General features: G+C 40.2%; 2 protein-coding genes across 3 annotated transcripts; one reads left to right on the top strand and one right to left on the bottom strand.

Annotated features, from left to right (window-relative positions):
• The first annotated feature begins 6,397 nt into the window (after positions 1–6,397).
• On the top strand, positions 6,398–84,848 carry RPRD1A (regulation of nuclear pre-mRNA domain containing 1A). Its single transcript, XM_030810564.1, has 7 exons — positions 6,398–6,738; positions 39,547–39,676; positions 42,270–42,376; positions 42,462–42,559; positions 46,031–46,157; positions 46,266–46,441; positions 81,380–84,848. Exons 1-7 carry the CDS (start codon positions 6,588–6,590, stop codon positions 81,527–81,529), a joined length of 939 nt encoding a protein of 312 aa, XP_030666424.1. The 5' UTR covers positions 6,398–6,587; the 3' UTR covers positions 81,530–84,848.
• A 10,551-nt stretch (positions 84,849–95,399) lies between these two features.
• On the bottom strand, positions 95,400–102,329 carry C4H18orf21 (chromosome 4 C18orf21 homolog). 2 transcript variants are annotated; one of them, XM_003261918.4, is made up of 5 exons: positions 102,080–102,329; positions 101,978–102,000; positions 99,676–99,875; positions 97,338–97,528; positions 95,400–95,830 (listed from the first exon to the last, which is right to left on the bottom strand). In XM_003261918.4, exons 1-5 carry the CDS (start codon positions 102,154–102,156, stop codon positions 95,665–95,667), a joined length of 657 nt encoding a protein of 218 aa, XP_003261966.1. In that variant the 5' UTR covers positions 102,157–102,329; the 3' UTR covers positions 95,400–95,664. The 2 variants fall into 2 exon arrangements, with proteins under 2 accessions (XP_003261966.1, XP_003261967.1); XM_003261919.4 differs by lacking the exon at positions 97,338–97,528 and having other exon boundaries at positions 95,738–95,830.
• Positions 102,330–144,179: the final 41,850 nt, after the last annotated feature.

Below are 144,179 nucleotides of genomic sequence, written 5' to 3' on the forward strand. Positions count from 1 at the left end.
ACTAAAATAATGACACCTTTGCTTTCTGACAGTTCAACTTGGTTCTATGCACAAAATCATTTAAAATATTGTATAAAATTACAGTACCTTCAGCATATATATAAAACATAAGTGAATTTTGTGTTTAGACTTGATCCCATCCCCAAGATATCTCATTATATATATGCAAATGTTCCCAAATCCACAAAAAGTCCAAAATCTGAAATACATCTGGTCCCAATCATTTGTGGATTTTTGTTTGTTTGTTTGTTTTTAGAGGCAGGGTTTTACCATGTTGGCCAGGCTGGTCTCAAACTCCTTGTCTCGAGTCATCAGCCTACCTCGGCCTCCCAAAGTGCTGGGATTACAGGCTGAGCCACTGTGCCCCACACATTTAGGATAAGGGGAGCAACTTGCAGTGCCAAGATCAAGAAACCATGGTTCAGAGGCATAGGTAAGGAGTTGTCAATACACATAGAGAGGAATGGGTCATGCTGCTTCTAAGGGAAATGGGAAACAAATGGTCTTACAGAGGAGGTGATATCTTAAGTGGGTCTTGAGGGAGGAATAGGAAATCCTTGGTAAAGGAATGCTTACTATGTTCAGACGCAATGGTTCAAGCCTGTAATTCCAGCACTTTGGGAGGTCAAGCCGGACGGATCACTTGAGGCCGGAAGATAAAGACAAGCCTCACCAACATGGCGAAATCCTGTCTCTACTAAAAATACAAAAATTAGTCTGGCATGGTGGCACGTGCCTGTAATCCCAGCTACTTCAGTGGCTGAGGCAGGAGAATTGCTTGAACCCGGGAGGCGGAGGTTGCAGTAAGCCGAGATGACGGCACTGTACTCCAGCCTGGGTGACACAGTGAGACACTGTCTCAAAAAAAAAATGCTTAATTTATTTTGGAAAAACATTCTCAAATATTTGTAGAGAATAAAATGCCTGAATATTGCTGCAAAATAATCCAGTAGGGAGGGTGGTGTGTAAAAGAGCAGAATTTGGCCAGGAATTGATAATTGTTGAAACTAGTGATGGATACATGGAAGTCCATTATACTTTTAACTTTGGCATATGCTTAGAAATTTCCATAATACAATTTCAAATTAAATTTTCTTTTTTTTAATTGTGGCAAAATATACATAACATAAAATTTACCATTTAAACCTTTTTCTGTTTGTTTGTTTTTTGAGACGGAGTCTTGCTCTGTCGCCCAGTCTGGAATGCAGTGGTGTGATCTCTCCTCACTGCAAGCTCCACCTCCCAGGGTTCAAGCGATTCTCCTGTCTCAGCCTCCTGAGTAGCTGGGACTACAGGCACATGCCACCACACCTGGCTAATTTTTGTATTTTTAGTAGAGATGGGGGTCTCACTAAAATGTTAGCCAGGCTGATCTTGAACTCCTGACCTCAAGTGATCTGCCTGCCTTGGCCTCCCAAAGTGCTGGGATTACAGGCATGAGCCACCATGCCTGGCCATCATTTAAACCATTTTTAAGTGTACAACTCAGTGGCATTAAGTACATGCACAATGTTGTGCAACCATCACCACTATCTACTTCCAGAATGTTTTAATTATCTCAAACAGAAACTTTATACCCACTAAACAATGACTGTCTATTCCCTCCTCCCCTCTTCCCCCTACCATTGTTTAAGCTCTACTCTACCTTCTGCCTCTATGGATTTGCCTATTTGAGGTACCTCATGTAAGTGGAGTCATACAAAATTTGTCCTTTGGTGCCTGGCTTATTTCACTTAGATAATATTTTCAAGGTTCACTCATTTTTCACATGTATCAGAATTCCATTCCTTCCTTTTTTTCTTTCTTTTTTTTTGAGACAGTGTCTCACTCTGTCACCCAGGCTGGAGTGCAGTGGTATGATCTCGGCTCACTGCAAACTCTGCCTCCTGGGTTCAAGCAATTCTCCCTCCTGCCTCATCCTCCAGAGTAGCTGGGACTACAGGCACGTGCCAGCATGCCTGGCTAATTTTTGTATTTTTATTAGAGACAGTGTTTCACCATGTTGGCCAGGCTGGTTTCAAACTCCTCACCTCTCAGGTGATTCACCCAACTTGGCCTCCCAAAGGTTGGGATTACAGGCATAAGCCACTGTGCCTGGCCAGAGAGTTTTTTGGTATTTTAAGTAGAGACGGGATTTCACCATGTTGTCCAGGCTGGTTTCGAACTCCTGACCTCAAGTGATCCGCCTGCCTCAGCCTCCCAAAGTGCTAGGATTACAGGCATGAGCCTCTGTGCCTAGAACACACTGTTTTGATATATGGTTTTTTCGTTTGTTTTTGTTTTTTTGAGACGGAGTCTCGCTCTGTCGCCCAGGCTGGAGTGCAGTGGTGCGATCTTGGCTCACTGCAACCTCTACCTCCCGGGTTCAAGCGATTCTCCTGCCTCAGCCTCCAGAGCAGCTGGGACTATAGGCACACGCCACCATGCCCAGCTAATTTTTGTATTTTTAGTAAAGACGGTATTTCACCATTATTTGCCAGGCTGGTCTCGAACTCCTGACTTTGTGATCCACCCCCCCCCCCCCCGGCCTCCCAAAGTGCTAGGATTACAGGCATGAGCCACCACGCCCAGCCTGATAAATGTTTTGATATAACTGTAGCTTTGAAGTAATTTTTGAAATAAGAAACTGTGAATCCTCCAACTTTGTTTTTCAAGATTGTTTTGATTATTCGGGGCTCCTTTCAATTCCATATGAATTTTAAGGTCAGGTTTTCCATTTCTGCATAAAAGGCCATTGGTATTTTAACATGAATTGCATTGAATTTGAGGATTGCTTGGGGGTATTATTACCATCTTAAGAATATTAAATCCTCCAACCCATGAACACAGGGTATCTTTCTATTTATTTAGGTATTTGATATATTTCACCAATATTTTGTAGTTTTCAGTATACAAGTCTTACATTTCTTTGATTAAATTTATTCCACAGTATTTCAGCCTTTTTCGATGTTATTGTAAATAAGATTTTTTTCTTAATGTCATTTTCAAATTATTTATTATCAGTGTGTATAAATACAACTCATTTTTGTGTGTTGATCTTATATCCCACAACTTTGCTGAATTTGTTTATTATCTCTAAATTTTGTGGGTGGATTCTTTAAGATTTATATCTAAGATCATATCTTCTGTGAATGGAGACCATTTTACCTCCTGCTTTCCAATTTAGAGACAAGATATAAAAACAAGTCATAAGTATCTAAAGGTATAAATAGTTACAGTCAATATTTTGAAAATATACCTTTAAGTAACAATGTCCATAAATGTAGATCTAACAGCCTAGTGCCAAAAGCCATGGTACATTCATACATAGAATGTTCTGGGAGCCTGGAGCAGGGACAGCAAAATTAGACTGTGAACCAAGGAAGACAGAAGAGTTGGTGCTATGACTGAGTCACGGAGTGCTAAATCTAGCTGGAGAGAGAGAATACATATATTAAATTGTAAATAACAGACTAGTAGTGTAAGTGCTAAATAAGGCATTCAGTAATTAAAAAACACAAAGAAGGAATCTAACATTGACTGGGTGGAAAGAAAAGAAAGCTGAAATTTAAGGCAGAATTTAAGCTGAAATTTTAGGTAGAATTGAGACACAGAGGAAGACAGAGATAGAGAATGAGAAGAGTGGAAATCTCAGGTGAAGACACTGGGAGATGGGAAGTAGTCTTTGGTGGAATGGAATGGAATATCGTTGAAGATACTTTTAAGGTCTCAGAGGATAGATAGGTTTGGCCAGCCTCAGTAGCTCACGTTCTATAATCTCAGCACTTTGGGAGGCAGGGACAGGAGGATGGCTTGAGCCTGAGAATTCAAGACCAGCCTGGGCAACATGGCGAGACCCCATCTCTACAAAAAAAAAAAATTAAAAATAAGCTGGGCGTGATGACACGCCTATAGTCCTAGCTACTTGGTAGGCTGAGGTGGGGGGAATCACCTGAGCCTGGGAGGTTGAGGCGGTGGTGAGCTGTGATGATGCCACTGCACTCCAGCCTGGGCAACAGAGCGATATCTTGTCTCCTTTTAAAAAAAAAAGATAGGTTAAACTTGAACTAAGTTAAAGTTAAAAACTAGGCTAAATAGATTGGATAAACAAAAAGATGCACAATGGAGAAAGAAAGAAATGTAAAGATAGGAATAGATATTGGAGTGAAAGGAGGTGAAGGAAGAGTGAACTTCACCTCTACAACAATATCTCTGAACTTCAGGCAAAAATATACATATTCGGTTCCTACTTGTTGGAAGTTCTTTTTCTTTTTCTTTTTTCTTTTTTTTTTTTTTTGAGATGTAGTCTTGCACTGTTGCCCAGGCTGGAGTGCAATGGCGCGATCTTGGCTCACTGCAACCTCCGCCTCCCAGGTTCAAATGATTCTCCTGCCTCAGCCTCCTGAGTAGCTGAGATTACAGGCGCCCAGCTAATTTTTGTACTTTTTGTGGAGACGGGATTTCACCATGTTGGCCAGGCTGGTCTCGAACTCCTGACCTGGTGATCCACCCACCTCGGCCTCCCAACGTGCTGGGATTACAGGCTTGAGCCACCGCGCCCTGCCCTTCTTTTTCATTTTTTGAGACAGGGTCTTGCTCTGTTGCTCAGGCTGGAATGCAGAGGCACGATCATGACTCACGGCAACCTCTGCCTCTCAGGTTCAGGTGATCCTCCTACCTCAGCTTCCTGGGACCATAGGCGCATGCCACCATGCCCAGCTAATTTTTAAATTTTTAGTAAAGACAGGGACTCACTATGTTGCCCAGGTTGGTGTCTAACTCCTGGGCTCAAGCAATCCTCCCAGCTCGGCCTCCCAGAGTGCTGGGATTATAGACATGAGCCACGCATCTGGCTGCAAAGTTCTTGAATGATGCTTGTCAAAAGATAGTTTAGGAATTCCTATGGTTTCTTATGTATCTTTCTGGAAGTTTCTTGTATTAATATTTAGGGCCAGGCATGGTGGCTTACAACTGTATTCTCAGCACTTCGGGAGGCCGACACAGAGGAGGATTGCTTGAGCCCAGAGGTCGAGACTACAGTGAACATGACTGAACCACACACTCCAGCTTGGGCAACAGAGTAAGACCCGGTCTCAAAAAAAATTTAGAATATGATAGTGTATGCATTAGATTAACAATGAGATTTCTGTAATTAATTTTTAACTATATAATATATTCACGTATACTTTTTGTAAAAATGAAAACAATATGGACACAATTTAAGGGCTCCAATTCTGATCCTCTCCCTGAGACCAGTATTCATGTGGTGTGTATTCCTCCAAACCTTTGCCATGAGTTTACGTACTTGTGAACCCATATGAACTACATACCTTTAAGCAAGAAGTGGTATACTATACTTTTGCTTCCGTAATTAAAAAAAAAATCCAGCTGGGCATGGTGGCTCACACCTGTAATCCCAGCATTTTGGGAGGCCAAGGTGGGAGGAACGCTTGAGCCCAGGAATTCGAGGCTGCAGTAAGCTGTGATCAGGGCACTGAACTCCAGTCTGGGTGAGAGTGAGGCCCTCTCTCAAAAAAACCCCACAAAACCCCACTCAAACCCCTCCAAATCCACCAGAACTTGGATTAATCCATATTTTAAACTGCTGCATGTATTATGGAATATAGACGTATCTGTGTAGATTGCAACAGTGAATGTTCCAATTTTTCACTCTTACTGTGTTGGACTGAACACCTAGTATAAGCTTCCTGTTGCAAACATGCTGGTGTTTTTTTTCAGCATTGACAGCAATTAGTGAAATTGCTAGGAAAGTGTATTCTTATAATTTTTAAATTTTTATTCATTTTTCATTTTTGTGGGTACATAGTAGGTGTATATATTTATGGAGTACATAAGATATTTTGGTACAGGCATGGCAATGCCTAATAATCACATTATGCAAAGTTGGGTATCCATCCCTTTAAGCATTTATCCTTTGTGTTACAAACAATCCAATTACCCTTTTAGTTATTTAAAAATGTACAATTAAATTATTATTGACTCTAGTCCCCCTGTTATGCTATCAAATACTAGGTCCTATTTATATTTAGTCCTTCTATTAGTCCTTCTATTTAGCCCTCCCCCACTACCCTTCCCAGCCTCTGGTCACCATCCTATACTCTATTTAGGAAGGTGTATTTTTAAATGTAATTGGTCATGCAAATAGTCTTTAAAGTGTCTGCCCCAATTTATACCAATTTACACGCCCATGTAGAGATCTGTAATCACTGCTTCTTTGACAGAGTTTCCCTTAAGGAGGGTTCAGGCCTAGCAAACTCCCACCATGCCTCTGAGACTTACCCAGGCGTCACGCCCCTGCCCGCCTCCCCTGCACTTGTTTCAGCTCCGCCCCTTCCGCCCGGCGGTTCCGCCTCTCGGCTGCGCGTTTTCCCAGGGCTTGCAGCGGGAGGGGCGGGGCGTGGGTCCATGTGACGTCACTGCCGGCCGGACGCCATCTTGCTGGTTTGCGGCCGGACTTGGATGAAGCGGCGGCCGTGGTAAGAGCGTGGGGAAGGGTGGGGTGAGGGGGCGAGGCCGCGGCTAGGGCGGTGAAACTCTCCTCCCCTCGGCCCCACCGCGTGGGACGGCGTGAACGTGGTGTCGGAGGGATGTCAGCCTTCTCTGAGGCGGCGCTGGAGAAGAAGCTGTCGGAGTTGAGCAACTCGCAGCAGAGCGTGCAGACCTTGTCCCTGTGGCTCATTCACCACCGTAAACACTCGCGGCCCATCGTCACCGTGTGGGAGCGGGAGCTGCGGAAAGGTGAGTCGCCCGCTTATGTCGGCCGCCCTCCACCACCCGGCCGGCCTCCAGGCGCTCCTGGGAACCCCGCTTCTCCAGCGCCCCCGGCTTCCCGGCTTCGGGATGCCAGCGCGCGGTGGTCTGCGGGCTTGGAGGAGCTGCGTGCACCACGCTTCTGCAAAGTCTGGGCTTAGATATTTATTGAATAAAGGAATGAATAATTTAAAAAGGAAACTCCGGTTAGCTTAACATGGAAACAGTAGCAGGGGATTGGGACTCCACACCCAATTAGGGCCAGAAATTCAGGTGGTTAGGTATTTTTTTCATTCTGTGAATGATAATGGAGGATAAGGGAGGGAGAAGGTAGGGGAGTGGAAAAAAAAAGATTGGTGTGGGTTTGGGAGTTACTTCCGTCATTTCTATAACGCAGCAACTTCTGTGAAATTAATACAGGAATAGTTTTAGAAGTCTAATATAAGAAGATGGGTAATGCGGTGGAAAAGACTCTGAATTTGTAGATTTTAGAGGATCTCAGTTGGGCAAGTTTCTTATAACTTCTGCGTTGCAAATGCCTTACCTGAAAAGGAGAGATTTAGAGTAAGTGACCTAAAGTCCTTTCCTGTTCTATGATTATATGCCCTAATGCAGTGTCTTTGTTTTGCAAAACATTTGATAGTGTTCCTGTAAATGAAGTAAACTTTTTTGAGATGTCTGTCACTAAAATATTCAGAATCAGTTCATGTATGCAGAGCAACTTTGTAAAAAATTGATTATTCTGGTGCGACTGAAAGTAAGAAATTTCATTTGCTTAGTCTGAGCTTGTACTTTCTTAATTCATTGGGTAGAGTGGACACTCTTCATTATTGTTGCAAACATCCTGACGGATATGATGGTTTTTTTATCAAGGGTTAAAGGTTTTAACCGTTGTTAATCAAAATAGATGCTTGCTTACTGAACCTTGTGAAAGCTATATGATGTATGTACATAACAGCCAAAATGTGAGCCAAAATGTTGGCTGTATAGAATGGAGACAATTTGTCCTTGTATATTGTTTGTGGTTATGAAAACGTCACCCATCCTTTAGAAGAAATTGATTTACAGCCCTGTTTTTCAGTTTATGTGTAAGTATATGTGTATTGGCCCTGAATGAGGAATTCATCTTCTGTGAGTGGACAGAAAGGTTTCAGAAACCCTGATATAAAGGTCTGGAAAGTAGCTGTGAACTTTGAAAAGTCAGGAATTAGCTTTGCTTTTACATTTTACTAGAGTTCAGAATCGGTAACAGGTTTATCTTTTTTGTTTTTGCAGAGAGCATTTAGAAACACATGTAATCAATATAGGGTTAATACCCAGACTCTCTTAAGAATTATTACAAATCAGTCAAAAAAATGGCAGTACTGTTTATAGGCATTTCACATGAGGAAATCTGAAAGGTCAATAAATGATACTTAATCTTACAAATCAGGAAAAAGTAAGCCAGTGAGGTACCACTTTATGTTCATCAATTTGGCAAAATAAAAACTATGACAATATGGATAATTGTTGCAGACGAAGAGAAACAGGAACTCTTATACCACTTGGTGGGAATGTAAAAACATGTAACTATTTTGTAGATCAACTTAGTTAATGAAGTTGGAGGTATATATTAAATATATCCTTTGACCCAGCAGTTTTCTTTCTAGGAATATATTCTAGAAATAAGTATTGTTCTCAAGAATTATGTTTATTGCAGCTTCATAACAACAAAATTGAAAACAAGTGAGACCCTGCCTGGGCAACTTAGTGAGACCCTGTCTTTACAAAAAATAAGAAAACAAAAAAACCATTCCATTAGCTTGAGAATGGACAAATAAATTGTGATATTAATAAAATGTAATACTATCCAAAAGTTCTCACGAATGGACTAGAGCTGCATGAAACAACATGACTGAATTGAAAAACAAACAAAATCTTGAGCTAAGAAAACAAGGTACAGATGAATAATGCTATGGAGTAAAGTTTAAAAACATGCTCCTTTTGTTTATAGATACCTATATTAAAATATGCATAGTAGTGATTAACACCATATTCCAAGATAGTGGTTGCCATAGTGTGTCCGGAATTGGTGGGTTCTTGGTCTCGCTGACTTCAAGAATGAAGCTGTGGACCCTCGTGGTGAGTGTTAACAGTTCTTAAAGATGGTGTGTCCAGAGTTTGTTCCTTCTGATGTTCAGATGTGTCTGGAGTTTCTTCCTTCTGGTGGGCTCGTGGTCTCACTGGCTTCAGGAGTGAAGCTGCAGACCTTCACGGTGAGTGTTACAGCTCTTAAAGGCAGCGCGTCTGGAGTTGTTGGTCCCTCCTGGTGGGTTCGTGGTCTCACTGGCTTTAGGAGTGAAGCTGCAGACCTTCGCGGTGAGTGTTACAGCTCATAAAGGCGGCAGGGACCCAAAGAGTGAGCAGCAGCAAGATTTACTGTAAAGAGTGAAAGAACAAAGCTTCCCTAGCATGGAAGGGGACCCAGGTGGGTTGCTGCTGCTGGCTTGGGTGGCCTGCTTTTATTTTATCTGGCCCCAGCCACATCCTACTGATTGGTCCATTTTACAGAGAGCTGATTGGTCCATTTTGACAGAGTGCTGATTGGTGCATTTACAATCCTTTAGCTAGATACAGAGCACTGATAGGTGCATTTACAAACCTTTAGCTAGACACAGAGTGCTGATTGGTGCGTTTACAAACTTCTAGCTAGGCACAGAGCACTGATTGGCGCGTTTACAAACCTTGAGCTAGACACAGAGTGCTGATTGGTGCGTTTACAATCCTTTAGCTAGACAGAAAAGTTTTCCAAGTCCCCACCCGACCCAAAAGCCCAGCTGGCTTCATCTCTCAATGGCACTTGCCGCAGGACTTTGCGGCACCTAGCCCCGGGCACTCCAGCCCAGAGGGAGCTCGTCCCCCATGAAGCCCAGCAGGCACCCACCCGGAACCATGCGTAGCCCAGGCTCCCGCCCACGCCTCTCTCTCCACACCTCCCCGCCAGTGGAGGGAGCTGGCTCTGGCCTCAGCCAACCCCAGAGAGGGGCTCCCGCAGTGCAGCGGCGGGCTGAAGGGCTCCTTGAGCTCGGCCAGAGCGGACGCCGAGGCTGAGGAGGCGCCGAGAGCGAGGAAGGGCTGCTAGCACGTTGTCACCTCTCAATAGGAGAAAGCTATCTAATATTTAATGTATTTAAGAAAATGGTACAAATGTGGGAAAATTAAAAGATGTGCTTTTAGCAAGGTTTGTGATGTTTCCATATGATTAAGTGTTTCATAAGTGGAAAAAGTTAAAGCATATAGAAAGATGCTTTAGGAGGAGGGTGGTAGTGATGTTAGTGTTGATAGTAACGGTGATGCTGATGAACATACTGCTGCCGCTTCAATCCTCGTATTAGCCTGGGCTACTCTGCCAAGGGTTTCCTTTTCTTGACAGATGACTGCTTATGCAGGGTGTAGCCTTTGTGTCCTTCCCCTTTCCTGCAGTTTTGCTTATCAACTTAAGGATTCTCATCTCCTGTAGTTTAATGATAATGGCAATCAGTTACTGAGTACCAGACATTCTTTTAGTTATTTTACCATATCTTGAATCCCATTATTTCTGCAGAATAATTATAAAAGGAATTGATCAATCTTGAAAGTATATTACAACAAACTAAGGAAAATTAGTTGAACATTTTGTGTTAAGCTAGGCATTCTTTAGTTTCTCAAAGAGTGTAAAGACAAAAATGTGAGAGTGGGAGAAGCTACTGTTTAAAATAAAGGAATGAGCTGGGTAACGTGGCTCACGCCTGTAATCACGGGACTTTAGGAGGCTGAGGGAGGTGGATTGCCAGAGCTCAGGAGTTCGAGACCAGCCTGGCCAACATGGCAAAACCCTGTCTCTACAAAAAATACCAAAATTAGCTGGGCGTGATGGCTCAGGCCTAAGCTACTCGGGAGGCTGAGGTTGGAGGATCACTTGAGTCCAAGAGGTTTAGGCTGCAGTGAGCCAAGTGCGCCACTGCACTCCAACCAGGGTGACAGAGCAAGGCCCTGTCTCAGAAAACAAACAAACAAATATAAGAATGAATAAGTAAAATTATATATGTTATATATGGTAGCCATTCAGTTATGAAGGTTTCCCTTCTTTTCCTACCTTCCTTATCTTTGTCTCCTTTAAAGAAAGAGTTTCTGTTTGGAGGGATAAACCTCAAGGCCTTTATGAAGACCAAAATGACAAACAATTTTCCTGATAAATGCAGTAAAGTGTAATCAAAAATGTAAGTGACCATTTTGTTACTTCTTTATTAAGATGTAATTCACATACCACACCAGTTACCCATTCAAAGTATACTATTCAGTGGTTTTTAATATGTTTATATAATTGTAAAGCTACCACCAGTTTTAGAACATTTTTATTACCCAGGAAGAAACTCCATGCCATTTAGCTGTTGTCCCCAGTCCCCCATCTCTCCCAACCCTAGGCAACTGCTAATTTACTTTGTATCTATAGATTGGACTATTTTTACCATTTCATATGAATAGAATTATATAGTATGTGGTCTTTTGCGTGTTTTCCATCCATGCTGTAACATGGATGAGCCTGGAAAACATGCTAACTAAAAGAAGCGAGTTGCAAAAGACCACTTACTGTCCTTCAGTCCTTTTCATGGCCAAATATTCTGTTGTATGAATTTAGCCATCCATCAGTTGATAGACGTTTGAGTTGTTTCCACTTTTTGGCTATTATAAATAATGCTGCTGTGAGCACTCCTGTACAAGTTTTTTTTGTGGATATGTTTTCATCTTGGATATTTACTGAGGAGTGGAATTTCTGGGTCACATGGGAATCCTATGTTCAATCTTTTGAGGATCCACCAGGCTATTTTCCACAGTGGGTACATGTTTTTAAAATACATTCCTACCAGCAGTGTATGAGGGTCCAGTTTCTCTACATTCTTGCTATATTTGTTATCTGTCTTTTTGGTTACAGCTGTCCTAGTGGGTATGAAGTGGTATCTCATAATTTTGATATGCATTTCCCAGATGACTAATGACACTGAGCCTATTTTCATGTACTTATTGGCCATTTGGATGTTGTCTGGAGAAATGTCTATTTTAAAATAAAATTTGTCTTTTTATGATTGAGTTGTAAGTGTTCCCAATGTATTCTAGGTACAAGTATTGTATTAGATTCATACCACAAATATTTTCTTCCATTCAGTGGGTTGTCTTTTTACTTTCTTAATAGTGTCCTTTGAAGGTGACTGTTTTAAACTGTAAATGTCTCAGTCAATACTAGGCTAAATTATGAAACTTAATATACATCATTAGTTTATATTCATTTCTGTAGAAATATTGACCATGAACATACCTGAACTTAGAAACCAACACTAACATTTGGGCTCTTTTCTACACATACTTGCTGAAAGATCTCTATAAGAGCTGTAGAAAGCAAGATAGATAGGAGGAAATTCTTTGTAGTTGGTGAAGGTCACTGCCCTCCCTAGTCTAGTGATTGTATCCTTTGTACCAGCCTCTTTTATGTTATATTGGTGTCTTAACAAAACTATAAGTGCCTCAACCCCTTAAAGTATGTTAACTCACCCTGTGTTTATTGATTGTGTATTACAATGGTAAAGAAAACAAAGAGAAAACAGTTTATCCCCGCCCTCAGAATTTATAGTCTTGTGGTAAGGGCAACCAATAAACAAAAAATTTTAAATACAAATTTTGTGTTTAGTTCTTTGAAGGAGGAAATCTTTAGTTAGAGGGAAATCATCTCTGCAAGGTGACGTTTAATAAAAGACCTTTTATATTGTATTATAGGTTGGGGGGTTACATATTGGTTGTGAAATAGATAGTGGGCTCCTTCAGGTTGTTTTCCCTATTTCAAATTTTAGCTCCCCAGCATACTGCGTTTGATGAAAGTTTTTAAATATTCGTTGAATTAACATTCGTATTCACTAATACGGCTTAAATTTGTAAGATGTGCTAAAATAAGTACTGTATATTCTTGGCTGTTCTTATTAATTTGGTTTTAGAAAAATGGAGAAGTGAAAGAACATTTTTCTTTCTTTTTTTTGAGACGGAGTCTCGCTTTGTTGCCCAGGCTGGAGTGCAGTGGCGCGATCTCAGCTCACTGCAACCTCCACCTTCCCGGGTTCATGCCATTCTCCTGTCTCAGCCTCCCAAGTAGCTGGGACTATAGGCACCCGCCACCACGCCTGGCTAATTTTTTTGTATTTTTAGTAGAGATGGGGTTTCACCGTGTTAGGATGGTCTCAATCTCCTGACCTGGTGATCCACCTGCCTCGGCCTCCCAAAGTGCTGGGATTACAAGCGTGAGCCACCACACCTGGCCAAAAGAACATTTTTCATTTGCTTTAAAAATATATAGCAATATAAATCCTAAAAATGAAGAGATTCTATTTTAAATTGACAATTCAGTGGCTGTTATGTTGTCTGATACTGTTACTTGTTTCTGTTTCAGAGTTAGAATTGAAAAAGTAGGTAGACAATGCTTACACCTTCTAAGTTCTTATATTTAAGAGGATTAATGTTGTCAAACTGACATGGTGACTCCCATGTAGTCATCTTGCAGCTTCAATAGTTATAGTCTTTCTTAACACCTCTAAAAAAACTTAATTTCTTAAGATATCGAATATTGAGCCAGTATTTATTTCCGTGATCATTTCACTTTTTTAAAAGCCATTTGTTTGAATCAGGATCCAAGTAAAGTTCATTTATTGCAATTGATTACTACGTAAATAAAGTTCCTTTACATCTATGTGTGCCATCTGTCTTTTATTTTAAATGTATTCTTTGAAAAAAATCAAATTGGTTGTTCCAAAGAAATTCTTATTCTAGACCAGGAATTTCTCCTACTTTCTGGTTTGAGGATCTCTTTACTCTTAAAAATGGAAGATTCTAGATCTTTTGTTTATGTGGGTTATATCTATTGGTAGTTACTACATTGGAAATTAAAACACTTAAAAATTTATTTAATAATTATTTGTTTTAAAACTATAATACTAAATCGATTCATATTAAATAATATTTTAAAAATTTTTAATTAAGGCCGGGTATGGTGGCGCATGCCTGTAATCCCAGCACTTTGGGAGGCTGAGGCAGGCAGATCACATGAGGTCAGGAGTTTGAGACCAGCCTGGGCAACTGGCAAAACCATGTCAGCACTAAAAATTTAAAAATTAGCCGGACGTGGTGGTGCACATCTGTAATCCCAGCTGCTTGGGAGGCTGAGGCACAAGAATTACTTGAACCCGGGAGGCGGAGGTTGCAATGAACTGAGATTACTCCAAGCCTGGGCGACAGACTGTGTCTCAAAAAAAAAAAAAGATTTTTAAAATTACAAATGGACACATTGTACGTATTTATGGGATACAGTTTGATGTTTTGATGTGTATGTTGGTCTAATGATCAAATAAGGGTAGTTAGTATCCATTACCTCATGCAATTATCATAACATAAATAACATTTTTAATGAAAACCAATTATGTTTGCTAAAAAATACCAGGGAAAGGAGTGATTATTTTACATTTTTGCAAATCTTTATAAGATCTGTCTTAATAGAAGCCTGCTGAATTCTCATGTCTTTTTCTGCATTCAGTCTTGCTGTATCACATGACCTCTGCAAAACAACACTGTACGTTTCTGAGAGAATGAGAGTGAAAAAAGGCAAATAATAGATGAGCATTCTTGTGAAAGTAGTTCTGACTTAATTGACCCCATGAAAGTGTCTTGACCCCCTGGGATCCACAGACTGTTGGCTGAGAAGTGGACTATTTTCTGAATATTGATAATTAGATCAAGAGACTAGGATACATTGCTTTGCCTTAAGCAGACATATCCCTCTAAAATATTAATTCCCCAGAAAAACAGAAACTGAATTTATAAAATTTCCCTTTGGCCCATAACGTAATTTTATTTAGGTTCTCTTTCCTGTGACATTAAGGTTTTTTAAAAAAAGATGTTGATTTGATGTTTTTACAGCTGATTCAACAAATTATCTCTAAATTTCTTATGAAAATAAAAGTTCTTACATTAAATAAACATAATCTGTAATTTTACAGGCTTTTTTTCTTGATAAAATAAATTTTTCAGTCAAAATGTACAAGTAGAAGTTTCTTCTGTTGGTTTTCTGGCCGGGTGCAGTGGCTCATGCGTGTAATCCCAGCCAGCCCTTTGGGAGGCTGAGGTGGGTGGATTGTTTGAGGCCAGGAGTTTGAAACCAGCCTGGGTAACATGGCAAAACCCCGTCTCTACTAAAAATACAAAAATTAACGGGGTGTGGTGGTGCATGACTATAGTTCCAGCTACCCAGGAGGCTGAGGTAGGAGGATTGCTTGAGCCTGGAGACGGAGGTTGCAGTGAGCCATGATCTGGCCAGTGCAGTCTGGCCTGGGCAACAGAGTGAGACCCTGTCACAAAAAATACAAGAAGTTTCTTCTGTTAGTTTTCTTTATTCAAGAAATACTTATTGACCTCCTTACTGTCTTAGTGAACAAGGATGATTGAGCAGATAAAAGGACATACATCTGTGTTCATGGAGCTTACGTTATCAGCCAGGCAAGTGGACTCTGCTAAACTAGTAACTGCACAGTAATACAAAGGAGAAATGTAATTGGGAACCTATCCTAGTTTATGGAATCAGGGAAGGATCCTTTGATTTAAGATTTGAAGTATATGTAGAATTTACTAGGAGCTGTACTGAGAATATAGACATAGGTTTTAGCTGTTGTAATCATTTGAATGTGGTCTTATGTAGAACAGCATTATTTGACTTTTCAAATAGAACATTTCTGTTCATAAGTCCTTTCTGGAGGTAGACAGGATAATACACATTTAGATAAACTTTTATTTTTTATTTTTTTTTTGAGACAGGGTCTTACTCTCTCACCCAGGCTAGAGTGCAGTGGCATGATCTCGACTCACAGCAACCTCTGCCTCCTGGGCTTAAGTGATCCTCCCACTTCAGCCCCCTGAGTACTGGGACTATAGGTGCACACCACCATGCCTGACTAATAATTTTTTTTGTATTTTTTGTAGAGACGATGTTTGCCATATTGCCCAGGCTGGTCTCAAACTCCTGGGCTCAAGTGATCCTCCCGTTTTGGCCTCCCAAAGTGCTGGGATTACCGGCATGAGCCATGGAGCCTGGGCTAGATAAACTTTTAGTGTTTTATGTCTGAAAATAAGTGACTTAAGGGTTGTGTGTGTGTGTGTGTGTGTGTGTGCGTGTGATATATATATATATATATATTTGTTTTTTGTTTTTTTTTTTTTTTGAGAGACAGGGCTTGGCTCTGTTGCCCAGGCTGGAGTGTGGTGGCAGATCAAGGCCCGCTGCAGCCCCAACCTCCCAGGCTCAATCAGTCCTCCTGAGTAGCTAGGACCACAGGTGCATGCTACCATGACTGGCTGAATTTTTTTTTTTTTTTTTTTTGGTAGAAACAGGGTCTAGCTATGTTGCTGAGGCTGGTCTCGAACTCCTGGGCTCAGATGATCCTCCTGTCTTGGCCTCCCAACGTGCTGGGATTATAGGTGTCAGCATCGTGCCTCACCTTTTAATTTATTTTTGTTTGTAAAAATGTATTAAGAGGATTATACAGAAAAAAGAAAAATAAAAGGATTATAATGATGAATTATTTATTTAGTCACCTTGCTGTCATCTGAGCTTTTTGGTCATTTTGGTTCTCTTGCATAACTCGTGGCTGTTCTGAGGTGCCTGTTCATCTTGTTCTCCTTTTTATAGCTTTTTCTTCTTTCTATCTGTAATAACTGGTAATTTTTTTTTTTTTAACAAAATGGTTTACCATGCTTATGTTGAATGCTTGGATTTTCCAGGTGTATTTTTAAAAATATTTATTTAGCAGGTAATATGCACATAATATGAAATTTAAAAGGCAAAAAAGGCTGGGCATGGTGGCTCACACCTGTAATCCCAGCACTTTGGGAGGCCGAGGTGGGCATATCACTTGAGATCAGGAGTTCAAGACCAGCCTAGCCAACATGGTGAAACTCTGTCCCTACTAAAAATACAAAATTTAGCTGAGTGTGGTGGCGGGCACCTGTAATCCCAGCTACTTGGGAGGCTGAGGCGGGAGAATCGCTTGAACCTGGGAGGTGCAGGTTGCAGTGAGCCGAGATTGTGCCACCGCATTCTAGCCTGGGAGACAAAGCAAGACTCCCATCTCAAAAAAAAAAAAAACCAAAAAAACCCAAAAGGCTTTAAAGAATAATATATGGGTTTTTTCCATTCCTATTCCCTCCTTAACCATTTCTCTGCACAGAATCAGTCTGTTAACAGTTTAATGGCATTGCTTCATTTTAAAAAATGATTGCATTGTATTTCACTTTATGGATGTGCCAAAATTTACATAATTGTTCTGTTGATGAACGTTTAGGATGTCAGTTTTTTCTGTTAAAATTTTTCTATTAAAATTTATAAATATATGTTTGTTAGTAAATATTCTAGTATTTTCTTAATGGTTTCAGGTGATGGTTTAAGAGACCTTGATAGAAGTGCTAGGCATTAGGTTATCACACAATTTTGTGAAAAGTTCATTTTTACCTCTACCCATTTGATATGCTACCTTGTTTTTCTATGTATCTGGGTGTATTTTCACTCTCATTCTGTTGCATTGATCTGTCCACCCATGTAGCACTGTTATTCCTTATTATGTTTTCATGTCTGATAGGACATCCACCCTCTCAGACATGCTTTTTTCCCTTCAGCAATTACTCTTCCCTGTTTCAGAGTTTTCTTGTGTATTCTTGTTTTGTTTTTCTATATAAATTCTAGAATCAATTTATTTATAAGAACAAATTTTTTGATATTTCTGGAATTACCACTTTAATTTGTTACGGTATCTGAAAGAGAATGTATGTCTTTATAATGGCAAATGTCAGGCTGAGAACTGTGCAATCTTATTTTAAATGTGTATTTAAGTGATTTTCAGGTGTCACTTCATGATACTTTGTAAAAAAAACTAAAGAGTATCATGAAATGCACATTTAAGTTTGAAATAATTGTCTAACTTTGTGCTAAATGTATCTTACTTGATTCTCATACAGGCTAATAGAAGGAAGTATTGAAGGATTAAGTCGCATTATGAAAAAAGACTTAAAACTGAAAACATCAATTAGTTTTTCTCTAAGTTGGGAAATGGTTTGTATTAATTGATTTTTGTGATGGCACACTTTGATCCAGTTAAAGGAACATCATTTTGCTTCAGAGTATGGTTTAAAAATACCTTAGACATTTAATCTAGCAAATCATTTTTGTCAAGGACCATATTTTTGCCAAACTATCAAAAAATTCATTTTTCTTAGTTGAATATCATGAGGTATTATCTTGAACAGCATTTGTGATGGTTAATTTTCTGTGTCAACTTGACTGGGCAACAGGATGCCCAGACATTCAGCCAGCCATTTCTGGATATGTGTGTGGAGGTGTTTTCTGGATGAGATGAACATTTAAATCAGACTGAGAAAAACAGATGCCCTCCCTAGTGTAAGTATGCCTTATCCAGCCAGTTGAAGACATAAATAGAACGAAAAGGTTGATTCTTCAGTGAATAAGGGAGAACTTCTGCTGACTGCCTTTGAGCTGGGACTTTTTTCTTTCTTTTTTTCTCCTGCCTTTGGACTCAAACTGAAGTATTGGCTGCTCTTCCAAGTCTCCAGTTTGCCAGCCTTCAGACTGGAACTACGCCATTGGAAGTCCTGGTTCTAAGGCCTTCAGACTGGAACTACTCCTTTGGCTCCCCGGGTCTCCAGGCTCTCTTTCAGTCTGAACTGCAGATTGTCAGCCTCCAGATTTCCCATGGCCAATTCCTTATTATCAGCCAATATTTCTGTCTCTGTCTGTGCTATTGGTTCTATTTCTTTGGAGATCCCCAAGTAAAAGTAATCTGAGCACTTCATCTAGATTTACTAACATTTTATTTATTTATTTACTTATTTATTTTGAGATGGAGTCTCACTCTGTTGCCCAGGCTGGAGTGCAGTGGCGTGACCACTGCTCACTGCAACCTCCGCCTCCCTGGTTCGTGATTCTCCTGCCTCAGCCTCCCGAGTAGCTGGGATTACAGGCACCCGCCACCACATCTGCCTAATTTTTTTCTATTTTTAGTAGAGATGGGGTTTCATCATGTTGGCCAGGTTGGTCTTGAACTCGTGACTTCAAGTGATCTGCCTGTCTCGGCCTCCCAAGGTGCTGGGATTACAGGCATGAGCCACCATGCCCGGCCATAGATTTACTAGCATTCAATTGGTAAATCAATTAGTGTGGGTTTATAATTTGATGCTTTAGATGGTGTTTTTACTTTCTGTCATAAATATGCTGATGATTCGATGATCTTTTTCTGTAGCCCCAGTCTCAGTGTCACTGAATGGCATTTCCTAAACATCCCAAACTCATTGTGCACATAAACCCTTTTTTGTCATCTTCCCCCATTCCCATTCCTCTTCCCTGTTGCTCTGCCTTTCCTATTTCAGTGAAAGGCATTACTAATCTTCTAGTTGCCTATGCTCAGAACTTCAAGATTGTTTCAACCCCTTCCTTCATAGTTTTCTCACCTTCAGCTTTTTTTGTTGTTGTTTTTGGCAGCATCTCCCTTTTCCTTTTTCACCCCACTGCCTAGGTTCTCATATTTACTAACATTCTTGCAGTAGCCTCCCAGCAGATCTCCTTGTGTCTAATCTCATTCACCTACTAGCTGTCCTCCTTACTCATGTTAACATAGAATTACTATATGACCCAGTAATTTCACTCCTAGGTATAACGAGACTTGAAAACAGATATTCAAACAAATACTTTATAAGAATTCTCATAATAGGACTGTTCATAGTGACCAAACAATTGAAACAACCTGCATGTTCATCAGCAGATGAATGGATAAACACATATGGTATATCCACATGCTGGAATATTATATTCAGCTATAAAAAGGAATGAAGTACTGATACATTCTACAGTGTGGAGCAACCTCAGAAACATGCAAAGCAAAAGAAGGCAGACACAAAAAGTCACATATTGTGTAATTCCATAATATATGAAATACCTAGAATAGATAAATCCATAATGCTTCAGGGGGCTACAGTGAAGAGGGGAATGGGGAATAAGTACTTAATGGGTGTGGGCTTGTCTTTGGAGGTGCTGAAAATATTTTGGAACTAGATGGAGGTAGTGGTTACACAACCTTACAAATGCACTAAAAACCCCTGAATTATTTGCTTTAAAGTGGTTAAATTTATGGTATGTGAGATTCATTTCAGTTTTGTAAATGATGTATCTTGTACTTTAATGTGTCTGTGTGCTTTTATATACTTTTTCTTTTCTCTATTTCTCCTCTATCCCCTAGTCTCCAGACTCTCATGACAACTCCTCTCTGAAGGTTTTTATAGTCTCTCCTGGGAAGAATTAATTGTTCACCCACCGATCATCCCTAGTTCTGTTTTTTGGGATGGGTTCTTTAAAACTTTTTTTTTAAATTAAACTGTAAAATTTTAAATTTATAATTTCAGTTAACATCTTAAATTTGAATTGAGGTTGGGTGTGGTGGCTTACACCTGTAATCCCAGCACTTTGGGAGGCCGAGGCAGGTGGATCACGAGGTCAGGAGCTCAAGACCAGCCTGGCCAACATGGTAAGACACAGTCTCTACTAAAGATACAAAAAATTAGCGGGGTGTGGTGTTGCATGCCTGTAATCCCAGCTACTCAGGAGGCTGAGGAAGGAGAATCACTTGAGCTCGGGAGGTGGAGGTTGCAGTGAGCCGAGATCGTGCGATTGCACTCCAGCCTGGGTGACAGGGCAAGATTCCGTCCCCCCCCCCCCAAAAAAAAGGATACAACTTATCTTCAATAGCATACAAAAACTCTGTTCCTCTATAGCCCTGTCCTCCTTTTATGTTATCACAAATTATATCTTTATATGTTGTGTGCCATTTGATAAACTTATGTTTTATGCATTTGATTTTTAAATCACATAGGAAACAAAAAGAGGTGACAAACTAAAAATACAACAATATTGGCTTTTATATTTACTTAGGGAGTTACCTTTACTGATGTTCATTATTTCTTATGGCTTCCAGTTGCTATCTGTCTAGTATCCTTTAATTTCATCCTGAAGGACTGTCTTTAGGATTTCTTGTAGGTCAGGTTTACTAGTAACAAACTCTGTCAACTTTTGTTTAGCTTGAAATGTCTTAATTTCTCCTTTAGTTTTGAAGGATTGTTTTGCTAAGTATAAAATCGTGGTTGACAGTTTTTTTTTTTTTTCCTGTTAGGATGTTAAATACATTGTCTCACTGTTTTCTGGTCTCATGGTTTCTAATGAGAAATTGGCTTTTAATCTTACTGAGACTCCCTTCTTGCTGCTTTCAAGATTCTCGTTGTCTTTGTTTTTGACTGATTATAATGTGTCTTAGTGTGGGTTTGAGTTTATCTTGCTTGAAGTTTGTTAAGCTTTTTGGATTTGTAGATTCACATCTTTCTTCAGGTTTTGGAGTTTTCAGCCATTGGTTAATCATGTATTATTTCTTCATCCCTCTCTCTTGCTTTCCTTTTGTAACTTCATAATGCATTTGTTAATTGGCAGATCCCTTAGGCTGTGTTCATTTTTCTTGATTTTTCTTCTCGCCAGACTCAATAATTTTAATTGTCTTCAAATTCACTAATTTTCCCTACTCTTGACATTTTCCATGGTGTCATGTACTTTTAACTGTTGTTATTATAGCATTTATCTATAATAATGTGTTGAATTTCTTATTATTGGAGGACTGAACTTACTTCTTTATTCCCTCAGAACCTAGCATACAATAGACACAATAACTATGTGTTGAATGAGTTACTGAAAGAATGTTGAAAAGTGTGTAGAATCTGAAGGTTTTAGAATTAGAAGGGGTATTAGAGAATATTTGTTTTTTTTCTTTTAGAACTAGTGTATGATTTAGGAACTTCTGATATCTTGAGCCAAATAATGAACCCCCAGTTATATTTTCTTGGTTGAGAAAGACCTGAAAAATTTCCAGCCTTTTTAGTCTATTATATTATTCCACCCTTTTCATACTTAACCGTTTTTAGAGCAGTAGTCTATTAAAGTATGGTCAACAGACCACTGTGGATCACCAAGACCCTTTTAGGGGGTTATATGGGTCCAAAAGGTCAAAATGATTTTCATACTACTACTTAGGCTTTTTTGTCCTTACTTGCTATATTGACACACATCTTGATGATACAAAAGCAAAGGTGGGTGAAAACCAGTAGCACCTCATTAATTAAGGCAAACTGTACTAGTAATCATTGCACAGTTTTCCATTGAACAACATAGGTCTGACCTTTGTGGGTCCATGTATACATGAATTTTCTTCCTTATGCAGCAAGACCACCAACTCCCTAAGTTTTCGGAGGGTCAAAAATTAAATGCAGGTTTTTGATTGTGTGATGGGTTGGTGCCTGTAACACCTGTGTTATTCAAAAGTCAACTGTACTTTTAATGCCACACACCCAGTTTAAAAAAAAATCAGTTTTACCTAATGTGCACATTAAAAGCAGTAAAAAAAAAAAAAAAAAAAAAAAAAAGAAAAAAATTAATTCTGGTGTGGTAGCTCACACCTGTAATCCCAACACTTTTGGAAGCTGAGGTGGTTGGATTGCTTGAGCCCAGGAGTTTGAGACCAGCCTGGGCAACATGGTGAAACCCTGTCTCTACAAAAAAAAAAATACAAAAATTAGCTGGTTGTGGTAGCGTGTGCCTGTAGTTTCAGCTACTCCCTAAGGACTAATAATGGTGAGCATAGTTTCATGTACTTATTGACTATCTACATATCTTTTTTGGATAAATGTCTATTCAAGCAGTTTGTCCGTTTTGAATTGAGTTGTTTTTTGTTGAATTGTAGGAGTTTTTTTTTTTATGTATATTCTGGCTATTAATCTCTTAGAAGTTTAATGATTTGCAAGCCATATATGACACACATTGTGATGATACAAAAGCAAAGGTGGGTGAAAACCAGTAGCACCTAATCATTAATTAAGGCAAACTGTACTGGTAATCATTGCACAGTTTTCCATTGAACAACATACTCGGAGGTTGGAGGATCCCTAACTCAGGAGGTTGAGGCTGTGGTGAGCCATGACTGTGCCACTGTACTCCAGCCTGGGTGACAGAGTGAGACCCTGTTTTGTTTTTTTTTTTTTTATAAATATATATAACAGAATTTACAATTTCAACCTTTTTTATTGTACAGTTCGGTGGCATTAAGTACATTCAGTTATTGTGTAGCACTCATCATTATCTCCAGAACTTTCTTCCATTTTCCCAAACTGAAACTTTGTATCCATTAAACATTAAATCCCCATTTTCTTCTCCCGCAACAACCCTTTTATTTTCTGTCTCTATGCACATCAAAAGCACAAGCAGATACCATTTCATATCCATTAGAATGGCTGTTATCAAAAAACAGAAAATAACAAATGTTAGTGAGGATGTCAAAACAAGTAAGAACCCTGGCACATTGCTGGCCAGAATATAAAATGGTGCAGCTGCTATAGAAAACCGTATGGCAGTTTATAAAAAATTTAAACATACTATTACCATGATTCAGCAATTCCACCTGAGTATAAACTCCTAAAGAATAAAGCCGGGACTCAAACAGATATATGCACACCCATAATTCCAATGTTCCACAGCAGCATTATTCACAACAGCCAAAAGGTGAAAGCAACCCAAGTGTCCAACAACAGATAAATGAATAAACATAATGTAGTGTATACATACAGCAGAATCATTCAGCCTTAAAAAGAAAGGATATTGTAACCCATGCTACAACACAGATGTACCTCAAAAACATTATGCTAAGTGAATTAAACTAGTCACAAAAGAACAAATTGTATGATTCTACTTATATGAGACACCTAGAGTAGTCACATTCATAGGTCTGACCTTTGTGAATCCATGTATACATGAATTTTCTTCCTTACGCAGCAAGACCACCAACTCCCTAAAAGTTTTTTTTTGGGGGGTGTCAAAAATTATATGCAGGTTTTTGATTGTGTGATGGATTGGTGCCTGTAACACCTGTGTTTTTCAAAAGTCAACTGTATTTTTAACGCCACACACAGTTTAAAAAAGAAATTAGTTTTACTAATGTGCACATTAAAAGCAGTAAAAATGGCCAATTTTGTTAAATCTTGATCCTTGAGTACATTTTTGTGTGTGTGCATTTTTTCCTTGTAAAAATAATACATGGCAGGGCATGGTGGCTCACGCCTGTAATCCCAGCACTTTGGGAGGCCGAGGTGGGTGGATCACCTGAGGTCAGGAGTTTGAGACCAGCCTAGCCAACATGGCAGAACCCCATCTCTACTAAAAATACAAAAATTAGCCAGCAGTGGTGGCGCATGCCTGTAATCACAGCTACTTGGGAGGCTGAGGCAGGAGAACCACTTGAACCTGGGAGGCGGAGGTTGCAGTGAGCCGAGATCATGTCACTGCACTCCAGCCTGCGCAATTCAGCTCTTGCTGAACACACTTATTAGCTGTAAATGTTTTTTTTCATAAATTCCTTGGGGTTTGCTATGCAGATAATTATGTCATCTGCAAATAGTGACAGTTTTATTTCTTCATTTACAATTTTTTGTATTTTATTTCCTTTTCTTGCCCTATTGTACTTGCTAGAATTTCCAGCACCATGTGTACTAAGACTGATCAGAATAAACAGTTATTGCCTTGTTCCTGATCAACATTCGATCTTTCTCCATTAGATGTAATGTTAGCTGTAGGTTTTTTTTTCTTTTTTTTTTTTTAGGTGCTTTTTATCAAGTTGAGGAAATTCTCTATTCTTGATTTCTGAGGGATTTTATCATGAATGATTGTTGAATTTTGTCAGAAGCCTCTTCTGCATTAATTGATTTGACCATGCAGTTTTTCTAGCCTGTTAATATGGTGTATCACGTTGATGTTCTAATCTTGAACTAGCTTTGCATTCCTGGAATAAATTAAACTTATCTGTGTTGTATAATTCTTTTTATATGTTGCTGAATTTTATTTACTAATATTTTGTTAAGAATGTTTACATTTGGCCGGGTGCGGTGGCTCACGCCTGTAATCCCAGCACTTTGGGAGGCTGAGATGGGTGGATCACCTGAGGTCGGGAGTTTGAGACCAACCTGACCAACATTGAGAAACCCCTTCTCTACTAAAAATACAAAAGTAGCCAGGTGTGGTGGTGCATGCCTGTAATCCTAGCTACTTGGGAGGCTGAGGCAGGAGAATTGCTTGAACCTGGGAGGTGGAGGTTGCGGTGAGCCCAGATCGCGCCATTGCACTCCAGCTTGGGCAACAAGAGCGAAACTCTGTCTCAAAAAAAAAAAAAAAAAAAAAAGGAATGGGTACATCTGTATTAATGAAGGCTGTTGGTCTGTAGTTTTCCTTTTTTTGGGTTCTGTGTCTGGTTTTGATATCAGAGCACCATAGCACTAACTTCATAAAATGAATTGAGATGTGTTCCCTCTTCTAGAAGAGAGTGTGTAGAATTTTAAAGATTCTTTAAACATTTCGTAAAATTCTCTGGTGGAGACCATCTGGACCTCGAGATTTCTTTTTGGGGAATTTTAAGATTGTGAACTCAATTTCCTTAATTGTTACAGGGCTATTCAAATTATCTGTTTCATATTGAGTGAGTTGTGGTAGCTTGTATTATTTGAGGAAGTGGTCCATTTTATCTAAGTTGTCAAATTTATATGCCTAGAGTTGTTCATAGTATTTCCTTTTTATCCTTTGGATGCCTGTAGGGTCTGTAGTGATACCCTGTTTTATTCCTGATATTGATAATTCTTGTCTTCCCTCTTGTTTCTTTGTCATTCTGGCTAGAGGCTTTTCAGTTGTATTGATCTTTTCAAATAACCAGTTCTTTGCTTCATTTATTTAATTGTTTCTGCATTTTTATGTTTTTATTTTCATTGATCTCTGCTCTAACCTTTATTATTTCATTCCTTTTACTTGCTTGGGCTAATTTTGTTCTTTTTTTTCTAGGTTCTTGAGGTGGGAACTTACTACAGATTATTGATTTGAGACTGTCTTTTTTCATGTGTACCTTTAGTGTTCAGAATTTCTCTCAGCACTGCTTTAGCTATGCCCCACAGATTTTTATTATGTTGTATTTTCAACGTATTTTATATGCTAGTTAAAGGATTTTTATGATGGCTGCTTGCTTGCTTGCTTGCTTGCTTGCTTGCTTGCTTGCTTTCTTTCTTTCTTTCTTTCTTTCTTTCTTTCTTTCTTTCCGTCTTTCCGTCTTTCCGTCTTTCTGTCGAGACAGGGTCTTGCTTTGTTGCCCAGGCTGGAGTATGGTGATGTGATCGTAGCTCACTGTAGCCTCCAACCTCTGGGCTCAGGCGAGCCTCCTGAGTAGCTGGGACTACAGGTATGAGCCACCATGCCTGTCTAATTTTTTAATTTTTATTTTTGTAGAGATGGGGTCTCACTGTGTTGCCCAGCCTTGGTGGCTGCTTTAAAGTCTTTGTAAGATCATTTTAACATCTCTACTTTGTGTTGGGATCTGTTGATGTTTTTTTTCCCATTCTGTTTCAGATCTTCCTGGTTCTTGATATGGGATGATTTTTGTTTTTTTAGTGGATGCATGGATTTTGGGAGGTTATGTTATGAGACTCTAGGGTTTTTTTTGAGATGGGCTCTCACTGTCACCCAGGCTGAAGTGCGGTGGCACCATCGTGGCTCACTGCAGCCTTGACCTCCCAGGCTCAACAGTCCTCCCACCTCAGCCTCCTGAGTACCTGGGATTACAGGTGTGTGTCACCACACCTGGCTGATTTTGTTTTTTTTGTGTGTGTGTGTGAAAATGGGGTTTCACCATGTTGCCCCGGGCTGGCTTTGAACTCCTGACCTCAAGCAATCCACCCACCCTGGCCTCCGTATAGTGTTGAGATTATAGGCATCTGCCAATGTGCTTAGCCAAGATGGTAGATTTTACTTGATCTTAACTGGGTTTCTCTGACACTGCCCCATCAGGAGAAGGAGGTACTCTGGTACTGTTGTGTGCAACTAGAAGTTCTGGCTTTCCAGTAGGTCTCCACTGACACCGTGGGGAGGGGAGAAGGAGTATGTGGTCCCATTACTGCTGTACCATGGTGAAAGTCCTGTTGTTCCACTAGGCCTCCTGTGATACAGCCCAGTGGGGAGTGTTTCCTTATTGCTGAGTGGGATTGGAAGTCCAGGTTCCCTACTTTGCTTTCTCTGACACTGCTCTGGTAGGGATGTTGGGCTCCACATTACAGTACTGTGAGGGTGGAAGTCTAGGCTTACCATATTCTTTGCTGGTATGGGTGTGGCAGAAGATTTTTTCGATGGTGTTTGGTTGGAGCAGAGCTGTTTTTGTGTAAAATGTTTTCCGTTTTGCTGTTATAATAGAAAAATCATGACCTATATTAAAATTTTAATATAATCATAAAAGCTTATCACACCTAAAAAAGTTAACTATGACTCTTGATTATCTGAAGCCCAGTCCCTGTTCAGTAGCCCAGATTTCCTCAAAAATGTCTGTAGAGTTAGTCTTCAAAATAGAATCCAACAATGTCCACACATGACTTTTGATAAACAGGTCTCTTAAGTGCCCCCACTTTTTTCCCATGCAGTTTATTTTTTGAGAAGTCTGTGTCACGTGGATTTTAGAATTTGTCTCATTTCATTTGGCTAATTCAGCCCTTAGGATGTGATTCCCAAGGAATGTTTTATTGATTGTTAGTTGTGCATTTCTGTTGCATCACATTAGGAGACAAATAATGTCACATTATTCACTAATAGTTACTTAGACCCATCATTTCATCAGGGTTGCAAAGTTGCGAATGTCTAATTCTTTCAGTCGTTCTGAATTTATTAGGTGTGATAGAGCTTTCAGTCTTTCTGGAAGAATTAGAAATTCTTCATTTACTGTTTAGAATTCTTTAACAGTGGTTCTCAAAAGTATTGTTCCCAGGCTTCCAGCATCAGTATCATCTGAGAACTTACTGAAAATGCAAATTCATGAGTCCTTCCCCAGACAGGAACTATGTAAGCAGTGACCAGTACTCTGTTTTAACAAGCTTTCTTGGTGATTCCGAGGCACACTGGAATTTGAATACCTGTTCTACAGGAGCTTTCCTTCATCAGCCTTTGGTTATTCTGAAATACAGTACATATTAGGAAAAGCAGGGTAATTTTTTGCCTTTGTCTATTGAGTTAGTTTTTTTGCAACCTCTATTTTTTAATATATATTTTTGTATTTTTATTTTTGAGACAGAGTATTGCCTTGTCACCCAGGATGGAGTGCAGTGGTGCGATCTTGGCTCACTGCAACCTCCACCTCCCAGGTTCAAGTGATTCTCATGCCTTAGCCTCCCGAGTAGCTGGGATTACAGGCATGCACCACCATGTCTGGCTACTTTCTGTATTTTTAGTAGAGACAGGGTTTCTTCATGTTGCCCAGGCTCATCTTGAACTCTCCTGGCCTCAAGTGATCCACCCACTTTGGCCTCACAAAGTGCTGTGATTATAGGCATGAGCCACCATGCCTGGCCTATTTTTTTTTTTAAAGTTATCATTTTGAACTCATGGATTTTTATATGTTTGTATTTCAGACTGTTGTTTTTATTTTTGATGCCCTTTTGTCAGTGGCAGCCTCTTGGAAGATTGCTTGTGTCCTTTGGATACAATTGCAGTTTTTAAAATCACTTTTATCCTTTCTAGCATGACAAGATGTCCTTGGTACATTTTGTGCATTTCCTGCTTTTATTTGCCAGAGGACGTGAGACTTGACCTGCTTTTATTTAGTTATTTTATTTTTTATATTTTTTGATACCGAGTCTCGCTCTGTCGTCCAGGCTGGAGTGCAGTGGTGTGATCTTGGCTCACTGTAACCTCCACCTCCTGGATTCAAGTGATTCTTGTGCCTCAGCCTCCTGAGTAGCTGGGATTACAGGCGTGCACCACCATGCCTGGCTAATTTTTGTATTTTTAGTAGAGATGGGGTTTCACCACGTTGGCCAGGCTGGTCTCGAACTCCTGTCCTCTGGTGATCCACCTACCTCTGCCTCCCAAAATGCTGGGATTACAGGTGTGAGCTTCTGTGTCCGGCTTTGATCTGCTTTTATTAATGAAATGTTTTTTAGGGACCACAGTGTGGGGCTTGAGAGCGCTGATTGATTGCACTATAATTTACATTTAATTACAGTTTCCCTTTGAACAATATGGGTTTGAACTGCCCAGGTCCACTTCTATGTGAATTTTTTTCAGTAAAAGTTACATGAGTGTGTCTGCCTTCCTTTCCACCTCCTTCACCCCTTCTGCCTTTGACGTTCCTGAGACAGCAAGACCAACCGCTCTTCTTCCCCCTCTTCCTCCTTAGCCTATTCAACATTAAAATGACAAAGAGAAAACCTTTTTGATGAAAACACCGCCACTTAATAATAAATGTTTTCTTTCTATGGTTTTCTTAACATTTTCTTTTCTCTAGCTTACTTTAGTGTCAGAATACAGTATATAGTTTATATAACATAAAAAATATGTGTTATTTGTGTTATCAGCAAAGTTTCTGCTCAGTGATAGTCTGTTAGTAGTTTTTTGGGAGTCAGAAGTTATACATGGGTTTTTTACTGCACAGGGCGTTGGCCCCCTTTACCCCCCATTGTTGAAGGGTCAACTGTACTTTAATAATTGTTTCATTGGTAAAATGAGGATAACTTACCTTGTAGGGTTGTTTTGAAGGTTAAATAAGATACATAATAAACCTAGAACAGTGCTCAGGTCATAAAAATTGTAGTCAATATTATTTCTTTCAATTTATTTGTAAAACAAAAAAGTTTTAGTCTCAATTTCATTCTAGAAGTGTAATGTGAATAAATGGGTATGGTGTGTATTCTTCCATAACTGTTCCAGTTGACAGTGTATTTTATAGTGGTCTAATGGTCGAGGATGAAGTTTATTCTTCTCAGGACTTTTATTATTCATTTGTTGCATATACTGAAATCGAAGGTTTAAAAATTGTTTTTTTTTTTTTTTCACAAAAATTTCTCAGGAATGTGCATTTCCTTTGGCCTTTTAGAATGGAAAAGATGTTCCTTTGCTTGGACCTGGGTGTTCTTTTGTTCTCCTTAACCAAGCATTGATACAGGAGAAGCCATGGATAAATGCACCTACAGGACAAAGTCAGTTGGTGGAGTACCAGGCCAGCACTATGCTGAAGCCTTTTTCAGCATGTAGGCTCAGATTAAGGATTTAATGTATAATTTATATGTTTCTCTTTTGTAACTTAATTCTTTGTTGGTAACTCCCCTTCTTCCCCCCCGCCCAGATTCTTCTTAATCTTTCCCAAAGATATAGTTATTGTTTACTGTGTTTGTGTGTGTGTGTGTGTGTGTGTAACTTAATACTATGTCTTTGATATTTTTCCATATCAATACATCAATTGCTTTCATTTTTGAACAGTTGCAGAATATTGTGTAGATTGTATGGATGTGCCATGGTTTATTCAGTTCTTTCTTGATGCTGTCATGAATATCCTTAATGATTTCTTTGTGCATTTATGAGAAATATATCCATAGGATAAATTCTTAGAAGTAAAATTTGCAAGGTAAAGAAGGTATGTGCATTTATGTTTTCTGATAGATATTGCCAAGTTGTTTTTCTGAGAGGTTGTATTAATTTATGATTTAACCACCAGTGTCTGAAGGTATCTAAATTTGGTCATCTCACCCATACTTTTGTCAGTTTTAGTTGGTGTCAGACTTTAGTCTTGGTCACTCTAGTAGGTTGAAAATGGTAGTTGGTTTTAATTCTTTAACATTTGTGTTTCTTTGTACTTCCTGTGCACATGTCTTGACTGTTTTTCTATAGGTTATTGCTTTGTAAGAACTGTAGAATGAAGGAAGGGAAATGAAAATAGTTGAACTCAATACATTTAAAAAACGTACGAATAGAGTACTAAGGAAGTTTGTCTTTCATAATCTGAATTAAAAATTGTTGAGGTTTCTGACAGCAGTGTAATTTTACATGTGTTCCCCTCTCTGCTGTGCTGGCTGAGGTTAATGATCAGAAACTAAGTTACTGGGACAAGTAATTAAAGCCACAGGTCTAGGCCAAAATGTATTCAGTAAACGTTGATCAGATTACGAGCTAGCTGTTGGGTTTGATTCTGGTAGATTTGACAGTCATTGCTCTCATTGGAACTTAGTTTAGTTGTGAAGCACTACATGAAATAAAAATAATTAGAGTAGATGTGCCATAGGAATAGTACGGAGTGCTATGAAAGCCTCTCAGGGCTGCCTAACCTATGTGGGCTTGTTGGTCAGGGAAAACTGGAGGAACCCATTTAACTGAGGTCTGAAGTATGGTAGGAGTTGGGGAAGTTGGAGGATAGTGTTGGAAAAGAGTAGTGTAAATGGTGGAGACCTCTTTGTTTAAGGCCTTTGGTTCATGTTAAGGATTTTAAAATGTTTGGAGAACAATAGAAAATCTTCAAAGGCTTGTTAGCAAGAATTGACAGGATCAATCCCTACTGTGTAATTTGAAATGTGAACCTGAACGCTCCCAAGGAATAGGCTGCCAAATCTGAGACCTCCTAGCAGTAGTACAGGAGTACATCACCTCTACCCACTTTTCACCCACCTCTGCTGTGGAGAAGCAGCCAGCTGTGTCTGACTGAACTCTTTGTCTTGTCTGGGACAGATAGAATCCATTGAAGAATCATCTGTTGATGATACGCTTTCTGTGGCAAAGATGTTGACTAACTTAAAGCAGTTTTTGGCTTACAACCACCTATCCATCCGTAGGAACATGTCTTCCCCACAATGCCACAGGCGGAAGGAAAAGTCTTGAAGTTGTTAGAATCTATAGGTTTTGGAGACAGGTTCAGAGAAACACTCTCAGGATACAAGTCTACCCAGCACAGACCTTTCATTTTTGCCTCAGAAAATGCTGATTTCCACAAATACGTGTTTTTAATTTGTTTGTTGCACTACATTTTTTAAATGAATGCTTAGATATAAAATTATCTCAGGGTTAAGGAGCTGAGTTAGATCTATCTCCATGCTTTTCTGAACTAAAAGAAACAGGGTTTAGTCGGGAGAGAATCTAGTAAGTTGGAGATAGGCCTGCTGTGGGGAGAGTGATTACTGCAGTAGGACTTAAGATAGCATGAGGATAGCAAAGAATTCGGAGAAAAGGGTTCTGTAAGATGGAAAAGAAGTTTAGGGCCTTTTAAAAGCCATACATAAGAGGAAGTGCTACATCATTAACTCCTTGGTTTCAGGAGAGATATGTGGGGATTATTAATGAAAAATTTTTATTGTATTTTAAAATTTTTATAAATGGAGCCAGTGTAGGTGATAATTGAGAAAACCTGAAGATTATCCAGAAAGTTAGGAACAGGTTCCTTTTGATTAATTGTTCTAGTATATTTGAGACTATGCAGAAAACCTTTCTTCACTTCTCATTTGAATTTCATGCAACTTCAAGAATACTTAATGTAGTAGTATTCTGCATTAAACTCTAATGTGGAATTCTTTTTTTCCACCTGAAATTGAGCAGTGTTTCTAGTTCATTCTGAAAGACAATTACTGTAAAGAACTGTTTAACTCTAGAAGGTGTAGTAAATATTTTCTTGTTAATTGCCTCCTTTTAGAGTGGAGGTGCAACAAATGAGAAATTCCAATTGGAGATTTTGTCAAACAGGAATTTACTGTAAGTGAATAAAAACACTTTTCTTCTGTGTAAGTACCACTTGCCTAAAAAGCTTAGAAATTTTTAGGGGTGATTAGATGTGGGCAAGGGGGTACTACCTAGAAAAATGAAAGGCAAAATTCCTGTGATCACAGCTCTAGTTTTGAATTCTTTCTTCTTTCCTTGCCTATTGCAGTATTCTTAGTGTTCAGTGTTACCTACTTCTAGTTTTCCTCAGGGTGTCCCATTTGCGCCTGCTCCCAAATTAAAGCTTCAATACTTCTCTTTTTGTTTACAAAATGAAGCTGAAACACTTGTTAGCTTGGTATTTAGTTTAAGTCTTCCCTTCTTTCCAGCTTTACACTTCATTATTCCCTCATATATAATGTACAGTGCAATCATTAGGTCATGAGTGGAGCTTCTTTCTGCCAAGAATATTCTTTTCACTAATGTTTCATAACACATTTACACATATGGCTTAAGTAGGCTTTTATCAACCTGACTGTTGAGTCGTCTTTTATTCCTAGTGGCTAATGCGGTGTCTGTGAATGGTAGATACCAAGTAATTATTTGTTGATTGTATGAGTGGCATGAGATCTTAATCATTTATAATTATCCTTTAGTTAAATGCATTTATAGTTCCACCTAACTCAAACTTTGGGAAGATAATTAAATTATACTTAAAATTTGAGGATTTAATATGTGTGTACTATATAAGCAGGATATATAGAATCTTTTTCTAGTCTATAGTCATTCATTTTACCAGGGAAATAAATGAGGATGTCTAGTAATTGTTAATAAATCTTTAATAGATTTTTGTTTCAAAATGACTTTTCTCCTGATTTTCTTGTACAAGACCTGCAGTAATGCTCATTCCTCCCATTGATGTGTATGTGTATGTATATGTACATGTGCATATATTTGTGTGTGTGTATATGTGCATGTGTGCATGCGTGTGTGTGTGTGTTTCCTTATTCAATTTCCTGCTGCTGATTTCCATGTAGAAGGTTTCCCTCAGAACGATGGTTCTTATGTTTATAGATAACAGGATTTTAGCTGTTTATTGTATTTATCAGCATTACCATCTACTGTAGTTTTAAATTCAGTCTTCATAAACCATGGATGATTAATTTAGATTATGATATTGTGCAGCATATAAAAATGAGTATACAATGGTATGTATAATGTAAGAAAATAGATGACACTTTTCCTACCACTTTCTACCATTATGAACAACAAAAACTATGAACTGATTATGAAGTGGTGGAACTAGAGATGACATTTTAATCCTTTCACTGAGTAAGTCTGTTTCATATTGTTTAATAGTCCGGACTCTGATTTCTTTTTGAAGCTTGGTAATTGATCTTTTAGATGAATTGTTTGTGGTAGATTGTATAACTGTCTCCTGGTTATATGATGAACTGAACATTTATTACCATGCCCCTTCTGGGGATGTGCTCAACTTTTTAGGTAATTGTATTAGTCTCCTCTCGCATTGCTATAAAGAACTGAGACTGGGTAATTTTTGAAGAAAAGAAATTTAATTGACTCACAGTTCTGCGTTGCTGGGGAGGCCTCAGGAAACTTACAGTCATGGCACCCACCAGGCCCCTCCCCTGACATGTGGAGATTACAATTTGACATGAGATTTGGGTGGGGACACAGCCAAACCATATCATTCCACCCCTGGCCCCTCCCAAATCTCATGTCCTTCTCACATTTCAAAACCAATCGTGCTTTCCCAATAGTCCCCCAGAGTCTTAACTCATTCCAGCCTTAACTCAAAAGTCCAAGTCCAAAGTCTCACCTGAGATAAGGCAAGTCCCTTCCGCCTATGAGCCTGTAAAATAAAAAACAAATTAGTTACTTCAAGATTCAGTGGGGGTATCATAGGTATTTGGTAAATGCTCCTGTTCCAAAAGGGAGAAATTGGCCAAAACAAGGGGCGTATATGCCTCATGCAAGTCCGAAACCCAGCAGGGCAGCCATTAAACCTTAAAGCTCCAAAATCACCTTTGACTCCCTGTCTCACATCCAGGGCACACTGATGCAAGGGGTGGGCTCCCACTGCCTTGGGCAGCTCCTTCGTGGGCTGATGTTGACTGCCTGTGGCTTTTCCAGGCATGAATGCAAGTTGTCTGTGGATCTATCATTCTGAGGTCTGGAGGACAGTAGCCCTCTCCTTGAACTCCACTAGGCAGTGCCTCATGGGGACTCCATGTGGGAGCTCCAATCCCACATTTCCCCTACACACTGCCCTAGCAGAGATTCTCCATGAGGGTTCCATGCCTGCAACAGACTTGTGCCTGGACATCCAGGTGTTTCCATATATCCTCTGAAATCTAGGTGGAGGTCCCCAAACCTTAATTATTGCCTTCTGTGCATCCACAGGCCCACCACCACATGGAAGCCACCAAGGCTTGGGGCTTGCACCCTCTGAAGCAATGGCCCTAGCTGTACCCTGGCCCCTTTTAGCCACGGCTAGGGCTGGAGCAGCTGGGATGCAGGGCACCAAATCCTGAGATTGCACAAAGCAACAAGGCCCTGGGCCTGGCTCAAGAAACCATTTTTTCCTCCTCGGCCTCTGGGCCTGTGATGGGAGAGGCTGCCATGAAGGTCTCTGACATGGCCTGGAGACATTTTCCCCATTGTCTTGGGGATGAGCATTTGGCCCCTCGTTACTTCAAATGTCTGCAGCCCACCTGAATTTCTCTTCAGAAAATGAGTTTTCTTTTCTGTTGTATCCTCAGGCTGCAAATTTTCTGAACTTTGATGTTCCACTTCCCTTTTAAACATAAGTTCCAATTCCAAACCATATCTTTGTGAATGCCTAAAACTGAATGCTTTTAAGAGTGCCCAAGTCACTTTAATGCTTTGCTGGCTAGCAATTTCTTCCACCAGATACCCTAAATCATCTCTTTCAACCTCAGAGTTCCACAGATCTCTAGGACAGGGGCAAAATGCTGCCAGTCTTGTTGCTAAAGCATAGTGAGAGTCACCTTTATTCCAGTTTCCAACAGGTTCCTCGTCTCCATCTGAGACCACTTCAGCCTGGACTTCATTGTCTTCTTCACTATCAGCATTTTGGTCAAAGCCATTCAACAAGTCTCTAGGAAGTCTCAAACTTTCCCACATCTTCCTGTTGTCTTCAGAGCCCTCCAAACTGTTCCAACCTCTGCCTGTTACCCAGTTCCAAAGTGGCCTCCACATTTTCAGGTATCTTTACAGCAGTGCCCCACTACTTGGTACCAATTTACTGTATTAGTCTGTTCTCATGCTGTTATGAAGAAATACCTGAGGCTGGGTAATTTATAAAGGAAAGAGATTTAATTGACTCACAGTTCTCAGGGCTGGGGAGGCCTCAGGAAACTTACAATCATGACAGAAGAGGAAGCAAACACGTCCTTCTGCACATGGCGGCAGGAAGAAGTACAGAGTGAAGTGGGGGAAAGCCCTTTATAAAATCATCAGATCTCATGAGAACTCAGTAACATGAGAAAAACATGGAGGTAGCTGCCCCCATGATTCAGTATCTCCCACCTGGTTTCTCCTATGATGTGGGATTATGGGAACCACAATTCAATATGAGATTTGAGTGGGGACACAGCCAAACCATATCACAAGTATATATTATTTATGATTGTTTCTGTGTTGGTGTGATATATTCATGAGGAGAAGAAATAAAAAAAAAAAAACTAACATTTTAGTGATGTGACCTATCTAGTGAACTCCTGAGCTCAAGTGACCCTCCCACCTAGGCCTCCCAAAGTGCTGGGATTACTGGTGTGAGCCACTGTGCCTGGCCCTAGAATGTTTTTTAAATTCATGGGTTTATATCTGCCAATTTGTATGGAACTTGCAAACTCCTGATTGAACAGGAAGGTTAATTTTAGTCTGTACTTAGCGTGGTCCCTGGTACATGGCAAACATTAAAATAATAAATGCTATTTAAATTGAATGGGCAGTTTGGATAACAGGTGTTTTTGGAAAGAACCCTGTGAGCAACAGAAACCTAGGAATTAACTAAGTCAGACCTGTCATTTAGTCTTATGTTCATTGTTGCCACAGTGGCATTTCTTTGTGGAATTATGAAATGGTTTGTTTTCCCTTTCTGTTAACTTTCTGTTTCTCTTTTAATAACTATGGCTCTGTTATTTTTAAAAATATCAAAATTCATTTGGAAATTTTTTTGTGTGATTTTCTTGCATTGCTTGCTGTGATTACCGCCATTAATTATTTGCTGTATGTATAGGGACACATAATTTTAAATGGAAGTAAATTTCTTTCCCTGAAAATGTAGGGAAGGGCATAAGTTGTGATGATTGCTGGGTATTTTTCATATTTTTGTTTGGTCCTACAAAGATAAAAGTGAAAATAGTATCTTGGTATTTGGACCCCAAGCTCAATCACCTCATATGGAATTTGTCCTTTGGAAAACACTGGTAAATATATTTTTAAATCTTGTAAATTTTTATTTTAGCGTATGTTGTAAAAGCAATTCTGAATTCTTTGAGAGATTTAAAAAACCCATGAATTTAAGAAACATTCTAGGGCCAGGCACAATGGCTCACACCAGTAATCCCAGCACTTTGGGAGGCCTAGGTGGGAGGGTCACTTGAGCCCAGGAGTTCAAGACCAGCCTGGGCAACAAAGTAAGACCTTATCTCTACAAAAAATTTAAAAAATTAGCCAGGCATGGTGGCGTGTGCCTGTGGTTCCAGCTACTTGGGAAGCTGAGGCAGGAGGATTGCTTGAGCCCAGGAGGTCGAGGCCGCAGTGAGCCTTTAGTCTGGGAGACAGAGAGACCTTGTCTCAAAAACAAAACAAAACAAAACAAAACAAAAAAACAACTTTTTTTGTTTTTGTGGTAATATTATTTACCATCTTCATTTTTTCAGTGTACAGTCCAGTAGTCTTAAGTACATTGTTGTGTAGCCAGTTTCCAGAACTGTTCATTTTGCAAAACTGAAACTCTGTACCCATGAATAATTTCCTATTCTCCTCCCATTCCCACAGCCTTGGCAACTACCCTTCTATTCTTTTTTTCAATGAATTTGACTACCTCCAATAAGTAGAATCATACAGTGGTTTGTCTTTTTTCATGACTCGATTATTTCACCTGGCATGATGTCCTCGAGATTCATCCATGTTGTGACGTGTCAACATTTCCTTCTTCTATAAGGCTGAATAATACTTTATGGAATATGTAATTCACATTTTGTTTATTCATTGATCAGTGGGTTAGGTTGCTCTTAACTCTTGGCCAGTGTGAATAATGCTAACATTGTAAAATATTTTTATTTCAGTTGCTGCTTTTTGTTTTGCATTGTTTTATCTTTTTCTTCTTTTCAGTTGCTACTTTTGAGTCTCAAAAGGTTAACATGCCCTTTTAATTATGACAGGAAGCATGGTCTAGTTGTTAAGAGGGATTTGCTTGGCTGTTGGACTTTTTGGATTCCAATCCTGGCTGATCTCTTCCTCGTTATTTCCCTGGGGGCAAATAATGTTTTTGACTTTGTTTGTTCAACTGCCAAATAGAGACATATTGTTAGGATTGAGATAATATATGTAAAGTGCTTGGAATAGTGTGTAGCACATAGTAAAAGTGCAGTGAAAGGATTCCGTTTGTTCAGGTACCCATTCAAAAGTAATGCAGGCAATCTCCCAATTAGATAATACGAATTTAAGTTTCTAAACTCATTTGACACTGGGAAGGCAAAAATCTAGATTGAATAATACCAATCTATTTGGTGGGTGGGATTGAGAGGGCAGGGATGGGTACAAAAGAGACAGGACTGAATATTAGGATAGGGTCCTGATATCTTAACCAGTTATACACTGTGGTTTATCTAACCAGACAAGGAGCCTGAAAACCAGAAGTTGGTCTCTGTTATAGCCATCTCTTCTTATCTTTATGCCATGCCAGCAACTTTCAAAGTCATGGAAAGTGGTAGACAGCAATTTAAACAGACAAACCAGGTTATACAGTGGCATGGCACAGGTTTGTAAAGTTTGATCAGTTGTGACTTAGCATATGAGAAAGTTGGGCTTCTAGTTGCTCCTTGAGAATGATGTGAACTCAGAGGTGACTTTTTAATATGTCAGATGCTAAAATTTGTAAATTGAATACTTAACATCTAGAGGACCACATGTACCCTGATCAAGATTTTTGTCTTAAATCCAATAAGATAGCCCACATCAATAGGATACTGCATAATTGGTCCTGACCATAAGTTTCCTACACCATTGTACTATGGATGCCACAAGGTATGATGCTTCTGAATATAACTGTACTACATTGAGTGATTCATATTTAATTCTAGTAAAATAGAATAGTATAAAAGATTATGTTCAACACTGTTTTCCTTATGTATAATCTTATTTGAGTCATATTCAGTAGTAGTATGCTATTTAACATTGTAACCAGTAAAAATGTACTCTGGCCCACAACTGTTGAAATCTTGTCTACTTCCTTAGAGAAATGACTACACCCACAGAGCATAGTGAGTAGGGGAATATTTTTGTCACAATGAATTCAGTTTAAAATTTATGGCCACGTAATCTAAGACAGAAACATCTAAACTTTTCCCATTTACTCTCCCTAGCAGTTAATCTGTTAGCTTGGCAAATATTTACTGCATAAACAAAAAGTAATAATTGATTGAAGGGACATCTCTTTCAAGCTGTTTTACATTTCATGCTCTTCTGTTGTTTCACGATAGCTTAATAATGATTTTGAATTAACATGTCTATTAAAACAATCCTAAATTCAATGTAGGATTTAGGGTGCCATCTTAATAACATGACCAATCACCATCTTATTTTAAATGACTATATTTCATACAGTTTGTAATGGTTTTACTAAAATTTAATACAGGATAGAGTCACCGAGATGCATTTTTACATAGACATTAGTTGTTCCAGCGATTTTAGCAGCAGTGACTGGTTAGTTTGGTAGTAAAATGAGAGACTAGGGTTGAAATGATACATAAAGGTTAGTAGGGTTATTTTAGTTCTCAAAATGCTTAATTCAGGTATTGAGAAAGTTTGACCAAGTAAAGATATTTTAAGTAGATTTTTAACTTTTTCTTATTTTTCAGCCAAACCAAACAGGAAGCTTACTTTTCTCTACCTAGCCAATGATGTCATACAGAACAGCAAGAGGAAGGGGCCAGAGTTTACAAAAGATTTTGCACCAGTTATAGTGGAGGCTTTTAAGCATGTTTCAAGGTATGATCATTGTTTTGGGTATTACATAATCTGTTTTAAGTGTACCATATGTCCTTTTGCTAAAATTTGCCTTAAGCTATTAAAAAGTAGGGAATATAGTGTTTTCATGCTTTTATTTGAAAAGACTTCCTCTAAATGGCATTTATAAATGTATTAAATGCCTTCTGTGAAGGAAAAATATTTTTTGAACTGTTGCTAAGGTGGGCCTTCGGAGTACTTGAATTACAGCTTTCCTTTAAGAGACCAGAACCAACTGCTATACTGGAATGAACTTCATTAAAAATGAATGAAGGTATTGAAGTAAAAATTTGTGTGTTTATAAAGCTATCAATCTTGTAACGAATATTTCCATATACACTTAGTACTGTTTCTATTCTTTTTTTTTTTTTTTTTTTTTTTTTTTGAGACAGAGTCTCACTCTCACCCAGGCTGGAGTACAGTGGTGCAATCTCAGCTCACTGCAACCTCTGCCGCCTGGGTTCAAGCGATTCTCCTACCTCAGCCTCCCAAGTAGCTGGAATTACAGGTGCCTGCCACCATGCCCGGCTTAATTTTTGTGTTTTTAGTAGAGACAAGGTTTCACCATCTTGGCCAGGCTGGTCTTGAACTCCTGACCTCGTGATCCACCTGCCTCGGCCTCCCAAAGTGCTGGGATTACAAACGTGAGCCACCATGTCCGGCCTGTTTCTATTCTTTACTTGCCCTCTGGGTAATTTTGTACATCGCATGTATTTAGTTATTCTCCACACTGTAATGACTTACAGTTTTATGCTCCAGTCCAGATTTCTTTTTGTTCCAAACCTGTGTGCCCAATTGCCTTTTGACATTTTTACTTGTATGCATCTCAAACATTTCATACTCACCGTGTCTGATACAGAACTCATTATGTCCTTGCTTCCCGCCGTACTTGTCCCTCACGTAGGTTTTATACTCTGTGAATGGCAACTCGATCTATCCAGATGCCTATGCAAGAAATTGTGTTATCTTTAAACTTTTCTTTCTCCTTCAGTCCCCATATCTCATATAGTACACATTGACTCGGTTCTTTGGATTTCCTTCCCTTTTAGTTACCATAATGTCTTTTCGGTATAATTTCAGTGCCCTTTAGTATTGTTTAATTTCTTTAGAAAAGTAGACAGAGTTGCAGAGCTGGTCATAATACTTCCTTGCATTTGAGTGGTTCCCATTTGTTTTAGAGATGAAGTCTAAAGTCCTGAGCAAGACTTAAGATGTTCCTTTGTGGCACTGCCTATCTCCCCAGACTACTGTCTCACATTTATTCCACACAGTCTATAGTCTGCAGTTTAAGCTAAATTAACCTTTTTTAGTTCTTTCAGCCTTAAGTCTTCTATATATGTTGCCCCTCCCTAGAATTCAGTAAAATATTTATTGGCTGCCTACTATGTGCAAAACCCTGAGTAGTAGTGACCAAGACAAAGTTTTGTTCTACCGGAGCCTACATTTCACTGGATGACAAAGGTAATAAGTAGATAGACAAGTGAATGCATAATGTCAGATGACAGATGCTAGCAAGAAATACAAAGCTGGGAAGGAACTAGATGGTATGAGGGTGCTCAGTTATGTGATAAGATAAAGAACAACTATTTGGGGAAGGTGACATTTGAACAAAGACTAAAGAAAGGGATGAAGTGAGTCATTGGACTAGGCAGAAAGGATTCTAGGTAGAGAGAACATGTGGCTGAAAAAATGAGATAGCTATATTGCTGGACATGTTTGAGGACCTTAGCAAGGAGATTTGTATGGTATTAGGTATTAGGGAGTGTGTACTGAGGGATTGCCAGAAAGCAGAGCATGTGGGCCTTGTGGCCCAGAGTAAGGATTTTGGTTTTATTCTTAATGTGATTGGTAGCTCTTGGAGGATCAACAGCTGTATAATCTGATTTACATTATTAAGATGCTTTGTACAGAATAGAGTAAAAGAGTAGAGGCTGGGAGAGCGTGAAAAGACTTTTACAAAATTCCAGGCAAGAGATAATAGTGTTTCAGTCTACAGTGATAGCAATGAAGGAGGTAGGAAACAGTTGAGAGTAGTCTGTTTTTCATTTCCCCATATGTCTAGTCTTAAGATCTCAAATTAAATCTCATTTCCTTAAATACTCTTCCGGATATCTCTTAAACTGGGCCAGGTCTGTCTTAAGCACTTTGTTCTCTTTTGTGATACTTATAAATAACAGCTGCCATAAGCTGCATTTGTATCTCCATGTCAAAGATAGTAACTGGATCAATAAGTATTTGTTGAATAAATTAAAAAATAACCTATTAGAAATCTTCCTTAGCCCCATGTCCAGCCCCCATTAGGATAGGAAATCCCTAGTAGCCAGTACTAAAACTTTTACAGTTTAAACTTTTTTTTGGTTGTGTAATAGTATGTTTATAAAATGTTTACTAGAAGCAAGCAGTGTGTCTAGATCACTTCACTTTTGAGCTGCTGGCCACATAGTGATGCTAAGTATACGTTTGGACAGTTTTTTCCAGGGAATGAATGTCTGATTATATTTAAAGTTACCATTACCTTTTCAATAGCACTATGCATTTTTACTGCTAACATCTTTCTTTTGGTTTTTTTTTTTAGTGAAACTGATGAAAGTTGTAAGAAGCACCTTGGAAGAGTATTATCTATTTGGGAAGAAAGGTCTGTTTATGAAAATGATGTATTAGAACAACTTAAACAAGCTCTGTGTAAGTGTAGAATCCTGATCTCTTATCTCGATCTCTTCGTTAAAATGTATTCTTTTATTAAAACTTAAATGTTCTTTCATTTCAGATGGCGATAAGAAGCCTAGGAAGCGAACTTATGAACAGATAAAGGTGGATGAAAATGAAAACTGTTCCTCTCTGGGATCTCCAAGTGAACCACCACAGGTAGAAATTTTACCCTGTTAAAAGAGTTACAAACTTTTACTTCATGTTGCCACCAAGCTTTATTAATTTCATTTCACTTCTGTAAATTGATTTCTATTATACTTTTGGGTACAAGAAAGAAGCCACATGAATATCTCTTCCTCATTAACAAATTGCTTATGTTAATTGTAGTATGTTGTATATTATATATTTTGCATATAAATCATATTTTGCATAGAAAGAGGATTTTTTAATTGCCAAATATGGTTAGATGTGAGATTTCAGCTATTTAAACTTTTTAAAATAAAACATGCCTATTTTGTTATATGGTTTTTTTTTTTTTTTTGAGATGGAGTTTCACTCTGTCCCCAGGGCTGGAGTGCAGTGGCACTATCTTGGCTCACTGCAACCTCCGCCTCCTGGGTTCAAGCGATTCTCCTGCCTCAGCCTTCCAAACAGCTGAGATTACAGGCACGGGCCACCAAGCCCAGCTAATTTTTGTGTTTTTAATAGAGATGGGGTTTCACCATGTTGGCCAGGCTGGTCTTGAACTCCTGGCCTCAAGCGATCCCCCAGCCTTGGCCTCCCAAAGTGCTGGGATTATAGGCATGAGCCACTGTGCCCAGCCCATGTATGATTTAAATACACTAAAATTTTCATTCTTGGACATAAACACTGCCCCTTTAAGTATTTTTGTTTTTAAATGTAAAAAGTAGTGTTAGAGTGGCCGGGCGCAATGGCTTACGCCTGTAATCCCAGCACTTTGGGAGGCCGAGGTGGGCGGATCACGAGGTCAGGAGATCGAGACCATCCTGGCTAATACGGTGAAACCCCGTCTCTACTAAAAAATACAAAAACTTAGCCGGGCGTGGTGGCGGGCACCTGTAGTCCCAGCTACTCGGGAGGCGGAGCTTGCAGTGAGCCGAGATCGCACCACTGCACTCCAGCCTGGGCGACAGAGCGAGACTCCGTCTCAAAAACAAAAACAAAAAAGTAGCGTTAGAGTGATATATATGTGTTCATACATTTCTATGTAACTATATAGAACTATGTAGTTCTGTGGAAAAATAAGTTAGAATTATTATCTTAATACTCTGTGTCCTCCCACATTGGTATGGTATGGTATTCCTTAACCATCAGATTAATTCCAGAAAGACTTTTTTTTTTTTTTTTAATTAAGTGGGCATTGAGTCTTAAGCTTCCTCTATGTTTCAAACATGTAGGGGGGACAGATAAAGTGTAAAATGAGAAAATGAAGACATAACCATACTCTTAAAACAAGGCGAATGTATTTCCATGGGCTAGAAATTGTACACCTAACTTCATAGGTGAGACAAAACCTGGCTCCTGCTGAGCCCTGGTCCAGAAGCAGACATGGGGTTGCCAGAAATTAGTATCCTCTAAGGTCACAGGAACTCACAAGGGCAACAGGAACTCACAGTGCTCCGTGGGAGTTAGAGGACTGGACCCAAATTCACTGAATAAAATCAGAGGCTGGGAGGAGCTCTTTCCTCCATGAAGGTGAAAGAAAAATACAATCAATTACTACCTGTAACTGTGGATTTATATTAGCCTCAGTACTGGAGAAGCAGAAGGAATCAGACCAAGGCCACACTTGAGTCACCCTACCTGTTTATTCAGTGATAGGAATGCTGAAGCCCACTGGCCACTATGGACAAGAGCTTGAATAGAAAAGTGATAAGAACGTAACATTTGGAACAACCAAACACTAAGATTTATGTCTCTTCGTATTTGGTAATAACCCATGACAGAAAATCGTTTTTGGCTAAGAGCCTCATGATTGCATGAACAGTGTTTTACCTGAGTTCTAGATAAAGGATCTGGCCTCCTTCCGCTCTCCCTGATGAAAGGGTAACCACAGTTGCATATCTTATGAGTATTTTTAAGTAATCATCTGCCTCTTCTCTAGTACTTGTGTAAAATGCTGTTGCTCTTTGTTTTATAATGACCGTTTTTTAGATTAGTTGTGCTGCTTAATTATCAATGGTTCAGCTTTGTGGTCTTCATTTTTGTGTGTGTGTTATTCTTTATAAGAATGGCTAAAATCTCTTTGTAGGTTTCCGTTAAACTCATTTCATTCTACTCTGGTAGGAAGTACTAGGCTTAGTGTTGTTTCAGACAACTTTGCTTTCTTATCTGATGCTTGATCAGGCATTGGGAACTTAGAATGTACTCATGTAGGACTGTGAAGGTGTGATGAGATCAGGTTGTAATTAAAGCATCAATGCATTGCCAAGACAGTAAAAGCCAGATTTCTTCTTAGAACTCCAGACAATTAGAATTTTCTAAGAATGATTTTAAAAATAATATATTAGTTAGTTGTGGCAACATGAGAAACAAGCTTTCTGGTAATTGTTGTTACTCTTAAGCACACCTTAATTGTAGAGGGGATATATCTTACAACGAAATTATTTTTTAAAATACTGAAATTTTAAACACTTCTAATGAGTGAGCACACGTAGGATAGTATATTTCTTATTAGTTTCATTTGATCATTTGTTATGTGCTGCCATTTTTTTCAAGGGAATAGTTTAAAAATCTTAATATATACACCGAATTACTAATATCCTATATTTTTTAAAGCATATGTGTAATTTCCTAGTGTTTCTGAATCTAGTATTAGAAATTAAGAAAGAAAGATGAAAAAGATGGGCTGGAGAATGGAAACTAGTAAAAATAAAATTTAATTGTTTTTCTTTGGAATAACTTTATAGACATTATGAATTGTGAAATCACCAGCAAAGAGTTGCGCTTCCCTCCTAATTATAGCTTGTATGAAAACAGTGGAAGTAAAATATTTTAATGATAAAATAGTTTCAATACTGGTTAAGCAATATGTATTAGTCATCAGATTATGGAATTTTGAAATTTTGAAATATTTTAATGATCTTATTAACAAGCCATAGGATACTTGAAGATAATCGTATCTGAACATATTCTAGAACTACATTTCTCTTGGGCTTTAATTACAGCATTTAGAAATGAAATCTGGGAGACTCTTCTGTGTTGTAGTAGATGATTTGTAACCCTCTTTCCGTAATATCCAATTTAATACTAAAAAAATCTTCTAGTGTACAATGATAATGTAATGAATATATCATACATAAAACTTGTATTCTCTAGGTTGATGTTATAGCCTACCTTCTCTTTCACCACTGATGCATTTGCCATATAAATCAGTTACTTACTTCATTTTAGTACTCGGATAATTATTACTACACTCTGTCTCCACCACTGGAGTAAGCTCTCTTCAAGGTCTAGGGCCTTGTCTTGTTTATATTTTCAACACCTAACATAGTATAGCCTCCTTTTTTCTTAATATATAAAAGAAATTGATTGTCTTCAAAAGCAGTTTATATTAGAAGCTTTGTACTAGTAAATAGCCCATAGGGATGAAAGAATATGAAATTAAAGTCTTCTGCACTTGTTTAAGCTCAATTTATTTTGGTTCTGAAGTTGTGTACTTTTTAGACTCTAGATCTCGTTAGAGCATTACAAGATCTAGAAAATGCAGCCTCAGGCGATGCAGCAGTTCATCAGAGGATAGCTTCTTTACCTGTTGAAGTCCAAGAAGTGTCTCTATTAGATAAAATAACAGGTAAGAAAAGAAAATGTGATCCAGAACTTTTTTGGGAGTTGGGATGAGAGAACAGCATATGTCATTGTTTTTGTTGTATAATATTTTATTATTCCGTGCTTTTCTTAGATAAAGAATCTGGAGAAAGACTTTCCAAAATGGTAGAGGATGCGTGTATGTTGCTGGCAGATTACAATGGCAGATTGGCGGCAGAAATAGATGATAGAAAGCAACTCACTCGAATGTTAGCAGATTTTCTTCGTTGTCAAAAGGAAGCCCTTGCAGAGAAAGAGCATAAATTGGAAGTGCGTAACCTTTTTCTTCTTTAGTGCTTATTTATTTAATTCTCTTTTTGTTAGGAATTTTTTAATATTTTAATCTATGTGCACATTTTGCATTTTTTAACATAGATCTTTTTAGGCAGTAGCCCAGGTAAGCGTCTCCTTGTATTAATGGTTTTTCTTCTACTTGAACCAAATTAACCTTGCAAGTAAACGTAGAAATTTGGAATTAGCAAAATTGATTGCATTTAAAAATTATTCTTGTGAAATTCCATGCAACTATAATTTATCTTACCAGTTTAACCCTATTCTACCACAGAAATAATAGGAAAATGGCAGGTGGCAGTAACTTGTAGTAGGATTTATTTAGTTTCTGTTTTGAGAAGATGTAGTCTTTTAGGTATACCATTAAGTCTTTAAATTACTCCCTTAATTCCACCCGCCAATTCTAATGCTTACATGTTCCCAGCCCCACTCCCGGCTCACACCCTTGGGGTAGAAATTCATTGCTCCTGTAAATTAAGTAATAATTAATACCACTAATGAGAAATCTGGGAGTGCAGGAGGTGATTTAAAAAAATGCTCATATTTCCTTTGATTAGAGTAGCAATTGTTAGGGATACATGAGCCAGATTTGGTTTTATGTAAAAAAATCTTTCAGTTGATGAGTTCTTGTTTAAATTGTATTGCTGTGGCAAATTCTTATTGTAATAATATGTAGGAGAATTTCTAATTTGAGTCCCTTTATTTACAGAAAGCTCACTATAAATTTGTAGGAATGTCATGGTACTACCCCATTAAGTTATTTTTATTAGTGTTTAGTTATTGATTCAGCAGTCTCTAATTGTGCCAAAAATGGTGCTTAGATTAGATTGTCATTGCTACCCATGGGAGCTGCTACTTAATTATTCCCACTTCAAATTCCCAGCTCTCAAGTTAGCACTACCCCTTTTGAATTTACTTCTTTGCTCGTATAAATACCCTCAGATGATGATTGTTGGCGGGCACTATGCTCTACCTTTGAAGAGGTTGCCCACTTCTACGTGGAAAGGAAAAGATGGTTTTTTTTTTTTTTTTTAAAAGATGAATTTGATAATTAACTTGCCAGTATTTCACCTTGTGATGAAACCTCAATCTTAAACATAGTGTTACTTGTTTTATTGTCCACAGAATTAAGGGTAAGTAATGTCATACAATTTTTGTCTTTAGTCCTTTAGTATGGTTTCTTTAACTTCTATTGAGCTTCTGTTGCAGATATTGGACATGGGCGTATCTTCTAACGATGTCGTCACCATTAGTATATTCTTCCTGCTAAAAATAAATATCAAACCCTGAAGTCTGTATTGTCTCATGTTTTTGAAAATTGAAGAGAAGACTGTAACTTTATTCTGCTTTATACTTTCTCACTTATGATGATGGTCATTTGTCACTGTTTACAAAAATAGAATTTATATTTGAAGTGTAACTGTAGAAAATAGATCAGATGCCACTCCCCACAACCACCTCTTTCCCCAGTGCCTTCCAGCCACATTTCATAATTGATAGTCATAGATTATGAGGCTGATGATAATAATAATGCTAACATTCATGTGTCAGGTACTATTCTAGGCACTTCACATAAGCAACTCATTTAATCTTACACAGCAGGGTGTATTATCCACATTTGATAGATACAGAACTGAGGCACAGGGAGATTAAGTAACTTGCCTTCACGAAGAGCTAGTGAGTTGTTTGGAACCCAGAGAATCTGCCTCCAGAGCCAGTGCACTTCATCAAAAAGACACATTGCTTCCTGTTTTTACTTAAATCTTAAGATTACAGCAAATGCTAAAGCCCTATATTTCCAACTTTTTCTGCTCCCTCTCTTCTCAGAGGTAATCACTGTCTTGAAATAAAGCCTTCTAGGAACTTTTTTTGTTGTTCTTCTGTATAACTGTATTTTATATTATAAAGAAGAAATCACCTCAATTATGTTCAGCTGTTTTTTTAACAAGTAAAGAAATACTCTTTACAAGTACAGAAATAAACTTGAAAGTTATTCCACAGAACTCTTTGTAAATTATCACTTAGAACTATGTTATTCCTTTGTAGAAGATGTGGAAATGATTTGAGATATTTAGACTTTTTTGTACCAAGTAGGTGGCATCACTTTGAAGTTGAGACTGAGAGGTGAAGATTTATATTTTCTGAATCAGCTGTGATACTGTCAAATAATTTTCATCTATTGTGTATCTTTGAACATTAACAGTGATTGACCAGATACTGATGTGTCATTAGTTGCTGCTTTTTTGAAAATGGAACATAAATTTAAAGTATCAGTTCAGGAATTGGCCATTTCATATTTCTTAAGGAAGCCATTATTAAAGCGTGTGTAATGAATGAAAACATGAAGTGGTTTAAAATGTGTGTTTTAAGAAATCATTAATCATTATTTTTGAAACTTCTGACTATAGTTAGTTACTAAGCAGAAGCAGATAACTGTTGGGCCAGGTGTGGTGGTTCACGCCTGCAATCTCAGCACTTTGGGAAGCTGAGCTGGGTGAATTGCTTGAGGTCAGGAGTTCAAGACCAGAGCCTGGCTGACGTGGTGAAACCCCACCTCTACTAAAAAAAAAAAAAAAATTAACCAGGTGTGGTGGTGGGTGCCTGCAGTCCCAGCTACTTGGGAGGCTGAGGCAGGAGGATCACTTGAACCTGGGAGGTGGAGGTTGCAGTGAGCTGAGATCACACCACTGCCCTCCAGACTGGGCGACAGCAAGACTCTGTCTCACACACACACACACACACACACACACACACACACACACACACACACGATGACTGTTAAAATAGACTATTGATAACTTTAGTTTACATTTATAATATTTATTTTAGGGATTGCTATAGGAATCATTTTACCATTGTGAAGTTGAAAGTATTGCATAAACTGTTTTTTAGTTAGCTTATTATCTTAGAAGGCATACATGAATAGGATAATTAAAATGACATTTTGATTCTGACATTGTTTCCTAGTACATACAAAAGTTATGTTTACACTTCACTGTTGTCTAAGTGTGCATTAGGATTACGTATAAAAAATGAAGTTAAAAATACTTCATTGCTAAAAAATACTAATCATCTGAGCCTTCTGTTAGTCATACTCTTTGCTGATGGAGGGTCTTGCCTTGATATTGATGGCTGTTGACTGATTAGGGTGGTGATTGCTGAAGGATGTGGCTGTGGCAATTTATTAACACAGTGATAAAAGTTTGCTGCATCAGTTGACTTCTTTCTTGAAAGGTTTCTCTGTAGGATGCAGTACATTTGATAGCATTTTGCCTACAGCAGAACTGCTTTCAAAATTAGAATCAATTTTCTCAAGCCCTGCTACTGCTTTATCAAGTAAATCCTTTGTTGTCATTTCACCTCCACTGGGAGTAGATTCCATCTTAGGAAACCACTTTATTTGCTCATCCATAAGAAGCAACTCCTCATCAACAAGTTTTATGAGATTGGAGCAATTCAGTCACATCTTCAGGCTCCACTTCTGTTTCTCCTTCTCTTGCTATTTGCAGCAGATCTACAGTTATTTCCACCACTGAAGTCTTGAACCCCACAAAGTCAGCCATGAGAATTGGAATAAACTTCTTCCAAACTCCTGTTAATGTTGATATTTTATCTCCTCCCATGAATCATGAATGTTTTTAATGCCATCTAGAATTGTGAATCATTTTCTGAAAGTTTTCAGTTTACTTTGCCCATATTCTTCACAGGAATCACTATTGCAGCTATATAGCCTTACGAAATGTATTTCTTAAATAGTGAGACTTGAATGTCGAAATTGCTCTTTTATCTATAAGTGGCAGAACACATGTGTTAGCAGGCATGAACACTAGTCACATTGTACATCTTCATCAGAGCTCTTGGGTGACCAGGTATGTTGTCAATAGTAATTTTTTATTGTTATTTTGGAGACAGTCTCTTGTTCTGTCACCCAGGCTGGAGTAGTCATGCAATCACAGCTCACTGTAACCTCGAAATCATGAGTACAAGTTATCTTCCTGCTTCAGCCTCCCAAGTAGCTAGGACTGCAGGTGTGTGCCACCATGCCTGGCTAATTTTTAAATGTTTTGTAAAGAAGAGTTCTCGCTATGTTGCCCAGGCTAGTCTTGAACTCTTGGGTCAAGCAGTCCTCCCACCTTGGCCTCCCAAAGTGCTGTGACTACAGGTGGGGATCACTACATCTGGCCAATAGTAATATTTTGCAGGTCTCAACAGTTGGCTCAAAATACTCAGTAAACTGTGCTGTAAATAGATGTATTGTCATCCATACTTGTTTCATTTATAGAGCACAGGCAGAGTAAATTTAGCATAATTCTTAAGGACTCTAGAATTTTCAGAATGGTAAATGAACATTGGCCTCTACTTAAAGTCATCAGCTACTTTAGCTCCTAATGAGGGCCAGCTTTTGTTGAAGCTTTGAAGGCAGGCATTTATTTCTGTCTAGCTATGAAAGTCCCGGACGGCATCTTCCAGTACCAGGCTCTTTTTTCTACGTGGAAAATCTGTTGTTTAGTGTAGCCACCGTCATCAACGACCTTAGCTAGAGCCTCTGGGTAACTTGCTGCAGTTTTTAGATCAGCCCTTGCTGCTTCACTTTGCACTTTGAAGTTAATGGAGACAACTTCTTTCCATAAACCCCATAAACCAACCTCTGCTACTTTCAAACTTTGCTTCTGTAGCTTCTTTACCTCCCTCAGGCTTCATAGAATTGAAGAGCGTTCAGGCCTTGCTGTGGATTAGGCTTTGGTTTAAGGGAATGTGGCTGGTTTGATCTTCTATCCAGACTACTGAAACTTTCTACATGTCACCAGTAAGGCTGTTTAGCTTTCTTATTTGTGTGTACACTAGAGTAGCCCCCCACCTTTTTTTGAGGTATTGTGTCACTCTTGTCCAGGCTTGAGTGCAGTGGCTTGATCACAGCTCACTGCAACTTCAACCTCCTGGGCTCTAGCAGTCCTTCCACTTCAGCCTCCTGAGTAGCTGGAAGTAGAGGTATGCGACATCATGCCTGGCTAATTTTTAAATTTTTTTGTAGAGACAAGGTCTCACTATGTTGCCCAGGCTGGTCTTGACCTTCTGGACTCAAAACAGTCCTCCTGCCTCAGCCTCCCAAAGTGCTAAGATTACAGACATGAGCCACCACACCTGGCCTGGAGTGACGATTTTAGTTTCTTTCGAGAACTTTGCCTTTGCATTCACAACTTGGCTAATTGGTGCAAGTGGCCTAACTTTTGGCCTGTCTTGGCTTTTGACATACATGCCTTCTTCACTAAACTTCGTCACTTCTGGCTTTTGATTTAAAGTGAGAGACCTATGATTCTTTCACTTGAACACTTAGAGGCCATGGTATGATTCTTAATTGGCCCAATTCAAGTATTGTGTCTCAGCAAATAGGGAGGGAGAGACAGGGACAGCCAGTCAGTGGAGCAGTGAGAACACAATGTGTGTGGATTAAGTTTGCTGTCTTAAATCACTCATCACAGATGACCATAATGCATAAGAATAGTGAAGAAGTTTGAAATAGCACAAGAAATACCAAAATTTGGCAGACACTTAAGTGAGCACATGCTGTTGGGAAAATGGTAACTCTAGACTTGTTTGGTGCCAGGTTGCCACAAACTCAGCTTATAAGAAAACACAGTATCTTGAAAGTGTATTAAAATGAAGCATGATAAAACGAGGTATGCCTGTATTTGATTTAAATTTAGAATTTGGTAAGATGCAGCTCTGTGGATGTTTCAAAGAAGTATGTGACTAGTTTCTTGATTTACATTTTTGAGGTCTATATATTGTCCTAAAATATTTTATGTTTAACTGAGTTTTTTCAGGAATTGCGTAATCTTTTAGTTGTTGATAATACAAGTAATTATTTCCATCAAAGGGAAAAAGTTACTTAAGCAAAAGACTTAGCCCTGTTTATGGGCTCTGTATTTTCTGTCCTTTCCTTTTCATGTAATACATTATATGCATCTTACATGTCATTGTTTTCCTTTTAATATATGGATGTATCATAATTTATTTAACTGCTCTGTTCTCTGTTACTTTTTTTTTTTTTAATAGAAAGGATCTCACTTTGTCATCCACACTGGAGTACAGTGGCAAGATCATAGCTCACTGTAACCTCACACGCCTCCTGCCTCAGCCTCTCAAGTAGCTAGGACTACAAGTGTACCTCACCATGCCTGGCCAGTTTTTTATTTTTTGCAGAGATGAGGTTTTGCCGTGTTGCTCAGACTATTTTTATTGCTTTTATATTCTTAACAGAATTTTAGAGAACATCTCTTCAGTTAACTTTTCACTCACATACTGATCCGTTAATCTGATAAATTTCTAAAGATGAAATTGCTGATTCATGTTAAAGACTTGATCCTGTTACCAGTCTTATTGCCTTCTTTGATGATTTCTGAATATTATCTATAAGTCTTCTGTCCAAGGCCATTCATTTTTCTCCAGAGGAAAACACCCCAGATTTGCTGGTTAGATAACATAGGACATCTGTTTCCCTTAGAACAGTGCTTTTATCTCTTAGCACTGTGCTTTGGGTCCCTAGATGCACACACTCTTTTGCTGAGTTTCTTATCTTCCATCTTTTAGTTCTATGGGATAAGGGTTTTACCAGATTCGTGTAAAGAGTTTTAGTTGATACTTCTTGTCAACCTTGTCAACATATTAAGGAGCCTGGTATTTCAAAGTCCGGAATCTATCCAGAATTCCTCAGGATGAATTGCATTACTTTTGGTCATTATTTCCTGTTGCAGCTGTCCTCATCTTCCAACAGGTTCGTCCTTCCCTTCCCTTCCCTTCCCTTCCCTTCCCTTCCCTTCCCTTCCCTTCCCTTCCCTTCCCTTCCCTTCCCTTCCCTTCCCTTCCCTTCCCTTCCCCTTCCCCTTCCCCTTCCCCTTCCCCTTCCCTTTCTCCCTTTCCCTTCCCTTCCCTTCCCTTCCCCCTTTCCCCTTCCCTTCCCTTCCCTTCCCTTCCCCCTTTCCCCTTCCCTTCCCTTCCCTTCCCTTCCCCTTCCCTTCCCTTCCCTTCCCTTCCCTTCCCCTCCCTTCCCTTCCCTTTCCCTTCCCTTCCCTTCCCTTCCCTTCCCCCTTTCCCCTTCCCTTCCCCCTTTCCCCTTGCCTCCCCCTTTCCCCTTGCCTCCCCCCTTTCCCCTTGCCTCCCCCCTTTCCCCTTGCCTCCCCCCTTTCCCCTTCCTCCCCCCTTTCCCCTTCCCTCCCCCCTTTCCCCTTTCCCCTTTCTCCTTCCCCTTCTTTCAGATGGAGTCTCACTCTCTCACCCAGGCTGGACTGCAGTGGCGTGATCTCAGCTCACTGCAACCTCTGCTTCATGGGTTCAAGCAGTTCTCCTGCCTCAGCCTCCTGAGTAGCTGGGATTACAGGTGCATGCCATCACAGCTGTCTAATTTTTGTGTTTTTAGTAGAGACAGGGTTTTGCCATGTTGGCCAGGCTTGTCTCAAACTCCTGACCTCAGGTGACCCGCCCGCCTCGGCCTCCCAGAGTGCTGAGATTACAGGCGTGAGCCACCACATCCGGCCTTCCAACAGGTTCTTGACATCTGTATGCTGTGGTCCACTTTCCTCTGTCCTGGTGGATTTCTGCCTGTGTAAATTGCTTTATTATTTTAGTGACTTATTGGGAGGGAGCAGATAAACGGAGTTTGCTCTATCATATAAATGGAAGACTTCTTATGTCTTAGTTAAGTAGAACTGTAACATACGTGTTTCATAACTGCTGCCAAACCAGCCCTAAGTGGTTGTCACGTACTACCTGGCTTAAAAGATGATCTTCCTGCTCCCTCTCATATCTCCCTACATCATTGCAACCATATGGATCTTTTAAGAAATCAGATCCCATCACACTGCTCTTCAGAAACTCATCAATGGGCCAGGCGCAGTGGCTCACGCCTGTAATCCCAGCACTTTGGGAGGCTGAGGCAGGCGGATCACGAGGTCAGGAGATCAAGACCATCCTGGCTAACATGGTGAAACCCCGTCTCTACTAAAAATACAAAAAATTAGCCAGGCGTGGTGGTGGGCTCCTGTAGTCCCAGCTACTCGGGAGACTGAGGCAGGAGAATGGTGTGAACCCGGGAGGCGGAGCTTGCAGTGAGCCGAGATTGCGCCACTGCACTCCAGCCTGGGCGACAGAGCGAGACTCTGTCTCAAAAAAAAAAAATCAGTGGTCCCCATTACACTTTTGGATCTTATTTTGAACTCAGACACCATTTAACCTCATCTTGTATCATCTCCTTGGCTTGGCCTGTTGTTTTTCAGGCATATCAAGCATGTTCTAAAATCAGAGTTCTTTGCTTTGCTGATTGTTAACAGAGAGGGACTGGAATGCTCTTGCCTCCTGCTGTTTCCTTAGCTGGTTCCTTTTCCACTCAGGTTTATATTCCTATGTCAAGTCTTCAGAGTCCTACATCCTTTTCTTTTGGCCCCATCTACCCATTCCTCTGGCCCCCTCTTCCCAACTGTATTACATTGTCATTTTGGTTTTTGTTTTTCTTCTATATTATTTATTTCTATTAATACTTTATATACTTAGTTTTCATGTGCACCTGCCACTAGGATGTGAGTTTCATGAGATGAAGAACCTTGTTTTGTTTTTCATGCTTATTACCATGCCCTCAATGCTTAGAGTAGTTTCTGGCTCCTGGTAGGCACTCAGGTGTTTGTGTTAAGTAAATGAATGCCATTAGAAATGTAACTTGGAAGAGGTATATATTTTAAATTGGTAACTTATTTGTAACTACATCAGAAAAGAATGATACTTTAATAAATAAATATGATTGAAAGACACTTGAGGATTTTGAATAAAATTATATCCAACATAATTGGTTAAATCATTTTAGCAGAGTCCAGTACTTAAAAAGTCTTAAGTGGGCTGTGTGTTCAAGGCATGCAGTTTGTAGAGCTGCAGTTGAGCATTTTGAACAAAGGAGTAAATTATCATTTTGAAATTGTAAAATTATTTTACCAGCTTGCATTTTTTCCCCTCTGTAGGAGAATAACACTAACAATATGTGAGAATAACATGAATAAGAAATGAACAGTAGTAATCCTTAGCATTGTGTAAGTACTGAATTTGTAAAGAGTAATAGTGCCATCTAGTGGAAGAGCTGCAGCTACTGATGAAACCAGAGTCCTTAAACCAGTTTTACGTTAAAGTGTGTAACACAGAGGAATTTACACTCTGTTGCCCTTTGTGCCTGTTCACTCATTCATGGAATGGAAATGTAATACTAATACTAATTACTGTCAAGAGAGGCGTTCATAGAACTCTGATGGTTAAAACGATGCATATAGGCAGTTACGCTTTCTTGAGACAAAGGAAGTCCTTAATAAACTGGTAACAAAGATTACATTTTGTTACTGTATCAGTTCTTACAAGTGAGATGAGATTGAAAAGTAGTTTGGAGCCACATTGTGGAGGACACTTGAATGTCAGGCCCAGTAGAGGTTGATAACCGGCCAAAGGGAAGAAAGGAGTGGTAGTGTTGGCAGTGTCTGAAAATGGTTATAGTTGTTGAGTGGATTAGTTTGGAGAGAGATTCGCAGTAGGGAGACCAGATGCAACTTAATTAGAAAAATGTATGTGCTGAGCAGTAAAAGCCTGAACTACAGTGGGTGGTAGCAGTGAATTGTGTGTGTGTGTGTGTGTGTGTGTGTGTGTGTGTGTGTGTGTTTTGAGACAAGGTCTCACTCTGTTACCCAGGTTGGAGCTCAGTGGCACAATCATGATTCACTGCACCCTCGACCTCCCAGGGCTCAGGTGATCAGCCTCCTGAGTAGCTGGGACTACAGGCTAGTGCCATGACTCCTGACTAATTTTTGTGCTTTTTGTAGAGACAGTGTTTCACCGTGTTGCCCAGGCTGGTCTCGAACTGCTGGGCTCAGGTAGGTGATCCACCTGCCCTCGCCTCCCAAAGTGTTGGGATTACAGGCGTGAGCCACTGCACCTGGCAGTTTTTTTTTTTTAATTGCAAAAGTAGTACATGCTTATCATAGTTGAAAAACCATTGATAAGCACATTGCAGATACCATCTAAAATTTTTATCACCCATTAAATACCTTTTGGCAAGATTTAGAAGGATAGAATCAGACTGTACGTGTCATTTTATATAGTGTCTTTTTGCACATTTACTATAAAAATTTTCATGTGATTATAAATCTCATTTAATAGCTATATTACATTGTTCTATAGAAGTAGTATTTGTTTAGCCAGCTAACTATTTAACGTTTATATTTCTTCCAGTTCCTTGCTATTGAAGAACAGTGCTTTAAATCACCTTTTGGCATGTATGTTATTTCCAGTTTGATACTGAAAACATTGCTCTGAATCACCCTTCAACTAAGTTTTGACTTACCTGTCTTCTCATAAATTCCTAGAAGTGAAAGAAAAAAAAAGCAAGGAGATATGGTTTTCATGCTTGAGTTAGTTACAGTTTAAGAAAACAGGCCGGCCACGGTGGCTCATGCCTGTAATCCCAGCACTATGGGAAGCCGAGGCGGGCGGATCATCTGAGGTCAGGAGTTCAAGACCAGCCTGACCAACATGGAGAAACCCCGTCTCTATTAAAAATACAAAAATTAGCTGGGTATGGTGGCTGGCGCCTGTAGTCCCAGCTATTTGAGAGGCTGAGGCAGGAGAATCACTTGAACCCGGGAGGTTGAGGTTGCAGTGAGCTGAGATCATGCCACTGCACTCTAGCCTGGGCAACAGAGTGGGACTCGGTCTCAAAAAAAAAAAAAAAAAAAGTGCGTGTGTGTGTGTATATATATGTGTGTATATGTGTGTGTGTGTGTGTGTGTATGTCTTTGAGAACCTGCTTTCAACTTGTTGGGGGCATTTACTGAGAAGTTGAGTTGCTAGATTATACATTAATTCTATTTTCAAATTTTCTTGAGAACTGACATACTGGTTTCCGTAGTGCTACAACGTTTTGCATTCCCACCAACAGTGCACAAGGGTTCCATTTTCTCCACATCCTCACCAGCATTTGGTGTTTTCTGTTTTTGTTGATAGTAGCTATCCTAATGTATATTAGGTAGTATCTCATTGTGGTTTTGATTTGCGTTTCCCTAATGATGTTGAACACCTTTTTCATATGCTTATGGCCATTTGTTTAGCTTTGGAGAAATGTCTATTCAAGTCCTTTGCCTATTTTATTTTATTTTATTTATTAATTTTTTTTCTTGAGACAGAGTATCGCTTTGTTGCCCAGGCTGGAGTGCCGTGGCACGATCTCGGCTCATTGCAAGCTCTGCCTCCCGGGTTCATGCCATTCTGCTGCCTCAGCCCCCTGAGTAACTGGGACTACAGGCGCCCGCCACCATGCCCAGCTAATTTTTTTTGTATTTTTAGTAGAGATGGGGTTTCACCGTGTTAGCCACGATAGTCTTGATCTCCTGACCTCGTGATCCGCCCGCCTCGGCCTTCCAAAATGTTGGGATTACAGGTGTGAGCCACGGCGCCCAGCCTTGCCTATTTTAAAATTAGGTTGTTTTCTGTTGTAAGTGATGGTATCATTTTAGGTTGATGATATTTGTTATAGTCGGGAACTAGAAAGAATTTGGAGACCATCTAACTGACTTTGTACTGGAAATGATTCTGGAATATTTCCTGAAAGATGAGATAGTTTAGCCAGCTTCTGCTTGGAAGTTTCTGGTGTAAAGGGAACATACTGTTTTGAGAGTAGTCTGTTCTATCTTCTGGACAATTGCTAGAAATTTATATACTTTTTTATTTGTTTATTTTTAATATTTATGACATGCTGGCAGTAATAGAAATTTATAAGCTTTTTAAAAGAAATTAGCAAAAACTATTTGTCCAAATACATATATTCTTTTATATATGTATGTGTATGTAGGTGTATGTATATTTATATACTCACACTTTGGAGAAAATGTGGAGTACCAAAAATCACAGGAAGATAATAAAAACCACAAATACTGAAAATGCATGACTTGAAACAATAGCCCATTATCCGAGATTCTCTCAGACTCCTTCCTTATGGTTTTTTATGGACCTGTTTTGTTTATAGGATTCTAGATAGATCATTTTGTTGGTGTTTAAGAAATTTTATTTTTGGGCTGGGCGCGGTGGCTCACGCCTGTAATCCCAGCACGTTGGGAGGCCGAGGCGAGCGGATCACGAGGTCAGGAGATCGAGACCATCCTGGCTAACACGGTGAAACCCCGTCTCTACTAGAAATACAAAAAATTAGCCGGGCGTGGTGGCGGGCGCCTATAGTCCCAGCTACTCGGGAGGCCGAGGCAGGAGAATGGCGTGAACCTGGGAGGCAGAGCTTGCAGTGAGCGGAGATGGTGCCACTGCACTCCAGCCTAGGCGACAGAGCCAGACTCCATCTCAAAAAAAAAAAATTTTATTTTTGAAACGTTTTACTGTTTCATTATCGTTATTCATGCATTATTTCTCACTTAAAATTTTACTTGATTCATGTGTCAGAAATGTAAAAAAACTTTTTTACTTGTAAAGATATTCCAGAAAAAAGAAAAGAGAAATTACATTTTAATATTTTAAAATAAAGGATAAAAATAAAGATGTCATGAAGAGCAACAAAAATGGCGCAGGTCTTTGCATGTCTGAGAGTGGCTCTCCTTCCTGTTCACCCATGGACAGCAGCTTCACTGAATATCTTTTTGTCTTTTGGCCTAGATATTGTATTTTTTTCCTTTATCCTACACTGACTAGCACATATCTTGGATATTGGTCTTTCATTAATGTGCCCTTATATTGGGAAGACTCAAGTTGTCTTTTGTTTTTGCTTCTCAGTTTATAGTTTTTTTCTTAAATCTTATTATTGGTATATTGAATGTTCTGAATCTTCACGCTGCTCATCTTTTGTTTTGCCTCACTTTTCTCATTTTCCTTCAGTATTTCCTATGGTTTTGTTGTTGATATTTTTTGTTATACTAATTCTTCCTTACTGCATGAGAACTCTGCTTGTCTAATGTTGGGAACATAGATTTTTTTTTTTTGTCAGATTTTTGTGGTCTCTGTTGAAGAAAGGGATTTATCATTGTGTTTACTTGGCTAGTTCACAGATTGTACAACTCAGGTCAAGTCAGGAAGGAATCAGGAGTTGTAGATGTTAGTGCCAGAATTTGCTGAGTCAGCCCAGATCTGACTGGGACCTTGCCTCTATTTCTGCCAGCACACCAGCCCCGCCATCCAATTATTCTGGTATTGTACTCCCTGAATCCTCCCTGTACCTCTGGAAACAACAGCAGTCACAGCTGTCCTTGTTAAAATGATTTGGAGTAATGACTAAAATATTCACACCTCCAGAGCTTGGCAAAGTCTTGTAGAAATGTTCGGACCTATATAATGTAAATGCAAAATACTGTTTAGCCTACTAATAAACACTAATGAATTTTTACATTTTTAGTTATTCTTTGAATAGAGACTATTTAAACTTCAGTAAATGCAGTAGTCCCCTGCTTATCTGCAGGGCGTGTGTTCCAAGACCCATAATGAATGCCTGAAACTTCTGATGATACTGAACCTTATACACTGTATATATTCATGTGTCACTTAATGATGGGGTACATTCTGAGAAATGCATAGTTAGGCATTTTTTCATTGTGTGAACATTGTAGCATGCACTTACACAAACCTAGATGGTGTACCTACTACCCACCGAGGCTTTATGGTATAGCCTATTGCTTCTAGGCTACAAACCTATATAGCATGTTACTGTTGTGAATAGTGTAAGCAGTTGTAATACACTGGTAAGTATTTGTGTATCTAATAATGCCTTCTGGTATACCTCTTGAAGGACCTGAGGCCATTTTACAGTTAACTTTTTTTTTAATAGAGTATATTCTAACAATAAAAAGTGTAGTAAATACATAAACCAGTAACAAAGTCATTTATTTTCATGATCAAATATTATATACTGTACATAATTGTACTGTACTTTTATACAACTGGTAGCGTGGCCGTCACCACAAACACATGAGTAATGTGTTTGATGAGTACACGTGAGTAATTGTGCTATGATGTTAGGATGGCTACACTAGGCGATAGGAATGGTCACTAGGTGATAGGAATTTTTCAGCTCCATTATAGTCTTACAGGACCACTGTTGTATATGCAGTCCATTGTTGGCCAAAATGTAATGCAGTGTATGACTGTACTCTTGTTTCTATACAGTCACATTGTATGGGGGTAGTAACGTATACAACATGCTGGATTAAGGGATGATTTTTGTCCTGGGTGGAATGGACAAAAAGATGTAATTATGTAAAATATAATTATGCTACTCAGAACAGCATGCAATTTAAAACTTAGGAACTGTTTATTTCTAGAACTTTTCATGTAATAGTTTTGGACCAAGATTGACCTTAGGTAACTGAAATCATGGAAGGTGAAATTGTAGACAAGGGTGGACTCTTATAAAATCTTTACTGTGCCATAAATAGTTTATAACATTTATTTTTGCTGCATATAAGCTATTATTTTGCAGGCTCTGAGCTTTTTTGTTTGTGGAAGGTGCACATTTTTGGCATTGGCATTTTTTGCTTGTGTTAATTTTGGGACTATCTCAAACCTCTCTTTTTTAACATCTGCCATTTTTAATCTTGGAGATGTTCATCAGGTTATGTAATTAGTTTTTAAAATATATGTATCTTTTTTATCTTGCTGAACCAATGTTTTAGCTTGTCGAGTTTTTAAAAAACTTGACTTTTGTCATTTCTTATTTTGGCTCTGTTGGCTTTGTTTCTTCTGATTTCTTAAGGATATATTTTAATTATAGAAAAAAATAAAATATTTTTACATGTTGAAGATACAAGGCCAGAAAAGAGGACAATGGTTATTAACTTTTCCTGGTTGACTTTGGTCTTAAATTAGTTAACATTTGGAGGGGCAGATTAGCTTTGTAGTGAAGAGTGGGGACTCTGGAGCAGTATTGCCTAAGTTTAGTTCTGCTTCACCACTTACTAGCTCAGTGACATTCAACAACACATTTGGCCTCTGTTTCTTTGTCTGTAAAATAGGGATAATAATTGTACCGACTTTATATGGTTTTTATGGGATTTAAGTGAGTTGGGTGCTTAAAACCGTGCCACACATAACAGTAAATACCTCAGAGGTTTTAGCCCCCAACAAAAAAAACTTTGGAGATTTTCTAGCTAGCATATCTCTAGCATTTAACCAGTGAAATTATGTAGTTTTATGGGGATACTCTTGAGTTTTCAGATGTCTGTAGCATTTTTATGTCTATAGCGCAGTGGTCCTCCCAAAGAGGAAGTGTTTGTTTTGCTGGTTAAGTCTTAGTATCTCGGTGATTGCAGCTCGGTTCCCAAGTTTTAAACAATAATGTTCAATCAGTTTTTTGAGATTCTGGCTTATCTGAGTCAAGCCTGCTTGTCTGCTGTTTATGAAGTCTGTCTCCTTTCAACTGGAGGTCATAAAGTATTTGCTGTTTACCCTTTTGGCAGTTCTTCATGATTTCTTGGAAGTAGTTGTTTCAGAAATCAAGTTGGTGCAAAGTGTTTTCTCCTCCCTGTATTCCCCCACTGGCCAGTATTCTCAAATATGATTGATGAAGTTAGGACACTTGGATTCAATTAAAGTGGTGTTTGTGCCATTTCCTTGCCTGATTTGGATTTTCACTCTCTTTTGTAGAGAAAACAAAAGACATTGACGTCCTACCCTTAACTTCTATTTTAAGGTGTTAGACTGAGTTGCAGCTTTTGTTTTCTTTTGTTTTTTTTTTTTTTTTGAGACAGGGTCTCATTCTGTTTGTTGCCCAGGCTGGAGTGCAGTGGCACGATGATAGCTCACTGAAATCTTGAGCTCCTGGGCTCAAGCAATGCTCCCACCTCAGCTTCCCTAGAAGCTAGAACTACAGGCACACACTACCACACCTGACTGATCTTTTTTTTATTTTTATTTTTATTTTTTATTTTTTTTGCAGAGACAAGGTCTTGCTATGTTGCCCAGGCCTGTCTTGAATTCCTGGGCTAAAGCGATCCACCCGCCTTGGCCTCACAAAGGTGCTGGGATTACAGGCGTGTGCCACCAGGTCTGACCATCTGCAGCTTTTCCTAGAATTTATAGAAAAGAGAATATATGTTAGAATATAATAAAGAATTACATAAAACAGTATATTCTGACCTTATATTAAACAACTATAACATATATCATACCATATTATATAGTATACAGAATTCATATATTGCAAAGATGTACGTAAATATATCTTACATACTACATTACATGTCTGTTGACGGTAAAGGTAGATATAATGAAGGGAGAGAAATGAAACGGAGATGGGAATGAAATGGGGGAGAGACAGATGAAATGCAGGGGTTGAGAGGGTGCACTGTGGAGTTATAGAGCTGCACTGTTCACTAGGCAGCCACCAGCCACATGTGCTTTTAACTTAATCAAAATTAAATAAGAATTAATATTCGGTTTCTCAGTAGCAGTAGGCACATTTCAAGTGCTCACTAGCCACATGTGGCTATTAGCTACCATGTTGGGTAATGCAGATAAAGAACATTTCCATTGTCACAGTAAGTTCTATTCATAATGGTTGATAAAGATTGCCAAAAAGATAAGTATTGATGAAGTAAATAGATACATAGGAAATGAAGAAATTGTATATGTAATATCTCTGCCCTAATAAGAAATGCTGTGGGTGCCCCAGATAGGCAGTATTCACAGAAGATGGAACAGTGACAGGATTGAGTTAAAGATTTCACATCCTAGCATGTACTGTTGTAAAGGTGGAAGCATTTACACAAACGTTCCATGCCAGCAGTGAGACACCTAGAAGCAGGAGTTTGGAACAACACACAGTGACTCCATTGCAGTGGAAACAATCAGGCGGGTAAACCCCTCCATATCCTCCTTTCTTGGGCCAGATAGCAATGGCGAGGAGTCTGCCTATGTTGGAGCTTGGAACGGGAAAAGGGCAGTATCTTCTTCAGGCTGATGAGGGCCAGGAGTGATTGAGATAATCAATATGGAAAACCAGTTGCTGGAATAATCCATGTTGAATTTTTTCCACCCTACTGACGGCCCAAGTAGGTTATTCATACAGTCTGTACTTTAAATAAAGGTGGCTGAACCACTAAGCATTTTTGGAAAGACAATACATAAGAAAGAGAGCTCGAACGGAAGAACTTTCCCCTAGGAAATAGTTAATACAAAAAAACAATTATAGTAATGTGAAATAACTGCTGAAAATGCCTGAACATCTGGAGTTTCCTCTCCCTACTCCCATACCCAGTTAGTGTCCATCAGAAAACAGGGTGTCCTTACAGCCGTGTGCTGAGAGTATCTTCACTTCTGATCAGCAAAGTAATGTTTGGGAATTCTAGGCAGGTAAGCAAGGAAACAACATAAGTAACAGAGTCAAAACCATAATGGCTGTGAAATGAGAGGAGATGAGAGTGGAACAAGTGAGACATTTTGTGAGACTTTGGAAAACTGGGATTGTGCTGATGTGGTTTAAATTTGATGTAGTAGTGCTCTACCATTGCACATAATGCATTCCTAAATATATATGAAAATAAGTCATACAAAATTTCAGCATCAAATGGGTATAAAAATATACAGAATTTCAGTGTATCAAAATTGATATACCATGAGGGGCAGTTATTTTTTTCCTAGAGAGATTTTTAAAGATTTTATATATATGGGGTCTTGCTGTGTCGCCCAGGCTAGAGTGCGATGGTGCAATCATGGCTTACTGCAGCCTTGACATCCTAAGTTCAAGTGATCCTCACTACTCAGCCTCCTGAATAACTGGGACTACAGATGCATGCTACCATGCCTGGCTAATTTTTGTGCTTTCTGTAGAGAGGAGATCTTGTTGTGTTGCCCAGGCTGGTCTTGGACTCCTGGGCACAAGTGATGTTCTCACCTTGGCCTCCCAAAGTGCTAGGGTTACAGGTGTGAGCCACTGCACGCAGTCTAATTACAATTTTTTAAATTACAATTATTGGTGCTTTTTAAGCACCCAAGGAAGAGTTTAAAATTAGTAAGATCATGGGTAAATTATTAAAATACAGACAATGCCTTTTAAAAATGTAGCCTCTCCCAGCTAAATAGGAATAAGTAACTTTAGTAGTTAAGAGGAACTTGTCATCAAGTTGGGGAGTTTAGGTTATTTTTTGTTTCGGTTTGTATTTTTCTAGAGATAGTCTTTCTATATTTCCCAGGCTGGTCTCAAACTCTTGGACAAAAGCAGTTGTGTCTCAGCCTCCTGGCTGAGACTATAAGCATGAGTCATGGCTCCTGGCATATTTAGTTATTTTTTATTTATTTATTATGAGATGGAGTTTCACTCTGTCGCCCAGGCTGGAGTGCAGTGGCGTGATCTCGGCTCACTGCACCTCTGCCTCCTGGGTTCAAGCGATTCTCCTGCCTCAGCCTCCCGAGTAGCTGGGACTACAGGTGCAGGCCACCACGCCTGGCTAATTTTTGTATTTTTGGTAGAGACGGGGTTTCACCATGTTGGCCAGGCTGGTCTTGATCTCTTGACCTCGTGATCCGCCCACCTCAGCCTTCCAAAGTGCTGGGATTTCAGGCATGAGCCACTGCGCCCGGCCAGAATTTAGTAGATCGATCTGGAAATTATGTTGATTTTGGTGGTGATCTCATTTTTATCAACTTCCCTTAAATCAGTCAAGCAAAAATGTGTAACAGTTATATTCTTTTGCTTTTTCATGAGATGTAAAGAAGCAGTGTCCTTCTCTGAATCCCTGCATTCTCTTTGCATTTGGATCACTGGAATGTTGATGCTAGATTCCAATTCAGAATCAGAAAATTCTCTTCTTTTCCTTTAGTATTGAACATACCGTGAGCCACCTGAATATTTGCCACTTAGCATGTCTGATATCTATCCTTGTTTCTTGTCACAAGTATCATCCACATTACAGACACCGTTGTACAAAATTGAAATGCTGACTGTAACGTCATCATGGGATGGTTCTGACCTGCTTGCTAGTTGATATGTGAAAGCCTGAATTTTGCTTCAAAAAAGCCATTCAGGATTAACAGTGTATTGTGTAATAAAGTGGACTTTGTGTGAAAGTTGGAGATCCCTTGTAGATAATTCAGAGCTACTGGAAGTTTCACAGTACACTTGTAAATGATGAAAGTGTTAAAGAGTTTCCTTTGAGAGTAAAACACAGGATGGCAAGGGAACAAAATCTGAAAGAAAAGAAAAGAAAAAAAGGGAAAACTAGGAAGAGTAAAGAAGACAGGGATACATAATACAGTTTTATTCATGCCTGCCAGAATGTTGTGTCCCATATAGGCCAGATGACTCTTTTTCCTCGACTCTCTGTCTTAGAATGTATCATCTGTGGGAAGGAGGGGAGCATCTAGGTGTCTACTGCTAGTGAGCTAGGAGTTCCAGGATTGTCAGGTTCTAGGATTGTTAGGTTGGGCTTAGCCTGCTAGATTTTATTCTGTCTGTATTCAGGCATTGTTACCCCTTTCTGGCTAATCATCCAGCACCATTTCCCTCCATTTGAGGATTTATAGTCATAATTGGGCTGGGGGATGGGGGGCTCCCTTTTTATCAGGTGATGCTGTCCTTGAAACCTCCAATAGCTTATTAGTTTCAAGATTCTCAGAATTCTTAGGCCTCTCAAATTAAATCTTCCAGTACTACATAAGACATTTCAATACACTACGGGGGTGAAAAATTACCACCGTCTATACCTAACTGAAACCTTGCTATGGCCGGGCACGGTGGCTCATGCCTGTAATGCCAACACTTTGGCATTCAGCCTTTGGGAGGCTGAAGTGGGAGGATAGCTTGAGCCCAGGAGTTTGAGACCAGCCCTGGCAACATAGCGAGACCCTGTCTCTACATAACATTTTTTGAAAATTAGCTAGGCATGGTGGCACATGCCTGTAATCCCAGCTACTTGGGAGGCTGAGGTGGGAGGACTGCTCGAGCCTGGGAGGTTGGGAGTGCAGTGAGCCATGCTGACGCCACTGCACTCCAGATGGGCTGGCCTGTCTCCAAAAAATAAAACCCTGCCATGGCACTTAAACTCCATTGTATGTGAGATGATACTCTAAAATTTAATCATAACATAATATTTAGCATTAGCTCTGTGCCAAGACACTGTTCTAAGTACTTTTTCTGTTTTCATTAATTCTGTGATTGTCATAGGTAGATTCTATTCTACCTATTTTATAAATGAGAACAGTGAGGCACAGAGGTGTTAACATACTGTCTTTAAGGGAAATTTGAAAAAATACATTAAAACCATTTAAGCAGCTCTTGCTCACATTTTGGTGTATTTCCTTTAGTCTTTAAAAAAAGTCACAGATTAAAAATGTCATTGTAAACACAGTTGTAAAAAAAAAAAAAAAAACCACGGTTGTAGCCATGCTGTGTGTACAAAGTCAATTCCTGCTTGGATGTCTATCTTGGTTAGTCTCCAGTGAGTGATATATGGAGTAAAATCATGAACTGGGTATTGGGAGTTATGGGTTCTAGAAGTTACTCTATGAACTTGAATAAATTGTGTACTATCAAGGCCATTCTTCATTTTCATGCTGTGGATTTCAAACTTAATGATTTATAAGACCTAGCTTTAAAATTCAGTGCCTTTAACTTTTTCCGTATTTCTGTCTCATAGTTGGATACTTCTGAGTACTTTAATTCAACTTATAAAAGTAATATACGGAGTTTAAAATTTTCTTTCCTTGCCTCTTTTTCCTAAGAATTTTCCCATCATAAAACCAATACATAATTATTAGAGAAAATTTGGAAAATACTGAAAAATAGAAAAACTGCCCACAAATTTACAGCAATCACTGAAAACCATTATTAAAATTTACATATATTTTGTTTCACTGTGTTTTCTTTTTTTGTTTTAAATGGTTGCAAATATACAGTTTTTTTTATATTTTTATTTTTATTTATTTATTTTTTTTTTTGAGATGGAGTCTCCCTCTGTTGCCCAGGCTGGAGTGCAGTGGCGCGATATCAGCTCACTGCAAGCTCCGCCTCCCGGGCTCACGCCATTCTCCTGCCTCATGCTCCGGAGTAGCTGGGACTACAGGCGCCTTGCCCGGAGAATTTTTTGTATTTTTAGTGGAGACGGGGTTTCACCGTGTTAGCCAGGATGGTCTCGATCTCCTGACCTCGTGATCCACCCGCCTCGGCCTCCCAAAGTGCTGGGATTACAGACATGAGCCACCGCGCCTGGCCATGCAGTTGTATTTTTTAAAAAGTCTTTGCGAAAGTGAGTTTCTTCAACTTAACATAGGTAGTCAGATTTATATTGTCTTTTATTGTTTAAATTTATTTTATTTCTTTTCTTTTTTTGAGTCAGAGTCTCAATATGTTGCCCAGGCTGGAGTGCAGTAGCTGGGTCTTGGCTCACTGCAACCTCTGCCTCCCAGGTTCAAGTGATTCTCCTGCCTCAGCCTCCTGAGTAGCTGGGATTACAAGTGCGTGCCACGATGCCGAGTTAATTTCTGTATTTTTAGTAGAGACAGGGTTTCCCCATATTGGCCAGACTGGTAGCTCTTTTCTTTCATTTCAAATAAGAGTGGAACTTTTTTTTAAGGTCTGTTTATCCACATGGGGTTAAATAAGTTATACTTGTTGGACCTATTGAAAGAACTAGGCCTACATAACAAATGGAGCAGTGGGTTACCGAAAAGAATATTGAGGCTGGGCACTGGCTTATGCCTGTAATCCCAGCACTTTGTGAAGCCGAGGTGGGAGGATTGCTTGAGACCAGGAGTTCAAAACCAGCCTGGGCAACATAGCAAGACCTTGTCTCTACAAGAAATACAAAAATTAGTTGGGTGTGGTGGTGTGCACCTGTAGTCCTGGCTACTCAGGAGGCAGAGGTGGGAGGATCATTTGAGCGCAGGAGGCAGAGGTTGTAGTAAGCTGATACTGCACCACTGCATTTCAGCCAGGGTGACAGAGTGAGACCCCATCTTGGAAAAAAGAAAAGATTGGAAGTATGTCAGTGTGCCATTGTAATTTATTGGTGGAGTGCTATCATTGGTAACAATATCATATAAATGTATTTAACCCCTCCTAGCTTTTGAAGTAAGATTCATGTTAGAGCTAGAATTTGTCTGGGTGCGGTGGCTCATGCCTGTAATCCCAGCACTTTGGGTGGATCACCTGAGCCCAGGAGTTCAAGACCAGCCTACGCAACATGGCAAAACCCAGTCTCTACAAAAAAAAAAAAAAGTCTGTGTCTGTCTGTCTCCCTCTCCCTCTCCCTCTCCCTCTCCAAGTGTAGTGTGGTGGTGTGCACCTGTAGTCACAGCTACTTGATAGGCCAAGGTGGGAGGATCACTGGACCCCAGGAGGTCGAGACTACAGTGAGCTGTGATTATGCTGCTGCACTCCAGCCTGGGCAACAGAGTGAGACTTTTTCTTAAAAAAAACAAACCAAAACAAAAAAAACCTTTAGACTTTATTGATAATTTTGATATCATTGCACTGAAGAAGTTTAACTAAAATGTGAACCTCTTAAAGCAGTTCAAGAGCAGAATATGGAAGTTTTAAATTTTTTTGAGTTGTCAACAGCTTTAAAAAATGCACATTATGCACACGAATTTACTTAGAACTTCTGCTTCTGAAACTCACCCATCAGTAGCTAACTCACTTAAACCATGGTTAAGGTGCATTTTCTGTCGAGTAATGTTCTTGACAGGTCAGACCATTGGTCTATAACCAGTGCAAATTGAATGGAGATAACTGTGAAACACTGTATTTATTTCTTCATACCTTTCTTTGCCTAAACATTTCTAGTATAAATTCCCTTATTTTGATTTTCCAAAGTTAATTGCATCAGTATTGTCTGGACTTGGCATCGCTTAATGGGAGAAAGCACTGAACAAGTATAGCAATTAGCATGGTGACACAGCTAGTTTAGTGTTAAGCTACACTAATAAACCAAGTGATCAGAATGTGGAAGATAAGTTCTTTTTCATCAGATGCTGGTTAAACCACAGCGGGATTTCTGTCTTCAACTCTGGATTCCATATTACCAAAATGAATTAACTTGCCACAGTGTATCCAGAGGCAGAGGCAAGAACAAAGGGAAATGGAACTAACATTCCTTGGAGGACAGTTGAGGGAACTGGGGAGGGATATAAATTATGTGAATACCTATCTTCAGAGCCTTTGAAAGCTATCAGGAAAGAGGATTTGGGTTACTTCTGAGAGCAGAACTAGGACCAGTGGATGTGTTACAGGTGGCAAGCAAGACCACTCTGCCATTTAAAACTTCCTAATGTGTAAGGGCTAGTTAATAAAGTAGTGAGTTTCAGTCTCGCATCTACCTCTATAGCAGATCTTATACACAGTCTAACTCCTCGCTAGATCAATAATACCTTAAACTATTGACTTGTTTACCTCACCTGATGTTCGGGTTTCAATAAAAAATTACAAGGCCTGCTAAAAGTCAAGAAGCAGTCTGAAGAGAGAAAGCAAGTGTCAGAACCAGACTTACATATGGCACAAATTTTGAAATGATCAGACTAAGAATTTAAAATAATTGAAATGTTAAGGGGTCTAACAGAAAAAGTAGATACAATACAAGAACAGGTGGGTAATACAAGTAGAGAGGTGGAAATGCCCAGAAAAATTCCAAAGCAAATGCTAGGGGAAAAAAAATTACCAACACTTTGGGAGGCTTAATTGGGAGGATCACTTGAGCCCAAGAGGTTAAGGCTGCAATGTGCTGTGATTGTGCCACTGCACTCCAGCCTGGGTGACAGAGTGAGACTGTAAAAAAAAAGAAAAAGTGTGTTGGATGGGCAGTTCAGCAGACTGGACACTGCCAAGGAAGGAAGTGGTGAACTTGAAGACTAGGTCTATAGAAACTTCCCAAACTGAAATGCAAAGTGAAAACAGAATGGAAAAGAAGTCCCCACAAATAGAACAGCCAAGAATTTTGGGACCATTCGGAAAGGTATAATGTACATGGGCTTGGAATACTAGAAAGCAAGAGAATGAAGCCGAATAAATATTTGAAGTAAAAATAACGAAGAATTTTAAAAATTAGTGACACACCCAACCACTGATCCAGGAAACTCAACACCAAGCAGGATACCAAAATGCCTACAATCTCTACTTAGGCATGCCATATTCAAAGTGCAGAAAATCAAAGTAAAACCTTGAAAGAAGTAAAAACCTTGAAAGAAGCCAGAGGGGGAATCACTTTACCTTACCTGTAGCGTAACAAAGATAAATTACGGACTTCTCAGCAGAACCATGCAAGCAAGGAGATAAGTGTTGAAAGAAAAAACCCACCAACTTAGAATTATATATCCAGTGAAATTATTCTTCAAAAGTGAAAGACAAACTAGTGAGTTTGCTAGTGCTGGAGGTGGTCAAAAAGAGGTCGAATAACAAGGACGAGAAACGTTAGGTTCAATGTTTGCCTAACTGTATTCGGTACATAAGCTGTTAGCTCTGGAAGATGGTAGTACGTGTTCAGCAAAAACGTATTTCAGTGATTTTGAGGAATGTTGCAAACCAGATTGTACTTTTGGAACTTCACTCTGCTCGGATATGGAGGATCTGAGCAGGCCTGTAGCAAAGAACCCTATTTTTGCTTACAAACAGAAGCCCAGAATCTCTGACTTTTGGCCTGCTTGTTAAAACCTTATGGAATGATGTTTCATGGAACACGCAATTTGGGAAACACCAGATGAGATGACATTTATGACCAATGAGAAATGGGATTCTTTATTAACTGGATAATATATGTACTAAATGAGTGAGGCTAAAATGTTAGAAAATAAAGGTAACAGTATTAACTTCCTCATTTGAATATGAGTACATGTGGAAAGACTGATTATGGAGGGTCATTTCTTTAAATTCCTTCTCTCTGCTTGATTTGAAATTTCTTAACAGAAATAACCAAAGTTAAATGCTGCTTATCAGCTCCCGGCTTACTCTCTCTGCTCCATCCTTCCATTCTCAAGGTCAAAACATCATTATTAGGAGGTTCAGCTTTCCTGGCATTGGGCACCTTTTCTGGTTGAACTAGCCTCTTGGTGCCTTTTCCCTAGTATCTTTATGTTGCTGCTATTACTCTTGTTTAAGAAAATTTATCACGGGGCCTATATGCTGTTATTCATGGGAAAATGACAACTCTGCTTCACTACTAGGAATGCCAGAGATGTTTTAAGGACAGAAGTAGACTACCTGATACAAGTCACAGTGTTTCCTTATTGGATTTTGAGTTTTAGGAACATAACTAGTTGTCCTGTCACTGTGCTGAACCCTTAGTTGAGCTTTCATTTCGATAACATCTTCAGAATACCCACCCCCAAAATAATTCCAGGATATGAGAGGGAGGTTAGCATAATGGTTAAGCATGAGGACTCTGAAGACACATTATCTTAAGTTGGAGCCCCCTTTTGCCTCTGTCTGTTGACTTTGGGTGAAGTTTCTTAATGGTTAAATGTGATTTAGTTTCATCATCTATAATACATGGTTAGTAATAATCTCTACCAGTGAAGATTAAATGGAGCCCTTAGAACAATGTTTGGCATATAGTAAGCAGATGAAAAGTGTAGTAGCTATTTGGTTAGGGTCACAGTATGGTATATGAAATCTTGGAATATATAAAGTTTCTTTGTAACATCTACCCTAATAATTTAACATTACCAGTTTTTCAAAACCTAGTTGACAGGCATTGGGTTCCTTGCAGAAAACCTGATAAAATATCTTTTTCCACATGCTTGTTAATAATCTGGAAGATTAATGAAACTTTGCAATAGTAGATTTCTTAAGAGAATGAAAGGAACTAAAGGAAGTGAGACAGTTCGTTAGATGATTTTTACTTACATTAAAGTAATTCCCACCAAAAGGTAAAACTTCTGCAGTCAAGGGGAAAAAAATGACAGCTCCATCTGAGACGTATAAGATAACCTGTGAAAAGAAATGAGAAAGAATTGGATATATTGGAGTTTATATTTTTTAAATTGTCAATTCCAGGATTAGATACCAAGCCAAATTTGAGCATTTGTTTCCCAGAAGGTGAGGGCAAACCACTGAGAACTTTATCTCCTTTGCACTCTGTCCCCTGGGGATGGTAACAGACTTGACTCATCTGCAGTCTCAGAAACTCCCTGACATCATGGAATTTCTTGGCCTTATTAAAAAAAGAAAATGGGTGTGTTTGTTGTGTTATATCTTGATTAATACTTCAGTTAATTTTTCCCTCTAATCTAGAAAAGGGCCCAATTCCAGGACATGCAAAATGAAGTAAAAGTAAATGGTGATGGATCCTAATAATGAGAACTGAAGCTTCTTAATAGTTCTGTTGAAGGCAGTGGCTTAAGAAATACTTGTATGTTAACTTCTTAAAAGAGGCAAATGACATTATACTACAGATAAATGAGGTCACCAGAGAAAACAGACTTTGCACCTTTTTTCTCTACAAATTCTGCTGTTTTTATCAAGAAATGGGTAGGAAGCCATAGGTCTGCAATACAGTAAGTACGATGCTTAGAATTGACCAAAGCCTTTAATTGGCCACTAAAGATCCCCATATGGATGTGGTTGAAATTCTCTCTTTTTTTTTGTCACAATTATGTGGGAAACATAAAAAGAATTATTAGCAGCGCCGGGCGTGGTGGCTCACGCTTGTAATCCCAGCACTTTGGGAGGCCAAGGCGGGTGGATCACGAGGTCAGGAGATCGAGACCACGGTGAAACCCCGTTTCTACTAAAAAAAAAAAAATACAAAAAATTAGCCGGGCGTGGTGGCAGGCGCCTGTAGTCCCAGCTACTCAGAGAGGCTGAGGCAGGAGAATGGCGTGAACCTGGGAGGCGGAGCTTGCAGTGAGCCGAGATTGCGCCACTGCACTCCAGCCTGGGCGACAGAGCGAGACTTCGTCTCAAAAAAAAAAAAAAAAAAAAAATTATTAGCAGCATCTACAAGAAAAAGGCAGCCATGTAAATATTTTAATTTCAGAAATATTATGTATTTAAAGCAACTGAAATTTTAGAACATATCAGGTCAGCCCTAAAATGAACAAGAATTCCAAATTTCAGGAAATTTATTCTCTTAGATGTTCTTACTGCAAGGTGATTCTGATGTCATCTCAGAATGATAACCACAATTATATAGCACTTCCTAATTTGAAAACTTCCACATCAGTTTGGCCACACAGCACTGTAAAATAGTACCCTTATTTTATGAAGGAGGCATCTGAGACTTAATTAGATAATCTTTGGGAGCCCTTGCCCAGGGTTACATGGGTAGTAGATTGAGGAAACAGTACTCCATCCAGATCTGACTTCATGGAGCGTTGACTGGGGCGTACTGTTAATACTCAGTCCCCTGCTGGACACTGCAAGTAATGTAGATATAAAGTGTGTTTTCTCCTAATTATGGGTATGAAATTAGAAAACAATCAAGTAGTAATTCAGAAATAACTCATGTAGTAGCATATCATAGGAAGTTAGCTTGAGGCCAGAGTCAGAAAAGATTCCATGGCAGTGTTTGGTTTTAATGTAGGACTTTAAAAATATATAAAATTTGGATCCTCAATATATACTTAGTATTAGCTGTAAAGAAATCTGTAATGGTGGTTCAGATTTCAAGAAGCTGTAGTCCACTTGCAGTGCACACAAGGCAAGTCACACCTCCTAGTTCACTAGTGTTGAAGTATTATAGCAGTGTAAAGAAGGCTTCTGCGCTGGGAAAGACAAGACAGAGACTTACATGTATTACAACCAAACAGTGCAGAGATAGTTTCAGCTAGGAGCTTAGAGTAAGGATGGTAAGAACAGGGAAAGAGTTTTAGGCAAAGTGAAAATTTGCCTGGATTATGACAGGTGGGCAAAATTTTGGAAGAGTGGAGGGGCTTGTATATGATCAGTGGAATTGAGCCTTGGTATGAAGCTGGAACTGCAGAAACTGACATGAGGGTTGCTTATGTCTGAGATGATAAGCTTTAGGGTTGTAGTGATGATACTGGTGGCAAGTAAAGGGTAAATTAAGGACAGAAAGGTGGGCCTTGTTGAATGAGGAAAACAGAGGGGAAGAAGTAAAGTGGCTTCGGTCAACAGAGTAAGAAGAATGAGGTAAAGCATTGGTTCCCAAACGCACCCATGCCATGGTGCCACCTGAGAACATTTATTTTAATAGTTGCGTTTATTTTTTTTTATTTTTTGAGACAGTTTCGCTCTTGTTGCCCATGCTTGAGTGCAATGGTGCAATCTCAGCTCACTGCAACCTCTGTCTCCCAGGTTCAAGTGGTTCTTCTGCCTCAGCCTCCCAAGTAGCTGGGATTACAGGTGCCTGCCACCACACCCAGCTAATTTTTGTATTTTTAGTAGAAACGGGGTTTCACCATGTTGTCCAGGCTGGTCTTGAACTCGTGACCTCAGGTGATCCGCCCGCCTTGGCCTCCCAAAGTGCTGGGATTACAGGCGTGAGCCACTGCGCCCGGCCCCAGTTACGTTTATTTTGATGTATGAATCAAAACCAAAATGAGCACAACAAACCTGTGATTGCATGGATATTATTTCTTAGAATGAAGATGTTAAAAAATGAGTTGATTTAAATATTATGTAAATAATAGTGTAAGTGAGTCGTGGTAAAGAACGTTATGAAGGATGGTAGTTAACTAATTGAAGTTTGGAAAATAGTGATTAAAAGTTGGGAGAGGTGGTATGAGGAAAATTTCTGGGGTTCTGAAAAAGCTTATATCTTGATCTAGGTGTTGGTTATACATATATACGGTACACATATATACTAAGTGAAGTATCTACTTAATAGTTATGAGTTTTATGTTGTGCCCCAATTTAAAAACTTTAAGTAGCTTTTGACTAAAGATGGGTAAGATAGAAAGAAGAGCAAAATTTGTAGTAGAGGAAAAAGGTGCAAAGTTGGTTTTCTTTGCTGATCTTATTTGTAGTAGAATAGATACTCAGTTACATTCATTTTATTTACATTCTCTGCTTTCCAAAAATAATTTTTAAAAGCATGTAGCTAAGTCAATATAAAGAAGTTGCTTATGAATGTTGGATGTTGAATGTTTAGCTTATGAATGTTATGAATGATAGAATTTTTTTCCCTCTTTTTTGACATTTCATTCATCAGTTTTTTAAAAAAGTGCATTCTATATATGTGATATGTGAATGGTCAGTAGGATGTTAAAGCAATACATTGTTACGTGGTCAGAAAATAGTAGTGAAAGTTTAGATATGAGAAAAGTCATTGGGGAAGGTTCAGTGTAGAGTCTGAGATTTCAGCTGGCACTTGGAAGTATGGAAAGAAATTGGAATCCTAGACAGGTAAAGGAGGAAAAACTTGAACAAAAGATTCTGAATAGGAATTTGTACTGTATTTGGCTTTAAGGCAATTTTGTTCATATTGGGCTTAATATCATAAAAATTATATATAGTTTAAAATAGCTTTATTATATTTGCTGTAGTGGCCATATATTATTTGTAATCTTAAATTACAGATAGTTTTTTTTTTTTTTTTGAGACAGGCTCTCACTCTGTTACCTAGGCTGGAGCGCAATGGCACAATCATGGCTTATTGCAGCCTCGACCTCCTAGGCCCAGGTGACTTCCACGTTAGCCTCCCGTGTAGTTGGGACTACAGGTGTATGCCACCCATGTCTAGATAAGTTTTGTACTTTTTGTAGAGACAAAAAGTTTCACCGTATTGCCCAGGCTGGTCTCAAACTCCTGAGCTCAAGCATTCCACCCACTTCGGCCTCAAAATGCTGGGATTATAGGTGTGATCCACTGTGCCTGGCCAGTATTTTTAACCAAGTTGCATCAGTGTGGACAATACAACTGCTATTCTGCAAAACATCTCAAAATGTTTTTGGTTGTATCTTTTTGAATAGCAAATGTTGTATCATTTGACCAGAAAGAACTAAGATCTATTAATTTATTCATCAATTTTGATGTATCAAAATCAATTATGTTACATGGTGCCTGGTGTTAATGAACCTTGAGCAGTTTATGTTCAGTTTTTAGTAAAAGTTGAAAGATTTATATTATCTGAAGGGAAACCAGCGTGTTATCTTCAGTTTTTAAAGCCTCAGTTTTCTTATCTATGGAACGGGAATAATGATGCCCGTGTTTTAGCATTTTTGTGAAGATTAAGAATTATGCAAAACAGCTTTGATAATCTGGGAAAATGTTTAATATGTCCATCAGACTTTGTTTTTAAAAAAAGTTTTAATTTTAGAATAATTTTAGTTTACCAAAAATCTATGAAGAGAGTATAGAAAATTTTATTATTATTATTATTATTATTATTATTATTATACTTTAAGTTTTAGGGTACATGTGCACAATGTGCAGGTTTGTTACATATGTATACATGTGCCATGTTGGTGTGCTGCACCCATTAACTCGTCATTTAGCATTAGGTATATCTCCTAATGCTGTCCCTCCTGCTTCCCCCCACCCCACAACAGTCCCCGGAGTGTGATGTTCCCCTTCCTGTGTCCATGTGTTCTTTGTTCAATTCCCACCTATGAGTGAGAACATGCGGTGTTTGGTTTTTTGTCCTTGTGATAGTTTACTGAGAATGATGGTTTCCAGTTTCATCCATGTCCCTACAAAGGACATGAACTCATCATTTTTTATGGCTGCATAGTATTCCGTGGTGTATATGTGCCACATTTTCTTAATCCAGTCTGTCGTTGTTGGACATTTAGGTTGGTTCCAAGTCTTTGCTGTTGTGAATAGTGCCACAATAAACATACGTGTGCATGTGTCTTTATAGCAGCATGATTTATAATCCTTTGGGTATATACCCAGTAATGGGATGGCTGGGTCAAATGGTATTTCTAGTTCTAGATCCCTGAGGAATCGCCACACTGACTTCCACAATGGTCGAACTAGTTTACAGTCCCACCAGCAGTGTAAAAGTGTTCCTATTTCTCCACATCCTCTCCAGCACCTGTTGTTTCCTGACTTTTAAATGATGGCCATTCTAACTGGTGTGAGATGGTATCTCATTGTGGTTTTGATTTGCGTTTCTCTGATGGCCAGTGATGATGAACATTTTTTCATGTGTGTTTTGGCTGCATAAATGTCTTCTTTTGAGAAGTGTCTGTTCATGTCCTTTGCCCACTTTTTGATGGGGTTGTTTGTTTTTTTCTTGTAAATTTGTTTGAGTTCATTGTAGATTCTGGATATTAGCCCTTTGTTAGATGAGTAGGTTGCGAAAATTTTCTCCCATTTTGTAGGTTGCCTGTTCATTCTGATGGTAGTTTCTTTTGCTGTGCAGAAGCTCTTTAGTTTAATTAGTTCCCATTTGTCAATTTTGGCTTTTGTTGCCATTGCTTTTGGTGTTTTAGACATGAAGTCCTTGCCCATGCCTATGTCCTGAATGGTATTGCCTAGGTTTTCTTCTAGGGTTTTTATGGTTTTAGGTCTAACATGTAAGTCCTTAATCCATCTTGAATTAATTTTTGTATAAGGTGTAACGAAGGGATCCAGTTTCAGCTTTCTACATATGGCTAGCCAGTTTTCCCAGCACCATTTATTAAATAGGGAATCCTTATCCCATTGCTTGTTTTTGTCAGGTTTGTCAAAGATCAGATAGTTGTAGATATGTGGCATTATTTCTGAGGGCTCTGTTCTGTTCCATTGATGTATATCTCTGTTTTGGTACCAGTACCATGCTGTTTTGGTTACTGTAGCCTTGTAGTATAGTTTGAAGTCAGGTAGTGTGATGCCTCCAGCTTTGTTCTTTTGGCTTAGGATTGACTTGGCAATGTGGGCTCTTTTTTGGTTCCATATGAACTTTAAAGTTTTTTCCAATTCTATGAAGAAAGTCATTGGTAGCTTGATGGGGATGGCATTGAGTCTATAAATTACCTTGGGCAGTATAGCCATTTTCACAATATTGATTCTTCCAACCCATGAGCATGGAATGTTCTTCCATTTGTTTGTATCCTCTTTTATTTCATTGAGCAGTGGTTTGTAGTTCTCCTTGAAGAGGTCCTTCACATCCCTTGTAAGTTGGATTCCTAGGTATTTAATTCTCATACACTTGACATCCAATTTCCCCTGTTGTAACATCTTACATTAGTATGATACATTTGTCATAAGTAGTGAACCAATATTGACACATTGACTAAAGGCCACACTTTATTCAGATTTTCTGAATTTTTACCTAATGTCCTTTTTTCTGTTCCAGGATCCCATCCAGAGTATCACATTAGATTTGGTTGTTCTGCTTCTCTTGGGTGTGACAGTTCCTCTGACTTTCCTTGTCTGATGACCTTGATAGTTTTCAGCACTACTGGTCACGTCCCTCAGTTGGGATTTTCTGATGTTTTTCTCACAGCTAAAGTGGAGTCATATGTTTCAGGGAGGAAGACTATAGAGGGAGAATGCCATTTTCATCTCATGTCAAAGGAAATACTGTCAACCTGAGTGATAGTGTTGATAGGACCTTTATCACATGGCTTAGGTATTGTTTGTCAGGTCTCTCCTCTGTAAAGCTTTCCCTTCTTTTCATACTGTACTCTTTGGAAGTCAGTCATCACATACAGCCCACACTTAAGAAGTGGGAAACTTTTCAGATATGAAATGCTGCAGGTGAACCTTTTTCAAATATCAAATTATAATGAATTTATTGTTGCATCTTTTATAAGAACTTGGAGAGCAGGCCGGGCACAGTGGCTCATGCCTGTAATCCCAGCACTTTGGGAGGCCAAGGCAGGTGGGTCTCCTGAGGTCAGGAATTCGAGACCAGCCTGACCAATATGGAGAAACCCCATCTCTACTAAAAATACAAAAAAATTAGTGGGATGTGGTGACACATGCCTGTAATCCCAGCTAAACTCGGGAGGCCGAGGCAGGAGAATCACTTGAACCCAGGAGGTGAAGGTTGTGGTGAGCTGAGATGGCACCATTGCACTCCAGCCTGGGCAACAAAAGCGAAACTCTGTCTCAAAAAAAAAAAAAAAAAGAAAAGAAAAAAAATCGGAGAGCAGATAGTCTTAGTTAAGGATAATTACTGAGTTATTCAGATCATGGATGTGAGTGGTATTGTTCAGCAAGCCAGTATTTTCATAAGAAAAAAGTGGGAAACTTTCCAAATACATGCTCACTTCTGTATCCTGGTATCTACTACTTTTTAACTGCTCTTTTCATGATCCTTTTCAACATTGGTGACATTTCTGCATTTTGCTATTAGCTCACTTCCCTTCCTTCCTGTGTGTACTGTGATTCTTAACCAGGAGAGGGAGGAGGGTCATGCCATCTTTTGGGTGGACACATTAGAATCATGGGAGGTAGTATGGTATGATGGAAAAGATAGAAAATCAGATAGATTCATTATATGTATATTTTTACTAAAACCACAAAATAAAGTTTGATGAAATCTTGGCTCATGGTAGATGTGCAGAAGAGTAGAGAAGGGAGGGGTAAAATGATTGAGAAACGTTGTAGGTTATTTGTATAAACCTAAGTGGCTCATACTCTTCTCTTGGTTTTAGCTAGAATTTGTCAGTTATAAAGCCTAAATCTTTATTTGTAGCTCAGAATACTGTAATCACATTTCCAAGTGCCTACTAGAAATCCCATGGATAACTCACACTTAACATGCTTAAAAATGAACTCTGTATCCTTCTCCAAAGGAGTTTGTGCCTCTCTCTTTGCTATCTCAGATAACAGCTCTGATATCTACCTGCTTATGAAGCCTGAACCCTCATTATTCCTCACAGCAGAACCACAACCAATTCCTGCTGATTTTTCTTTCTAAACATTGTTTTAGTCTTTGACATTAAGGTATTATTTACATATAATGTAGTTTATAAAGGACACTGCTCTGTCCTTACTACTGTTGGTTTGGTTCGGTTCAGGCCCTGGTCCTTTCTTTCCTGGAGAGTTGCAGTAAACTCCTAGCTGGGTTTCTTCCTTACATGTTTCTTCATCTATGCACTCTCTAGGATGGTCCTCTCAGGACTTACCTGTGACCACATTTGGAAAGAGCATGAATCTGCCTGCTTTGTGCCATGCACTGTGGTAATAGTGAATTGCCATGGACATATCTATTTTACTGCCTGCTACTTCCTTAGACCAAATCTCTGAGTCAGGACCCTGGAACTGAGATGGGTATAGTGGGAAGCTTTTCTCTGAGTGATGCCCTGTTGTGGGTGCTGAGCTTTTGGAGAAAAGGAGGGGTGCAGCAGCCTGAGGTTGTCTTGGCTTGCCTTTTCTGCTGTGGAGCCACCTCCTCGTGAGTTGGCGGTGAGGCTTATCAGGGCCCAAGTATTCGCAGTCCTCCATGCATAAGAAAGAACTTCTTTTCCAAGAGTGGGGGCTGGGCAGGAGGGATTCCCCAGACTCTTCCCTGCTCTATCTCAGGACTTAGCTTCAGCACCAGGTAGCTGGGGTAGGATGAGAGGCACTCTTTCTGGGAATAAAGCCCTCCCACTGGGAGTTGCAGGGAGAGTGATCCTGTATTCTTGGCTGCAGCAGTCTGGAGTGGACCCTCCTTGCTTAGATGGGAGGGCACAGAAAGGGAGCAGTCTTGCTTGAAACACCACAGACTCTGGCCATTCTCACTGAGTTTTCATAGATGTTCTTGCCAAATTTTAGTTAAGGTTTGTGAAAATAAATATGTCATTTTTCTTGCCCAAACTCAAGAATACCTGAACATCTTATATGCTGAGGTTAAGCATATTAATGTTAGTCTTTCTACTGGTGTGAAGCAACAGCTAAAGATTGTGGTTTTTCTTAATAATAATTTACTAGTTATATATTTCCAAAGCTCATCTTTTGATGCGAAAACTCACACTGGAATAACCTTTTTAAATATGGCATTAACTGAGTATATATAGTACCTGGCTTTATGTAGGTCATTATTAACTAGGAAGTTCTTTCAGTCCCTGAATGCTAATGAAAGTGGTTTGATGTTACAGGAGTACAAGCGCAAGCTAGCCAGAGTTTCCCTGGTGCGCAAAGAACTCAGGTCCCGGATCCAGAGCCTGCCAGACTTATCTCGATTGCCCAATGTCACTGGCAGCCACATGCACCTGCCCTTTGCGGGAGACATCTACAGTGAAGATTGATGGACCAGCCTCTTTCCAGGTCCCAGGACTTTGCAGGAGATGGAGACAGGTTAGGTGGATAGTCCTGTAGTGTTATTTTTGTATATTGTTGAGAAAGAAACACTAACAAAAGGAACAACGAGTAATTTATAAAATTGTTTAAAATGTTGGTTTGTTTACTATTTTATTGGTAAATTAACATGACTTAATTTGAACAAAGTGATGATTTGTGTGTATTAATAAGCTCACAAATAGTGATTATTTTCAAAAGATCTTTTTGTAAATTTTTTTTTTTAATCTAAGGCCTTGTGAGAAATCCCTTGTTTCTGTTTCTTCAGGTATTTTCAATTGTTTTTATTTATTTTCTTCAGCATCTAATCACTGTATACTGTGTAATTCCTGACGGGGAAGAACTAATTAGGAGTTGATTGAGACTTTATTATGGTATAGTTAGGACTTGATCGTGGAAGGGACTAAATGTTCCAACATAATCTTTACCCTTCTCCCCAAACAAAATATCAACTCTGTGTCTCTACATGCCTTTGATTCCTTAGAGGTCGGTAATTTAACATTAAACATGGATGTCACTTTGAGGGGCAGATGAAAGTCTAGAGAACTGTTCCTTAATAGCATTGTAAAAGTTCCATTCCAACTGCCAGTGTAGATTTTAAAAGTGTTAAATAGTGACTCCCTTGATTAAACTGTTTATAATTATTTGAGTAGATTAATAATGAAAATACTTTGGAAATAATATAAATTTTGACATTCTACCAAGAGGACAGCTTTGGTTCTGGAACTGGTTTCTATTTGTCAAATCAGTTTCCTTTTAACATAATTAATCCCTTTAACAAAAAGCCATCTATGGGATTAAAAGACACATGCAATGATACTTTTATTATTCCCTTACTCATATAACTTTAAAAATAATATTTTTAGCTCTAATAATAGCTCAAGAACACAATATTCATTAATGTTCAGTAAAGTAGCCTGAGACATTTTCAGTGTTTCCTTAAGGTTTTTGAATGACTGTATATTTGGCAGTTAAGCAGTGCCACACTACAGGGTAGATATGGTAAATTTTATATTTGCATATTTACAGTTACAAAACAAATGTACTTTTACCTTTTATTTCTGACCCTGTGTGTTAGAGCAGTTGCATGCTCTCCTGCTGTTAAAAACACATTGTTAAGCTGTGGATTTGTACTCAATAATGACTTAGGATAAACATTTATTTTCATTCATTGCTTTACATACTAGACATTTTTCTTCTCCTTGTAAGTAGATTCAAATTAGATAGTCAATAAAACATCTTGAAAATCCCACAGCCAATTATGTCTCTCTAGTCTGAATGGCTTCATTGTTTCTTTCTCAGTATTAGAAATGATAGTTACAATGAATTACATATGAAGAAGGCAGACATTTATTTTTAATAGCCAAGTAGTTCTGCAAATAGTTCTTTTAACAATTTGACCTCTCTCCAAAACAGAGACACATATAAGTAGTGCTCATCCATGCACTACTAATAATACATGGCTTATTCCAAAGTTTTTTAGTCAACTTTTGGGACTTGGGGTGCATTTTCTCACAGAAAGAATAGTAGTTAGGTTCTCTAACACTACTGCTGATAGCTCACCTGGGAACTGAATCCACTTAATCATGAATGTCCTTAACTTGTAACGTGGTTCACAGGTTACTAATCATAGATCCTGACCAGCATTTGTAACACTGCTCTAACTAGGACACAGCATGCAGCAGCCACACTCACACCCTGGGATGTCTGTGTACCTCTGTCCCTAGGTGTAGGACATGGAAGAAAAAGATTCAGCCAAGTGGGGAGGTGACAAATGCACAATTATGAAACCTGGTTGTACATGTTATGAAGTATACTAAGTAAGTTAGTTTTTATTGTTAATGTGAAAGCAAAAACTTGTATGTTAACTTATTTTCAATATCTTGACCTTATTTATGATCTGCTAAAGTGGTGATTTATCCATTCAAAATATATATTTTTTTCCATTTAAAACTAATTTATAAACTATGTACTCCTGGGAAGATTTGAAATCTTTTAGAAGTTTGTTGAAATATTTTCACCATTTCAGACAGACTTCTGACTTAGATACTGATTTTAATGCCAGTATCTGCTCTAAATATTTATGATAAAAATGCATTATTTTTTTAAAGAGCTTGATGAGATTTGTGATAAGTGATAGTACTCAAAAACCTGAATCCCACCCCTTGACCAATCCTCCACAAACTTCAGTTGTTGGTTAACTTATTAACTGAACACAGACAATACAGTCTGATTTAGTAGTCATCTTTTCAGCCGTGTGATAATTAACATGGTAAGCCTTAGCAGCAAACATTCTTCCTAAAAGGAAGACTTCATTTTCTCAAGAAATGGGATTAGTTGGGGGTATTTATACCAAATTGTAAATCATGAGCATTTTCTCCACTGTGTACCTGAGGCAGATCATGCATCTTTGAGTGCAGTTTGGTCTGGCCCCTCAAGAGAAAAGCATGGTGCCATAGGGCTACTATGGTTTGAATGGATACCATCACTCTTTTCTCCACATACAGTGCAGAGAGCTGTCTGGAGTGGCAATCTGAACAGATTCCCGGGCGCTCCTTCTCTCCTTCCATCACTACAGTAAGTAAAAGGACCATAGAGGGGAACCAGGAATCAGAGAATCAGCTGTGCTCAATAGCCAACCTCCCTGTCCAGATGCAGCTATTTTGGTATCTCCTCTCACATGCACTCTGAATCAGGGTTTTTCTATAAGAAATCTTTCAGAATCAGCAAAAGTGGGGATGACCCAGGCATCTTGATTTGCAAAATCACAAAACTAAGTTGTCAATATTCACTGTAGATGAGCAACTCATCTTTTTAAAGTATAGTTACTGAACTGATTCTGAGAAATCTTTAGAGAGAAAAAACAGTACAAATTAACTAATTGGGAAAGTTAGAATGTCCTTTCTGAATTTTTCATTAAAAAAATTACATTATCTGAAATAACATAAAGCTACTAAACTGCTTTGTATTCTATTAAGAAATAGCTCCTAAAGATGTAGTCTTGTTTCATAGTTGTTGCACTATATCAAAGCTTAAAATGTAAGCCCAATTCTTCTCTGTATAGAAAGGAAACATTGTGTTACTTAATGAATTATTTATACAGAGCATTTGTTGCCAACTGTTGTTCCAGCCATCCACACAGAAGTCTGTTCTGAGGTGGCAATAGCACATGGGAAGATGAACTTTCCCTGTTTGTTTACCCGTTTTTCTTTGGCTGTATCTGATGACAGTATAAGATGTTCTTAATAAAGTTTTATGTTCTTTTTGAAATGTGTAGGTCATTTTATGAATCTGATTCATTGGATATGGGGTGGGAAGGGGAAAGATTAATGGACTGGGAGGGAAGCAAAGTACTGGAAATAATTCTGATGTTATCGTAGAGAGACTGCTGAAGGAGGAGATTACTTTACTTGGCCAGTAGTTCCCAAACTTGAGCGAGCAGCAGAATTACTTAGAGCCAGTTTGTCCAACCTGTGGGCTACACGTGACCCAGGACGGCTTTGAGTGTGGTGCAACACAAATTTGTAAACTAAAATATTATGAGATTTTTTTTTTTTAAGCTCATTAGCTATCATTAGTGTATTTTATGTGCAGCCCAAGACAATTCTTCTTCCAGTGTGGCCCAGGGAAGTCAGAAGATTGGACACCCCTGACCTAGAGGATTTATAAACTACAGATAGTTGGGGCCCACTCCCAGCGCTTCTGATTCAGTAGGTCTGGGGTAAGGCCTGATGGTTTACAGTTAAAACAACTTGATGCTGATGCCACTGGGGTTAGGGACCACATTCTGACAACCACTGCTCTAAACAAATTCCAGGCAATAAGATAATAAAGTATGGTTTTTACAATTCGTTATATAGCAAGTTCCTTATGGGAAAAGAACAAGATCACATATTCTTTTGTGGTCCACTGCTTATAGTGCTTGATTAAGTGCTTTTGAGTGAACAGATTCAATTGGTACTTTCAACCTCCTGGAGCCCATGCCCTTTTACCACTCCTTGAATTTAAAGCAAAACTGAAGATACTAGAAATCTGTGAGAATCTCCAGGGCAGTGTTTGCCATACTTTTTGATAAACTCAGTTGGAGCATTTACAAAAAGGATACATACCTACTGAGAAAATTTTCTGTGATTCTTACCATCTAAAAAGTTGGGGAAATGTAGTCCTCTGGCCAGCACCCCTGGTTCTCTATTCCTAGGTGGCATCTGGTCACTTTATCTGAATTCAGATACTTCCCATTCCCATCCACTTTTTTGCTTCTGCAATAGGTTTTATACAGTAGAACCCATACCCAGAGATTCTGTTTTAGAAGATTTGGGATAGATGCAGAAATCTGCATTTTAAACAATCTACCCAGATGATTCCAATGCAGGTAATTTGTAGACTGCACTTTGAGAAACATGCCCTACAAAGCAATGTATGGTCTATAACAGATAATAATGGTAGCTCACATATATGGTACTTACTGTGCACCAGGAACTGTTCTAAGACCTTGCTTATCCTTTGTGGTAAATACTCTGATTATTCCACTTTTATATCTGGGCAATGAAAATAATGTAAGTTCTGTGTGACTCTGAATGAGTCAGATGGTGAAGATGAAATTCAAACCTGGCTCCAAGTTTGACTCCAAGCTGGTGCTCCTTAACCACTACGTGATGCTGCCTCTTACACTGATATGTTGTGTTGCAGCTCCACCATCACCAAGTCTACATTTTGCATAGCATTTCATATAATAGTAAAATTGACGTTATCCAAGTATTCAAACTAAAAAGCAAGATGTTAGCTAAATGCACTATTGAAGGATGGGGGCTTGTGGGAAGATATTACACTCACTTTTTTTTTTTTTTTAAGTTAAAATGTACATAGCAGGGCTGGGTGCAGTGGCTCATGCCTGTAATCCCAGCACTTTGGGAGGCTGAGGGTGGGTGGATCACCTGAGGTCGGGAGTTCAGGACCAGCCTGACCAACATGGAGAAACCCCATCTCTACTAAAAATACAGAATTAGCCGGGCATGGTGGCATATGCCTGTAATTCCAGCTACTTGGGAGGCTGAGGCAGGAGAATTGCTTGAACCCGGGAGGTGGAGGTTGAGGTGAGCCAGGATCTCGCCATTGCACTCCAGCCTGGGCAACAAGAGTGAAACTTGGTCTCAAAAAAAAAAAAAAAAGTACATAGCAGTATATACATATGGTAAATTTTAACCATTTCTAAATGTACTCTGGCATTAAGTACATTGACATTGTGCAACCATCACCACCATCCATGTCTCGAAATTCTTCATCTTCCCCAGCTGAAACTCTGGACGCTGTAAACAATAACTCCTCACACCACCACCCTCCCCACCAGCCCCTGGCTACAACTGCTCTCCTTCCTGTCTCTATGAATTTGACTTCTAGAGGTACCTCACATAAATGGAGTTATAAAATATTTGTTCTTTTTAGGACTGACTTATTACGCTTAATGTCTTCAAGTTTCTTCCATTTTGTACCAAATGTCAGCATTTCTTTCCCTTTTAATGCTGAATAATATTCCATCGTGTGTGTGTGTACACCATGTTTTGTTCACTCATCCATTGATGGACACTTGGGTTTGCTTCCACCTTATGGCTGTTTATGAATAAAGCTACAATGAATGTCACTGTACAAATATCTGTTTGAATCCCTACTTTCATTTCCAATTGTTTTTTTCAAAGCAATTATTTGTTTTCACATCAACAAAGCAGAGTTAGAGTGAACTATTGCTAGGGATATTCTAGACAACATTTCTTCCAAGCCAGCAGGTTCGTTAGGCCAGTAGGATTAGCCTCAGCTGGGAACTTGTTAGATGTGCAAATTCTTGGGCCCCAGACTTACGGAATCAGAAAATCTGAAGCTGGGGACTGGCAATATATCTTTTTAACTAGCCCTCTAGGTAATTATGATGACGACTTAAGTTCCAGGTCTGTTTTGAGAACCACTGTTCTAAGCATCCAACATGTTACCTCAAATAGACTTCTCACATATGGCAAACCTTTACAGAGAGTAAAAGGACTTTTTGTTCCAACAAAAGCAATTGTAATAGCAGGGCTTCATGACAAGCCAAAGAAATGCTTTTCATCTGCCTTATTTTTAAGTTGATGCGTGCAGGATGTGCAAGTTTGTTACATGGGTAAACATGTACCATGGTGGTTTGGTGCACCTATCAGCCCATCACCCCGCATGCATTAGCTATTCTTCCTGATGCTCTCCCTCCTCATCTGCCTTATTTTAAACTGAAGAACCCCATTCTCCACCTGGGCAAATTGCTCTGTATTTTCTTTTTTCATTTCTCTGTCTATCACAGTTCTTTTAATTCTTCTGAGGATGGCAGAGTGAAAGAGAAACAGAAATGCAGTTTGGGGTCTGACCATCATCTGCCTTACCATAAAAGCTCAGTAGCCCTTGGTATGATTATACCACCACAGGTTTTTTGGATGACATAAACAAATGGAAACTATATTTTAATGTCTCTTAATTCCAATAATTTGGAATTATTTCAGAGAAAATGATTGATTGATTGATTTTTCCTGAGACAGAGTTTCACTCTGTTGCCCAGGCTGAAGTGCAGTGGCCCAGTCTTGGATCCTGCAACCTCTGCCTCCTGGGTTCAAGCGATTCTCATGCCTCAGCCTCCAGAGTAGCTGGGGTTACAGGCACGGACCACCATGTCCAACTAATTTTTGTAATTTTAGTAGAGATGGGGTTTCACCATGTTGGCCAGGCTGATCTCAAACTCCTGACCTCAGGTGATCCACCCACCTCAGCCTCCCAAAGTGCTGGGATTACAGGTGTGAGCCACCATGCCTGGCCGAAAATGATTTATATACATCTTGTACTTACAACTATGCATTGAGTCATTACAGGAAGACCCAACTGAGGCTGAAAGGACCTCTTGGATGTAATTTTGGAGACTGGATCATTTGGGTTTTCTACATTTCATGAAGTGAATTCACAGATCAGGGTTTCTTTAACTCTAGTACCTACGTGCCACTTCAAGAAACGATAAGTGAAAGCAGCTACCAAAGTAAGTCTGTCTTAGAACACCAGCCTGCCTTCAACTGAACATAAACAACTAAAGATGTATCAGAAAAGTGTTGATATTGTTAAAGAAAAAATTACTGACACGTTAAAACAGTAGGGAAAATTCTATTCGGGACTATTGCTGTAGGTGTCAAGACTATCAAAATAAGGGAGATAGATTGGGCTAAACTCAATATAGCAAAGACAGCTGGGGCTTTGTAGCCAGTGAGCAGAGTGAGGGGGTCAGTGGATGGAAAACTACCAAGGAAACATCATGGGTAGGGAGATTCTTGCTAAACTGACTTTGACAGGACTCTTGCTGAAGGCAGGCCGGAGTGGTCAGATATCAAAGGTGGGGAATTCTCACTAAACTGATTTAGCAGGATTCTTGCTAAAACTGGGCTAGGCAAGCCAAAGACAGAGCCCAAGGATGAGGCCTAGTTGAAAAGGGGGCTCAGAGAAGGCTGTCTAAAGAAGAGTCTGTCAAAATAATCACAACCAAAAAATTTTTACAAATACCCCAAAACAATTTGCTTGCATTATTAGTGGGATGTATTCAAAAGAGAACCATTGTAGAGTAAGTGCTAAAATCTTGTTGGTCATCAGTGGTTTTATTGTTAGTATTGATATTAATACTTAATAGATGTATTGATCAATGATAACAGCACAGGTCAGTTGAGCACTTTGAATATTCCATCTACTCTTCTAGGTGTTTTTCATGCACCATCTCACTGAGACCTCAACAAGGGTTTAATGAGGTAGGTACTGTTAATATCTTCATTTTACATATAAAGAAACACTCAGCGAAATTGAGAATTTGTTGAAGATTACACAGTTAATAAATGGCACAGCCAGGTACTGTACCAGGGCAGGACTACAAAGACTACAAGCTTAACCAGCAGGCTATACTGCCTCTCAAACAAGTAATTCTTAGTCATAATTAAGATTTTTATTTTTTTTTTGAGAGAGTCTCCAAAAAAACCGGAAGCTGTTGCCGAGGGTGGAGTGCAATGCTGCAATCTCGGTTCACTTCAACCTCTGCCTCCCAGATTCAAGCGATTCTCATGCCTCAGCTTCCCTAGTGGCTGGGATTACAGGGGTGTGCCACCACGCCTAATTTTTGTATTTTTAGTATAGATGGGGTTTCACCATGTTGGCCAGGTGGTTCTTTTACCACTGGCCTCAAGTGATATGCCCACCTTGGCCTCTCAAAGTGCTGGGATTACAGGCGTGAGCCACCGTGCCTGGCCACAAATTTTCATCAAGGGAATAATTGTATGATTTATCAAGTTAGAAAAGATACTATTATTTGGTTGAAGGGTTAAAACATTCGAGTAATGTTGAGTGATAAGATATGCAAACTCATGATTTTTTAAAGGAATTTATCTCTTCCAGTTCTGTCTCTGGTGTGGTCTAATGTAGCAGCACCATTACCGTTCCTGAGTAAAAGCCTCCCAGTCTTAGGTTTTTGGTGTCACTATGAATTTCTGCTCAAAAGTAGCAAGATCTCTTGGGCAGTGGCTGCTTCCATGTCAGGGGCTGAAGGAGTGAAGATGGTCCTGGAACTTTACTTTGCAGAGAAGCAAGGATGGGATGCCTTCAGAGTTCTGATGGGGCTGAACAAAGAAGCCAGCTTACAAGGAGCTCAAGGAGCTCCTACTGGCCAAGATTTAACAACTTGAGCATCAAAATGGAAAATACAAATTGTAATTAATTCAAACAAGTAGACTGTGAAAAACTGTTTCTATCATAACGTTTTTGAAAGAAAAATTGAGATTTTCTTTTCAAATAACTAATATATATAAATTTATTTTTATTCTGAAAACTATTTCATTGTAAGTTTAACGTCAGGACACAGAGAAGTGTATTGCACATATTCTAGATAAGTTACTTATACCCTGGGTTACGGCCCTCACACAGCTCACATACTGGGAGGCACACAGGTAGGAGACTCTCAGCAAACTCCTGTGTGAGAGCTGTGCTGGGGCGAGTACGTTCTCCTCAGAAGTCCATTCTTCAAGAGGCATCTGACTCAGATTTGTGATCAGAGCTATGAGTATTTCTCTGTGTTACACAGCAATAAATAATTTACTAAGAGGAAAAAAAAGTGCTAAGAGGATGGATCCTGTATAGCGAGAGGCTGAAGATGAGAAGGCAGGGTGATTCCATATATCATGGTCCTGAATCAGAGGGACGGAATCCCCTGGTGAATAAGAGGAAGACTGCCTATTATAACTGAACAGGAATGAGAAAATGAGAGGACACAACTTTAAAACAATGTCTCGAATGTGCAATTGTATTTTGAGACCCAGTTAATTCACTGGTACCACTCCTCTTGGATATGATCCATTTGGGAACATTACTTGGGAGTTCTAAAATCTGAGTAGGGATCAAATTCGGTCACCATTGTGTAAAAGGCCCAAAGGGCTGTGCTGAGGGGGAGAATAGTGCACACTTTAGAACTAGAGTATGTCGAAGATGATTTTGGCCTCCAGATTGTCATCAACTCTGTCATTCCAGAGTTGTGTCACCAACAAGGCACACCAGTTTTTGTCCCCTCTTGCCATTTTCCCAGTCATTCCTGTTGGCTTTTCTCTCTAACAGGGTTCTGCTTACCCCATACATCCCCTTCTGGCTGGTGAGGGTCTCTTTCATCCTCATGATGGCTGCCTTTAACTTAGGCTTGCTGGTCCACAGGGTCAGTGGTACTCTGGTCACATGTTCCAGGCTCCACAGCCCATGACTAGAAAAGTAGCCCACGGCTATATTGAGCTGTCTTCAGGATGCACTGCTGTAGCCAGTAGGATGCATAAGCATGTGACAGGCCCTATGGCAATATGGTGGAGGCCCAGGAAAGCCATGAAATTAGAGCTGCTCAAAGTCTGAGCCTATGTTGCATCTCTGCTGCTTCTCTTTACAGGATTTAAAACTTAAATGTCTACATTAAACTTAAGGTAATGTTTATTTTTTTAAGGATAGATAATTCACATAAAATTTACCTTTTCAATGTGTAGAATTGTGTTTTTAGTATAGTCAGAGTTGTACAACCATGGTTACTAATTCCAGAATATTTTCATCACCCTAAAAAGGAACCCCATACTCATTAGGAGTTGCTTCCCATTCTCCCTATCCCTCTGGCAACCACTTGTCTATTTCTATGTATTTTCCTATTCTGAACATTCCATATAAATGGAATCACACAGTATGTGGTCTTTGGCGTCTGGCTTCTTGCAATTAATACAATGTTTTCAAGAGTCATTAATGTTCTAGCATATATCAGTAATTTTTTATGACTAAACATTACTATTCCACTGTATGGAAAAACCACATTTTGTTTATTCAACAGTTGCTGGACATTCAAAAAACAGTTTTAGCTACATTGAAATTTATATCTTATGCATATTATAAACACTACTGCCATGAACATTCATATATAGGTTTTTGTGTGGACATCTGTTTTCAGTTATCTTGGGTATATGCCTGAGCGGAATTGTTGGGTCATATGGTAACTCTGTTTAAATTTTTGAGGAACTGCCAAACTTCCAAAGTGACTCCACCATTTTACAATCCTAGGAGCAATGTGTGATGGTTCCAATTTCTTTACATCTTCACCACTTGTACTGTGTCTGTGAGTCAGCCTAGTAGGTATGAAGTATCTTTTCATGTATTCAATAGCCATGTTGGAGAACTGTGTTCGGATTCTGAGCATCTTTTGTCTTTTTATTATTGAATTTTAAGAGTTCTTTATAATTCTGGATGTAGGTCCCTTATCAGATACAAATGCTTCTCAATTTAGGATGGGTTATGTCCTGGTAAACCCATCGTAATGTTAAAAAAATCTCAAGTTGAGGCCAGGCACGGTGGCTCATGCCTATAATCCCAGGACTTCAGGGGGCCAAGTCGGGCAGATCACTTGGTCAAGCGATCAAGACCATCCTGGCCAACATGGTGAAACCCCATTTCTACTAAAAATACAAAAATTAGCTGGGCATGGTGGCATGCACCTGTAGTCCCAGCTATTCGGGAGGCTGAGGCAGGAGAATCACTTGAACCCAGTGATTCAAGTGAGGTTGCAGTGAGCTGAGACCGTGCCACTGCACTCCAGCCTGGCGACAGAGCAAGACTCTGTCTCAAAAAAAAAAAAAAATCTCAAGTTGAACCATCGTAAGTTGGAGGTCATTTGTATATGATTTGCAAATATTTTCTCCCATTCGGGGGCTGACTTTTCACTTTCTTGATGGTGTCCTTTGAACAGAGCACACAAGTCTTTAATTTTGATGAAGTCCAGTTTATCTGTTTATTTTTCTTGTTGCTTGTGCTTTTGGTGTCGTATCTAAGAAACCACTGCATAATCCAGGGTTATGAAGATTTACTCCTGTATCTTCTTCTAAAGGTTTTATAGTTTTATCTCCACACTTCGATTTTCAAATATTCTTTAGAAATGCCCAAAGACCTTTCTGCCAAACAGAAAAGTCAAGAATCCACGGTGTCCCTCACTTGCAAATGAAGTAATCTGGACAATTTCCCACCTAAGAGTCTCTGTCTTTACTACTTTTTATCTACTTTCCAATCACGTGCTCAGAAAGGACCTTAGTTCTTAGTGTGGAACAAGTATAACTCATTAAATGTAGTCTTGGAATCTGCAGAGTTTGTGCTATGTGCTGGGCAACAAACTAGGCGTTGGGGGTACAAGTGAGACCACTCAGGTCTGCAAAGAGCTCACAGGCAGTTGGTAATGATCAGAAACAAGAAACTACAGGGTCACCAGAACTGTGAAAAAAAGTGGCCCCTCATAATGCAGTGGGGTTGGGGTGGAGGGCAGTCTCCAAAGTGAGTTCTAAAGGAAAAAGCACATGCAGACGCCCGAAGCTGACAAGTACATGGTATGTATTGAGAACTGCAAAGAACTCGCTATGACCGGGTGATCAGAAGCAAGAAGAGTTCAAGAGAAACAGATGTTCTAGAGAGAAGTTAGCCAGAATGGTAAAGCAGCTACCACGGCCATTGTGTTGTGCCAGATGTTGTGGCACCAGTTAGCACAATTTCATTTCATGCAACTATAAGACCAAGTTGTTAACCTTGGCCTTTGAGTGTTTTTAAATGACAAATAATAATTGTAGGCTGGGCACGGTGGCTCACACCTGTAATTCCAGCACTTTGGGAGGCCGAGGCAGGCGAATCACTAGGTCAGGAGATCGAGACGAGCCTGGCCAACACAGTGAAACCCTGTCTCTACTAAAAATACAAAAAATTAGCTGGGTGTAGTGGCGGGCACCTGTAACCCCAGCTACTCGGGAGGCTGAGGCAGGAGAACTGCTTGAACCCAGGAGGTGGAGGCTGCAGTGAGCTGAGATTGCACCACGGCACTCCAGCCCAGGTGACAGAGTGAGACTCCGTCTCAAAACAAACAAACAAAAAAAGACATAATAATTGTACATATTTATGGGACACAATGTGGTGTTTCATTACATGCACACACTGGTGTAATCCAATCAGGCTAATTAATAGATCCATCACCTCAAACATTTATCATTTCTTGTGGGGAGAACATTAAAAAACCCTCTTTTGGCTGGGCACTGTGGCTCACACCTGTAATCGTAGCACTTTGGGAGGGTGAGCTGGGAGGATTGCTTGAAGCCAGGAATTCAAGACGAGCCTGGGCAACATAGTAAGATTCTACCTCTACAAAAAATAAAAAATTATGGCTTCTTGTAGTGGGAAATGAAAAAAATTAAAATATTAGCCAGGTGCAGTGGTGTGTGCCTGTAGTTCCAGCTATTCTGGAGGCTGAGGCAACAGGATCACTTGAGCCCAGTTCAAGGCTATAGTGATCTACAATCATGCTACAGCACTCCAGCCCAGATGACAGAGCAAGACTCTGTCTCTAAAAAAAAAAAAAAAAAAAAAAAGCCAAAAACCCTGTTTCAGCTATTTTGAAATATACATTAACTATAATCATCATGCTGTACAACAGATCACTAGAACTGATTCCTCTTAATTGAAATTTCCCTTTCCCTTTCTACTCCCCGTACCCCCAACCACAGCCTCCAGTAATCACCATTATATCCTCTACTTCTATGAGCTCTACTTTTTGAGAGCTCATGTAAATAATACAGTATTTGTCTGTGTCTGGCTTATTTCACTTAGTATAATGTCCACTAGGTTCATCCATGTTATCACAACTGACAGAATGTCTGCTTTTTAAAGGCTGAATAGTATTCCATTGTGTACATTCACATTTACAAAAATCCACCCTTTGACAAGCATTTCTGTTGTTTCCATATCTTGGTTATTGTGAATAATGCTACAGTGAAACACTGTAGGGCAGACATCTCTTTGACATACTGATTTCAATTCCTTTGGATATATATGCAGATGTGGGATCATATGGTAATTCTACCTTTAGTTTTTTGAGGAACCTCCATACTGTTTTCCAAAGTTGCTGTACTAATTTATAGTATCACCAACAGTACGTTCCCTTTTCTATACAGAAAGAAAATTTTAGTCTCCTATTGAGTGATCTATAATCAGGAATGTTCCAGGTATTTACTTTTGCAATCAAAATAGGAATAAGCTTCAGGTTTTACTAAGATAGTTATGCAGATAATTGTGAGAAAATAAGGACCCACTTGATCCTTTTCCTGAATTATCAACAATGCTATAGACACATGGAAGAAACCCTCATGAGTGAACAGACCCTCTCATAAAGATCTCAATTCCCTTTTGAAAGAAAATAACATAAAAACTGCTGACTAAAGGAAGAAAAAATAGTAATGCCACTACTCAATGTATATATATATCTTTATATACATACACATATATATCTATAGATTATGTATCTACAAGGAACTTTCATATATTTTTTGATCCTCACAGTCGTCCTATGAGGTAGGCAGGTTTCACGTATTCATACTAATGAGGTATTTTCCCCATAAACACTGAAGGATGCCAAGAAAAGTTTGCATTCAGATCTAGTTTCCATGTATTCAAAAAATAAATAAAAGTTTAAAAAGTTGTTTTCAGAATTGACATCAGGCATTTCTTATTTTCAAAGTCCACCCTTCAGAGAAGATAAGAAATTTCTGAAGTCCGCCTTTGGAATCTTTTGGGATTCATTCTGACTAAGTAACATTTTTAGTTGAGAGAAGTGTTTCTTTGTTTTGCTCGTATTCTTTGAGGAGCAAGTAGATACTGACTGTCCAGATGTAGGTGTTCTGAAAAGAAACAAAACCACATTTAGTTATACCAACAAATGACAATCATTTTCTACTCTTTTGTATTATGGCCATATACAGGCAATGGCTATCCTCAGTGTATTATCATTTGACAAATCCCTGTTCAGTTAGATTTCCTCAGGAATTTCTGACAGAGAAAAGGGCAAGAACAAATGTTTAGAGCAAGAAAGTATACTATGAATGGTTCGGTATTTTTTTTTGGAGATGGAGTCTCACTCTGTCGCCCAGGCTGGAGTGCAGTGGTGCCACTTCAGCTCACTGCAACCTCTGCCTCCCAGGTTCAAGCAATTCTCCTGCCTCAGCCTCCCAAGTAGCTGGCACTACAGGCAAACACCACCAAGCCTGGCTAATTTTTTGTATTTTAGTAGAGATGGTATTTCACCGTGTCTCAGGTCTCAAACTCCTGAGCCGCCCACCTTGGCCTCCCAAAGTGCTGGGATTATAGGTGTGAGCCACCATGCCCGGCCGTGAATGTTTCAGTTTTGTCGGCACATAGGATGATTTAAGGCAAAGAAAGACAGGCAGACAGATTGGTGCCAGATAGGACTGGAAAGCCATGCTAGAGCACTGATCCATATGCTACACAGGTGATGTAGACCTATGCTCCAGAAAGATGATCACACTAAAAGAGTTTGATCCTAGAAGCAGGGAGACCCATTAGGAAAATCACTGCAGTAGTCCTGACAAATGGTGCATAAGGACCTGAACCAGAATATAGCAGCACTAGGGAGAAAAAGGAGCAAAAAGATGAAAACATGGAAGTAGAATATATAGAAATTGGTGACAAGGACCAAGGAAACAGGGATTTTTGAATGTACCTGTCATTTTGGGTCAAAATGTCCAGAAAGTTGTGTTCATTCACAGAATAAAGAACTCAGGGCCGGGCGCGGTGGCTCATGCTTGTAATCCCAGCACTTTGGGAGGCCGAGACGGGCGGATCACGAGGTCAGGAGATCGAGACCACGGTGAAACGCCGTCTCTACTAAAAATACAAAAAATTAGCCGGGCGTGGTGGCGGGCGCCTGTAGTCCCAGCTACTCGGAGAGGCTGAGGCAGGAGAATGGCATGAACCTGGGAGGCGGAGCTTGCAGTGAGCCGAGACTGCGCCACTGCACTCCAGCCTGGGCGACAGAGCGAGACTCCGTCTCAAAAAAAGAACTCAGGAGGATGGACAGGTTTGAGTGGTTAGCTGTGGGGAAATGATGAACTAAGTTTTGAACATGCAGGGGACTGAAGTGGATATATTTAGCAGGCAGCTGGAAATAGGCACAGGAGATGTTGGAAGCAAAGTAACATACCTAGAAGTCAAATGCATTGAAATGAGCATTGAAGATATGGGAGTATGTGACATTAGAAAAGGGTATGGAGAAAAAATGGCCAAGTCCTGAAATGCATGGCATATTTAGGGAGTATATTAAACACAGGAAATTAGAAGAAAACACTTGAGTTAACACTGGCAATTCAAAAACTTCATGGATTAAGATACCTGAAAATCGAGGCTGGGCTCTTGCCTTTGGAACCAGACATGTCATGGTTTGGGTTTGCAGTCCTTCTCTCTGGTGTCTTCAGGCTGAGTTTACTTGTAGGAGTGGCAGGATTGCTCTTCGATGCTGACAGAAAGCTTCTACTTTTACCATGATGTTTCACTGTTCTGTTGCATGTTTTACAAGTGATCAACTACCATAAAAAGAAGAAATATCAGTCCCGTCATTTATCTTATAATTTAACCCCATAAACCACATGTTCATTGAATTTTTAAATGTCAGGGACTATACCAGATATTATAGGGGTAAGTAAAATAGAGGCTGTCCTTGGGGAACTTGCAATCTAGTAGCAACAATCAGACAAGACTTTTTTTTTTTTTTTTTTTGAGACGGAGTCTTGCTTTGTCCCCAGGCTGGAGTGCAGTGGTGTGATCTCGGCTCACTGCAACCTCTGCCTCCCAGGTTCAAGCGAGTCTCCTGCCTCAGCCTCCCATGTAGCTGGGACTACAGGTACCTTCCACTGCGCCTGCCTAATTTTGTATTTTTAGTAGAGACGGGGTTTCGCCATGTTGGCCAGCCTGGTCTTGAACTCCTGACCTCAGGCAATCCACCTGCCTCGGCCTCCCAAAGTGCTGGGATTACAGGCTTGAGTCACTGTGCCCAGCCGGCAAATTTAAAATGAGAAAATGTTTAATAAAAATGAATGGCTAAACATTTGTATTTAATTTAAAATAGGTTTTCAAAGATAATGAACTCTACTTTTTAAATATAAAACCATGTTTGGGGGGAATTTGGGAAGAGATGGGAGATGATACTCTTTAACATCTGGAGGAATGTTCTTTGTAACAGCAGTAAGCATTTAATATTTTTTTGCAGATGAACTTCAAGCCTCTTCCCAAAAACAATATGGCACAGTATCACTGGAAATTTAAGTAGCCTCTTCAAATCCTTAGCAATTTTGTAAATATAGGTCTAAAGTAACTTATACAGCCAAATGAGTTGTTATACTCTCACATCTCTCCACTCCCATCATTAGCTCTAGAGGTTGACTTTCTTTTCAAGATTCATTTCTCAAGAAATGGTCCATTTTCTAGCTAATTTCCTTTCTTCTACATATCTAACTGACTGTGCACAGGACTCAGCCCATGCCTCGGCAAATTAATACAAACTAGTTTAAGTGAGAAGTAGTTTGATGTTCATGAGCAGATGAAAATGCCAATGGAAGATCTGCATCTATCAAAGGTCTATGTTGCTTTACACTTTTTGGAAGGAGGCTGTATACAGATTAAAATAAATCAGAAAAACAAATACCTCTAGCACCTTTCTAGCTGACTTCTGATTAAAATACATTAGAATGTAAGCTTCATGAGGGCAAAACACTGCAAGATAGTGAGGCAGCATTTACTGTCTTCCCATTTAAGAACATTTTCCAAATATGTGGCAGTAATGATTTTTGAAAAATGCAATTCTCCAAGAACTAAGAAACTGAATTCTATACTCACTTCAATATTCTATCTCTTCTCTCTTTCCCTTTAACCATTCAATTTTATGACAAAGCAAAATGCACCTACCTGACCAACACTGGTAAACTCCTAAATATGGCAATTTTCAATCCAAGTAATTGCTAATTATAGTCTTAGGCCAGACATAAGCTGTCATAATGTCCAGTGCCTGGCACAGTGCTGGACAATAAGCACGCACTTGAACAGTTGATAAATGTTAACATAAAATATGCAGGATATAAAGTGCATTTGCTACTGGCCTCCATATAGTAAACCATACATAATCTGACTTTGGTTGTTTTATTCCATCTTATATCCCCAATATTAAATGTTGCTTGGCATATGATAGACCCTCAATAAAATGTTTAAAGAACAAAAGATGCATTCACCTTTGTTGGGCATACCTGTAAATACACACTCTGACACGGAGTGGGAGGAGAGCTGAAGAAGTGACATGATACCTACATACATAACATACTACTATTTGAAGCAAAGGACCATTAATTGAAAAAACAATGTAGTGGTAACTGCAATTTAGGTGGAGCCATAATGGTCAGTTCAAGAAATCCGCACATTTGTGAAAAATAACGCTCAACAATGGGATCTCAAAACAATTGAGAGCTCACCATATTTGGTTTAGGTAATCATGAAAAATAAAAATAAGCTGTCCTTATAATGAAACACTAATCATCAGAGAAGTGTTTATGTATATATTTTGATAATCCAAATATACTACTATAAATCTCTGAGTTATATCGAGGCTGACTCTTAAAACTGATTTTAAGTGAAAGAAAAGAAAATTCTAGTTTACTCATACATACTGGAACTGAAATCTTACCAATACACTTTTGGAGTCTTTGAACTTTTTCACAATTTTTGCTTCTTTAAAACTGAGTGTATAGTTTCTCGCTTCTCGATTAAGAAGTTTCTGTATTTTGGGTGTCAACTTGGCTTTGGGTTTGAGACGCACTCGAGAGTTATCCAGAACCAACAACTGGAAACAGTATGGACACGTTTCTTCAAAAGTGCTCTTATCATCTAAAGTTATACAAACGAAACTCACAATTCAGCAAATCAGAATATTTTGTTACCTCAAACTGCCAACATTATAAAAAGTATATTGATATTTAATATAAGCAGATACACATTCTTAAGTAAACTCAAAATATGAAAATTTACAAAAAGATAAATTGACAGTAATTTACTATGCAGAATACTACAATTCCATCCATTCACTCCTTTCAGCAACAGATAGGCAAATCTCCAACCTATGCTAGCAAATCCTGTAGGCTTTAAAATATATCCAAAATCTAGCCACTTCTCATTACTTGCTACTAAGTTTTAAAAGGCTGTTATGTTTCACCAATTTTACCAATGCTTACCACAAAATAACAAATTGCACTGCGATTTTCTTTTTTTAAATAGCACAATGAATAGTATCCACTGTTGAGCACTGTGCTATGTGCCAGGGATGTAACAGCACTTATAAAGCTAAAGACCACACTTAAACTTAGCTCTGCCAAAGTGAAATTCATTCATATTTACTAAGTGACAATTCAGAATGCCAGGCACTGTTCTGATTGCTGGAGACACAGCAGTGAACAAAGGACAATTCACCGAGGCATACAATAAATATAACAACGTCAAATGTTAAGTGCTGGGAATAAAAAAGTAAGATAGAAAAGGGGAATAGAAGTATTGATGGAGTTACTGTAATTTTAAATAGGTGGTTAGGGAAAGCTTCATTGAGTGATATCATAGAGACCAGAGGGAAATGGAGGATTCGCATGAAAGCAGATATGTGAGGCAAGAATCCCAGGCAGAGTGAAGAGTAGCTGCAAAGGCCCTGAAACAGAAAAGCAAGGAGGCCTAGTGTGACTGGAGTTGCGTGAAGGAAAGAGTAGATCAGAGAGGTATGCGGGCCTATGACACAGGGCCCTACAATCCTTTTAAAGGACTGTCACTTTTACTGGGAGATGGGAAGCTGTTTGAGTTTGTGGCAGAGAAGTGACATGATCTAGCTTTGGTTTTTATCAGCATCACTCATGCTGCTGGCTTGAGAACACACTAGAAACGCATGGGAGCTGTTAGCAATAATCCAGGAGAGAGCTGGTGATGGCCTGGAGCAGGGTAGTAGCAATGGATGTGGTGAGGAGTGGAGTGCACGGGCGCCATCTCCTCTTACTGCAACCTCCACCTCCCGGGTTCAAGAGATTCTCATGCCTCACCCTCCCGAGTAGCTGGGATTACAGGCGTGGACCACCACGCTGGGTAATTTTTTTGTATTTTTAGAAGAGACAGGGTTTCGCCATGTTGGCCAGGTTGGTCTAGAACTCCTGGCCTCAAATGATCCGCCCGCTTCGGCCTCCCAAAGTGCTGGGATTACAGGGGTGAGCCACTGCTCCTGGCTGATTCTGGCTACATTTTAAAGCCAACAGGATTTGCTCGCATACTGGCCTGGGGGAAGAGAGAGAGTTAGGGAGTCAAGAATGGCTCCAAGGTTTTTGGGCTCAATAACTCTAAGGGAAGGATGGAATTATTTACTGAAATGAGAAAAACTGGAGGATCTTGTTGGGGGGTAAAGCTCAGGTTTTGGACATATTAGCTAAGTTTGAATTACCAGACATTGAAAAGAATTTGTCAAGAAGACATTTGGATATATGAGTCTAGAATTCAGAGGAGAGGTCTGCGCTGAGTATATATATTTGTAAGTCCTCAGTATATGGTATTAAAAGCCATGAGATTGGATGAAAAACTGTCACCAAGGAAGTGAGTGTGCCTAGAAAAGAGGTCCAAGGGCTGAGTACTGGGCCACGACAATACTTAAAGCTTGGGGAGATTAGGAGGAATCAGCAAAGCAAATCGAGAAGTAATAAATGAAGAGGAGATGAACTACGTAATGACCTAGAAGCCAAGGCAGGAAACTATTTCAAGACTGATCAATGTGTCAAATGCCGCTAATAAAGCAAGACAAGGTACATTAAAGAATTTGGATTTTTCACGAAACCGAGAAACATGCGGGTTTTGTTGTTGTTTTTACGGAGGGGAGTGAGTCCATCGGCCTTATTTGAGCGTTGTGCGGAATAGAGGAAAGCGGGGCGACAAGGGCCCAACGCACAAGAGACAGGCGTTCTTCTTACCGTGCGACGAAGTGTAGGCCCAGCTGTAAAAGAGAAAGAGACTTGTCAGGAGCAAAGGAACACCTCCCCGCTCGCCTCCCGCTTCCTCTCCAGTCCTCTTACAGGAGGTAGCGGGCTTGGCCCGGGCAGCTGTCGTGCAGTCCCCGCGCTGCAGCCTCAAGGTAGTGCTTCTGTCTCATCGCCGCCGCCGCTGCAGCTGGCTCGCCGCAGGAACCAGCGGAGAAAATACGGCGCCGGAAGTCTGCTTCCCAGCGTCGCCGACGTTGGCGTCCAGACTCAAGCTGCTTCCGGAAACGGGCACCCTCGGCAGACAGGTTCCGGTTTCCTTCGCGTCCAGTCTGGCGTGGAGGCGTGCTCAGCCGGGAGGCGGCCTCACCCGCCCGCTGCGTCCCCGCCCCCTCAGTTCCACCCCTTGGCCTGCCGGGTCCTCTCAGGCACCCAGCGGAGTTTCGAGTCAGACTTGAGCTTGGGCGTAGCGGCTACACCGGGCTGCGGCGGTAGAGTCCAGAGGTGAGGCTCCCACCCGCCTATCTTCCTCCCGGCTCGCCTCCTCTCTGACAGCCCTGTTGTGATTGCTCTGCCGCAGCTTCGCCCTCCGGATGCTCCGGGCGCCGTACTGACTGGGGCGCCGGCGGGCGGAAACGCTGCCAGCAACGAGGCCGCCGGGAGGAGCGTCCCCAGTCCAGCCTGCCCTCCGCCTGCGTAAACGCTAGCGTTTCTCTTTTTGTAATTAAAGTGAAATTCGCATAACGTAACTTTGACCATTTTAAGGTGAACAATTCAGTGGCGTTTAGTAAGTTTACAATGTTGTGCAAGCACCATTCTGCTATTTCCAAAATATTTCGATCACGCCGAAGGACAGCCAACTCCATGAAGCACTTACGGCCCATCCTCCCCTCCCTGCCAGGCCTTGGCGACCAACAGTCCGCTTTCTGTCTCTATGGATTTACCTATTCTGGGCATTTCATGTAAATGGAATCATACACACGACCTTTTGTGTCTGGCTTCCTTCACCTAGCATAATGTATCAGGTTCATCCACCTTGCAGCACGTATCAGTACTTCATTCGTTGTTAGGGCTGAATAATGCTCCATTGTATGGCTGTATCTGTAGGGACCAGCCCCAGAGGGTCGGTGGGTCTCTCCCTGTGTGCGGCGACGAGAGAGTGTAGAAATAAAGACACAAGACAAAGAGATAAAAGAAAAGGCAGCTGGGCCCGGGGGACCACTACCACCAATGCCCGGAGACCGGTAGTGGCCCCAAATGTCTGGCTGTGCTGTTATTTATTGTATACAAAGCAAAAGGGGCAGGGTAAAGAATGTGAATCTTCTCCAATGATAGGTAAGGTCACATGGGTCACATGTCCACTGGACAGGGGGCCCTTCCCTGCTTGGCAGCCGAGGCAGAGAGAAAGAGAAAGACAGCTTACGCCATTATTTCTAGACATCAGAGACTTAGTACTTTCACTAATTTACTACTGCTATCTAGAAGGCAGAGCCAGGTGTACAAGATGGGACATGAAGGTGGACTAGGAGCATGACCACTGAAGCACAGCATCAGAGGGAGACGGTTAGGTCTCCGGATAACTGCGGGAAAGCCTGACTGGTGTCAGGCCCTCCACAAGAGGTGGAGGAGCAGAGTCTTCTCTAAACTCCCCCGGGAAAAGGAGACTCCCTTTCCTGGTCTGCTAAGTAGCGGGTGTTGTTCCTTGATACCTTTTGCTACCGCTAGACCACCGTCCGCCTGGCAACGGGCATCTTCCCAGACGCTGGCGTCACCGCTAAACCAAGAAGCCCTCTGGTGGCCCTGTCCAGGCATAACAGAAGGCTCACACTCGTCTTCTGGTCACTCCTCACTACGTCCCCTCAGCTCCTATCTCTGTATGGCCTGGTTTTTCTTAGGTTATGATTATAGAGCGAGGATTATTATAATATTGGAATAAAGAGTAATTACTACCAATGATTATTGATATATAATCATATCTAAGATCTATATCTGGTATAACTATTCTTGTTTTATATTTTATTATACTGGAACAGCTCGTGTCCTCGGTCTCTTGCCTCGGCGCCTGGGTGGCTTGCCGCCCACAGTATCACAATGGTTTATCCATTCATCAGTTGATGAACGTTTGAATTGTTTCTACTTTTTGGCTGTTATGAATGAATGCTGCTGTGAACATGTGTGTACATGCATTTGTTTGAGTGCCTGTTTTCTGTTCTTCGGGGTATAATACCTAAGAGTAGATCTGCTGGGTTATGTGGTAATTCTGTGCTTAATGTGGGTTCCAGTTTCTCCGTGCCCTCACCAACATTTGCTTTTCTTTTTCTTTTTTTTTTTTTTAAATCTAGCCCTCCTAGTGAGTATGATGTAGCATCTCATTGTGGTTTTGATTAACATTTCCCTGGCGACTGATGCTTTTGAGCAGCTTTTCATGTGCTTGTTGGCAATTTATATATCTTTGGCTGTTTAAGTTATTTGCTCATTTTTTAATTGGAGTTGTCTTTTTGTTGATGAGTTGTAAGGTTTTTTAATGTGTATGTTCTGGATAGTGGACCCTTATTTAGCCTGCTTTATTTATTTATTTATTTATCTGAGATGGGATCTCACTCTGTTGCTCAGGCTGGAGTGCAGTCGTGTGATCACAGTTCACTGCATTCTTGAATTCCTGGGTTGGGTTAAAGGGTTCTCTTGCCTCAGCCTCCCTAGTAGCTGGGAACCAGGCACACTACCATGCTTAGGTATTATTATTATTATTATTTTGGTAGAGATGGGCATCTCATTATATTGCCCAGGCTGGTCTTGAGCTCCTGGGCTCAAGCGATCCTCCCACCTCAGCCTCCCACAGTGTTAGGATCACAGGGGTGAGCCACTATGCCCAGCCCATTTTCAATTTTAAAAGGGAGCTAAATTGGCTAAGTGCAGTGGCTCATGCCTGTAATTCCAGCACTTGGGAAGGCCAAGGTGGGTGGATTGCCTGATCTCAGGAGTTGGCGACCAGCCTGGGCAACACGGTGAAACCCTGTCTCTACTAAAATACAAAAATTTAGCCAGGTGTGGCGGCATGCGCCTGTAGTTCCAGCTACTTGGGAGGCTGAGGTACAGGAATCGCTTGAACCCAGGAGGCTGAGGTTGCAGTGAACTGAGATCGCAGCCACTGCACTCCAGCCTGGGTGACAGAGCGAGACTCTGTCTAAAAAAAAAAAAAAGGAGGGAGGTGGGGGGCTAAATTATATAAAGATTTGCAAAGAGAAAGTATGTATTTACATCTCTATAGGCATTTTAACTTTTTCCAAAGAAAAGTTCTTTTCCCTGCTCTTCCCACCTTTCCATCCCACTTCTCTAAGGCGATCGACATGAATAATTGGGTGTCTCCTCTACCTATGTCCTTATACACTTAACTACATGTGTAAATATGCAACCCCCCCCCAACTTACCATGACCACAACAAAAAAAAACAAACCAAACACACACACAAAACCAAAACCAAAAGTAAACTGTTAGTTCCTTACTGTATAACTTGCCTTTTTTCCTTAACAGCAGGCCACAGACATCTTTTCAAGTTAGTATATGCTTTTAAATAGCTGAACATATTACAAAATGTAATGAAACATAATTTAATTTATTTAACAAATAAATAACCATAATTTATTTTCCTATTGATGATCATTTGAAAAAAAAATTAGTGCTTTGCTAGTTTATACAGTACTGGTGCTTTTTATTTCTTTTGCCTGAATTCCTAAAAGAGAAATTACTGGGTAGAATAATATGCACATTTTTTATATGCCAGATCATCCAGAAAAGTTTGTAGCAATTCATATTCCCAGCATCAATGACTAAGAAGGCTAGGTCAAATTAGATGGGTGAAAGGCAAATCCTCTTTTCATTTATCCCTTTGATGGTTTGCATTTTCTCTTATGAAAAGAAATCTCTTGTTGGATTGTTTATCAGTTTTTAGAAGATCTTTTATTTTGGTGAAATTCACTTTCTGCTTGTCATATGTGATGCAATGTTTTCTTCTTCCTTATCTTTGGCATAATTTATAACTTTTTTTTAACCTTACAGAGTTTTGTATGTGATCAAACAAGTCACTCTTTTCATTATTGGATCTGGGTTTTCTGTGTGATCTAAAAAGTCCTGCTTTGTCAAAGTCAGGCAACTAACTATTCAATCAGATTTTTTTGTTTGTTTGTTTGAGACGGAGTCTCTATTGCCAGGCTGGAGTGCAGTGGTGCAATCTTGGTTCCCTGCAACCTCCGACTCCCTGGTTCAAGCGATTCTCCTGCCTCAGCCTCCTGAATAGCTGGGATAACAGGCATGCACCACCACACCCAGCTAATTTTTGTATTTTTAGTAGAGACAGGGTTTCACCATGTTGGCCGGGATGGTCTCTATCTCCTGACCATGTGATCCACCTGCCTTGGCCTCCCAAAATGCTGGGATTACAGGCGTGAGCCACTGCACCTGGCTAATCAGATGTTTTTCTCATACTTTTCTAGTATGATTTCTTCCATGCACATATTTAATTGATATGAAATGTATTTTCACTTAAATGTAAGAGCATCTGACATTTTTTCAAAATGGATAGTAAGTTATGCAAAAGCCCCCTGCTAGGTAAACTAGTCTTTTTCCATTTGAATTGAAATAAAAATAATATGCAATGAGCACTGTATATGTGCCAGGCACTTTTCTAAGCATCTTAACATGTATTAATTTATTTAATCCTCACAACACCACCATGGCATAGGAGAAATGCCACTACACCATATAGAAGTTTTGTTTTGTTTTGTTTTTTACATAGTTGTATCTGTTTCTAGGTCACTAATAAAGCAGAAAAAGGGAAAATGTGAAAATGAAATCCAATATGTGTGCATGTGCTGAGACCAGCTTGGTCAGGGAGACCCTAACCCAGTGGCACTAGAGGAATTAAAGACACACACACAGAAATATAGAGGTGTGAAGTGGGAAATCAGGGGTCTGACAGCCTTCAGAGCTGAGAGCCCTGTACAGAGATTTACCCACATATTTATTAACAGCAAACCAGTCATTAGCATTGTTTCTATAGTTATTAAATTAACCAAAAGTATCCCTTATGGGAAAGGAAGGGATGGGCCGAATTAATTGCAGCAGGAACATGCCCTTAAGACACAGATCGCTCATGCTTTTGTTTGTGGCTTAAGAATGCCTTTAAGCGGTTTTCCGCCCTGGGCGGGCCAGGTGTTCCTTGCCCTCATTCCCACACAACTTCCAGCCTGGGCGTTAGGGCCATTATGGACATGTTACAGTGCTGCTTCTTCCTTCCCACGACTTGCAGCTTGTCTGTCCACAGCTCCTGCTGGCTCTTCATCAGAAGCAAATCATGACTGCCTGTTTCTCTGCACCACCACAGCCACCCTCTTCTCTTGCCTGCACCCCTACTATGGCCCTCTGCATTCGTTTCCTTCTTCCTCTTTTATCTCTCCCAGTCCAATTGAAACTGCCTTTGCAAAAATTAAGAGTGAAAATGATTAGCGTGAAAGAGATCTGACCTAACCAACTCCATCTTGCTTCTAACCTCTAAGCTGTCCTTGTTCATTCCCAGGAATTGGCTGAACTAATTTTGGGAGGAACTTATAGTTTAACTTTGTAACAGCCCTTTATAGTTTAACTTTGAAACAAAGATGATAACAGCTGTTTCCCAAAACAAAACCCTTCTTGCCTGGGGACCAGGCTGCCTTTGTAGGACTAACAAATTAGCTACAAGATTAGAAATTATGGTTTAGGAGCCATGCAGCTGGAGGCTGCAAGATTCTGATCCTCAAATTGCTCCTGGGGATAATAACATCACTGTTGTAAAATCTAAGATCAGTGCTTGGTAATCTGGCTCAATCAGTTCTGTGATCCTCCACTGGAACAGAAGACAGCAAGAAAAACCCACTTTAACCCCCTATGATTTCTTTTTTTTAAAGCTCTGTTGTCCAGACTGGAGTGCAGTGGCGCGATCTCGGCTCCCTGCAACCTCTGCTTCCCGGGTTCAAATGATTCTCCTGCCTCAGCCTCCCAAGTAGTTGGGACTACAGGCATGCACCACCATGCCCGGCTAATTTTTTAAACTTTTTGGTAGAGACGGGGTTTCGCCATGTTGGTCAGGCTGGTCTCGAACTCCTGATCTTAAATGATGTGCCCCCTCCCTTGGCCTCCCAAAGTGCTGGGATTACAGTTGTGAGCTACCGTACCTGGCCATTAGGCCCCTATGATTTCATCTTTGACCCAACCAAACAGCTTTCCCCACTTCCTAACCGCCTACCCACCAAATTATCCTTGAGAATCCCAATTCTTGCATTTTTGGGGAGACTGACTTGAGTAATAATAAAACTCCAGCCAGCTCTGTGTGAATTAAACACTTATTCTATTACATTTCCCGTCTTGATGAATTGGCTGTGTTTAGGCACAGACAAGGAGAACCCGTTGAGCAGTTACACATTTTCCACATGGCAGACAGAGTGGCCTTCTTAAAATGTCAATCATTGGCCAGGCGTGGTCACTCACAGCTGTAAGCCCAGCACTTTGGGAGGGCAAGGTGGGTGGATCACTTGAGCCCAGGAGTTCGACACCAGCCTGAGCAACATAGGGAGACCCCATCTCTACAAAAAATACAAAACTTCGCTGGTCGTGGTGGCCCGCACCTGTAAGTCCCAGCTATTCAAGAGGCTGAGTTGGGAGGATCACTTGATCCCAAAATGCAGAGGTTGCAGTGAACCGAGATTGCTCCACTGCACTCCAGCCTGGGCGACAGAGGGAGACCGTGTTTCTATAAAAAATAATAAAATGTTAATTACTTTTTGAACATGGAATGTTCCTGCTCAGAGCCTCTCAGGGCTCCTTATTGGGCTTGGAACACCAGTGCCTCGCCATGCTCTCCAGAGCCCTGTCTGGGCAGGTTGCTGTCCCCACCTCAGACTCACCTTGTCTCACCTGGCCACCTTCTCACTGCTCTTGCCACACTGGTCTTCTGTCTCCCAAACATGCCCTGCTCAGACCCACCCCAGTGCTCTTGCTGCCCTTTGCTTTGAATGAGGGTCCTTCCCATGGCTGCGTTTCCTCATCATTCCAAGGGGAGGCCTTCGTTGACTACTCCAATAAATAATTCCTCCCTGCCCCCACCCAACAAGTCATTCTTTGTCCTTACTGGCTTGTATTGTTGTCACAGTAAACTTATATCTGAGATTACCTTATTTATTCATTGTTTACCTGTTCCCCTCCAGAATGAACCTCTGGCAGCTGGACTGTGTCTGTGCTGTTTGCTGTTCCATATGTGATTCCTAGCCCAGGGCCTGGATTCTATAAGGATTTGCTGAATGCATGAGTTCTCACAATGAGAGAGAGGCCCTGGGAGGCAGGCACTGTTGTCATCCCGACTTCACATGTACAGAGACTGAGGCTCAGAGAGATGGAGTCACTAGGCCAAGGCCAAGCAGATGGTGTGGGACTTGATCCACCTCCCTCTGGCTCAGAACCCCATGCTCTTCCTACTGGCCCTCTCCTTGCCTGGTTTACCTGCTATAGACCTTCCAGCACTTCACAAGCCCTCAAGGGAAGAATGTGTTTCTGAGCCCCGGTTTCCCCAACATATTAATTTTCTCTGCATCATTTCCCTGTTCTAAAACTGGCACTAGGAGTCCATGTAAACTCCTCTGCCTAAAATACCAAGCTTTCCTGTAATTTCTTACTAGCACCACTTCTCCTTTCTCTAGAAACCCTGTGCTTTACCTATTCCCTACCCAGGAATTATTATTTTTTTGGTTCAACAGGAAGGCAAGATGACTTCAAAGATCTGCTAGTGCACCTGGATTCTGGTTTTCTCACTATTCAGCTTCATGACCTTGAGCAAACTTTACTCAGCTTGGCTGTGCCTCAGTTTAGTCATCTGGAAAGGAAGGGGATAGGACTATAACTAAATATAATTCCAGATCATTTTAAGTATCATCTGTGCACTCACGCAATACATGCATGGAACGTGGAGGCGAGAGTACAAAAGGCATGGTGCTTGCCTATTGACATGAGGCCCCTACAACCCAGGGAAGGCTTGGTGGTCCAGAATCCAGTGTTGCTCCCCATGTGCCCATCCCACCTGCTGCTCGGCACCAGCAGCCATCACCACTCCACTTCTCTCAAGAGGTAAGAAGAAGTTCTTAGAATCATTAAGACAAATTGATGCATTTTTGACAAGTTAATTTTGATTTAAAAATAACTTACACCAGAGGATCTGTTTATTTCCATTTATTTTCTTTAGAGACAGAGTCTCACTGTGTTGCTGAGGCTGGTCTCAAACTGCTGGGCTCAAGTGATACTCCCTAGTAGCTGGGACTACAGGAGACTGCACCATGCCTGGCTCCCAGTAGAGAGTCTCTTTAGAAGAATGGATTGTTGGCCAGGCGCGGTGGTGCATGCCTGTAATCCTAGCACTTTGGGAGGCCGAGGTGGGTGGATCACTTGAAGCCAGGAGTTTGAGACCAGCCTGGCCAACATGGAGAAAGCCCGTCTCTACAAAAAATACAAAAATTAGCTGGACATGGTGGGGTGCACCTGTAGTCTCAGCTACTCAGGAGGCTGAGGCAGAGAATCACTTGAACCTGGGAGCTGGAGGTTGCAGTGAGCCGAGATCACGCCACTGCACTCCAGTCTGGGCAACAGAGCAAGAATCCATCTCAAAAAAAACAAAAAGAAGAAAAGGAAGAGGAGGAGGAGGAGGAAGAGGAGGAGGAGGAAGAAGAAGGAGGAGGAGGAAGAAGAAGAAGGAGAAGAAGAAAGAGAAAAAGAAGGAGAAGAAGGGAAGAAGACAAAGACGAAGAAGAAGAAAGAAGGAGGAGGAGGAGGGAGTGTTAAACATGTAAGCATGAGCATGTCAGCAATTCTGAAACAGTTGGGAATTCCTGTCATAAATATTGATGATGAAGGGGAAGAAAGAAAAGCCTGGGGAGATGTAGAAATGAACTATTCATCAATGATTTTATGATTTGGAGAAACATCAGTACTTTCTTGAGTGTCTACGCCAGCATCCGAAAGTCATCACGGCATTTGCTGTATGTGGATGAATTTCGTCATCACACTGACTTAAATTCATCTTTGTCTGGTGTGCATGTTAGGAACTCTTTCAGTTCCACATAACTTTCACCAACTTGAGTTGGCCAAAGTCAGTCAAAAGACAACACTGCCACTCTGTGGGTCAGGCCCAAATCCAGGCCCTAGAGCAGGCCTTGTCCAGCGAGTATAGTGGACTTTGGGTGAGAGGCAGAGGAAGCACTCGGAGTCCTGAGCAGAGCCAGGGATGAGGAAGGCCCCCCCTGTGCCAGTACAGACTCAGAAGTGGGGATCAGTGCCCAGAGACTTGCTCTACAGCCACCGGCCTTGTAGACTTGCTCTACTGTTGGCTGCCTGTTTTGGCTTCTGAAAGGTTTTTCTTTGTGAGATGTATACTTATGAATCATGCACTGCCTGTAGTAGTTAGGAGTTTTGTTTTCAGTTTCATTCATTTTGCTCCTTAAAAATATCTTTTTATCATGGAAAATTTCAAAGGTACAAAAGTAGTAAAAACAGTGGAGTGAATCCATCACCCACCCTCCATAAGTAATAAATAAATGGCCAGTCTTGTTTTGTCTGTACCTCCATCTACTCTTCCATCCACCTTCTGCCCCACTGTCTGGTTTTTTTTGTTTGTTTTTTTTTTGTTTTTTGTTTTTGTTTTTTTGAAGCAAATATGTATAGAGGTTTTGTTGTTGTTGTTGTTGTTGTTGTTTTGTTTTTTTGAGATGGAGTCTCACACTGCCGCCCAGGCTGGAGTACAGCGGCGTGATCTCGGCTCACTGTCAGCTCTGCCTCCCGGGTTCACGCCATTCTCCTGCCTCAGCCTCCCGAGTAGCTGGGACTACAGGCACCCGCCACCATGCCCGGCTATTTTTTTTGTTTGTTTTTTTGGTTTTTTTTGTATTTTTAGTAGAGATGGGGTTTCACCATGTTAGCCAGGATGGTCTCGATCTCCTGACCTCGCGATTCGCCCACCTCGGCCTCCCAAAGGGCTGGGATTACAGGCGTGAGCCACTGTGCCTGGCCCGTGTATAGAGTTTTTAGGGTAAACAAAGTGAATGAGTTGTAGAAACAAACCAGAATGCTGCTGGAAAAAGGCACAGCCAAATAAAGGGTTGCCAATTTCAAATGTCCTTGGTCATATCACCCATTCCCCTAAAGCCATTGTGGTTCTTCCCCATGCCCTTATCATCCTATACCTCACCTGCTGCTTCACAGAAAAACTAGAGTCCATCACAGGTATGTCATTTAGGAAGGGTCAGCAAACTACCAGGGGGGGCTCCAATCAGATATCCAAGAAGTGGCCAGGCACGGTGGTTCACGCCTGTAATCCCAGCACTTTGGGAGGCCGAGGCAGGCGGATCATCTGAGGTCAGGAGTTCGAGACCAGCCTGACCAACATGGAGAAACCCCATCTCTACTAAAAATTCAAAATTAGCTGGGCGTGGTGGCACATGCCTATAATCCCAGCTACTCAGTAAGGCTGAGGCAGGAGAATCACTTGAACTCGGGAGGCAGAGGTTGTGGTGAGCCAGGATCAGGCCATTGCACTCCAGCCTGGGCAACGAAAGCAAAGCTCCATCTAAAAAAAGAAAAGAAGGAAAGAAGAGAGAGAGAGAGAGATAGAGAGAGAGGAAGAAAGAAAGAAAAGAAAAAGAGAAAGAGAAAAAGAAAGAGAAAAAGAAACAGAAAGAAAGGAAAGAAAGAAGAAAGAAAGGAAAGAAAAAGAAAGAAAGAAAGAAAAAGAAAGAAAGAGAGAAAGAAAAAGAAAGAAAAAGAAAGAATTCCGAGAAGTCTGTGGAGGGGGCAATCAAGACCTGGGCTGAGGGAGGTCACCAGAGACATAGGCTCCTTCAGTCTTCCTGCTCCAACATCCTTAGCATGTGGCCCCATCCTTGTGGTTGCAAGATGGCTGCTGAACCTCCAGGCATGGCATCTTTCTTCCAGGTGGAAATAAGGGAGTCCAGAAGCCTTTGCTCTTTTTTCTTTCCTTTTTTTTTTTTTTTTTTTTTTTTTTTAGGAAGTGAAGCCTCTGATTCTTTCCCCAAATCTGAGTCACATGGCTACCCATAGCTGCAAGGGTTTCCTTGAAGGGGAGGATTTTTGCTTTTTTAGCCCCTGTAGTACAGTTGGGAATGGACTTTGGGTGGCCAGTTCACAGAGTCTGCACAATGAGGGAGTGCCCTTAGTGTCTTGCCCCTCCCTCCATCCCCTCTCCCTCCTTTTCCTCTCAATGTGTATTTGGGCCGGGGTGGGAGGAAGTGGTTTCTCCTCTCTGCCCAGGCTGCTCCTGACCTGCGCTCACAGGCTCCAAACCCCTCCATCGCTCAGGAACCTTATGCTGCAGTTATCTCTGGTGTCTTCCTCATTTCCCTTCCTGCCAGCTTTCTCATCATCTTTTATGCATACTCAGTCCCCTTCACGTTATCACCAACACACACCACGGCCCATTGATTGCCCCCAGTGTTCTGCCCCACTTGCTGTACAGCCCAGCTTCTTGTGCCACCTGTCCACACTCTGTGCCTCTGTTTCTCCCTCCTATGTCTCCATCCATGTACTGCAGTTTTGCTTCTTGCCCTGCACCTGTGTCAGCAGATGGAATAGATCTCATCCTCTGTCTTACTTGGCCCTGGCAATATCAGCCATCCGTCCATCAGTTTCTGCTTGTATCTCCTGTGCCTCTCCGTCTCTGTGCTCCTGGTAATCTCTGTACAAATCCCCATCTGGTCTCTAAGTCATCATTTCCATGTCTCTACCTTTCTATGTAACTTTTTGTTTATTTTGGTTTCTTTGTGTCTTCCCTTTCTCTTTCTTTTCCCCTGCTGCCCTTTAGACTCTACTATTAATAACTGACTGTCATACTAACCTATCTCAAAAGAAGAGGCAAGCAGGCATGTATGTGCCTCCTGATGGAAGAACACACTACCAACCATGGAGTAGTCTTGCCATTAAAATCAAACCCAAATCTGATCAAGCCTCTGAATCTAACTACCAAATGACAAAAAATGCAGAGGACAGAGGAACCTGTTAAATCAATGGTCCCCAGCATTTTTGGCACCAGGGACCGGTTTTATGGAAGACAATTTTTCCACAGATGGGGGGCAAGGGGGTGGGTGGGAGGGGATGGTTTCAGGATGAAATTTTTCCATCTCAGATCATCAGGCATTAGATTCTCATAAGCAGCACACAACCTAGATCCCTCACATGTACAGTTCACAATAGGGTTCATGCTTTTATAAGAATCTAATGCCACGCTGATCTGATAGGAGGCAGAGCTCAGTTGATAATGCTCGCCCACTGCCCACCTCCTGCTCGGTGGCCCATTTCCTAACAGGGCACTGACTGGTCCTGGTCAGTGGCCTGGGGATTGGGGACCCCTGTGTTAAACCACACCAAAGGGATACAGTTTAGGAAAATCCAGACTGTGTGAAACTCCACATAAAAATAACTGCTTTTCTTCAACAAATAAATTGCAAAGCTTATTCTTGAAAAAAATATACAAGAATGGATAAGTACTCTCACCACAAAATGTTAACTATGTGAGGTGATGCATATGTTAATTAGCTAGATTTAGTCATTCTGCAGTGTTACAACATCTATATACTTCAACGTGTATATATATATCATGTGCATGATAAATACATATAATTTTATCTGTCAATTTAAGAAATAAATGAAAATCCCTAAAAAATTATAAAGCCAAAGAGAGAGAGAGAGAGAGTAACAATAAAAAGGGCTTAAAAGATCTATGACCAGCCAGGCATGGTGGCTCATGCCTGTAATCCTAGCATTTTGGGAGGCTGAGGCAGGAAGATCGCTTGAGTCCAGGAGTGTGAGACCAGTTTCAGCAATATATCGAGACCCTATCTCTACAAAAAAAAAAAAAAAAAAAATTAGCCAGGTGTGGTGGCAGGCACCTGTAGTCTCAGCTACTTAGGAGACTGAAGTGGGAAGATTGCTTGAGCCAGGGAAGTTGAAGCTGTACTCAGCTATGATTGCACCACTGTGCTTCAGCCTGGATGACAGAGCAAGACCCTGTTTCAAACAACAATAGCCCCAAAACACACAAAACATCTATCACCCATTTGCAGTGTGTGGAGCTTACTTGGATTCTGATGTAAACAAACTATAAAAACCATCATTTATGCTATTTATGAGACTGATGGGTAGTTGATAATATTAAGGAAATATTTTTAACTTTTTAGGGTTATCATGGGGTTTTGGCTATTTTTTATTTTATTTTATTTATGTACTTACTTATTTTTTAGAGACATTTTCTTGCTCTGTTTCCCAGGCTGGAATCCAGCAGAATAATCATAATTCGCTGCAGCCTGCAATTTCTGGGTTCAAGCAATCCTCCTGCCTCAGCCTCCCAAGTAGCTTGAACCACAGGAATGCTACCACACCCGGCTAATTTTTAAATTTTTGTGTAGAAACAGGGTCTTGCTATGTTGCATTGGCTGGTCTCAAAGGCCTGGCCTTAAGCAGTCCTCTGGTCTTAGCCTCCCAAAGTGCTGGGATTACAGGCATGAGCCACCATGCCCAGCCTATGGTTATTTTTTGAAACTTGTGTTTTAAAGATGTACCCTGAATGTTTGCAGTTGAAATAAGTTTCTGGGACGTGCTGCAAAATCATTTTGGAAGGAAAGAAAGCTGAGGGGGTGAAAATAAAACTAGATTGGTATCAATTGACAATTGTTGGCAGTGAATTTGTTATATTTATTCATTTTTTATTTTAAAAACTTTATTCTGGAAAATTTCAAACATATACAAAACAAACACAATGTTATGATAAACCCTCATATATCCAACTGCCAACTTCAAAAACTATCAGCATCTTGGCACTGGTTTCATCTGTACCTCTCCCTACTCCCCATTCAATTATTATAATTATTTTAGAAAGTTTTCAGTAAAATGTACCTATGTTGAAATATACATATCTTAACCATACAAATTAAGAAATAAAAACACCCATGTAAAGATACAGAATATTTCCATCACCCCAGAAGATAAACCACATTCTATCAAGATTTCCTTCACCTTGGAAGTTTCGCTAATGTTCTTTCCTTTTGAACATCCCTTAAAGAAGCCACCACTGCCCCCTCTCTATCTCTTAACATATATTAGTTTTATCTTTCTAGAACTTCAAAAATGGAGTAATATAGTACATACTCTTTCACATAGATTAGTTACAACTTTCTAGAACTTTACACTAATGGAAAAAAATAGTATGTACATCTTTTACTGTGAGTTTCATCAATCTTGTGTGCATCAGTAGTTTGTTCCTTTTTATTGCTGAGTAGTATTTCATTTTGTAAATATACCACATGCTGTTTATTCATTAACCTGTTGATGGACATTGGACTGTTTCCAGTTTTTGGCTATTATAAATAAAGCTGTGATAAACATTCTTATACAAGTCTTTTTGTAACCTATTTTTCTTAGTTAAGCAACTAGGAATGGAATTTCTTAGTCTGAGGGTAGTAGCATGTTTATCTTTATTAGAAATGGCTAAATGGTTTTTCACAGAATTTGAACCATTTTGCATTCCCATCAAGAATATATAAAAGTTTAAGGCTGGATGCGGTGTCTCATGCCTGTAATCCCAGCACTTTGGGAGGCTGAGGCAGGCAGATCATGAGGTCAGGAGATTGAGACCATCCTGGCTAACACAGTGAAACCCCATCTCTACTAAAAATATAAAAAATTAACTGAGTGTGGTGGTGGGCACCTGTAGTCCCAGCTACTCGGGAGGCTGAGGCAGGAGAATTGCGTGAACCTGGGAAGCGGAGCTTGTAGTGAGCCAAGATCGTGCCACTGCACTCCAGCCTGGGCGACAGAGCAAGACTCCGTCTCAAAAAAAAAGAATGTATAAGAGTTCCAGTTGTTCCAAATCCTTACCAACATTTGGTGTTGTCTGTCTTAACTTTTTTTTGTTTGTTTTTTGTTTTTTGAGACAGGGTCTCAGTCATGCAGGCTGGAGTGCAGTGGGGCGATCTTGGCTCCCTGCAACCTCTGCCTCCCAGGCTCAAGCTATCCTCTCACCTCAGCCTCCTGAGTAGCTGGGACTATAGGCATGCACCACCACACCCAACTAAATTGTCATTCTTAAATTTTAACCATTTTAGTAAGTATGGAGTAGCATGTCACTGTGATTTCAATACTCATTCACCTGATAACCAATGATACTGGGCAATTTTCATGTGTTTATTGGACATTTGTCTGACTTCTCTGTGAAGTCTTCATTCTTTTGCACATTTGAAAAAAATTGTGTTGCTTTTATGATCTAATTGTAAGTGTTCATTATATATTCTTCATAAAAGTCTGTAGTTTGACCATCCATTTTCTTAATGGTGTCTTTTGATGAGGAGAAGTTTTTGTTTTGATGAAATCTAATTTATTACTTTTTTCTCTTATGGTTATTACTTGTCTATCCCCAGATCATAAAATATTCTCCTAGATTTTCTTCTAAAAGCTTGAGTGTTTAAGTGTTTATATTTAGATTTATGAGCCATCTCAAGTTAATTTTTGTATGGTATGAGTTATGGGAGCCCAGAACCCTTATTAAAAAGACCTACCTTTCCATATTGAATTTCTCTAGCACCTTTGTCAATAATCAACTGACCATTTAACTGCAAATTTATTTCTGGATATCCTATTCTGTTGTCTTGATCTATTTGTCTATCCTTATGTATACACCACAATCTCTTTTTTTTTGAGATGGAGTCTCACTCTGTCACCCAGGCTGGAGTGCAGTGGCGCAATCTCTGCTCACTGCAAGCTCCGCCTCCTGGGTTCACGTCATTCTCCTGCCTCAACCTCCCAAGTAGCTGGGGCTACAGGTGCCCGCCACTGCACTTGGCTAATTTTTTGTATTTTTAGTAGAGATGGGGTTTCACCATGGTCTCGATCTCCTGACCTTGTGATCCACCCGCCTCAGCCTCCCAAGGTGCTGGGATTACAGGCGTGAGCCACTACAGTGTCTTAATTACTATAACTTCGTGGTAAACCTTGAAGTCAGGTAATATAAGTTCCCAGCTGACTTTATTCTACTTTTTCAAGATTGTTTTAGATATTCTAGATCTTTTGCATGCCCATATGTATTTTAGAATCATCTTGTCAATTTCTAAGAAAAACCTATCAACACTGAGTTGAAACTGTAGATCAATTTGTGTAGGCATCTTAACAATATTGAATCTTTCAATCTATGAATACGATATATATTTCCATTTATTTAGGTCTTCTTTAACTTACCTCAATGATATTTTGTTGTTTTCAATGTACAGGGCTTGCATATCTTTTATTGAATGTATTCAAAGTTTTCTTATGTTTTTGATGGTAGGATAAATGAGATTATTTTTAAAATTCCACTTTCCCAGTTTTTTCTTTCTTTTTTTGTAGATATGTCTTAAAAGTCAACACTTTTCCAGTGTTTTCTACTGGTATATAGACATACTATTGAGTTTTGTACATTAAGTTAGTTAAACTGATATATTAGTTGATAGGAGGAACCTAGTTTAACTGCTATATTTGATCTAGAAGGTTTTTGTTGTTGATTCTTTAGGATTTTCTATGCCAATGATCATACCATTTTCAAATAGGGATGTATTTATTGCTTCAACTCCTTCCTTTCTTTCCTTTCTTTTTCTTTCTTTCTTTCTTTCTTTTTCTTTCTTTTTCTTTCTTTCTTTCTTTCTTTCTTCTCTTTCTTTTTCTTTCTCTCTCTCTTCTTCCCTCCCTCCCTCTCTTTCTTTCATTCTTTCTTTCTTCTTTTTCTCTCTCTTCTTCCCTCCCTCTCTCTTTCTTTCATTCCCTTTCTTTCTTTTTCTTTTTATTTTTCCCTCCCTCCCTCCTCCCTCCTTCCCTCCTTTCTTTCTTTCTCTTTCTTTCCTTCCTTCCTTCCTTCCTTCCTTCTTTTTCTTTTCCCTCCCTCCCTTCCTTTGTTCTTTTCCTGCCTTCCTGCTTCTTTCTTTCTTTTTCTTTCTCTTTCTTTCTTTATCTCTCTTTCATTCGTTCTTTCTTTTCTTTTTCTTTTTCCTTATTGAACTATCCAGGACGTCCAGTACAGTAGAAGCAGTAAGAATAGAGAACATTGCCTTCTTTCCAATATTAGGGGGAAATGTTTAGCAATCAGTAGGAATTATCAGTTGTAGTTTTTTCTTTGTAGGTGCCTGCAATTAAATTAAACAAGTTCTCTTTTGTTCCTAGTTTGCTGAGAGTGAAAAACATTTTTTCATCATTAATGGGTATTGAATTTTGTCAAATGCCTTTTCTGTATCAATTGATATATTATTTTTTCCCTTTATTACCTTAATACAGTGGGCTACAGATGTTGGAATTATCTGACAAAGACTTAAAGCAGGTATTATACAAATGTTCCAAGAGGCAGTCATGCACATTCTTGACATGAGTGGAAAGATAGAAAGCATCAGCAAAGAAACAGAAGATATAAAAGAGAAATAAAAGGTCATTTCAGACCAGAAAAATGAAATAACTGAAGTAAAAAACTTGTTGGATGGACTTAAGAGTGGAATAGAGATGATTGAGGAGTTGGAAAACTTGAGACAGGATCAATAGAAATCAACCAGTCTGAACAACAAAGAGAATAAAGTGAAAAACAATGAACATACCTTTAGGGACCTGTAGGAAAATACTGAAAGGTGAATATTCATGCCATCAGAGTAACAGAAATGGAGGAGAAAGATTGTTTGTTCTCAAAAAATATTTGGAGAGGCTGGGTGCGGTGGTTCATGCCTGTAATCCCAGCATTTTGGGAGGCCAAGGTGAGTGGTCACCTGAGGTCAGGAGTTCAAGACAAGCCTGGCCAAAATGGTGAAACCTCATCTCTACTAAAAATACAAAATTATCCGGGTGTGGTGGTGCACACCTGTAGTCCCAGCTACTTGGGAGGGTGAGGCAGAATTGCTTGAACCTAGGAGGTGGAGGTTGCAGTGAACCAAGATTGCACCAGTGCACTCCAGAGCCTGGGCAACAGAGCAAGACTCCATCTCAAAATAATAATATAATAATAATAATACTTTCCAGAGTTTGGTGAAAGACATAAACCTACAGATTCAAGAACCTTAGCAAGCCCCAAAAGGATAAATGAAAGAAATTTGTGCCCAGAAACATCATAATCTAATTACTAGAAACTACAGACAAAGAACAATTTTGAAGGCAGCCCGAGGAAGCCTATGCATTACCTGTAAGGCGGATGAAGATTTAAATGACTGCATTTCTTATCAGAAACCATGAAGGCAAGAAAGAAGTGACACATTTTTAAAGTGCTAAAAGAAAAGAACTGTCAATGCAGAATTCTGTATCCAGTGAACATATATTTTGTGAATGAAGATGACATAGAGACATTCTCAGATAAGAGAAAATTATTTTTGGTGAATGTATCATGTGCAGTCAGTTGCCAGTAAACCTGTTCAATTAATAAAGGAAATTTTTCAGATAGAAAGGAAATGATACCAGAAAGAAACCTGGAATATCAGGAATGAAGGAAGAGTAACAAATGATAAAATTCTGGTAATATAATAATTATTCTTCTCCTGAGATGTTTAAAGTATATTTGACAGTTGAAAGCAAAAATTATAGCATTACCTGATAAGATTTTAATGCATGTAGATGTAATATGTAGATACCATAACATAAAAGGGGAGGGTGAATGAGTTAACATAGTGGTAAGATTTCTACCTTCCAGTTGGAGTGGTAAAATATTGATTCCAGATAGATTGTGATACTGTTCTGTATACTGTAAACCCTAGAGAAGGCATTTAAAAACCTATACCAAGAGATATAGTCAAAATCACAGTAGAAAATTAAAATGAAATACTAAAAAATATTCACTTAACTAAAAAAATGTTGGAAAGGGAAAATTGAGGGATAAAACGCAAAAGGGATAAACAGGAAACAAATAATAACATGATAGACCTAATTCCTGTTATTGGTAAATTTTGTTTTGTATCTTTTCTTCTTGATTAGTCTTGTGTGAAACTTCAATTTTATTAATCTTTTAAAAGACTTGCTTTTTGCTTTGTTAATTTTCTCTATTTTCGATTTTATCAATTTCTACATGGATCTTTATTCTTTCTTTCCTTCTACTTACTTTGTGTATAGTTTGCTCTACTTTTCCTAGGCTCTTAAAGTGGAATTTGGCTCATTGATTTTAAGACTCTCTTCTTTTCTAATATAATTTTTAAAGCTGAAAATTGATCTCTAAACACTGGTACAGCTGCAGCACCTAAACTTTAGTCTGCTGCTTTTTATTAGCATTCAGTTTGAAATATTTTCTAACCCAGATATCTTATTTGACCCACATATTACTTAGAAGTGTGTAGTTTAATTTCTAAATATCTGTGGCTTTTCTAGATATATTTATTGATTTCTATTTTAATTCCATTATGGTTAAAGAACATACACTGTAAGATTTCAATCTTTTGAAGTCTACTGAGAGATATTTTATGGCCAATTTTGGTCTCTTTTAGTGAATGTACCATGTGCAGTTGGAAAGAATGTATATTCTGCTATCATTGGGTATAGTGTTCTATAAATGTCAATTAGGTTTAGATGGCCTATAGTAGAGTTTAGCAAACTCTTCCCATGAAGGGCCAGATAATAGACATCTCAAGCTTTGTGAGCTATATGATCTTTTTTGCATCTCAATTCTGCAAAAGCTGCTATAAACAACTATAGACAATATATAAAGGAATAGGTGTGGCTGTTTTCTAATTTTTTTTTTGAGATGGAGTCTTGCTCTGTTGCCCAGGCTGGAGTGCAGTGACGTGATCTTGGCTCACTGCAACCTCTGCCTCCTGGGTTCAAGTGATTCTCCTGCCTCAGCCTCCTGAGTAGCTGGGATTACAGGTGCATGCCACCACACCTGGCTAATTTTTGTATTTTTAGTAGAGACAGTGTTTCACCATGTTGTTCAGGCTGGTCTCGAACTCCTGACCTTGTGATCCACCTGCCTTGGCCTCCCAAAGTGCTGGGATTACAGGCATGAGCCACCATGCCCAGCCTAAAATTTTATTTTTGAGATTTGTCTCATATACCATAATTCAACAATCCCTGATCTATAGGGCTTTTAAAAGATATTGTATATATTTACTGGGGTTTGTTTTTTTTGTCTAGTTATTCTATCACTTTTCAAGAGCAGGGTATCAAAATCTTTCGTTATGAGTATGGATTTGTTTATTTCTCTCTTTAGTTCTGCTAATTTTGCTTGTTATTTTTAAACTGACTTTAGATGCATAAACATATTGTTATGTTTTCCTGATATATCAACTCATTCATCATTTGAAATTTCCCTTTGTCTCTAATTATATTTTGTCTTAAAGTCTATTTTGTCAAATATTAATATAGTCACTTCAGATTTCTTTTATTATAAAAACACATAACACTACTCACAAAGATTAAGAATAAAAAATTGTATTTTAAAAACACATAACATTAAATTTATCATACTAACCATTTTTAGCTGTATAGTTCAGTAGTGTTAAGTTTATTCACATTGTTGTCCAACAGTTCTCTAATACTTTTTCATCTTGCAAAAGTGAAACTCAACACCTGTTAAATACTAATTCCTCCTCTCCTCCCCCCAGCCCTTGGCAACCACCTTTCTACTTTGTGTTTCTATGATTTTTTACCACTTTAGATACTTCAAATGAGTGGAATCATACAGTATTTGTCCTTTAGTGACTGGCTTATTTCTCTTAGCATAATGTTCTCAAGTTTCGTCCATAGTGTAGTGACAACAGGATTTTCTACTTTTTTTTTTTTTGAGATGGAGTCTCGCTCTATCACCCATGCTACAGTGCAGTTGTTATTCTCCTGCCTCAGCCTCCCGAGTAGCTGGGACTATAGGTGCACGCCACCATGCTCAGCTAATTTTTTTATTTTTTTATTTTTTGTGGAGATGAGGTTTCGCCGTGTTGACCAGGCTGCTCTTGAACTCCTGACCTCAGGCCATCCATCTACCTCGGCCTCCCAAAGTGCTGGGATTACAGGCATGAGTCACTGTGCCCAGCTGGATTTTTACTTTTTAAATGCTACACAACATTCCACTGTGTGTGTACCACATTTTCTTTAGCCATTCATCTGTTGATGGACATTTGGGTTGCTTCTACCTCTTGCATATTTTGAATAATGCTGCAATGGACAAATGGATATGTAAATATCTCTTTGAGATCCTGCTTTGACGTTTTTTGGATACATACCCAGAAGTGGGGTTTGCTGGGTCATGTGGTAATCCTATTTTCAAGTTTTGGAGAAACCTCTATACTGTTTTCCATAATGGCTGCAGCATTTTACATTCCCACCAGCAGTGCACAAGGGTTCCAATTTTTCCACACCCTTACCAACACTTGTTATTTTCTGTTCTTTTGATGATGGCCCTTCTTGTGGGTATGCAGTGATATCTCATTGTGATTTTGACTTGCATTTCTTTTATGATTAGTGATGTTGATTATCTTTTTGTATGCTTGTTGGCCACCTCAGATTTCTTATTTTTTTTTTTACACAGTGTATCCTTTTCTATTCTTTTACTTTCAACCTATTTATGTTTTTGCAGTTAAGAGTCATCTTTTATGGATAGTATACAACCAGGTCTTGTTTTTGGTTTGTTTTAAATACAGTCTGACAATCTCTGTCTTTTTATTAGCATGTTTAGTGTATTTATATTTAATATAGTCTTTTTATTTATTTATTTATTTTGAAGACAGAGTCTTGCTCTGTCCCCCAGGTGGGAGTGCAGTGGCATGATTTTGGCTCACTGCAACCTCCCCCTCCTGGGTTCAAGTGGTTCTCCTGCCTCAGCCTCTTGAGTATCTGGGATTACAGGTGTGCGCCACCACACCTGGCTAATTTTTGTGTTTTTAGTGGAGATGATGTTTCACCATGTTGGCCAGGCTGGTCTCAAACTCCTGGCCTCAAGTGATCCACCTGCCTTGGCCTCCCAAAGTGTTAGGATTACAGGCATGAGCCACTGTGCCTGGCCTAATTTTTTGTATTTTTGGTAGAGACGGGGTTTCACCATGTTGGCCAGGCTGGTCTTGAACTCCTGAGCTCAATCAATCCACCCACCCTGGCCTCCTAAAGTGCTGGGATTACAGGTCACCACACCTGGCTATATTTAATATAGTTATTGATGTTAAGCTGTGACATCTTTGAGGGACCAGAAGGTAGATTCTGATAGGCAGCTTAATGGCTACCTGAGGATGTCCACGTCCTATTCCCTGGCACCTATGAATACGTTACCTTACATGGCAAAAGAAATTTTGCAGATGTGATTAAGGTTACTGACCTTAAAATGGGGAAGATTATCCTACCCTGGATAATCTAAGTGGGCCCAATCTAATCACACAAATCCTTAAAAGGGGAGAACTTTTCCAGGCTGGGTCAGAGAAATGAGATGAGAGGAAGAGGACAGATTTGGAGTGTGAGAGGAACTTGACTGATAGTTCCTGGCTTTGGCTTTGAAGATGGAGGAAGGAGATCCTGAGCCAAGGAATGCAGCATGGGCCTCTAGAAGCTGGAATGACCCTCACCGTATGGCCAGCAAGAAATCAGGGAACTCAGTCCTACCTGAGTGAGCAGGAAATCGATTCTCCTCTGCAGCCTCTGGAAAGAACACAGCCTGTCAACACCCTGATTTTGGCCGAATGAGCCCTGTACCTCCAGAACTGTAATGTAATAAATTTGTGTTGTTTTAAGCTATTAAGCTGTGGTTAATTTGTTATGGCACTAAGAGAAAACTAACATGACACATACTTCTCTGTATATTCTTTCCCTTCTAGAATTACCTTTTCCCAATTTTCCTTTTTTTCTTTTAGACAAGGTCTCCCTCTGTCACCCAGGCTGGAGTGCAGTGGCACTATCTCGGCTCACTGCAGCCTCCATCTCCTGGGTTCCAGCAATTCTCATACCTCAGTCTCCCAAGTAGCTGGGATTACAGGTGTCTGCCACCATGCCCAGCTAATTTTTTGTATTTTCAGTAGAGACAGGGTTTCACCATGTTGGCCAGGCTGTTCTTGAACTCCTGGCCTCAGGTGATCTGTCCACCTCGGCCTCCCAAAGTGCTGGGATTACAAGTGTGAGCCACCACTCCTGGCCCCAATTTTCCAATTCTACTGGTCTCAAACTCTGTTTTTTGTCCACTTCAAGTCAATCAAGCAATGGCTTTCTGCAGCTGGAGCTGCTCACTGATTGGGGGTTGCCCTCATGTCAAAAGCCATAAACTCACAAATCCCAACTATTTTCATTCATTTTTCAAGGGTGGTTTTCCTACAGTTTCTGCCTTCTTTTGATCAATCTCTAATGCCTTCACACATTATTTTAAAAAATGCTTTGCTCAGATTGTGTAATTTTTATTTTATTTTATTTATTTATTTTTTCTGAGACAGAGTCTTACTCTATCGCCCAGGCTGGTGCACCACCACGCCCACCTAATTTTTTTCTCTTGTTTGGTATTTCTAGTAGAGACGGGGTTTCACCATGTTGACCGGACTGGTCTCAAACTCTTGACCACAAGTGATTCGCCTGCCTTGGCCTCCCTAAGTGCTGGGATTACAGGAGTAAGCCACAGAGCCCAGCCAGATTGTATAACTTTTATCTGCAAGATTAGTCCACCGTTACCAAAAGCTGGAACCTCATTATACTCTTCTGCCTACTTTTACGTTTGCAATTTTCCATAATTTAAAAAGAGAAAGAAAAAAATTTTTAAACGCTCTGATGCGATGTTTTAATTTTACTTATTCTCATTAATCTGAAGCCTAAAAATGAGTTGCTATCTCTTAATGTGACAGTTGAAATAAAAGAAAAGGAATAAAAAGGGGAGTTTTCGAAGCCTTTGATGGGGGAGGAAAGACCCCGACCTTCCCTCCTTAGAGGGAAGGAATCCTTACTTACAGGTTAGTTCCACCACGTGCAGTTCCTCACAGTCACCAGCAGGGGGAAAAAGTAGTTTTGCGTTTCCGATGGATCCCTGCGCCCCGCTGCCAATTCCCCAAGCAAAGGGAAGCGAGGGGAGAGCGCTGAGCCCCCGATCAGCATTCGGAGGAACCAGCCTAGAGGGGCCACTCGGAGCGCAAAGGCCCCGCGAAATAGAGTATCTATACGCCCAGCAACCCTCCCTTTCGAGGCGCACGGGATAACTTGGCTGGAACTCTCCGCTGACCGCTCCGCCTGGGACTCAGGGCTGCAGCCGCACAGAGCTTCCTCCAGGGCGCCCAGGGCGGCGCGAGCAGGAGGGGGACCCAGTGTGGCCGCGCCCGAGACCTCGGGGGACCAGGTGAGCCTGCACCCGGATCCCAGTGGGATCCAGATGAGCGTACGCCCAAGTCCGCGGGGGACCAGGTGAGCCCGCTCCCGGGTCTGAGTGGGATCCAGGTGAGCCAGCGTCCAGCGTCTCCAGGGTCTGGGGGAGGGTCGTCGGGCTTAGGACTCAAGCAGTCAGTGGGCGGAATGGGTTGGCGCGGAGAGCCAGTCGCGCTCAGTATCCAGGCGATGGGCCTGGGCATAGCCGTGTCTGCAAGGGCTGTAGTCAGGGGATCGTCGAGAGGACCTGCTTCTACCTAGTGGATTCACAGTACTACCCATAAAAATAAACCCTGCTAATGAGACGGTGTGTGGGGAGGGGGTGGGAGCGTGGTCATTTTATTAGAGCTGTCATTTTATTAGAGCTGAGCATTAATAATTTCCTTGAGGACCTTGGCCAAACTCTTTGTTTCGAAGCCAGTGGAGGGCCTGGGTCCGTGTCGCTGAGTTCTGAGTTAACTGCGTGGACAAATGATGAGAAACAGCCATCACTTCAGGGATGTTTTAAGAGAAAGTCGGTGGGTGCTGAAACAGTGAGTTAGAGAGACTGGGAACAGAAAGCAAAGACCAGAAAGACAAGAAGCAAAGATATGAGAAGTCAAAAAAGGAAATTGCCTGGAAATAAAGCCAGATGGGTCTGGCAGGAGTGCTGTCTTGGTTGACATCTGTCGGGGGACATGATCCTGGACAGATCACTGGAGTCAGAGGAGGTCATTAATTAAGAATCCTCTGGTTATCTTTGATGTTTTAAGGTTACCATTGTAGAAATAGAAACGTATGCAGCACATAGGCAACAAGTTTTGGCAAATGACCAAATAAGATACAAACATTTAATTGGATTAGGAGATCAGTTGCAAAGTGTTGTGTTTCTATGCCATGATGAACATTCAGAGTGGAATCTCTAGAAAAATACTATGTGTAAATGATTAGACTGTAGGACTAAGGTGTTGCAAAACAGTACAGAAAGTTATTTACTCTTTTTTTTTTTTTTTTCCAAGACGGAGTCTCACTCTGTTGCCCAGGCTGGAGGGTAGTGGCTTGATCTCGGCTCACTGCAACCTCCGCCTCCCGGGTTCAAGAAGTAAATTATTTACTCTTAGTCTCAATAATACTGTGTGTATCAGTAATATTCTAATTACATTTATTTCAAGAAGGTGTCCATTTGTTTTAGACAGGTAATTACTAGTTTAAAATAGATGGGAATATAAAACATTCCGATAATTTGAAATATGGGCTAAAGTCAAGTAAAACATTTGCAAAACCATACATGAAAACGAGTAAAATAATAGCATAGCCAAGTTCAGCTAGTTTTCGAAAGAAATATAGAATGCCACTCTTTCCCCTGTTCTTGTACTTGAGGGTTGAGGGGCTGTTTGTTGTTTCAGGCTCACACCTGTGTGTCTGAGTCAGGCCTGCAAAACCTGACTGTGCGTCCCACTTCTCAATTTACCCAGTTCCAGGGTCCTCCTCTACACACCTGTGAAAAGACATCTTATTCTTGTGGTTTAAAACTTGCCGGCCAGGCGCAGTGGCTCATGCCTGTAATCCCAGCGCTTTGGGAGCCCGAGGCGGGTGGATCACGAGGTTAAGAGATTGAGACCATCCTGGCCAACATGGTGAAACCCCGCCTCTACTAAAAATACAAAAATTAACTGGGCGTGGTGGCGCATACCTGTAATCCCATCTACTTGGGAGGCTGAGGTAGGAGAATCACTTGAACCCGGGAGGCGGAGGTTGCAGTGAGCTGAGATCGCGCCATTGCACTCCAGCCTGGGTGACAAGAGTCAAACTCCGTCTCAAAAAAAAAAACCAAACAAACAAACAAGCAAACAAACAAAAACTTGCCTATACTGCTTGGTGTTTTAAAAAATTTGGAAGGGGGAGGAAAAGACAGGTTACTCTTCCATGAATCAGACACAGCAACTGAATCTCAATTGTTGGGGAGGGATTGTTCGCTGAATGAAAAAACTAGGTGGGAGGCAGGAGCGGTGGATATGATGACCTCATTTGAACTTTGCATGCTATTTCTTCTTAAACGGTGAGGAGTTTAGAAAAAGTACTCAAGCTTAGTTTTGGTGGAAAGGCATTAATAGTATTTTATCAAGCAGTGTTTGTACAGAATTATTAAGGAGTCCCCTAACACTTTCTCTTAAGCCCCCAGGAATGGATTCCTTGTACCTTAGAGGCAAGGTACTTGCCAATAAACCTTTAGCTTGAGGCTTGCTGTAATATATTTTATAAGACTGTAATGGAACTTAGCAATTAATCAGAGTATGTACTTCTCATTATATTCTTAAAAAATACAATGCATCAGCAAATGTTGCATTATGGGCTATGAAATTCCTTCTGTTAGTTGTTCACATTTGAGCCTGTGCCCACTGTGTTTTGTATGATGGACAAACCAAATAATCATTGTGTAAGTAAGGTAGAGCTTTATACTTTTTCCAATGTGTAAATATTCTGTAAATAGGCAGTCCTTGGTGGGTGTGGCAGCTCCCCTATCTCATCAGGAACCTGGACTCTTTTCTTTCTTCTCTGCTATCCTCAGTGTGTAGTTTTCATCTTTCAGGCTGCCTGGTGGTTGCAAGATGACTGCTGAAGTTCTAGTCATGGCACCCATGTTCTAGGCAGGAAGAAGGAAGAAAGGGAGAAGGTAGCTGAATACAATTTAACAACTTCCATTTAAATTTTATGGTAGAATGTCTGCAAAGATGGCTGCCAATAATTTTTGTAGGCTTAAGTCATTTTTCCTATCAAGGGGTATAGTCTGTTTCTCTTCTTCTTTAGTGAGGGCTGGCCCTATGAGTTGCTTTGACCAATAGAATGTATTGGAAGGCCTTACTAGGCTTTGCTGCTTCTGATTTTTACCCTCTTGGGATCCAGCTGCCATGTAAAGAAGCTTAGACTAGAATATATATATATATATATTTATAAATATATAAATATATATAAAATATATATAAATATATATGTATATTTATATTTGTATATTTATATATATGTGTGTGTATATATATGTGTGTGTGTGTGTGTGTGTATATATATATATATATATCTGTATCTGGGGTACAATGGTGTGAACACAGCTCACTGCAGCCTCAACCTCCCAGGCTCAGGTGATCCTCCCATCTCAGCTTCGATAGTAGCTGGGACTACAGGTGCACTTTACCATGCTCAGCTAATTTTTTGTAGAGACAGGGTTTCGCCATTTTGCCCAGATTGGTCTTGAACTCCTGGGCTCAAGTGATCCACCCACCTCAGCCTCCCAAAGTGCTGGGATTACAGGTGTGAGCCACCACAGCTGGCCCGGACTAAACTATTGAATAATGAACAATCATGTGAAGAGAGGCCTAGCCAGTCCCCAGCTATTCCAAGTACCCCAGTTGAAGCATAAGTCACATGTATGAAGCAATCTTGGGTGTACCAGTCCCAGTCAAACTCCACTTGATACCGTGTGGAATGCAAGAACCACCCAGTTGAGCCCTGTCAACTCATAGAAATGACCAGAAATAGTAAATTATTGCTGAATTGTGCCGAAACACAATTAATTTGCTCTCTGCCTCCAAATGCCAGATGGTCAAGAAGTGAAGTTCATTAATTGGGCTCTTTGCCATACTAGACATGTTATGAGTCGGTTACTATAGAGGAAGGGGATGGCTGTCTGGGATAGGGAGGAGGGATAACAGTTGGCCACAGTTACCAATTACAAGATGGCATCTTGTTGGGACAGAAAAGGCATCTCTGGGACCCCAGAAGCAGGGTCCTGTAGGATTGTTGCTCTCATGCTTTGGCATTAATGGGGCCGGGCCACCCACAGAGGCTGTGCTTTTGTGTCCTGCCTCGGCCCTTCCTCTGCTCTGAAGCTTGCTGCCTCACAGTTTCTGTGCCTATGTGACCTCAGGCCCCACTCCGTGCGCACTGTGAGCTCCCAGCTCCTGGCTGCTGCCAGGTAGCCTAACTCCTGTTCTCAGAGAGGAAGTCGAATAGTATCAGCTCCAATGTCCAGTGAGGTCACGCAAAGGCCATCTCTGGTTTCTGGATTGGCTGCACAGCTCTTATCCAGTCAGCTCTGGCAGGAGAGGGACATGGCTTCATGAGGGTTTTGCCAATAATTAGGGTTGTGGGAAGCACAGGCTCTCTTGGGTGCACCATGCATGTGGCAACTAATGTTCTCTTCCAGTTTTTTTGAGCAGTAATGAGGCAGGGGAGGAAGACTGTGTGACATGGTGGATTTGCTTTGAGCTCTAGAAGAACTGGATCAAGTTCTGGCTACCTCACTTACTGGCTGTGTGACTTTGAGCAGGTTTTATAGAACTTTGCCTCAGTTTTGTTATCTGTAAAATGGGGTAATTGGTACTCACTTCAGAAGGTTATTGTGAAGATTAAATGAGAGAGTGTGTGTAAAAAACATAGTGCGTGCTCACTAAATGTAGCCATTATGTTACTATTTTGTTTTGACATACATAAGCAACTGTGAGTCTCTTTTGTGGAATCAATGTTCCTTTAAAAATTAGCCATAAATCAAGTGATATTTTCCCAGAGATGTCCATTATACATTGAGAATTCTTTCTTAGCAAAAAGTTCATTTCCAATGATATTACATCATTTAAAAACTTCTTTTAAAATACTGCAAAACTTTTTTCAAAATCATGACTTGAGAGGGAAATTTACTGGTAATATATTAAAGGTAACCAGAAGTCTCTCCATATTGTATATACCTGTTTTTTCTCTGTCTGGAGTGAGCAGGGGCTGTTTGGGAGTCTGGGCTCATGGGATGCCCCTCTACTTACTGGTTCACATGATCGCATCATCGCCCAACATGGGGTGGGAGTTAGACTGCCTCCCTGGCGCAAGGGCAGCTCGAGAGAAAAAGCAGCAGGTGCTTTGGAAGACAGGCTTTCAATTCCTTCGAGGCTGCAACTTAACTCAAGGTATGTGTGATCTTCCTATGGTAAGGCTTTTAAAATTTTTGTAGAGTCTCTCAATTGCTTATGTAATAGCAATGGACAGGGATGTTACAAGTTATTGATGCATTTATTTGATTTTTTTCTAGTGTTTATAGTGAGCACAGGTTTGCCATTCTGTTTATGGTGTATCTTTAAAATGACTTGTTTATAGTGAGCACAGGTTTGCCATTCTGTTTATGGTGTATCTTTAAAATGACTGTTTGCATAACATATTACTTCCATAAAGACAAATTCCTTGGAGAGGATTTTTTGCCCTTGTTAGAATATCATGCTCTGTTAAAATGTAGGTATAACTATCTTTTTTTTTCCTTTCTTTTCTTTTTTTTTTTTTTTTTTAAGAAATTGGATCATGCTCTGTTGCTCAGGCTGAAGTACAGTGATATGTTCATTGCTCACTGTAACCTTAAACTCGAGCTCAAGTGATCTTCCTGCCTCAGCCTCGCAAGTAGTTGGGACCACATGTGTGAGCTACAACACTATCATTCTTTAAGCTGGACACACCCTTAGTTGGTTGTGACATTTCTTTTTATAACTCCTGAGGGGCAGGTGGTACCACATATAGAAATTGATTTTGATTTTGTGAACTTGAGGCTGATGTGGGTTTATAAGTGCTGATTGGAGACTATACTCACATCTTAGTGCAGTCTGTCAATATGAGGCAAGAGAAACAATGGCTTATCCTAAAACAACTAGTTTTTACTTATTTATAAGTAATCCATCCTTAGAAAGTTCAGACAGGACAGGAGGGTGTGAGGCCTCCCTCCTATCCCACTTGCCGGAGGTAGGTGGCTCCTCCTAAGAGTCTCTCATCCTTCTTTCTCTCTCTCTGTGTGTGTGTGTGTGTGCGAGCATTAACAAACATACATATGCATGTCTTGTTTCTATATAATGCAAATAGTGTCTCACTGTATGTTTTGTTATTGCATCTTTTTGTACATATCTAAATGTGTTCCCATTGCAGCATACACAGCTCTATTTCATTCTTTAAACTGTACCATTATATCCTCTTGCATGGCTGGACCATAATTAACCAATGCCATATGAAGATAATTTCCAAAAAGACTATGTTTAAAGCTAAACACCTCGCTAGATTTTTAAAAATTATACAAAAAATGCATGCCCGCCATAGCCTGTGTAACAAAGCAGAGGCATATAAAGAAAAATTCAGTAATACACTCTTTGCCTCTGATTGTACCCTTTGAGGTAGGTACAATCTGAACAGTTTGATTTGGAACTTTCTGCATCTTTCTCTCTGCTCAAATGTGTATGTGTTGTGTGTGGAAATTTGCATGGACTTTTTTCCTATTATGTGTTTGTTCAAAAATAAGCTTATTCTCTGGCCGGGCATGGTGGCTCACACTTGTAGTCCCAGCACTTTGGGAGACTGAAGCGGGTGGACCACTTGAGGTCAGGAGTTCAAGACTAGCCTGGACAACATGGCAAAACCTTGTCTCTACTAAAAATACAAAAATTAGCCGGGCATGGTGGCACATGCCTGTAATCCCAGCTACTCAGGAGACTGAGACAGGAGAATCGCTTGAACCCAGGAGGCGGAGGTTGCAGTGAGCTGAGATTGCACCACTGCACTCCAGCCTAGGTGACAGAGCTAGACTCCGTCTCAAAAAAAAAAAAAAAAAAAAAAAAAAAAAGCTTATTCTTTCTATATATGTCTATAATTTTCTTTTATTTTCCTCCCTCTAAACAATATACCACTGGCCTATTTCTAGATAAGTAAGTATACGAGTAACTTATTCTTTTCCATGGCTGTATACTATTCATTGGTTCATTGGTACAGATATCATAATGTAGCCAGCCATTCCTCTATTTGAGATATTTAGAATATTTCCAGTTTTATTTTTTTCCATTATAAACAGTGCTGGTACTTTTATTCCTGTAGGAGAAATTCCTCAAAGTGTGACTCCTGGGCCAAAGGTGACGTATATTTCTAATTTTAATGGATATTGTCAGATTATTTTCCAAAAGATTGTAAAGATTTATATCCCCACCAGTGATATATGGTATATGCATTTCCTCACATCTTTGTCAGTGCTAGGTGCTGTTAGTCTTTAAAATGTTTACCCATCTGTTCATATTGTTTTAATTTGAATTGGTCTTACAGTTAGTGGTGTTGGGCATCTTTCTGGGGGCATGCAGGTTGGTTTGCCCATGTGTCTAATGGGTTTAAATGTGGTGACCTTTAAAAGATCACCATCTAAGGCTAGAGTAGGACACAGCAGCATGGAGCAGGCATCATATTTATGGTGGGTGGGGTATATGTCAGTTCGTGTCCCCTGGGTGGCTACCATCACAACAATAGGATGGTGATGCCCACCATTAACATCTCTTCCACCCAGCTGTGCTCCTGGGTCATCTCCATGGCTTCTGGGCTGCACAGCTCCAGGGGCCATGCTTATATGGTAAGTGGACAAGGAGTGGCAATTCCCACAGACTCCCACAGATTGCGCCCTCTAGAGCTGTGCATTGCCAGGACCTTGGTCCTCCTTTGTGATAGCACTCACAAGGTTGTAAGTTAACATCCATGTATGTGTGTGTTTGCCACCTTTTCAGTCATTGAGCTTGCTAAACTTTGATTCCCCAGTGTTTAATCTAGTGCCTGGCACATCATCAGGCCTCCAAGATGTTTGCTGATTGAGTAAATAAAAGTGTCTGCAAGAGCTGGCAGGTTGTTTGGACACAGTGGCTCATACCTGTAGTCTCAGCGCTTTGGGAGGCCAAGGTGGGAGGATTACTTCAGCCCAGGAGTTTGAGACCAGCCTGGGCAATTATAGTGAGACATCGTCTCTACAGAAAATGAAAAACATAGCCAGGCATGGTGGTGCGTGCCTGTAGTCCCAGTTACTCGAGAGGCTGAGGCAGGAGGATCTCTTGAGCCCAGGAGATTGAGGCTGGGGTAAGCTGTGTTCACATCACTGTACTCCAGCCTGGGCAACAGAGCAAGACCCTGTCTCAAAAAAAAAAAAAAAAAAGCAGGTCTCTGAAAGTAGTGGGTAAGGGACCTGGTGTGTGTGTGTGTGTGTGTGTGCGCGTGTGAGTGGGGTGTGTGAGTGGGGTTTGTGTGAGAGTGGTGTGTGTGTATGTGTGTTTGTAGAAATGCCAGGCATTAGAACTGGGTTCAGGGGCAACTGAGAGGAAGCTCAACCCAGCAGGGTGGAGAGCTGCACAGCAGCTCATGCCCTTTTTCCTCTACCCACTTCCCTCCCAGATAGTGACCTGTGAGGCCTCTCTGCTGTTCCCTCTCCCTCTGACTTGATCTTGGAGATGCCAGCCTTCTCTGAGAACTTCCTCCAACCCACAGCTCAAGAGGCCTCTTTGCACAAGGACAAGGGGATTATGTTAGATAAGGCCAATTATTCCCCCTACTATTAGTCCCTGGGAATATGGGGTCAGCAGACCAACATTTGACTTGTCTGTAGTTAAAAAGAAACTGTCCTAACCCCAGTGACAGAGCTCAGAAAAATAATGACTACTAATGATTAAAGGAGCTGTGTGTGTGAGCGCGTGTACGTGGTGTATGCATTTGTGGGTGGGATACATTGTGAAGGGATCGGGAGTTGGGGATCTGTAATCAAATGAACAACCAAAGCCAGACAGAATAACATTTCACTCATGTATTTATTTTCTTCTATTCATTCATACAACAGATTTTAGACAGGTTCAGTGCTCTCAACCTTTTTGAGGTCAAAAAATTCTCTGATAATCTGATAAAAGCTATCAACATTTTCTCTCACAAAAGCACCCCTTACATACACAAAAGTGTTGCATACAATTTGGGGGGGCCTTCACCAATCCCCCGAGACCTCTGGGTTCCTTAGCCCTTTCGCTGTAACCTCGGAGGAGGAAAGATATCCTAGAGGTATCTGATTTCTTAAAGGACTATTACCACATTATAATTACTTTTTTCCCCCAAGAGCTAATTAGAGCACCCACAAAGCATTGAGGTTTACTTAGTCGGCTGAGTCACAATGGAACAGTAAAGAAAGCGGGATGGAAGCATCTGTTGCCAGAAGCACATGAATGCCAGGTGATGATTAGAAAAAAAATCTTATAAGAGAGATAAAAGGCATCGTTTTCACTTTGAACTTGAAAAACATCTACACTGCACAGAAGCATGTGGTCCAAGTTAAACGTGACAATAACAAACAATAGAAAGAGTTCAGAGCTGTAATCATAGGCACTCAGAGCCGTAGAGACTTTTTAGAAGGTGCATAACGCATTTACCCTCAGTGCTTTCTTGTACATTTACTGCATAATTTTGCCATATTTTCCTATTCTAAAGCTAAATGTTTTCTTTATCATCACTTGATGGGAAAGGGCCCTGTATGATACCCATGCCAGAGGCCACATGCCTGCCAGCCCCAAGGACTGCTGGCAAGGCAGGAGCTGATGGGTATAGCTGAGAGCCTTCTAGAAAGGTGGATGGGAGAAGTGCAGGGGAGCCTCTTTTTCCATTGAGGGGCTGTAATTTTCATCCTGAGGCTTTTTTTCGCTTTTTTTTTTTTTTTTTTTTGAGACGGAGTCTCGCTCTGTCACCCAGGCTGGAGTGCGGTGGCATGTTCTCAGCTCACTATAACGCCTGCCTCCTGGGTTCAAGCAATTCTCCTGCCTCAGACTCCCGAGTAGCTGAGACTTCAAGTGTACAAGTGCATGCCACCATGCCCGGCTAATTTTTGTGTTTTTAGTAGAGATGGGGTTTCACTATGTTGGCCAGGCTGGTCTCGAACTCTTGACCTCTCAGGTGATCCACTTTGGCCTCCCAAAGTGCTGGGATTACAGGCATGAGCCATCATACCTGGCCAACCTGGGGTTTTCAAAATGTCCTCACCCTCCTAGGCATTGGCTGTGAGTGACCATTGCCCTAGGATTTGCCTATTTTCTTTTTCCTGACTGTCATTTAGTACCACCTTGACTGTCCAGGGTCTTTGAACATCAGTTTTCTGGATTAATAAACGTCAATCTGGCCGGGTGCAGTGGCTCACCCCTGTAATCCCAGCATTGTAGTAGGCCGAGGCGGGCAGATCATGAGGTCAGGAGTTTGAGACCAGCCTGGCCAACATGATGAAACCCTGTCTCTACTAAAGATACAAAAGACAATTAGCTGGGCGTGGTGGCACATGCCTGTAATCCCAGCTACTCAGGAGGCTGAGGCAGGAGAATCACTTGAACCTGGGAGGCGGAGGTTGCAGTGAGCCAAGATCGCGCCACTGCACTCCAGCCTGGGCGACAGGGAGAGACTCCGTATCAAAAAAAAATAAAAATAAAAATAAAAAATAAAAAATAAATAAATGTCAATCCTTTACATCCACATGTCCTGTATCTTTGAACAGAAATCTTTCCAAAAACTCCCTGCATGTTTTGACCTCACTGAACTGAATAAATTGTTTTTATTCTGGGTAGGATGGGGAGGAAGCCCCAATGGGTTGGTTAATGCTCTGGGAGTCCATGCTGGCTCAGAAGAGTTCCAAGGGTTGGGCTAATTACCTGTTTGCCTCTTTCTCACAGAAGTGCAAATGAAACTGTGGGGCATCTGACCTGGAGGTAGTTTAACGTGGCTGCTTTTTCTTCAAAATTAATCAATGAGTTATAAGCAGAAGCAATCTTTTTCCACAATGCATAACACTTTCTTAAACGCCAGAAAAACTCCACCTTTTTCTTTTTCTCTGCCTTTCTCTGCGTCCTTTGATTTTCCACTGACTTCCCAAACATGATCTATTTATGCATCTTGAACACAATGCATTTCTTCAGCCTGCTCTTCTATCTTACTGATATTGAAGTTGTTACAATATGCAGGAGATGTATCCTTCCCCATTTAAGGTTTTATGCAAGGCCAACTTTGTCTGCTGAGTGTACCTTTGCCAACATAATGTGAGACTACAGTTCCTCCATGGCTTCCTTGATAGTTTACTTTTTCACTGAATTCCAAGCACAGGCAATATCTGAAAATTAGATTTTTAGTATTCTGAGACCAAAAGTCTTGCAGGATGCTGTGCCTGTTATTAAGCTGTTGATTCTTAGCTGCAAACCCACCCTGCCCTGCTCTGCTCTGTGAGGCTGGGGCTGCTATTGTGCAAATCTCATTTCTGCTTCCCCAGTAAGGCTCTGTCAATAGGGGGTGCTAGATAGAAACTGCAAGGCTGTGGGAGGGAGAAGGGACTTGCTGTGGCCTCCCCTTCCCTGCTTGTGGTTCCTGTGAAATTCAGCCCAATAATGATTCTTCACTCTGGCAGAGACAGTTCCTCCCATGGAAGCGACTGAATCCTGTTGAATCCTGTTTGTAGTTTTTTCAACACTTGTAAAGTCAGTTTCATCCTGTCACTCTGAGAGACATCAGCACCCGCCACCCAGCACCTCCGCTTCAGAGGTCTGAGTCCCAGACCCACTGGGCTCTTGTCCAAGCTCAGAGACATCAGCACCAACTGGCCAGTACCCTCTCCTCAAAGGTCTGGGCCCCTGTCCCTCTGAGCAGCTCAGAAACACCAGTGCCAGTAGAAGCAGCTTGCCTTCTTGTGACTGAGGTAACTAGCCTTCCCTTCCTGGAAAATTTTCTCATGAAATGTTTCATAAAATGAAATTCTCTAATAGCACTTTATTTTCTGAATAATGTCTTGGACCATAAGTTGAATCTCTGAGGTAAGAGTGATGGATACAAAAAGGATAACATTAACCTTGGACTCTTTCCTTGCTCAAGAGGAGCCCCACATATGTAGCAGTTGAGTCATTTGCTGTCCTCAGGCAAACCCCTAGTTCTGTAATAACCATTAGATACAGTTGCATAAATGTAACGCAATCATGAAAGTCTCTTTCTTAGCCATGCATTGACTTATACTTTGCAAAGAGCTGGTAAAAATGTGACACCTTGGAGAGCCTGGAAAAGATTAGATTTTTTCCCTAGGCACCAAAGGTTCTGTTTTTGTTTTTGTTTTTTAATTTTTTAGTGGATACCTGTAGCATTAGAATATTCCGTAAGAATCAATGTGTCCCTTTTTTCCAGCTTAAAATCAAGGGCATGTGCACCACTTAAAGAAAACTGGCAAGCAATAGTAAACAAACCCATTGCATTAGCTTTATATAAATGCCCAAGAGAAAGAAATACATTTATCTGAGAACACCACACATTGTCCAACAACTCCATGGTCCAGTGATTCTTGTCATGACTCACTTTGAAATAGACAAGTCATTGTTCAGAAAATATGTAGCTCAGTCAGACATATTTGTTCATTGAAATCTTTTGCCTTTGGCTGAGCCCTGAGCCAATATTTCCCTGAAAACCTCTTCCTCCTCTGCAACTTCTTTCTCCAGAGCAGGACAGTGGTCAATGACTTTAACAATCAAATATGAACCTGCTGAGAATTTGATGAGATCCTTTCTGATCTCTGATGTCCTATAATGCAGATGCCTTCTCTTGCTTTAAGTTTCCTTTCTTGCAGAGCCTGAGACGAGGATTCTGCTACAGCTAGTTTATTTGGGATGTGCTTCCCAAAGAAGGGAGCATGGGGCAGAGAAGAAGCGGAGGTTACCTCTAAGGTTGGTGGAGCTCGATTCTGTCAGGCCTGGAGTTAGCACACAGAAGGCCTCTCAGAACCATCTGCTGCAGGCCAGGAGCCTGGAGCATTTCTCCATTGGCTTCCATTGCCAATTGGTTGAAGGCTACCTGGGGCTGTTCACTATCTTGCACTTCTGGGCTGCATAGAGTGGGATTATGTGAGACAGCACAAGCTGGGGTTGGGGATGCTGTCACGGCTCACATGAAACTGTCTCCCACAGTTGCAGCTCCAGTCGGAGTAGGGTAGATGGGATGGACATAGTCACCAGAAGTGAGCAGCTGGCTTTGGAGCTGGACTACCTGGGATCAGGTCCCTAGCTCTGTCACTGATTAGCCAAGAGATCTTGGGCACATAATCAAACATTACTTTTCTTGTCAGTATAACAGGGGTAATAATAGTGCTTACCTTATGGAGTGTTGTGATCAGTAAAGATTAGCTATGGTTACCCAACAATGCTCTCCTTGTTTAAACTGTGTGCAAATCTCCCTTTTATCTTTTAAGGTGGGCAAGACTTCTCTGTGTTTCTGTATTTCTCTTCTGTGCCAGCACATGCTCAATGAAGGCATACTTTAGGGTTTTGCAGCTTAGCTGCCCTTCTGAGGACTCCCCCACATGGTTTCCCTCCTCCTTTTTCATCCCTCTGCTTCTCTGCCTCCCTACCCTGTTTGTCCTCAGGGTACAGAGGGGCTGCAGAGTTCAAGCCCTCAGTGTGCCCTCCTGCTGCTGCTGACAACAGCCCTGTGGGGCTGGGATCACATTGTACTTCCTTGAGAAACTCACTGCAACCCGCCCTACTTTCTTGCAAGTGCTGATGTAAACATTTCTCTGCCAGAATCTGATAACATTCTAACACTGCCAGTACATAGATTAATGTCAACACTTTTGGTGATGCTCTAAATACAGATAAGCTAAAGTGGTTTGGCTAATGTCAGCATTCAGGGGCCTAAACTTCCCAAACTGACTACAGCTGCTCTAGAGCTTACTTATTACTGCTAGGAAAAAGCGTCATACCTCCCGGCAAACACAGATATTTTTCTTTTTCAGATAGTAAGATACAGGTTGAGTTGAGTATCCCTTATCTGAAATGCTTGAAACCAGAAGTGTTGCAGATTTCAATATTTTTCAGATTTTGGAATATTTGCATTACATTTAGTTGTTCAGCATCCCTAAGCCAAAACATCTAAAATTGGAAATGCTCCAATGAGCATCTCTTTTGAGAATCATGTTGGTACTTAAAAAGTTTTGGATTTTACAGCATTTCAGATTTCAGCTTTCCAGAGTAGGGATACTCAACCTGTAATAATTTTAACCTTGGCTGACAGAATGCTTGGAGCTAAATTGTATGTTCCAACCTAAGAGTTATGCTTCACTGATGTTTTGTGATATCTCCATCTTTTCCCCTGGATGGTTAACTCTTATTTTAATTATGCTAACATATAGGTACTTTGTTGTAAGCCATGTGAAATCCTTATAGAAGGATTTATACACACTATATGCGCACACTACTATAGAAGCAGTGTGTGAGTAGAAAATGATGCATGCATTATTAGAGGTGTCATTGCCCCATGAAAATATGCAACCTATGTTTTTTTTATATAGTCGTTCCTGAACACAACATCTTTCAAGGCCAGGATTTCTAAAACTTATTACATGAGTAGTTGGTAGTTTTCATTCTCTTTTTGTTTAATATTTCAGAAGATATGTAGTATTTTAGTGAGGAGGTTTTGGGTGCAGGGTACTAAAAACCTAATCCAATGCACAGGCTTGAACATTAGATGGGATTCACTGAGTTTTTGTGACACAAATGCTTGGTGGGCTCCAGGTGTGGTTTGATCAGGGTTCTGGTTCTGTCTTAACTTCTCTTAGTTTCTCCTGCCCTGTGTGGGCTTTGTCTTCAGGCTGGCTTTCCTCGGCAGGGCAGGCCTGCCAGTTGTTTCTGATGAAGACATACTCTCTCTGCAGGAGTTCATCCCTGAACCAAATACCACAGCAAGGGGAGTGGGGGGTGCCCTGATTGGGCTAGACTGGTCAGGCCCGGGCTGATGCTGGGATGCACGGGGGAGTCAACCCCACACAAAGCCCAGGTGCTTCACAGTGGGGGTGGGGTGGGGTGGCAGACAGGAAGGGAGGTTTATTCTCACTCCATTGACAAGGCTGATGAAAAGAACCACTAGGAGAAGAGCTACTATAAAACTCTGCACATATAATTATTTGGGATGAACAATGCCAGGTTGTGCTTGATGGGCCTTCTAAGTCCTTTTGGAGCCCTCTCACTTTCTGGTAAGCCTTTAGACAAAATCTGCTTTGCGATGCCTCTAGAATGGGGCAGGTGGAAAGCTTCCTGCAATTACATTCCTTTTATATAATGTTTCTCCACCAGAGGTTTGCAGTTTTATATATAGGATTCACCTGCCAATTGGCAACTGATTTGAGACATGTTAGTGCATCAGCGGAAGTGGGGGACATGCCGAGGGAGCAGCCTGGTGCTTGGCGGAATGTATCCTCTAATCACTTTACACCAGAAAGATCCTTAAAGCAATTATACACTTCTGCAAAGAGAACTCGAAAAGGGTTCTGGATACTTTCACCTCTTAATTAACTAAATAATATGCCAATTCTTTTTAGAAAGAAAACTTTTTTCCCTAGTAACTATATTGTCCCATATCTGGTTATAATTTATGTCTGAAGTAAGTAATTAATAGAGGACTGCCAGAATTTATGAGAATAAGACACCCCATGAGTTCACGCGTGCACACACACACACTCAGAGGATACTGATATAGTTTGGATACTTGTGCCCTACAAATCACACGTTGGAGTGTCAACCCCAATGTTGGAGGTGGGCCTAGTGGGAGGTGTTTGCATCACAGGAGTGGATCCCTCTTGAGTGGCCTGGTGCCATCCTTGCAGTAATGAGTGAGTTCTTGCTCTACCAATTCGCCCAAGATCTGGTTATTTAAAAGAGCCTGAGACTTCCTTCTCTCTCTCTTGCTCCCTCTCTCACTACGTGATATACTGGCTCCCCTTCAACTGCTGCCATGATTGGAAGCTTCCTGAGGCCCTATGCTTCCTGTATAGCCTGCAGAAACATGAGCCAAATACACCCCTGTTCTTTATAAATTACCCAGTTTCAGGTATTCCTTTATTGCAATGTAAACAGTCTAAGAAAACTGCTGTTTTCTTTACCTGTAGTGTGCTTTTCACTGCCTAGCTAAAAGGAGACAATGGCGTCTGTAAAGCGCCTTGTCATGGACAAGTGATGCTGGCATATCATTATAATTGTGACCTATGAAATCTTTGCCTATTCTCAGGTTGCAAATATTTTTCTCCTGACAGTTCTATATAGTATCCCCTGCTTACCTGCAGGGGACATATTCCAAGATCCCCCAGTGGATACCTGAAACCATGGATACTAAAGAACTCTATATATACTGTGGTTTTTTCCTATACATATATTCCTATTATAAAGTTTAATTTATAAATTAGGCACAGGAAGAGATTACAGCAAATTATAATAAAACAGACAATTATAATGATATGCCAGCATCACTATTCTTGCACATTGGGGCCATTACAAACTAAAATAAGGGTTACTTGAATATAAGCACTGTGATGTCATGACAGTTGATCTGATAACCCAGATGGCTACTAAATGACCCATAGGCAGGTAGCATCTACAGTGTAGATCCACCAGACGAAGGGAGGGACGGGACAGATGGCCTGAGATTTCATCACACTACTCAGAACAGCACACAATTTAAAACGTGTGAGTTGGCCAGGTGCAGTGGCTCACACCAGTAATCCCAGCACTTTGGGAGGCTGATGTGGGTAGATCACTTGAGCCCAGGAGTTCAAGACTAGCCTGGGCAACATGGTGAACTCCTATCTTTACAAAAAATACAAAAATTAACCAGGTGCATGTCTATAGTCCCAGATACTCAGGAGGCTGAGGTTGGAGGATTGCTTGAGCCTGAGAGACCAAGGCTGCAGTGAGCCAAGATTGCACCATTGCACTCCAGTCTGGGTGACAGAGTGAGATTCTGTCTCAAAAAAAATTTTTTAAAAAAGGATGAATTATTTATTTCTGAAATTTCTCTTTTTTTTTTGGATGTGAGTGGATGATGAGCCACATATCCCTTTGGTTGGCTGAGAGTAACTGAAACCATGGAAAGCAAAACTGTGGATAAAGGGGGACTACTATAATTTTAGCTGTATTATGTTTAGGTCTATCATCCATACTGAATTAATTTTGTGTATGAGTTGAGATAGGAATTGAGATTCATTTTCTTCCCCATATGGATATTTATTTTTCCAGCATCATTAGTTGAAAAGCGCTTACTTTTCCCATTGGAGCTTCGGTGGCTTTGTCATCATTAAGTAACCTTATAGGTGTGAGTCTAGGTCTAGGCTGCCTGTTGTGTTTTATTCATGTATTTGCATAGACTTGCTTTGTGTACATTAGCTTGGCTACCGGAGCCTCAAACTCAGGTTGTGGAAGTCCTCACATTCTGTCTTGTCAGTATTAATTTAGAGATCCTAGGACCTTAGTATTTCCATATAAATGTCAGAATCAATATGTCAGTTTCTCTGAAAAGTTGACCTAATTATCAGTCAGATTGCATTGAATCTATAGATCAATCTGGGGAGACTGTATATTATAAAAGCATTGGGTTTTTCAACTTATGAACATGAAATGCCTTTCCATGTATTTAGGTCTTCTAAATTCAAAGTTTTCTGCATAGAGTTCTTAAATATCTTTTGTTAACCTTATTTCTAAGTATTTAATGTTCTAGATATCATTATAAATAAAATTGGTTTTTAAACTTTACCTTTTTTTTTTGCTGGTAGTAAATCAAAATATAATTGACTTTTGCAGATTGACCTTGTATTCTGTGACCTTGCTATTTTTACATAAATTCCTCAGGATTCTCTTTGTAAACAATGATGTCATTTGTACACAAAGAGAATTTTACTTCTTCATTTTCAATCTTTATGCCTATTATTTCTTTTTGTTTTATTTTACTGCCTAGGACCTCCAGTACAATGTTGAACAGAAGTGGTGAGAATAAACATTTTTAGCTTATTCTTGATAATAAAAGAGGACAATTATTTCACCATTATCATAAATGGCAGTTGAACTTAAGGAAATAATGTTTCTGCTTATGAAATGATTACACATTTGTCTTCTCTTTCATTTTGTTAATATGGTGGATTACATTGACAATTTAATATGTTAAATCAACATTGCATTCTTGTGATACACCTACTTGTTCATGGAATATGATCTTTTGCATG

The sequence above is a fragment of the Nomascus leucogenys genome, chromosome 4 (assembly GCF_006542625.1).
Source record: "Nomascus leucogenys isolate Asia chromosome 4, Asia_NLE_v1, whole genome shotgun sequence".
Classification (NCBI taxonomy): domain Eukaryota; kingdom Metazoa; phylum Chordata; class Mammalia; order Primates; family Hylobatidae; genus Nomascus; species Nomascus leucogenys.

Coding starts and splice junctions, on each gene's coding strand:
- RPRD1A (XM_030810564.1), top strand. CDS start 6,588: ATGTCAGCCTTCTCTGAGGCGGCGCTGGAGAAGAAGCTGTCGGAGTTG. Junction 46,158..46,265: donor TCTATTAGATAAAATAACAG/GTAAGAAAAGAA, acceptor TGCTTTTCTTAG/ATAAAGAATCTGGAGAAAGA. Junction 46,442..81,379: donor AGAAAGAGCATAAATTGGAA/GTGCGTAACCTT, acceptor TTGATGTTACAG/GAGTACAAGCGCAAGCTAGC.
- C4H18orf21 (XM_003261918.4), bottom strand. CDS start 102,156: ATGAGACAGAAGCACTACCTTGAGGCTGCAGCGCGGGGACTGCACGAC. Junction 102,001..102,079: donor GGCCAAGCCCGCTACCTCCT/GTAAGAGGACTG, acceptor TCTCTTTTACAG/CTGGGCCTACACTTCGTCGC. Junction 95,831..97,337: donor AGCCCAGCCTCGATTTTCAG/GTATCTTAATCC, acceptor GTTTCTTTTCAG/AACACCTACATCTGGACAGT.